Here is a 144179-nt window from a genome sequence, read left to right as displayed (position 1 = left end):
GGGTTTGAGGGTCGGCACAACATTGTGGGCCGAAGGGCCTGTACTGTGCTGTACTATTCTATGTTCTATGTTCTATGTTCTTCGGCAACTTACCAAAATCCTAATGAAGTAGAGCAGTTGGCCTGCCTTTGTTGTGATTGAATCAATGGATCGATCGTCTGAGACATCTCAGATTGAGTCCTCAGCATTCTTAGGTGGGAGGGTGAACATCCAGAGGTCATGGTCCCTATGGGTACCAATCACATGCACGTGAAGGAAGAGGGACGAGCAACTGCAAAGTGAGTTCAGAGAGTTAGGTGCTTAGTTAAAGGGCAGGACATCCAGGGTTGTTCTCTCAGGATTGCCACCCATGGCATGTGTTAGTCAGGCCAGAACTATGAAGATCATAGAGTTTAACATATAGAAACATAGAAACATAGAAAATAGGTGCAGGAGTAGGCCATTCGGCCCTTCGAGCCTGCACCGCCATTTATTATGATCATGGCTGATCATTCAACACAGAACCCAGCCTTCCCTCCATACCCCCTGACCCCTGTAGCCACAAGGGCCATATCTAACTCCCTCTTAAATATAGCCAATGAACTGGCCTCAACAGTTTGCTGTGGCAGAGAATTCCACAGATTCACCACTCTCTGTGTGAAGAAGTTTTTCCTAATCTCGGTCCTAAAAGGCTTCCCCTCTATCCTCAAACTGTGACCCCTCGTTCTGGACTTCCCCAACATCGGGAACAATCTTCCCATATCTAGCCTGTCCAATCCCTTTAGGATCTTATACGTTTCAATCAGATCCCCCCTCAATCTTCTAAATTCCAACGAGTACAAGCCCAGTTCATCCAGTCTTTCTTCATATGAAAGACCTGCCATCCCAGGAATCAATCTGGTGAACCTTCTTTGTACTCAGGATTTGGTTTGGGGGTGGGGTTCAAATGTTTGGATCATTGGGCTCTCTTCCAGGGAAGGTGGAACCTGTTCAGAAGAGAAGATTTGCACCTAAGCTGGAGGGGGACTAATATCCTCATGAGAAGTTTGCTCGTACTGCACCTGAGGGGGGTTAAATGAGAGCTGCAGGGGGACGGGAACCAGTGTGCCACAACAGACAGTAGAGTGGTTGTGCAGACAGACCTCAGACAAAGTCAGGAAGCAAAAGGTTGAGCATAGGGGGGGTTAATGTTCTGAGCTGCATATACTTCAATGCAAGAAGTATTGTAGGAAAGGTGGATGATGAACTCAAGGCATAGATCAACACCAGGAATTATGATATTGAAGCCATTACAAATGCAAATACCTATGTCAGGATGCTGTTTATTGATATAACTCAGCATTTAACACCAGCAATCCCTCAGTCCTAACTGAAAAGCTACACTCCCTGAACCCCTGTACCTCCCTCTGCAAAGGGATCCTCGACTTCCTAACCGGATTGAAACTAACATTGCCACCTTGCTGACAATCAACACTGGCGCACCTCAGGGGTGTGTGTTTAGCCCACTGCTCTACTCTGTCTACACCCATGACTGTGTGGCTAGGTATAACTCAACTGGCATCTATAAATTTGCTGATGATATAACCATTGTTGGCAGAATATCAGGTGGCGACGAGAGGGCGTACAGGAGCGAGATATACCAGCTGGTTGAGTGGCATTGTAGCAACAACCTTGCAATCAATGTCAGGAAGACCAAAGAGCTGATTGTGGACTTGAGAAAGGATAGAAAGAGGGAACACAAACCAATCCTCACTGAGGGATCAGAAGTGGAGAGAGTGAGCAATCTCCTGGATGTCAAGATCTCTGAGACCTAACCTGGTCCCAACATATTGATGCAGCCATAAAGAATGCAAGACAGTGGCTATATTTTATTAGGAGTTTGAACAGTTTTAGGTTTATCACCTAAAACACTCAAAACTTTTACAGATGTGCCATGGAGAGCATTCTGACTAGCTGCATCACTGTCTGGTGTGGGGAAAGGGTAGCGACTGCACAGGATCGAAGTAAATTGCAGGAAATCATAAAATTATTCAACTCCATCTTGGGTACTAGTCTCCACAGTGTCCGAGACATCTTCAAGGAACAATGTCTCAGGACACCCAACACCCAGGGCATGCCCTCTTCTCATTGTTACCATGTGGAAGGAGGTACAGAAACCTGAAGGCACACACTCAGCGATTCAGGAACAGCTCCTTCCCCTCTGCCATACAATTTCTGAATGGGCATTGAACAGATGAACACTTCCTCACTACTTGCTCTAAATTTATTACTGTTTTTGCATTACTTATTTTAACTTCCCTATTTAATATACATCTACTGTAATTCAGTTTTTTTTCAATATTTATTGTGTATTGCATTGTACTGCTGCCACAGAGTTAACAAATTTCACAACACATGATTCCAATTCTGATTAGTGAGACTTGGTTGGAGAGCGGCTGGACTGGCAGCTCATTATTCTGGGGTTCTGTTGTTTTCAATGTCTCGGAGCAGGAGGGATTAAAGGGGAAGGGGTTGTGTTACCAGTCAGGGCAAATGTCATGGAAATGCTCTGTCAGGATAGACTGGAGAACTTGTCTAGTGAGGCTTTATGTGTGAAACTGAAGGATAACAAAGTTATGACCATGTAAATGAGGCTATATTGTAGACCACCCAATAGTTCATGGAACTTAGAGGAGCAAATTTGTAAAGAGACCACAGACTGTTGCAAGAAACATAAGGTTCTGATAGTTGGTGATTTTAGCTTTCACACATTGACTGGGACTCCCATATGGTAAAAGGACTCAATAGGATAGAATTTATCAAATGTGTTCATGAATTTTTCCTTTATCGATATGTAGCAGTCCCAATGAGAGATTGTGTGATCACGAGGAAATCTGCAGATGCTGGAACTTCAAGCAACACACATCAAAGTTGTTGGTGAACGTAGCAGGCCAGGCAGCATCTCTAGGAAGAGGTACAGTCGAAGTTTCGGGCCGAGACCCTTCGTCAGGACGAACTGAAAGAAGAGCTAGTAAGAGATTTGAAAGTGGGAGGGGGAGGGGGAGATCCAAAATGATCGGAGAAGACAGGAGGGGGAGGGATGGAGCCAAGAGCTGGACAGATGATTGGCAAAAGGGATATGAGAGGATTATGGGACAGGAGGCCCAGGGAGAAGGAAAAGGGGGAGGGGGAAAAAACCCAGAGGATGGGCGAGGGGTATAGTGAGAGGGACAGAGGGAGAAAAAGGAGAGTGAGAGAAAGAATGTGTGTATATAAATAAATAACGGATGGGGTACGAGGGGGAGGTGGGGCATTAGCGGAAGTTTGAGAAGTCAATGTTCATGCCATCAGGTTGGAGGCTACCAAGATAGAATATGAGTGTGGCTTCATCTTTACAGTAGAGGAGGCCGTGGATAGACATATCAGAATGGGAATGGGACGTGGAATTAAAATGTGTGGCCACTGGGAGATCCTGCTTTCTCTGGCGGACAGAACGTAAGTGTTCAGTGAAACGGTCTCCCAGTCTGGGTCTCACCAATATATAAAAGGCCACATCGGGAGCACCGGACGCAGTATATCACCCCAGTCGACTCACAGGTGAAGTGTCGCTGTGTTACCTGTCTATCCTTGGGATGCTGGGAGTCGCATTATGGGTATATTTACAGCAGGAATTGATAGGTTTTGGATCAATTGGGGTGTTTAGCATTACAGCGAGAAGGCAGGAGAATAGGCTTGAGAGGGTTAATAAATCAGCCGTGATGGGATATAGCTGATTCTGCATTTTTGCAGAAGTTTCTTGGTTTTCCTGTAGCAGATGCCACGACACTTGAATCGGGCTATTTATACATGCAGTGGCCACTTAGCTACCTCCTGTACCTAATAAAGTGGCCACAGAGTGTGAGTTCATGATCTTCTGTTGCTATAGCCCATCCACTTCCGGGTTTGACACTTCATGCATTCAGAGATGCTCTTCAGCACACCACCATTGTAACACGTGGTTATTTGAGTTACTGTCGCCTTCCTGTGAGCTTGAATCAGTCTGGCCATTCCCTCGAACAAGGTGTTTTTGTCTGCAGCACTGCTGCTCGCTGGATGTCTTTGTTTGTTTTTCACAGCATTCTCAGTAAACTCTAGAGACTGTTGTGCATGAAAATCACAGGAGATCAGCAGTCTGAGTTATTCGTTTACCACCACTGTCCAGACATCTCATTCACCCAGTATCCAGGACCACAGGATGAACTGCAAGCGAAGAAAAGAAGATGAGAGGAATTCCTTCACATAAAAAATTAGCAGTTATTGCCATAAAGGCATACAATATAGAAGCTGGCCTGACAGATCCACGCCAACAAGGTGTTCACCAGTTTAGACTACCCTGTCTGCATTTGGCCCATATCCCTCCAAACCCCTCCTACCCATGTTCATATCTTCACTGACATTCACTTGTCCCATTTCTGAATGTTCTGACAACCTATGGACTCACTTTCAAGGGATCTTCATCTCATGTTCTCGATATTTATTGCTTATTTATTTATTATTAATATTTCTTTTTTAATATTGCATAGTTTGTTGTCTTCCGCACACTGGTTGGACACCCTAGTTGGGTGGTCTTTCATTGATCCTGTTATGGTTATTATTCTATAAATTTATTGAGTACGCCCACAAGGAAATGGATCTCAGGGTTGTGTATGGTGATATATACGTACTTTGATAATAAATTTACTTTGAACTTTACCTAACCAGATGTCTTTTAAATTGTATTTATTTATATTCTACCTATCTATCTATTTCAATAGTCAAGTCAAGTCACTTTTTATTGTCATTTTGACCATAACTGCTGGTACAGAACACAGTAAAAATGAGACAACGTTTTTCAGGACCATGGACCATTCAAACATGAACAATACAAAAACTACACTGAACTACGTAAAACAACACAAAAACTACACTAGACTACAGACCTACCCAGGACTGCATAAAGTGCACAAAACAGTGCAGGCATTACAATAAATAACAAACAAGACAATAGGCACAGTAGAGGGCAGTAGGTTGGTGTCAGTCCATACTCTGGGTATTGAGGAGTCTGATGGCTTGAGGGAAGAAACTGTTACATAGTCTGGTCGTGAGAGCCCGAATACTTTGGTGCCTTTTGCCAGATGGCAGGAGGGAGAAGAGTTTGTATGAGGCGTGCGTGGGGTCCTTCATAATGCTGTTTGCTTTACGGATGCAGCGTGTGGTGTAAATGTCTGTAATGGCGGGAAGAGAGACCCCGATGATCTTCTCAGCTGACCTCACTATCCGCTGCAGGGTCTTGCGATCTGAGATGGTACAATTTCCGAAACAGACAGTGATGCAGCTGCTCAGGATGCTCTCAACACAACCTCTGTAGAATGTGGTGAGGATAGGGGGTGGGAGATGGACTTTTCTCAGCCTTCACAGAAAGTAGAGACGCTGCTGGGCTTTCTTTGCTATGGAGCTGGTGTTGAGGGACCAGGTGAGATTCTCCGTCGGGTGAACACCAAGAAATTTGGTGCTCTTAACGATCTCTACGGAGGTTTAATAGGTGCATTTAATGTTAGAGAACTGTATACAATATACATCCTGAAATTCTTTTTCTTCGCAGACATCCATGAAAACAGAGAAGTGTCCCAAAAAATGAATGATAGTTAAACATTAGAACCCCAAAGCCTCCCCAGCTCCCCCCCACGCGTGAGCAGCAGCAAAGAAATGAACCCCACCCCCACCAGCAAAAAAAGCATCAGTACCCCCCACCGAGCAGCAAAGCATCAATAAAGACACAGACTTGCAGTACCCCAAAGACTACTTGTTCACCCGGTAATTCGACATGCCACAGGCTCTCTCTCTCCCTAATAAAGGAAAAAGAAGTGTCCCCATTTCACAGTGAGATGGGAGTCATCACAAACAACTCACTGATTTATGTTGTTAAAAGTCCTGTGTCACTTTTTCCAAGCTCTGCGCCCAGAGAGTCGGCACCAAAAAGGTGCAGCTCTCTGGACACACAACCCCTGGCAGCTAACCCGCTGCTCCCCATGTTCCGTGTTCTCCCACGACGCTTCAGTCAGGGGCACCAGCCTACAATCAGCCCGTCTCCGGGGCCACAAAGTTCCTGGAACCCTGAAGGTGCACTAATCTTCCAGGCTGGGTCCTCGGGATATCAAAAAGCGGCCGGTCGTGAGGTCCTGGCAGTGGGTCCCATTCCCGCAAATAACCAAAGTTGAAGTGTAACTCCAGGTCAGGGTCTTCAAAAGAACCCCCCCCCCCACACACACACACACTGAAAAGGAAAAAAAAGAGTAACAAAGATAGAAATAAAGCTGTTTCCAAAGAAGCAAGCAAAGGTGTCGCCATTTAGCGCCGTCTTAACTTTGCCTGCCTTCTTCTACGGTTATCAATCTATCTATCTATCTGTTACTTATTTGTGTGTGTATGTATGTAACTCTGCCATGAACGGTCCCAAGCTCAGCTACAAAACGAGGAGGGTTGGGCATGGAGCCAGCAACCCCATCGGTAGAAACCTAGTTCCACAGAAACAGCAACCAAAGCTCTGAAAAACCTCATCCCTGGGAGAGAAAGGAGCTTCCAAGATGGGCTACACTTGGGGACAACTTGAAAGACCAGCCCAGAACTCTAGTGAGCTGCTGTTGGCGGCCAAAACCCCTGTAGGCTTAAGGAGGAGAGATGTATGTAGTACAGTATGTATGTATCTTTGTGCCATATGTATGTTTCTACTATAGGTATGCATGTACAGTATGTACATATGTATATATACAGTGTGTATGGATTTATTTATTTAGAGATACAGCACGCTAACAAGCCCTTCCAGCCCAAAGAGTGGGTGCTGCTCAGTTACACCCATGTGATCTGCTAACCAGCACGTCTTTGGACTGTGGGAGAAAACCACAGCACCTGGAGGAGATCCATCTGGTCACAAGGAGAACGTCCAAGCTCCTTACATACGGCAGCGGGAAATGACCTTGCGTTGCAGTTTCTGTAATAGCGTTACGCTATCTACTACGCCACTCGTTATTGTACCTGCCTCAATTCCTTCCTCTGGCAGCTCGTTCCTCAGCCCACCCCTCCCCACCCTTTCGGAGAGCACTTGCCCCTCAGGTCCATTTAAAATGATTCATCTCCCATCCCTGCCCTCTTTAGTTCCCACTTACTGGGGAAAAAACTTGTGTGCATTCAAAGTAAAATTATCAAAGTGCGTATACAGTATACAAACTCGAGATTCGTCTCCTTGCAGGCAGCCACAAAACAAAGAAACACAGTACAGCCCATTAGAAACCCATACAACAAAGTCTGTCAAACACCCCATGTGTGAAAAAAGAACTAATCATGCAAAGAATGAAAAGCAAAGAAATATCAAACGGAACATGAACCTCAGAGTGAAGCTGGTCCAATAGCCCGATGGCTACAGGGCACAGCCATAGAGTCAGTTTAGCGCTGAGGCAAGGGCCGATGGTGGCAGGCCACAGCTGCAGGGCCAGATCCTTATATATATCCTCATGGTTCTATACAACGCTGAAGGCCACCCCTCATTCTCATACATTTCAAGGGTTAAAGTCTTAGCCTGCCCAATCTCTCCCTATAACTCAGACCCTGATTCCTTTGCATTCTTTTCTGATTAGTAATGTCTTTCCGATAAGATGGCGAGCAAAACTGTGCATGATGCTCTACCAATGGTCTCACTAATGTATTGTATAATTGAAATATTGAAATATAATGTCCCAACCTCTCTTCAGATTGCACTGTCTGGAGAGGCCAGAGTGCAGAAGCATTCTTGCCTTCTTCAACAACCTGTCTAAAAATTATCCAGGGATGATAAAGATCTGCTTTATTTGTCACTTGCACGATGTGAAGACAGGTGGAGGGGCAGGTAGTTTTGAGGAAGTAGAGAGGCTACAGAAGGATTAGACAGGTTAGAAGAATGGGCAATGAAATACAGCGTCGGGAAGTGTATGGTCATGCACTTTTCATTGAAGAAATGAAAGAGTGAGTAATTTTCTAAATGGAGAGAAAATACGAGAAACTGCAGTACAAAGGGACTTGGGGGTCCTTGTGCAGGATTCCCTAAAGGTTAATTTGCAGGTTGAATCTGTTGTGGTGGAGGCAAATCCAATGTTATCATTCACTTCAAGAGGACTAGAATATATAAACAAGGATGTAATGTTGAAACTTTATAAAGCACTGGCGAGGCATCTTTTGGAGTACTGTGAACAGCTTTAGTCCCTTTATCTTAGAAAGGAGGTGCTGAAACTGGAGAAGGTTCAAAGGAGGTTCATGAAAATGATTCCAGGATTGAATTACTTGTCCTATGAAGAACGTTTGATAGTTCTGAGCCTGTACTCACTAGAATTCAGAAGAATGAGGGGTGACCTCATTGAAACCTATCAAATGGTGAAAGGTCTTGTGAGAGTGGATGTGGGGAGGATGTTTTCTATGGTGGGAGAGTCCAAGACCAGAGGCAACAGCCTCAGAAGAGACAGGCTTCCTTTTAGAACGGAGATGAGAAGGGATTTCTTTTGCCAAAGAATGGTAAATCTGTGGAATTCTTTGTCACAGGTAGCTGTGAAGGCCAAATCATTATATATATTTAAGACAGAAGTTGATAGGTTCTTGATTGGTCAGGGCATGAAGGGATACAGGTAAAAGGCAGGAGATTGGGGCTGAGAGGAAAATCGGATCAGCCATGATGAAATGGTGGAACAGACTCGATGGGCCAAATGGCTTAATTTGCTCCTATATCTTATGGTCTTATGGTATTATGGTAGAGGCAAGTACACTGGGGACATTTAAGAAATTCTTACGTAGGCATGTGGATGATACAAAAACGGAGGGCTGTTAGAGAGGGAAGGGTTAGATTGATCTTAGAGTAGGTGAAAAGGTCTGAGTGGTCTGTACTCAGCTTTACTGTTCCATGTTCTCTGTTCTATGCTTCATTTTCTGTGCTCTATGTTCTGTCACTCTATGCCAATGAAAGTGATTTTCCAAGAATGACACTTGATGCGACCGGGAGCTCCAGGACACTCGATTTCCCCTTGCTCCCTGCAGGTTTCCGTTCCGGAGCTGCTGACTGGGGTGGAAGCATTCCTGGTCCAGCTCATTCCGAGTGTTGTGAGCGAGTATGATCCACCCAGTTCCTGTGCTCCTGGCCAAGGGGTGTGTCTACCCTCCACAATCAGTGAACATGGTACTAAAAGCTGGGTGGCAATACTTAACTTGATCATTCCCAGTATGATTTCCGTGAACCTCCTCTGGACCCTCGCCAATGCCAGCACATCCTGTCTTAGATAAGGGGAACAAAACTGCTCACAATACTCCAAAAGCGGCCCGAGCAGTGCCTTATAAATCCTCAGCATTACACCCTTGCTTTTATATTCTAGTTCCCTCAACTTCTAATCAGAATCAAGTTTATTGTCACTGAAGTCTCATGTATTTGCAGAAGCTGTACAGTGCAATACGTAAAATATACTATAAATTATAACAAGAAACATATGATTTATTTTATTTATTTGCCCCCTCGCAAAAACCCCTGTCTGTGTGGATGCTGTGTGATTCTCTACCCTGTTACAAATTAATGCCACAAGATAACAGAGTACATTGCATATGATTACAGGAATTATATTTATGAATCTTAGCTAAAGGGTTAGTAAACAATAACAAAAAAGGGCCTATTCTAATTAAACAGTCAAATGTGCACAACTTGTAGCTCATCTGGAACTTCCCTGTCACTCACGTGCTGGGCCCTCACCACCTTCCAAACGTTGATTGCAATCCATCTCAAATGAACAGGTCTCCCACCGAATCGTATGCTACCACCAGTTCTGCCTGGCGTCTTCTCTCTTCATCTCCCCCTGAACACAAGCCCAAGACCAACCTTATTGTCCCTCACCAAGAAAAACCTCCCACTAATTGGATGGCAGGCGTTCCACATCATCCCTCATCTTCAACAATAACCCAAACAGGCTGAAAGCAGAACAAAGTGCTTTTACAGCGGCACAAAGTAAAATACCTGCAGCATAACAGTAAAGATGTGAACCAGGGCATTACATATCTATAATATATCAAATATTTAATTTATTTTTATTTTTACTAAGCAATACACCATACATGTACACCTTTTGATCTGCTCCGCCCCAGCAACCCCACAACCCCAATTAACCCTGATCTGCAGGGAAAGACTGAAATGCTGACTCCGTTCTAAACTTGGGTCCATGTCCATCGCCATTTGTGCCAAGTGTTCTGCAGCCCTAAAAAATTCTGCCAGTTGCTTCAGAGTGGAAGACCTGACCTCTTTCCAGGATTCATCAGTGTTGTTGATGGCGTGCCTGATGTTGAAGGTCTTCCACCATTCCCTCACCGTTGATAAACTCCCGGGACTTTCAAAATTGTCTGTTGCTCGCTGCATCTGAGAGATAGTTCGCCGTAAAAAATACTCCTTGAATGTGGATACCACACCTTGGTCCAGTGGTTGAATCAGCGATGTTGTGTTAGGCGGCAGGAAACGCACTGTTATGTTAGGATGAATGCTGTCCAAATGTTTACGATGGCCAGGCACATTGTCAAGCAACAGAAGAACTTTAAAGGCAAGATTCTGTTCCCAGCAGTAGAGTTCAGCCTCAAAAGCAAAATGATTAGCAAACCAATCTTCAAAGATTTGACCAGTGACCCATGCTTTCTTGTTAGCTGCCCAGTGGGCAGGAAGCATATTCTTACTCAAACTCTTACGAGCACGGGGGTTTAGTGAATGGTAAACTAAGAGAGGCTTCATCTTACAGTCTCCTTCAGCATTGAAACACATAAGCAAAGTCAATCCACCCTTTGTTGCCTTGAAACCTGACGCAGTTTTTTCATCCTTACTTATGTAGGTGCGTTTTGGCATACACTTCCAAAAAAGCCCGGTCTCGTCTGCATTAAACACCTGCTTTGATGTGATGCCTAACTCAGCTATCATAGCCCGCAACTGCACAGGGTAGCGTCCCAGAGCTGTGTTACCTTCACCTGATGCCGCCCTGTTTATAATTTCCAACTTTTTTTCCAAGTGTTAAAGCGATTCTCTGCCACGTGGCTGATGGCCCAGGACTTGACATCGGACGCTTAGGAGGCATAGTTAAATATTTCAAGCACAAAATCACTGCACCGTAGGTAAAAACACAAAAGTTTAAGAGCGCAGGATCGCACATCCGCGCGTCACCAAAACCAATGCGAGACTGGCGGGAGTGAGACTGTGAGGCGTGCGCACGTGACTTGTATTGGCGGGAAAGCAGTGCTCCTCGCATAACTGTGAGTTTTGGACGCTTATAACGAGAAGTTGGTAGAAATAGGTTCCTCGCATAACTGTGAATCCGCACAGTCTGAAGTCACATATAACGAGGATAGCGTGTATGGTGAATTTCTATCACTGCTTCATTCCGCGAGCTGCTGAACTTCTGCTCCCCCTGCATAGTGCGTTTAAAGGCAATACCCCTAATCGCGTGTTTCACTCGTCAGCAGACATGACCAGAGCATTTGACGATACCAAACAAGCTCTTTCCAACACGACCCCACTGGCACACCGGCTCCCCATCACACACCCATGGTCACTACTACTGACACTCAGACTCTGCTGTGGGTGCTGTGCACAATCAGTTGGTCGGAGGCATGTGGTAGCCACTCGCCTTCTTCAGCCGGCAGCTCCACCCCCCCCCCCCCAGGGGAAGTACAACGTGTTTGACCACGAGCTTTTCAGTCTCTATCTGACTGTCCGCAATTTTCACTTTCCTCTAGAGGGTCGTTAGCCACAAATGCCTTGTGCATGCGATGGCCAAAATATCAGACCCTTTGGTCTGCACAGCAGCAATGCCTCGTGGCCTACATATCAGAGTTCACAGCTGATATACAACACATCAAGGGGTAACATAATGCCGTGGCTGATTGTCTGTCACGGCCGGCCGTTGAGACCTTACACATGGGGGTTGACTATGCTGGCATGGTAACCGACCAAACTACTGACCCAGAGGCCCAGGCTTATTGAACAGCAGTCACAGGCCTGTGGTTGGCTGACACTAAGTTTGGGGGAAGCTGGGTTTTCTCTCCTGTGCAATGACTCAACCAGCCACCCTCACCCCATCGTGCCCACAAACTGGAGACTCCATCCATGGTCTCTTACATCTGGGCCGGAAGGCCTCACAGAAACTGGTTGTGTGGCATGGCCTGAGAAAGGACACGTGTGATTGGACTGCAGCCTGCGTAGAGTGCCAGTGGGTGAAAATTGACCGTCATGTTCCAGTGCCATTAGCAACTTTTGAGATGCCTGAACGACGATTTGACCATGTCAATGTGGACCTGGTTGGTCCTCTTGCCCCCACCCATGGTTTCCTGCATCTCCTTACCACGGTGGACAAAGCTCGTCGCTCTAGCATTGATGACGGCTACGGATATGGCTCAGGTGTTCATAGATAGATAGATAAATACTTTATTGATTCAAAGGAGATCACAGTGTAGCATTACAAGTGCACCGATATACAAATATTAGAAGAGAAGTAAGAAAGAATAAAAAAAAGTTGCCTTTTAAAATAAGATGTACAAGATTTGCAAATCAAAGATTACAAGATTTTACAAGATTTCCAAGTTAACACTGATAAGATGGTAGTGCAAGAATTACCATAATCTTTTACGGTAATGGGTGCACATTCACACTGTGCAGATGTGAAGTGATGGCAGTATTGCACAGTATTGCACGAGGTGTTTGTGGTAGCAGTGTGTGGTCAACAGAGTTTAAACAGAACTCTGGTAAACAGAAGTTAATAACAGTCTCACAGGAGGGGGCCATTCCTTTCCCTGGCTACAGGTTGACTCATTGTAGAGCCTTATGGCCGAGGGTAAGAATGACCTTATATAGCGCTCTTTGGAGCAGTGCAGTTGTCATAGTCTGTTACTGAAAGTGCTCCTCTGTTCAGCCAAGGTGGCATGCAGAGGGTGAGAAACATTGTCCAGAATTGCCAGGATTTCCCGAAGGATACTTTGTTCTACCACATCCTCCAGTGTGTCCAGATTGACCCCTATAACAGAGCCAGCCTTTCTAATCAGTTTATTGAGCCTGTTGGCATCACCTGTGTTGATGCCATTGCCCCAGCTCATCACCGCATAGAAGATTGTACTGGCGACAACAGACTGGTAGAACATGTGAAGGAGAGGCCTGCATACTCCAAAGGACCTCAGTCTCCTCAGGAATTAAAGGCAACCCTGGCCCTTCTTGTACACAGCGTCTGTGTTGTGCTCCAGTCAAGTCTGTGCAACCCCAGGGTACGTAGGTCCTCACCACCTCCGCGTCCTCACCATCAATAGTAACAAGAAACAATGCAGGGTTGGTCTTCTGAAAGTCCATCACCATCTCTTTAGTCTTACTGATGTTGAGCTGAAGATGACTCAGCTTGCACCATTCGATGAAGTCCTCCATGACGGCCCCATATTCAACCTCCTGTTCTTCCTTTAAACATCCAACTATTGCCCGAGTCATCAGAGAATTTCTGCAGATGACATGCTTCAGTGTTGTACTAAAGTCCGAGATATACAGGGTAAGCAGGAGGGGAGCCTATACAGTCCCCTGTGGGGCCCTGGTGCTGCTAATAGCCATGTCTGACACACAGCTCTGAAGCCACACAAACTGTGGTCTGTCAGTCAAGTAGTCAAATATCCAGGATACAAAGGAAGTGCCAGCCTGCATTGAATGGAGCTTTTCACCCAGTAATGAGGGCCGTATGGTATTGAAGGTACTTGAGAAATCAAAAACCATGATCCTCACAGTGCTGTCCTGCTTATCCAACTGGGAGTAGGCTCTGTTCAGCAGGTAGATGACAGCATCGTCGACTCCGATGTGTTCCTGGTAGGCACACTGCGGAGGATCGAGGGCTGATCTGACCGGGGGTCGGAGGTGAGCCAGAACCAGCCTCTCTAGGGTCTTCATGATGTGTGAGGTCAGGGCCACTGGACAGTCGTCATTCAAGACTTTTGGTTGGCCCTTCTTGGGTACAGGGACCATGCATGATGTTTTCCACACAGTCGGGGTCCTTTCCAGGCTGAAACTCAGACTGAAAATGCGCTGGAGAACTCCAGACAGCCGCTCAGCACACTCCTTCAGGACCTTGGAGTTCACACCAAGCTTTGCCGTGTCGGAGTTTCCCCGGAGCCCTTCTCACCTGCTCAGCAGTGAAGGTGAGTCCATGGTGACTGGGGAGCTGGTGGAAGGTGGGGTCTGGGGGAGATGAAAATCGGGACTATAGCAGTTGGTATGCGGAGGTGTGGATGGTAGGTAGAGGGCAAGGAGGGGATGTAGACATTGGTAGCCTGTGTTGTTCATCCACATATTGAAGTGAGGGGTGGGTGGGGGGAAGGGAGGAGGGGAGGCATTTGTCCTGAGGGAACACTGGGTGCCTCGGCACTTGGACTGGTGTGCTGAGGGGGGTGCGAACAGGACGGCAATTGTCGAACCTATTGAAGAATTGGTTTTACTCATTAACCCATTCATGGCTGCATTCTAAGGCTCTACAGCTAGACTGATTGAAGCCAGTGATGTTCTTCATGCTTCTCCACACCTCCTGTGTGCTACATCGCCCAAGCTTGTTCTCCAGCTCTCTCCTGTATTCCTCTTTAGCCACCTTGATCTTCTCCTTTCGCTCCCTCTGCACACATTTCAACTCCACCTTTCTCCTGATCTACAGGTTCTCTTTCTGTGTCTTCAGTTCACTGCCGAACCATGGTTTGTTCTTGGGGAAGCAGTGAACAGTCCGTGATGGTATTACAGTGACCGCACAGAAGCTGATACAGCCAGTAATGCAATCAGTAAGTCCATAAATGTCTCCCCATATGCTGAGGGTCATAAATGATGGACGCCACCTTTATGAAGCATTGCCTTTCAATGGTGTCCTCGATGCTGGGGAGGCTAGCGCCCATGATGGAGCTGGCTGAGTTTACAGAATTTTCTGATTCTGTGCAGTGGCCCCTCCACACCAGATGATGATGCAACTAGTTATAATGATCATCTGTAGGAACTTGCAAGTGTTTTTGGTGACATACCTACCCACCTCAAACCCCTAATGAAATGTAACCACTGGCTCACCTTTGTGTTTGCACCGATATGTTGCAGATCCTCTGAGATGCTGACACCCAGGGACAAGGACCCGAACTCTCCGTGTTTGATGAGGATGGTTCCTACAATGGAATAGTTTAAGACCAGAGGGCACAGCCTCAGAATGCAAGGGTGACCATTAAGAATGGAAATGAGGAATTCTGTCAGCCAGATGATGGTGAACCTGTGGGATTCATTATCTCAGACAGCTGTGGAGCTCATGTTTTAAGACCATAAGTTATAGGAGCAGAACTGGGCCATTGAGACGAGTCCACCATTTGATCGTGACTGATTTATTATTCCTCTCAATCCCATTCTCCCGCCTTCTCCTTTTGACACCATGACTAATCAAGAACCCATCAACATTTGCTTTCAGTACAGGTTGACCACTGATTTTCCGGAAGCTGATGGTTCGGCACCTCTTTTAATTCGGATGCAATTACGAGGCCAAGTTATCGCTCACTTTTCATGAAACGTCTGTTAGATGAGGTGAATGCTGGCAATTCTGTACAGATATTTATTAAAGAATTTAACAAGAAGGATGTTCTTTGATTCATTGCTCGAGGGTGGGAGAAGGTAGAACCTTCAACACCAAAGATTGGCTGGCATAAGTTGTGGCCTGCCTTGATGTTTGATAATGCGCCTGAAGAAAAGCTTGACAATGATTTTACAGGATTCTGTGTACCAAAGGAGAAAGTAATTGTTCATGATTTGCTTGTGTGTGTGAAAAGTGTTACAGGATAGAGTAAGTAGTCTTAGTGAAGGAAATCTACGGGAGTGGATGATTGTCAACAACGAAACACCTTACAGACCCGGAGGTAAAAGGGACTTAGACAGGAGCATGAACCGGCAGAGAGTAGAGGGATATGGACTATGTGCAGACAGGTGGGGTTAGTTAGATTGGCATCTCGGTCAGAACTGACATGATGGGCCAAAAGGGCTATTCTTGTGCTGTGAACATTCTGTTGTGAATGCTATGAATGATTTGGATCAGGAAGTTCAATCTTAAATTTATTATCAAAATACATACAGTATATGTCACCATATACGATCTTGAGATTCATTTTCTCATGGGCATTCACAGTAAATACAATTAAATTAAATAAATAAATAAGCAATAAATATTGAGAACATGAGATGAAGAGTCCTTGAAAGTCAGTCGGTAAGCTGCAGTAACAGTTCACTGTTGTGGTGAGTAAAGTTGAGTGAAGTTGTCCTCTTTGGTTCAAGAGCCTGATGATTGAGGGTTAATAATTGTTCCTGAACCCTGTGGTGTGGGTGCTGAGGCTCCTGTACCTCCATCCTGATGGCAGCAGTGAGAAGAGAGCATGGCCTGGATGGTGGGGGTCTCTGGTGATGGAAGCTACCCTCCTGTGACAGCGCTCTATGTATGTGTGCACAAAGGTGGGGAGAGCCCTACCCCCGATGTAGCGGGAGCAGCCAATACTTTTCGTAGGCTTTTCTGTTCAAGGGCATTCTGTTCCCATACCAGCCCTTGACACAACCAGTCGGAATAATCTCCACTGCATAGCTATAGAAGCCTGTCAAACGGTCAGTTGGTCAGTTTGCATATGACTGATGCTGTGGATAGGTCTGAAGGTTGCTGTAGATTACAACAGGATGTTGATAGAATGCAGAGCTAAGGGTTTAGTGATCCAAAAATTAACTTTATCTGTTACATGTGCATTGAAACATACAGTGAAATGTGTTGTTTGCATCAAATCAATTCAGCAAGGATTGTGCTGCATGGTCGCAGTGCCAACACATTATGCCCGTATCTCACTAAACCTCATTGTACATCGTTTGGACTGTGGGAGAAAACCCCCGCTGTCACGGGGAGAACCTGCAAACTCCTTACAGAGGGCAGTGGGCATTGAACCCTGATCTTACAGCTGGCTCTGCAAAGTGTTCCACTAACCACTACACTACTCAGCTGGGCTGAGAAGTGGCAGATGAAGTTCAATCCAGAGGAGTATGAAGCTGGTTGGGTCTAAAGCAGTCTGAAGCCTCTTACAATCCTATGCATTTGTACCCCCATTCCAGATGATGATGAAACCAGTCAGGATGCTCTCCATAATGGATCACTAGGCAGATTAATAATCTGGCATGGACTAGATGGGCCGAAGGGCCTCTTTCTCTGCTGTTGCATTCTATGGCTCTATGAATCTATGATACTCTTTGGAATGTCAAACGTGAAGACAGAGTACAGGGTTAATGGCAGGTCCCTTAGCAGTGTGGAGGAACAGAGGGATCTTGGGGACCATATCCACAGAACCCTCAGAATAGACTGGTTAAGAATCTACTGTCCTTATCTTATATAGGTGAACTGTGGCTTGTACTGTGTGTGACTGTAAGTTCTGTGTTTTGCACCTTGGCCCCAGAGTAATGCTGTCTCGTTTGGCTGTATTCATGGATGGTTGAATGACAATTAAACTTGAACTTGAAGGCATATGGTGTATTGGCCTTTATAAATTGAGGGGTTGAGTTTAAGAGCCATGAGATAATGTTGCAAACTCTATAGAACCCAGGTTGGACCACATTTGAAGTATTGTGTTCAGCTCTGGTCGCCTCATTGTAAGAAGGATGTAGAAGCTTTAGAGAGGGTGCAGAGGAGATTTATCAGGATGCTGCCTGAATTAGAAAGCATGTCTTATGAGGATAGGAGGAGTGAGGAGTGAGCTCAGACTTTTCTCTTTAGAGCAAAGGAGGATGAGAGAGGACTTGATAGAGGTGTATTTGTTCTTGATTAGCCAGGGCATCAAAGGGTATGGGGTGCAGGGGGAGGGGAGTGGGGATGACTGGAAGAATTGGATCAGCCCATGATTGAGTGGTGGAGCAGACTCGATGGGCTGAATGGCCTACTTCTGCCCCTATATCTTATGGTCTTATGACCTTATAAGATGATATATAGTACAGACAGAGTGGATAGCCAGACACTTTGCCTCTGGGTGGAAATGGCTAATACAAGAGGTCATAAGGTGATTGAAGGAGAAGATGGGGGAGATGTCAGATGCAGGTTTTTTATATGGAGAGTGGTGGGCGCATGGAATGTGCTTCTAGGTATGGTGCTAGAGGCAGATACATTAGGGACATGTTACATAGGCACATAGATGAGAGATAAGTGGTAGAAGGGAAGGGTTAGATTGATCTTAGAGTAAGTTAAAAGGTCAACACAACATTATGGACTGAAGGGACTGTACTGTGCTTTACTGTTCTATGTTTTAGGTTCTTCCCTCCAGGCATTCACCCCTGCTGGTAGCCAAAGTGCTACACCTGCCCACTCACCTCCTCCCTCATCTCTATTCAGGGCCACAAACAGACCTGCTGGGTGAGGCCAATCCACTGGGGTTATCTCCTGTGTCCCAATGCGGCCTCATCGACACTGGAGAAACTCGTCATAAATTGGGGGACTGCTTGTGTCGAGCACCTCTGCCCCATCTGCCAAAACCCACCGATGGTGGTGGAGGCAGATGCATTTGGGACATTTTAGAGACTCTTTGATAGGCACGTGGATGTAAGCGGTAAGTGTTAGATTGACTTTGGAATAGATCACAAGGTCGTCACATCATGGGCCAAAGTGACCAGTACTGTGCTGTAATGGTCCACGTTCTATGTTCTATGAACCGTATGTTCCATAATCACCAAGGCTGGCCAACACCAGAACTATAAGATTGACGGTAAGATCCACTCAAGAAACACAGGTCTTTTCCTACTCCATGTTGGAATCTTCAAAAACAAATATAAAAGATAATTAATCACAAATATAACTGCGTGTAGCCGCCAGCCTAGGAGGACCGGTATTTAGGGCTGTTGTTTGGGCAGGTAAGGGAGGAGTGAGGACTGTCTAATCACAAGGAATTATAAATAGCCTGGAGATATATTAAAACCTCTGTGCCAAGGAAAGGGAGAAGTCTCTCACAGAGACAAACAGAACAGATATGTAAGGCTCAGAGGCTTGAAATACTCCGGTTCGAATGTTTAATTGGTCCGTGTAAAATTTCTTTAATAACTGTTGCTTTGAATGATTAAGTAACATATTTTATTTACTTATTTCACTTTATTTAGCGATACAGTGCGGAGCAGGCCTTTCTGGCCCTTTGAGCCGTCCCACCCCAGCAACCCCTGAACCCCATTTAACCCTAACAATTCACCATGATCAATTAACCCAGCGTGGCTCAGCAACGTAGTGGTCAGCACAACGCTTTGCAGTGCTCAAGTTGTTCAAACAGGGTTCAATTCCCTCTGCTACCTGTAAGGAGTTTGCACGTTCTCCCCGAGACCGGGTGCTCCGGTTTCCTCCCGCAGTCCAAAGACACAATAGTTGGTCATTGTAAATTGTGCCATGATTAGGCTAGGGTGGAGTGCTGCACGCAGTTCCCGTCCTTACTCGAGGAAGGATATACCGGCTATGGAGGCAGTGCAGAGGAGGTTCACTAGGTTGATTCCGGAGATGAGGGGGTGAGACAATGAGGAGAGATTGAGTCGCCTGGGACTGTATTTGCTGGAATTCAGAAGAATGAGAGGAGATCTTATAGAATCATATACAATTATGAAAAGGATAGATAAGATAGAGGCAAGAAAGTTGTTTCCATGGATGGGAGAGACTAGAACTAGGGGACCATAATCTCAAGATCTGGGGGAGTAGGTTTAGGACAGAGATGAGGAGGAACTGCTTTTCCCAGAGAATGGTGAATCTGTGGAAATCTCTATGGAGGCTACCTAGTAAATACATTTAAGACAAGGTTGGATAGATTTTTGCATAGGAGGGGAATTAAGGGTTATGGGGAAAAGGCAGGTGGGTGGAGATGAGTCCATGGCCAGATCAGCCATGATCTCATTGAATGGTGGAGCAGGCTCGACGGGCCAGATGGCCGACTCCTGCTCCTATTTCTTATGTTCATATGTTCTTAACCGGGGGCGGGGGGTGGTTACTGGGTGACGCAGCTCGAAGAGCTGGAAGGGCCTATTCCATGCTGTATCTCAATAAATACCTAGTGTGTCTTTAAACTGTGGGAAGAAACCAGAGCACCCAGGGAAACGCACGCCTTCCACAGGGAGGATATACAAAGACTCCTTACAGATCAGCGCTGGAATTGAACCTAGAACTCTGGAATGCACCAAGCTGTAATAACATCCCACTAACCACTACACTACTGTGGCGTCCATAATTTAACAATTACAACAATGTTGGGCAATTTGTGAGATGGTACGCGGAGATCCCATCTGGTGGACTAGATGCGTCCACACAGACAGTACAGCACAGGGACAGCCTGATGTCCCCTGAACACAATGCTGAATTAAACTAAATTGTTTCTCTCCGTACATGATCCGTTCCCTGCGTACTCACCCGTTTGTCTAACAGCCTCTAAACACCTCTATCGTGTGTACCTGCACCACCACCCCTGACAGTCCGTTCTAGGCACCCACCGCTCTGTGTAAATATTTTGCTCTGCACATCTCCTTTGAATTTTGCTACTCTCACCTTGTATGCCAGACCGAGGTGGATCTGTGGAATTCATTGCCACAGACAGCTGTGGAGGCCACATCATTGGGTATGTTTAAAGCGGAGCTTGATAGGTTCTTGATTTGGAGGAGTGTCAAAGGCTACAGAGAGAGGGCAGAAGAATAGGATTGAAAGGGATAATAAATCAGCCATGACGGAATGATGGAGCAGATTCAATGGGCCGAATGTCCCAATTCTACTCTTATGTCTTATGCAGGTCCTCTAATATTTGACATTTCTATGCTGAAAAAGAGATTCTGACTGTCTGCCCTCTCATCGTTTCATTTTATTTTATCTTTGCGTTTATTGAGATACAGTGTAGAACAGTTTCTTCCAGCCCTTCAAGCTGTGCTGCCCAGTAACTCCCGATTTATCCCAGCCTAATCACGGGGACAACTTACAATGACCAATTAACCTACCAACCGGGACGCCTTTGGACTGTGGTGGGAAACCTACGTGGTCGGGGGAAAGTGTACAAACAGGCAGCTGCGGGAGTTGAACCCAGGTCGCTGGAACTGTAAAGTGTAGTGCTAACCACAACGCTACCATGCCTCCCATCGATTAAGTTGTGCGAAAAGGTAGCGTAACGCTGTTACATCACCAGTGATCATCGATTGGGGATTTGATTCCAACCGCTGTCAGTAATGAGTTTGTATGTTTTCCCTGTGGCCATGTGGATCTCCTCTGGGTGCCCTGGTTTTCTCCCACAGTCCAAAGACGTCTGGGTTAGGGTTAGTCAGTTGTTGGCATGTTATGTTGACATCAAAAGTGTGGCAACATTGCAGGCTGCCCAGCACAATCCTTGCTGATTTGATTTGATGCATTTCACTGTATGTCTCAATGTTTCACTGTCCATGTGACAAATACAGCTAATCTTTATCTTTTGAAAAACTAAGTCTCCTCTCAGCCTCTGCCGAAACCAGCCCAAGCTTCTCCGACCAGGCAACATCCTAGTGAACCTCGCCTGCACCCTCTCCACATTCTCAATGTCCTTCCTGTAATGGGGCAATCAGAACTACACACAATACCTCCAAGTGCGACCTAAACAAGGTTTTATATAGCTGGAATGTGGAAGTCTTTTTGGCCAGATTTGCAGATGATACAAAAATATGTGGAGGGGTATGTAGTGCCGAGGAAGCAGGAAGTCTGCAGGACTTAGACAGATTAGGAAAAAGTGGCAGATGCAATATTGTGCAGGGAAGTTATGCTAGAAGGAATAAAGGTGTGACTATTTTCTAAACGGGGAGAAAATTCAGACATCAGAGGCATAAAGGGACTTGGGAGCCTTCGTGCAGGATTCCATAAAGCTTAACTTGTATGTTGAAGGCATTTCATTGAATCCTATCAAAATTTGAAAGGCCTGGATAGAGTAGATGTGGAGAGGACATTTCCTATGCTGCAGGAGTCCAGAACCAGAGAGCACAGCCTCAGAATAGAGGGACATCCATTTATAGCAGAGATGAAGAGGAATTTCTTTCGGCAGAAATTTATTGCTGCTGATGGCTGTGGAGACCAGTGATTGGGTATATTTAATACCAAGTTTGTATGACCTCCCTGGGAATCATATATATTTCCTCCAAGTGCTCCAGTTTCCTCCCACAGTCCAAAGACATACAACTGGTCACTGTCTATTTTCCAGTGATTGGACACTCTGTATTTGTCCTGGTAAATAGGTGGGCTTCTGGACAGCACGACTCTTTAGGCCAGAAGGGTCTGTTCCACAATGTAGCTTTACGTAAATAAACTAGCCATGACAGAGCAGACTCAATTGGCCAAATGGCCCAATTCTGCTCCAAAGGCTTATGGCCTAAAATTAATAAATAAAATAAAAATAACTCCCTGGTGGAGTTCTGGGAAATTGTCTTATATGGACAGACCCTATTCTGTCTTCCGGCAACTGGAAGATCTCTCTACACCAACTCCAACAAAACATTCATTATTTGAAGCCCTTCAGACAGATCACCTCCTTCATCTTTCACTACTAAAGGCCCACCAGTGCCTTTACTTCCTGAGAAAACTAAAGAAATTTGGCCTGTCCCCTAAAACCCCCACTAATTTTTATAGATGCACCGTAGAAAGCATTCTTCTAGGGTGCATCGCAACCTGATATGGAAGTTGTCCTGTCCAAGAACAGAAGAAGCTGCAGAAGATCGTGAACATGACACAGCAGATCACACAAACCAATCTTCCATCCGTGGACTCACTTTACACCGCACGCTGTCGGAGCAGTGTTGCCAGGATAATCAAGGACACGACCCACCCAGCCAACACACTTTTTGTCCCTCTTCCCTCCGGGAGAAGGTTCAGGAGCTTGAAGACTCGTACAGCCAGATTTGTGAACAGCTTCTTTCCGACTGTGATAAGACTGCTGAACGGATCCTGAGCTGGATCTGGGCCGTACCCTCCAAATATCCGGACCTGCCTCTCGGTTTTTTTGTACTACCTTACTTTCCATTTTTCCATTTTCTATTTATGATTTATAATTTAAATTTTTAATATTTACTATCGATTTGTAATGCAGGGAGCGGGAAGCGCAGAATCAAATATCACAAACACAAAATAATCTGCAGATGCTGGGGTCAAAGCAACACTCACAACACGCTAGAGGAACTCAGCAGGTCGGGCAGCATCCGTGGAAACGATCAGTCAATGTTTCGAGCCAGATCCTGACGAAGGGTTCCGGCCCGAAACATCGACCGATCTTTTCCACGGATGCTGAGTTCCTCCGGCCTGTTGTCAGAATCAAATATCACTATGATGATTGTACGTTCTAGTATCAATTGTTTGGCGACAATAAAGTATAAAGTACTCCTGGTTAGTTCAACCTTTAATGGGGAGATTCTAGCAAAATAACAATGATTAAATGAATGAGTAGACTAGCCACATCATGCTGTGCTTCAGACAGTAGCTGGCTGTAATGAAAAACCCAGACTGTGATATTCAGGATGTCAAAATCAGAATAAAAAAGGCAAACACAAACCAACAGGTAGCGGCATGCAGTGGTCTGACAGGTGTCTCAGAGGGAATCTCGGTCTGTGTGCACAGAAGGCAGCCAGCCCACTGCAATTGGATATACACCAAGGTAATCCATAAATCCTTCGCAGTTTGGACAGCTTATAGAGCAACTAGCTTAGTCCACAATGCATATCTGCACCACAAAATTGCAGCTGAAGCAGTATTGAGACCTGCCTCGACAGAATCCAGAAGGGAGACTGTTGGAAAATTACAATGGCATTGAAGGGAGGCTGGTAAGTTAAGAACATCGAACATAAAACCATAAGACATTTAGCAGGTTTAGCCCATCGAGTCTGATCTGTTGTTCCACCACGGCTGATTTATTATCCCTCTCAAACCCAATCTCCTGCCCTCTTCCCGTAACAGTTGACACCCTGACTAATCAAGAAACTATCAACTTCAACTTTAAATATACCCAATGACCTGGCCTCCGCAGCTGTCTATGGCAATGAATTCCTCAGATTCACCGCCCTCTGACCAAGCAAATTCCTGCTCACCTCTGTTCCAAATGGATGTCCTTGACCTTTGTAGACAGCCAGTAAGGTGCAAGATCATAAAGAAGTAAGGCCAAGAGTCCATCTTACCATACCAGAATTTTGAAGCAGCCAGACTGTGAATTACATAAAATACGGTATAAATTATAATCAGGAAGACATGAAGAAATAGTAAGTTGTGCAAAAAGAGAGGAAAAAATAGTGAGGTAGTGAACATGGGTTCATTGTCCATTCAGAAATATGATGACAGAGGGAAGAAAACAGTTCTGAAAACGTCCAGAGCCTCCTTATCTTTCCTGTAATGGGGAGAATAGAACTGCACATATTACTCGAAACAAAAGCTTCATTTCACCTACAATCCCATCAACCCACACATACAGTACTGTGCAAAAGTCTTAGGCACATATATTTAGCTCGGGTGCCTCAGACTTCTGCCCAGTACTGTATTTGTCAACGTGAAGCAGAGAACGAGTTTGTAAATCTGGTGGGAGCAAAAGATGTTGAGAATGGTGAAGGTAGAGCACTACGTGTGGGTAGGTGAAGGTGGAGAGTGAGAGCAGAGGATGCTGCAGTTGTGGTGATACCCAGGCAAGGTCATTTGATTCCAATCAATAGTTTTATTGATCATTATAGAATGTGTCTCTAGTGCCTCCCCTCTCCCTTCTCCCTTTCCCTCTCAGTCCACAATAGAGACCTGTATCAGAATTGGGTTTATCATCACTCACATTTTTTTTTAGATTATGAAGACACGCAGTCCTCTTTTATTGTCATTTAGTAATGCATACATTAAGAAATGATACAATATTTCCCCTGGTGTGATATCACAAAACACAGGACAGACCAAGACTGAAAAAACTGACAAAACCACATAATTATAACATATAGTTACAACAGTGCAACAATACCATAACTTGATGAAGTCCATGAGCACAGTAAAAGTTCAAAGTCTCTCAAATGTCCCACATCTCACGCAGACGGGAGAAGGAAGAAAAACTCTCCCTGCCATGCCTGACCACAGTCCGACTCTGAGTCATCCGAAAACTTCGAGCTCTGACCAGCCCTCCGACAGCGAGTACTGAGCGCCATCTCTGCCGAACGATTCGACCTCAACCTCGGTCACCAACAGCAGGCAAAGCCGGGGATTTTGAGGCCTACCCTCCGAAAGATTCCCGACCACGCAGTAACGACAGCAGCGGACGAGCGTTTCAGAAATTTCTCCAGATGTTCCTCTGTGATTTCACTTTGGTAGGTGAAAGCTGGAGTAGCTGATGAAGAACCACATGGACAGAGTAAGTACAGTCACAACCCTGGAGTCTGGGCGCTCACGCAGGCAGGCAGCTGAAAGAACGCAGTGATCACACACGTAAGAATGCACATATTCCAGCCAATCAGGGTTTCCTTATGACTGCATTTAACTCCCTTCCTTTTGCTTCAGTGTTGTCAAGTCTTCATTGAAGCAGAGCGATGACAATGCTCCCTGCTTCCCTTAGTCCACGTTCCAGGAACAGAAGTTAGTGGTTCAGACAGACTCTGTTCAAGGAGCGGTGTTAATTTAGTCTTGAGTTACTGCTTTCGAGACGCAGTTAGTTTTAGGAGTGCTTTGACTGGCTGCATCGCAGCTTGGTATGGAAACACCAATGCCGTTGAATAGAAGATCCTACAAAAGGTAGTGGATTTGTCCCAGTGCACCAAGTGTCAAGCCTTCCCAATCACTGAGTACACCTACACGGTCGTAGAAAAGCAGCGTCCGTCATCAAAGATCCTCACCACCCGGGCCACGTGTCTCGCTGCTGCCGTCAGGTAGAAAGTGAAAAATGCTTCAGGATTCACAGCACCAGTTACAACCCCTCAACTATCAGGCTCCTGAACAAAAGGGGATAACTACCCTCATTTAAGGACTCTGTTATATGGTTACTTCATGCTTCATGGTTCCTTTAGGTTGTTATAGCCAGGGTGGTATTGGTCATCAGCTCCCAATGGCATGTGTTTCAAACAGCTCCTGACAACCAAGTCCAGCTCCTGGCCTTCACATGTGGCTTAGTGACTAAGCCTGGCAGAACTGTTTCCACTGACAGGAGGAGCAGCAAAGGCGGATTACTGGTGCTTTAAAACCGGTCATCATGGAGAAGGAAAACCTGATCTCAAATGTTTGCTGCCTGGTGCCAATACCCACTCATGGAGAAGGCATCGAGCGTAAACCCTGAGGGAAAAATCTGGAGTTGTAGTCCCTAAGGCAGTCCTACATTGAGTTCAACGCTGACTGGCAACTCCTGCGACGCTGCTGGTACCAAGCTGTATTGGTCTCTGCCGTTCCTTTGGATTCATCAGATGCGTGGAGAGGGGTAGCCTGCCACATGGGCAACAGCTTGCCCTTCACATCGTACTGACCTGGCTTGTGTATCTAGACAACTGAGATGCAGTATGGTCAACTCTGACTGATGAGGCCCTCACCTCACATGCTCGTTAATTATAGCTATTTATTTATATCTGCATTTCACCATTTGTTTAGTTAATGTTTATAGATTTGCTGAGTTTGCCCACAGAAAAAAGAATCTCCGGGTTGTATGTGGTGACATGTATGTACTGTGATAATAAATTTTTACTACTTTACTTTATCCATCATCGGAGGTCCTCACCACCCAGGCAATGCTCTTGTCTTGCTGCTGCCATCAGATAGAAAGTACGAGAGCCTCAGGACCCGCACTGCCAGGTTCCACAGCCAAGAGCCTCCTGAACAAAAGTGGATAATTACACTCAAGCAACACACATCGAAGTTGCTGGTGAACGCAGCATCTCTAGGAAGAGGTACAGTCGACGTTTCAGGCCGAGACCCTTCGTCAGGACTAACTTACACTCAACTTCACATGCCCAACATTGAAATGTTCCCACAACCAATGATCTGACTTTAGGGACTCTTTATCTCTTTATCTCATGTTCTCATTGTTTATTGCTATTTATTTATATTTGCATTTGCATGGTTTGTTGTCTTCTGCAATCCATTTGATCTTTCAATAATCCTGTTATAGTTACTGGTCTATAGATTTATAGAATCATGGAAACTTACAGCATTTTACAGGCAATTCAGCCCACAATGTTGTGCCGACCATGTAACCTGCACTAGAAATTGCCCAGAACTACCCTACCACATAGCTTTCTATTTTTCTAAACCGGTATCTATCTAAGAGTCTCTCGAAAGACCCTATTGTACCCGCCTCCACCACTGTCACTGGCAGTGCATTCCACACACCCACTACTCTCTGTGTAAAAAACTTACCCCTGACATCCCCCTTGTACCTACTTCCAAGCACCTTAAAACTGCCCCCTCGTGTTAGCCATTTCAGCCCTGGGAAAAAAGCCTCTGGATATCCACTGCTATGACCTGCTGAGTATGCCTGCAGCAAAATGAATCTCAGGGTTGTATATGGTGACAATTATGTACTTTGATAATCAAATTTACTTTGAAACTGTGGTCAATGGGCAGACCCAGTTGGAGTCCAGGCAATGAAAGGCTGAGGAATGGTGCAAGATATCAGTTTGTGGATTTCCTGTGTTCCGGCCTCTGAGAGCGGGATGTGTGATCCACATCGACTATGGAACAGGCTGCTCGGCCTCACAAGCACATGCAAGCACTTTTGAGAACACATACCACCAGACTCAAGGACAGCTTTTAGTTTATATATATATAAAAATATAAATATATTTCTCTCTCTCTCAGTCTCTCTCTATTTCTCTCTTTCTCTCTCACACTCTCTCTATCTTCTCTCTCTCTATCTCTCTCTAATTCTCTCTCACTCACTCTCTCTCGATCTCTCACTCTCTCTCTCTCTCTCTCTCTCACTCACTCTCTCTCTCTCTACATATATAGACCCTCACTAATTTTTATAGATGCACCGTAGAAAGCATTCTTCTGTGGTGCATCACAACCTGGTACGGAAGTTGTCCTGTCCAGGACCAAAAGAAGCTGCAGAAGATCGTGAACACGGCGCAGCACATCACACAAACCAATCTTCCGTCCTTGGACTCACTTTACACCGCACGCTGTCGGAGCAGTGCTGCCAGGATAATCAAGGACACGACCCACCCAGCCAACACACTTTTCGTCCCTCTTCTCTCCGGGAGAAGGCTCAGGAGCTTGAAGACTCGTACGGCCAGATTTGGGAACAGCTTCTTTCCAACTGTGATAAAACTGCTGAACGGATCCTGACCCGGAGCTGGACCGTACCCTCCAAATATCCAGACCTGCCTCTCGGTTTTTTTGCACTACCTTACTTTCCATTTTTCTATTTTCTATTTATGATTTATAATTTAAATTTTTAATATTTACTATCGAGTTGTAATTCAGGGAGCAGGAAGTGCAGAATCAAATATCGCTGTGATGATTGTACGTTCTAGTATCAATTGTTTGGCGACAATAAAGTATAAAGTATCACTGAACTCCTGTCAAGAACACTCAAATCTACACACGACAGATACCAGATCTCTCGATCACTGAAGGTATGAGTGGCGCATTAATCTCACAGCATGACTGGAGAATAGAGGAGGAAATGGGAGAGTGCAGGGAAGCCCCACAGGGTCACAGCTAGAATGTACAAAACTCCACCCAATTTCAGCACAGTCCCACGTCATTGGAGGACTCATTTGGAGTTTCCGTGAGCAGCCTTGGGCCCCTTATTTAAGAATAAATGTGCTGACATTGGCGAGGGTTCAGAGCAGGTTCACGAGAGTGATTCCAGGAATGACCGGGTTAACATATGAGCAGCGATAGAGGCTCTGGGCCTGTATGGTGGAATTTAGAAGAATGAGTGGGGATCTCACGGAAACCTATCGGATGTGGAAAAAACCAAGATAGAGTGAATGCGAAGAGGATGTTTCCTTTTGTAAGAGAGTCTAGGACCAGATGGCACAACCTCAAAATAGAAGGAAGTCCATTTAGAGCAGAGATGAGGAGGAGTTGGTTTAGTCAGAGGGAGGTGAATCTGTGGAATTCGTTGCCTCAGGTGGCCGTGAAGGCCAGGTGTATTTAAGGTGGAGGCTGATAGGTTCCTGATTAGTCAGGGTGTGCAAGGTTATGGGGAGGAGTCAGGAGAATGGGGTTGAGAGGGAAATAGATCAGTCACGTTGAAACAGCAGAGCAGATTCAATGGGCCGAGTGGCCTAATTCTGCTCCTATACCTTATGGTCTAACTGTTGTATTATTGTGTGAAAAATTGGTGACGAATCAACATACAGAAACAAGATTGAAAATCTGGTTGAATGGTGCTACAGCAAAACCTCGTACTCAACGTCAGCAAATCCAAACAGCTGAGTATTAACCTCCGGAAGAAGAAAGCTGGGTTCCATGAATCAAGCCTCGTTAGGGGATTGGAGGTGGAGAGGGTCAGTGACTTTAAATTCCTTGCTGTTGTTATATCAGAGGTGCCCTCAGACTGTTACGTGTCCAAAGTTTTGTTTTCCTGGGAGTCCATAGTTTCGTTTACCGTGGGCGTCAAGTGTCCCCAGTTTCGTTTTACTGGGAGTCCACAGTTTCGTTTCTGTGAGCGTTACCTTATGACGTATGTCGATGGTATAAAAGAAATGTGGGCATTGTGCTGAGAAGGTCAAAGCAAAGAGAGAGAGAGAGTGAAGATCGCAGACATCGAGCTATCCGGGAACAGCTCACAAACGAGAGGGGTAAAGTCTAATGCTTACCCATACCCAAAGGATTGGGTTAATCTGCGGCACACTGTGCATTGTGGAGACGTGTCTGTCCTTCGTATGATCCATGGGTGTGGATTTCGTGACAGTCACTTTGTGAAATCGCTCTTCGTGGACTTCGGAACAGTATTCCTCGGCTGGAATATTCGGTAACTGTTTCTTCATTCGCCAGCCATGGAATCTTTGGAATTCGTCGTGATCGCCTCGTCGCTGCATTGTGAATCCGTAAGTCTCTCCTCTCACCTATTTCGTGAAGTACTGGGACTCTCTGAACTGCCACTTTAAGACTGAGCTTGAGTAAAACCCGACTCAATTTGTCATCTCTTGCTGCTGGTACGTTACGAAATCGTAACAGGACCAGCACAGAAGTGCCATCGAAAAGAAGGAACAACAGTGCCTCTATTTTCTTAGAGGTTTGTGCAGATTTGCCATGTCTTGTAAAACTTTGACAAACTTCTATAGATGCACAGTGGAGAGTATCCCAGCTGGTGATGGCCTGGCGTGGAAACACAAAAAGTGGTAGATACAGCCCAGTCCATCACGGGCAAAACCATTGCCACCACTGAGCACATTGACAAGAAGCCCTGCTGCAGGAAAGCAGCATCCATCGTCAAAGACCCCCATCACCCGGGCCACGCTCTCTTCTCACTGCTGCCATCGGGAAGGAGGTACATGAGCCTCAGGACCCACGCTGGAACAATTATTACCCTACAACCATGAGACTCCTGGACCAGCATGGATAACTTCACTCACCTCAACACTGAACTGATTCCACAACCCCATGGACTCACTTTCAAGGACCCTGCAACTTGTGTTCTCAGTGTTCTGTATTTATTTATCTTATTTTCACAATTTGTCTTGTTTTGCACATTGGTTGTTTGTCAGTCTTTATTATAGTTTTTCATAAATTCTGCTGTATTTCTTTATTTTTCTGTAAAAATCTTCAAGAAAATGACTCTCAAGGTAGTATATGGTAACGTATACTCACTTCGATAATAAATTCGACTTTGATCCCATTTATTCAGTCCTGGTTTCGATCTTCATTTTCTGTTTCCCATTCATTTTATTTTCAAGTCAAGTCAAGTCACTTTTTATTGTCATTTCAACCATAACTGCTGGTACAGAACATAGTAAAAATGAGACAACATATTCCAGGACCATGGTGCTACATGAAACAATACAAAAACTACACTGAACTACGTAAGAAAAAAACACAAAAACTACACTAGACAACAGTCCTATCCAGGACTGCATAAAGTGCACAAAACAGTGCAGGCATTACCATAAATAATAAACAAGACAATAGGCACAGTAGAGGGCAGTAGGTTGGTGTCAGTCCAGGCTCTGGATATTGACGAGTCTGATGGTTTGGGGGAAGAAACTGCTACACAGTCTGGTCGTGAGAGCCCAAATACTTCGGTACCTTTTGCCAGATGGCAGGAGGGAGAAGAGTTTGTATGAGGGGTGCGTGGGGTCCTTCATAATGCTGTTTGCTTTGTGGATGCAGCGTGTGGTGTAAATATCTGTGATGGCGGGAAGAGAGACCCCAATGATCTTCTCAGCTGACCTCACTATCTGCTGCAGGGTCTTGCGATCTGAGATGGTACAATTTCTGAACCAGGCTGTAATGCAGCTGCTCAGGATGCTCTCGATACATCCTCTGTAGAATGTGGTGAGGATGGGGGTGGGAGATGGACTTTTCTCAGCCTTTACAGAAAGTAGAGACGCGCTGGGTTTTCTTTGCTATCGAGCTGGTGTTGAGGGACCAGATGAGATTCTCTGCCAGGTGAACACCAAGAAATTTGGTGCTTTTAACGATCTCTATGGAGGAGTCGTGAATGTTCAGCAGAGAGTGGTCGCATCGTGTCCTCCTGAAGTCAACAACCATCTCTTTTGTTTTCTTTCTGGGCTGTCCCAGCTCTCACAATGGCTATGGGTGAAACTCTGCCAAGATGCCATCTCACTGGGAAATTCATGGTCAGTTGCTGTAGCCACCTGAGTATTGATACTTACACCCCATGCACATACTTGGTCTGTTTACTGAACAGTTAGTGGAAAAAGCCACTTCACCTCGATATTTTATCCCTTTCCATCCATCCTGTCTGCATTTCTATTCTAGGAAATGATGGTGAGGAAACAGCTTCATTCACTGACATTGGTGTTGTGTACTGATAAGGAGCCAGATACAAATTTAAGCACAAAAGCAGGAAGCCTGACACAGAACTGTTTCCATTTCACTGAATGGTGCAAGGGATTTTTCAAAAAGAAACATTTTATTCTGTGAGAGAGGAGTGACCACCTCACAGCTGCTTGTCTTGTGCTCAGTTCTCGAGCTATTTGGAGGGACCGTCTCCGTTAAGTTAACAATGGTTTACAACAATACTACAACCATCTTACAGATCCAGGAGATACGGAACGCACTCATGGGTAAGATGCACACATTTTATCTTTATCGGTAGGCTGAAGGGATGAGAAATAATCTTCCTTCATCGTTTTGATTCAGGAGTTTCAGCTGTATTGTGAAGACTTGACTGTCTATTTCTCTTTTGTCCTTATTTACTCCATTCCCTGACACTGTTTATCATTCTATTCTGTTCTTTCATTCATCCTCCTGTTCTCCCACACAAACTGGTGTTATCACATTCTTCTCTCTTCAGTCCTACTCCGGCATTTTACACTAACTCTCTCTGCCTGCCCATTTACCCCTCTCTCTTCCTCTCACTTCTCGTCAAATTCCACATTTGCTTTGTTCCCAGCTCACTTCTCTCACTCTTATTCTTGATCTCTCTGCTTCATTTTCTCTCTTGTATTGAATCTCCCATTTCTTTGCTTGCTTTTCTTTCTGAATTTCAGTCCAATGTCCTTTCCCACATGTTCCCTCCCCTTCCCTATCTCCCCGCTCTCTCAATCTCTATTTCTCTCTTTCTTGTAATCTTCCACCCTCTGGCCCTCTATCTCCCCTCTCTCTCTCTCACACTCTCCCCTCTCTCACCCACTTTCCCCCGCTCTCATACACTCTCCCCTCTCTCTCTCACACACTCCCCTCTCTCACACACTCTCTCCCCTCTCTCTCTCACACACTCTCCCCTCTCTCTCACACACTCTCTCCCCTCTCTCTCACACACACTCTCCCCTCTCTCTCACACACTCTCTCCCCTCTCTCTCACACACACACTCTCCCCTCTCTCTCACACACTCTCTCCCCTCTCTCTCACACACACTCTCCCCTCTCTCTCACACACTCTCTCCCCTCTCTCACCCACTCTCCCCCCCATACACTCACCCCTCTCTCTCACACACTCACCCCTCCCCCCTCTCTCACACTCTCCTCTCTCTCTCACACACACTTTCTCCCCTCTCTCTCTCACACTCTTCCCTCTCTCACACACTCTACCCCCTCTCACACACACTCTCCCCTCTCTCTCACACACTCTCTCTCCCTCTCTCTCTCACACACTCTCCCCTCTCTCTCACACACACTCTCCCCGCTCTTTCACACACACTCTCCCCTCACTCTCACACACGCTCTCTCCCTCTCTCTCACACACACTCTCCCCTCTCTCACATACACTCTCCCCTCTCTCACCCACTCTCCCCCACTCTCATACACTCACCCCTCTCTCATACACTCACCCCTCTCTCTCACACACTCTTCCCTCTCTCTCACACACACTCTCCCCCTCTCACATACTCTCTCCCCTCTTTCTCACACTCTCCCCTCTCTCACCCACTCTCCCCCACTCTCATACACTCACCCCTCTCTCATACACTCACACCTCTCTCTCTCACACTCTTCCCTCTCTCACACACTCTACCCCCTCTCACACACACTCTCCCCTCACTCTCACACACGCTCTCTCCCTCTCTCTCACACACACTCTCCCCTCTCTCACATACACTCTCCCCTCTCTCACCCACTCTCCCCCACTCTCATACACTCACCCCTCTCTCATACACTCACCCCTCTCTCTCACACACTCTTCCCTCTCTCTCACACACACTCTCCCCCTCTCACATACTCTCTCCCCTCTTTCTCACACTCTCCCCTCTCTCACCCACTCTCCCCCACTCTCATACACTCACCCCTCTCTCATACACTCACACCTCTCTCTCTCACACTCTTCCCTCTCTCACACACTCTACCCCCTCTCACACACACTCTCCCCTCACTCTCACACACGCTCTCTCCCTCTCTCTCACACACACTCTCCCCTCTCTCACATACACTCTCCCCTCTCTCACCCACTCTCCCCCACTCTCATACACTCACCCCTCTCTCATACACTCACCCCTCTCTCTCACACACTCTTCCCTCTCTCTCACACACACTCTCCCCCTCTCACATACTCTCTCCCCTCTTTCTCACACTCTCCCCTCTCTCACCCACTCTCCCCCACTCTCATACACTCACCCCTCTCTCATACACTCACCCCTCTCTCTCTCACACTCTTCCCTCTCTCACACACTCTACCCCCTCTCACACACACTCTCCCCTCTCTCTCACACACACTCTCCCCGCTCTTTCACACACACTCTCCCCTCACTCTCACACACGCTCTCTCCCTCTCTCTCACACACACTCTCCCCTCTCTCACATACACTCTCCCCTCTCTCACCCACTCTCCCCCACTCTCATACACTCACCCCTCTCTCATACACTCACCCCTCTCTCTCACACACTCTTCCCTCTCTCTCACACACACTCTCCCCCTCTCACATACTCTCTCCCCTCTTTCTCACACTCTCCCCTATCTCACACAGACTCTCTCCCCCACACTCTCTCCCCTCTCTCTCACACACGCTCTCTCCCTCTCTCTCACACACAGTCTCCCCTCTCTCACCCACTCTCCCCCACTCTCATACACTCACCCCTCTCTCATACACTCACCCCTCTCTCTCACACACTCTTCCCTCTCTCTCTCACACACTCTCCCCCCTCACATACTCTCTCCCCTCTTTCTCACACTCTCCCCTATCTCACACACACTCTCTCCCCCACACTCTCTCCCCTCTCTCTCTCACACTCTCTCCCCTCTCTCTCTCACACACTCCCATCTCTGTCACACACTCTCACTCTCTCACACACTCTCCCCTCTCTCTCACACACTCTCCCCTCCCCCCTCTCTCACACTCTCCCCTCTCACTCTCTCCCCTCTCTCTGTCACACTCTCCCCTCTCTCTCTCACACACTCCCCACTCTGTCACACACTCTCCTCTCTCTCTCACACACTCTCCCCTCTCTCACACACACTCTCTCCCCCCTCAATGTCACACACTCTCACTCTCTCTCACACACACTCTCTGTCACACAATCTCCCCTCTCTCTCACGCACTCTCTCCCCGCTCTCTCACACACACTCTCCCCCCTCTCTGTCACACACTCTCCCCTCTCTCTCACACACAGTCTCCCCTCTCTCTCACACACACACTCCCCTCTCTCACATACACTCTCCCCTCTCTCACCAACTCTCCCCCACTCTCATACACTCACCCCTCTCTCTCACACACTCTTCCCTCTCTCTCACACACACTCTCCCCGCTCTCACATACTCTCTCCCCTTTCTCACACACACTCCCCTCTCTCACACACACTCTCTCCCCCACACTCTCTCCCCTCTCTCTCACACTCTCCCCTCTCACTCTCTCCCCTCTCTCTCACACACTCTCTCCCCTCTCTCTCTCACACACTCCCCTCTCTGTCACACACTCTCACTCTCTCTCTCACACACCCTCCCCTCTCTCTCACACACTGTCTCCGGTCTCTGTCACACACTCTCCCCTCTCTCTCACACACTCTCTCCCCTCTCTCTCACACACACTCTCCCCTCTCTCTCACACACTGTCTCCGGTCTCTGTCACACACTCTCACTCTCTCTCTCACACACTCTCTCCCCTCTCTCACCCACTCTCCCCCCATACACTCACCCCTCTCTCATACACTCACCCCTCTCTCTCACACAGTCTCCTCTCTCTCACGCACTCTCTTCCCTCTCTCTCTTACACTCTCCCCTCTCACTCTCTCCCCTCTCTCTCTCACACTCTCTCCCCTCTCTCTCTCACACACTCCCCTCTCTGTCAAACACTCTCACTCTCTGTCTCACACACTCTCTCCCCTCTCTCACCCACTCTCCCCCCATACACTCACCCCTCTCTCATACACTCACCCCTCTCTCTCACACACTCCCCTCTCTCTCACGCACTCTTCCCTCCCCCCTCACACTCTCCCCTCTCTCTCACACACTCACTTCCCTCTCTCTCTTACACTCTCCCCTCTCACTGTCTCCCCCTCTCTCTCACACTCTCTCCCCTCTCTCTCTCACACACTCCCCTCTCTGTCAAACACTCTCACTCTCTGTCTCACACACTCTCTCCCCTCTCTCACCCACTCTCCCCCCATACACTCACCCCTCTCTCTCACACACTCTCTCCCCTCTCTCTCACACACACTCTCCCCTCTCTCTTACACACTCTCCTCTCTCTCTCTCACACACACACTTTCTCCCCTCTCTCACACAGTCTCTCTCCCTCTCTCTGACACACTCTCACTCTCTCTCACACACACTCTCCCCTCTCTCTCACACTCTCCCCGCTCTCTGACACACACTCACTCTCTCTCACACACACTCTCCCCGCTCTCTCACACACACTCTCCCCTCTCTCTCACACACTCTCACTCTCTCTCACACACACTCTCCCCGCTCTCTCACACACACTCTCCCCTCTCTCTCACACTCTCCCCTCTCTCTGACACACTCTCACTCTCTCTCACACACACTCTCCCCGCTCTCTCACACACACTCTCCCCTCTCTCTCACACACACTCTCCCCCCTCTCTCTCACACACTCTCACTCTCTCTCACACACACTCTCCCCTCTCTCTCACACACTCTCCCCTCTCTCTCTCACACACTCTCTCTCTCTCACACACACTCTCCCTTCTCTCACACAACTCTCTCCCCTCTCTATCACACACTCTCCCCTCTCTCTCACACACTCTCACTCTCTCTCTCACACACACTCTCCCCGCTCTCTCTCACACTCTCCCCTCTCTCACACACTCTCCCCCCTCTCACACACACTCTCCCCTCTCTCTCTCACACTCTCCCCTCTCTCTCACACACTCTCCTCTCTCTCACACACACACTCTCCCCTCTCTCTCTCACACACTCTCCCCTCTCTCTCTCACACACTCTCTCTCCCTCTCTGTCACACACTCTCACTCTCTCTCACACACACTCTCCCCTCTCTCTCACACACTCTGTCTCCCTCTCTCTCACACACTCTCTCCCCTCTCTCACACAACTCTTTCCCCTCTCTATCACACACTCTCCCCTCTCTCTCTCACACACTCTCACTCTCTCTCTCTCACACACTCTCCCTGCTCTCTCTCACACTCTCCCCTCTCTCACACACTCTCCCCCCTCTCACACACACTCTCCCCTCTCTCTCTCACACTCTCCCCTCTCTCTCACACACTCTCCTCTCTCTCACACACACTCTCCCCTCTCTCTCTCTCACACACTCTCTCTCCCTCTCTGTCACACACTCTCACTCTCTCTCACACACACTCTCCCCTCTCTCTCACACACTCTGTCTCCCTCTCTCTCACACACTCTCTCCCCTCTCTCACACAACTCTCTCCCCTCTCTATCACACACTCTCCCCTCTCTCTCTCACACACTCTCACTCTCTCTCTCACACACACTCTCCCCTCTCTCTCACACACTCACTTCCCTCTCTCTCTTACACTCTCCCCTCTCACTGTCTCCCCCTCTCTCTCACACTCTCTCCCCTCTCTCTCTCACACACTCCCCTCTCTGTCAAACACTCTCACTCTCTGTCTCACACACTCTCTCCCCTCTCTCACCCACTCTCCCCCCATACACTCACCCCTCTCTCTCACACACTCTCTCCCCTCTCTCTCACACACACTCTCCCCTCTCTCTTACACACTCTCCTCTCTCTCTCTCACACACACACTTTCTCCCCTCTCTCACACAGTCTCTCTCCCTCTCTCTGACACACTCTCACTCTCTCTCACACACACTCTCCCCTCTCTCTCACACTCTCCCCTCTCTCTGACACACTCTCACTCTCTCTCACACACACTCTCCCCGCTCTCTCACACACACTCTCCCCTCTCTCTCACACACTCTCACTCTCTCTCACACACACTCTCCCCGCTCTCTCACACACACTCTCCCCTCTCTCTCACACTCTCCCCTCTCTCTGACACACTCTCACTCTCTCTCACACACACTCTCCCCGCTCTCTCACACACACTCTCCCCTCTCTCTCACACACACTCTCCCCCCTCTCTCTCACACACTCTCACTCTCTCTCACACACACTCTCCCCTCTCTCTCACACACTCTCCCCTCTCTCTCTCACACACTCTCACTCTCTCTCACACACTCTCCCCTCTCTCACCCACTCTCCCCCCATACACTCACCCATCTCTCTCACACTCTCTCCCTCTCTCTCACACACTCTCACTCTCTCTCACACACACTCTCCCTTCTCTCACACAACTCTCTCCCCTCTCTATCACACACTCTCCCCTCTCTCTCACACACTCTCACTCTCTCTCTCACACACACTCTCCCCGCTCTCTCTCACACTCTCCCCTCTCTCACACACTCTCCCCCCTCTCATACACACTCTCCCCTCTCTCTCTCACACTCTCCCCTCTCTCTCACACACTCTCCTCTCTCTCACACACACACTCTCCCCTCTCTCTCTCACACACTCTCCCCTCTCTCTCTCACACACTCTCTCTCCCTCACTGTCACACACTCTCACTCTCTCTCACACACACTCTCCCCTCTCTCTCACACACTCTGTCTCCCTCTCTCTCACACACTCTCTCCCCTCTCTCACACAACTCTTTCCCCTCTCTATCACACACTCTCCCCTCTCTCTCTCACACACTCTCACTCTCTCTCTCACACACACTCTCCCTGCTCTCTCTCACACTCTCCCCTCTCTCACACACTCTCCCCCCTCTCACACACACTCTCCCCTCTCTCTCTCACACTCTCCCCTCTCTCTCACACACTCTCCTCTCTCTCACACACACTCTCCCCTCTCTCTCTCTCACACACTCTCTCTCCCTCTCTGTCACACACTCTCACTCTCTCTCACACACACTCTCCCCTCTCTCTCACACACTCTGTCTCCCTCTCTCTCACACACTCTCTCCCCTCTCTCACACAACTCTCTCCCCTCTCTATCACACACTCTCCCCTCTCTCTCTCACACACTCTCACTCTCTCTCTCACACACACTCTCCCCTCTCTCTCTCACACTCTCCCCTCTCTCACACACTCTCCCCCTCTCACACACACTCTCCCCTCTCTCTCTCACACTCTCCCCTCTCTCTCACACTCTCCCCTCTCTCACACACTCTCTCCCCCCTCTCTCACACACACTCTCCTCTCTCTCACACACACTCTCCCCTCTCTCTCTCACACACTCTCACTCTCTCTCACACACTCTCTCCCCTCTCTCTCACACACACTCTCTCCCCTCTCTGTCACACACTCTCACTCTCTCTCTCACACACTCTCCCCTCTCTCTCACACACTCTCTCCCCCCTTTCTCACACTCTCTCTCCCCTCTCTCTCACACACTCTCTCCCCTCTCTGTCACACACTCTCACTCTCTCTCTCTCACACTCTCCCCTCTCTCTCACACACACTCTCTCCCCTCTCTCTCACACACTCTCTCCCCTCTCTGTCACACACTCTCACTCTCTCTCTCACACACTCTCCCCTCTCTCTCACACACTCTCTCCCCCCTCTCTCACACTCTCTCTCCCCTCTCTCTCACACACACTCTCCCCTCTCTCTCACACACTCTCCCCCTCTCTCTCCCTTTCCCCCTCTGTCTCCTTTCTTTCTGTCTTCTGTCCCTCCCCTCTCTTTCTCTCCCTCTTTCTCTCTCTCTTTCTCTCTCCCAGCTCTTTCTGTTTCCGTTCTTTCTCTCTTCCTCCCTTCCTTCCTCCTCTCCTGTCCTTTCCCTCACTTTCTTCCTTTCTTTTTCTTTCTTCCCTTCCCTTCTGCATCTTTCTTTTCCATTTCCCCTCTCTCTTTCAATCTCTCTCACTCTCTCTCATTCCCGCTCCCTTGCTATCTGTCTCCCACTCTCTCTTTCTCTCTCCCTCTGTCTCTCCTCTCTCTCACACACACTCTCTCTCATCCACCACATTCAACCCCCTCCGCGCCTCTGCTGCCACTCTTTCTCTCTCAATACTCTATCTCTCTCTCTCACTCTTTCCGTCTGTCTGTCTCTCCCTACCCCCTTCACCCTCCTCTCTCTGTTTCTTTCTATTTTTCCTTTTTTCTCTCTTCCCTCCCTTCTGCCTCTCGCTTTTCCATTTTCCCCTCTCTCTCTCCCTCTCCCCCTCCCTCACGCTCCCTCCCTCTCTCTCCCTCTGTCTTTCTTTCTTCCTCTCCTCTTACTCTCCAGTTCACCTTTTTTCTTCCCTCTCCTCCTTCTCTCCCCTCCTCTCTCTTTCTCTCTCTCACTCTCTCTTTTTCTCTCTTCCCTCATCTTCTGCCCCTCTCTCTTCTCCATTCTCTCCCCCTCTCTCTACCTCTTTCTCTCAGAGGCTCTGTTCTTTATTGAAAGCTTTGATAGATATTTCTCAGTTCAATCGGGAATGTCTGAAGTTTGAAATGAGTTTTGAGTTTCATGAATATCCATTGGTTCTATGCTTCCTGCGTATACCTCTCACCTACAATCCTACAGCATGAAATCAGGGCCTTCAGTCCATCCTGCCTACACTAACCATCAACCACCTACCCATATGAATCCCATTTTCAGCACTCTGTTCATCACCTTCAATGTCATGGCATTTCAAGATCTTATCTAAACAGTTAAAAGTTCAAAGATCTCAAAGTAAATTTATTATCAAACTACATATATGTCACCATATACAACCCTGAGATTCCTCTTCCTGTGGGCATTCACAGTAAATATAAAGAAGCACAACAGAATCGATGAAAAGCAGCACATGACAGAAACAGACAAACAGCAAAAGATAACAAATTGTGCAAATGTAAAAATAAAACAAAATAATAATAACAATAAATAAACAATGAGAATATATTGCTGTAGAGTCCTTGAAAGTCAGTCTCTAGGCTGTGCTGTGATGGGTGCCTGCAGTTACCCAGCCTGGCTCAGGAGCCTGATGGATGAAGAGTAACAACTCTTCCTGAAGCTGGTGGAGTGGGACCTAAGGCTCCTGTACCTCCTTCCTGATGGCAGCAATAAAAAGAGAGCATGGCCTGGATGTTGCGGGACATTGATGAGGGATACTGCTTTCCTGTGGCAGTGTTCCTTGTAGGTGTGCTCAATATTTTGGACAACTTTACACGTGACAGACTGGGCTGCCCTTCAATGACATGAGGGTCCCTGCCACCCCCACAGGCTCAACCACCCTCTAGATTTAAAAAAAAATCTTCCTCAAATCCCCTCTAAACTTCCTACCCATTGCCTTGAGCCTCTGCCCTCTAGACGGAGACAAAAGAAATGCAATTTCTGGGAATCAGACGCAAAATGCTGGAGGACCCCAGCAGGTTGGACAGCATTGGTGGAAGGTAATAAGCAGCTGACATTTTGGGCTAGGACCCTCTTTATCAGGACTGGAAAGGAATCGTGAAGAAGCCAGAGTAAGAAAATGGGGGTGCAAGCTGGCAAGTGATATTTGAAGCCAGGTGAATGGGAAGCTGGGTGGATGGGGAAGGGAGTTGTAGTGAGAAGCTGGAAGTTATTTGTGAGGCTCTTGTGGGAATCGAGTTCTGGTCTATTGCCTGGAAGGCAGCTGCAACCCCTGCTTTATCTCCATGACCCCAGATATTCCTTCCTCTCTCCTCCCATAAAGTTGGGGATACAAATTCAGTGCCTATAGTGGCGAAAAATAGATCCATAAACTAGCTTCATATGATCAATCTACAATCATCTCTTTCGTAAGTCAGGTTTAGATTTTCAGAGTCAGGTTCAATACACCGTGAAATTGTCGTGAAATTCGTTAACTTTGTGGAAGCAGTACAATGTAATGCCTAATAATAGAGAAAAAAGGAAAACAGTGAATTACTGTAAATATGTATATGAAATACTTAAATAAGTAGTGCAAAAGAAAGGAAATAATAAAAAAATAGTGAGGTGGTGTTCATGGGTTCAATGTCCATTCAGAAATCAGGTGGCAAAGTAGCAGAAGCTGTTTCCAATTCATTGAGTGTGTGCCTTCCTGATGGTATCAATGAGAAGAGGGCATGTCCTGGATGATGGGGGTCCTTAATGATGGATGCTGCCTTCCTGAGGCACCACTCCCTGAAGATGTCCTGGTTGCACACGTGTCAACTATTTGGGCTACGGTATTAATGGATTTGTGGCTAAATTTGCCAATGATACAAAGATAGGTGGAGGAGCAGGTAGTGTTGAGGAAACAGAGAGCCTGCAGAGCGACTTAGACAGTGGGCAAAGAAGTGGCAAATGAAATACAGTGTTGGAAAGTGTACAGTCATGCACTTTGGTGGAAGAAATAAATGGGCAGACTAATATTTAGATGGGGACAGAATTCAAAATGCAGAGGTGCAAAGGGACTTGGGAGTCCTTGTGCAGGATACCCTAAAGGTTAACTTCAAGGTTGAGTCAGTGGTGAAGAAGGTGAATGCAATGTTGGCATTCATTTCTAGAGGTATAGAATATAAGAGCAGGAATGTGATGTTGAGGCTCTATAAGGCACTCATGAGACCACACTTGGAGTATTTGGTGCAGATTTGGGCTCCTTATTTTAGAAAGGATGTACTGACATTGGAGAGGGTTCAGAGAAGATTCACGAGAATAATTCCAGGAATGAAAGGGTTACCGTACGAGGAATGTCTGGCAGCTCTGGAGTTCAGGAGAATGAGGGGGGATCTCAGAGAAACATTCTGAATGTTAAAAGGCCTGAACCAATTAGATATTGTAAAGTTATTTCCCATGTTAGGGGAGTCTAGGACAAGAGGGCACGACTTCAGGATGGAAGGACGTCCATTTAGAGCTGAGATGCGGAGAAATTACTTTAATTAGAGGGTGGTAAATCTGTGAAATTTGTTGCCACGAGCAGCTGTGGAGGCCAAGTCATTGGGTGTATTTGAGGCAGAGATAGATAAGTTCTTGATTAGCCAGAGTATCAAGGGTTTGGGGTGAAGGCAGGGGAGTGGGGATGACTGGAGGAATTGGATCAGCCCATGATTGAATGGTGGAGCAGACTCGACTGGCCCACTTCTGCTTCTATATATTATGGTCTTATGATTCTATGCAGGCTAGTACCCATGATGGAGCTGCTGAGCCTACTGCTCTCTGCAGCTTACTTCAATCCTGTGCATAAGTCTCCCATACCAGAGAGTGGGCATGTGGCCAAGTGGTTAAGGCATTGGACTAGCGACCTGAAGGTCGTGAGTTCAAGCCCCAGCCGAGGGAACGTGTTGTGTCCTTGAGCAAGGCACTTAATCACACATTGCCCTGCGACGACACTGGTGCCAAGCTGTATGGGTCCTAATGCCCTTCCCTTGGAGGTGTTGTGGAGAGGGGAGACTTGCAGCAGGGGCAACTGCTAGTCTTCCATACAACCTTGCCCGGGCCTGTGCCCTGGAGAGTGAAGACTTTCCAGGCACAGATCCATGGTCTCGCAAGACTAACAGATGCCTTTACTTTACCAGAAAGTGGTTGAGCCAGTCAGAATGCTCTCCTCAGTACATCGGCAGAAAGTTGTGAGTGTTCTTGGTGACATACCAAATCTCTTCAAACTCCCAATGAAATATAGCTGATGTCTTGCTTTCTTTATAGTTGTATTGATATGTTGGGACCAGGTTAGGTCCTCAGAGATAGTAACACCCAGGAACTTGAAATTGCCGATGTTATGAAACTAACTTGTTATGTAAGTGGCTTCATGGGATGCACACAAGATAATGATATGGCAGACAGAATCTAGCTTGAGGTTATCTAGTTCGAGGCATGACTGCACAGGCACGTGGACGTCAGCAAGTTAGACTGGCAGGAAGAATTTGAAAGGAGAGCATTTTTTTTTCAGCGGTTTGATCGAGGGACAACTGTGCAGGCGCGTGAACGTCAGAGAGTTAGACCAGTGGGAAGGGTTTAAAAGGAAGGTAGCTTTATAGAGCAGACGTTGGAGGAGTGGGCGTCAGAGTAAAGGGAGTCAGAGTAGGAGGGCTTTGGCTCAATGGGGCTTCGGTGAAAGTGGGTTGAGGCGAGGTAGGTTACTTGTGAAGAATAGGAATAGTAAGTATGTCTGCGAGGCCAGTGTTCTGTAGTGGGTGTCGGATGTGGGATGTCCGGGAGACCCCCAACCTCCCAGAAGGCCACATTTACGTCACATTAATCGAGCTGCAACTCTTTAGGGATGGGGTTATGGAACTAGAGACGTAGCTCGATGACCTTTATCTGGTCAGAGAAAGTAAGGTGATAGAGAGGAGCGATAGGTAAGTAGTCACACTGGGGCCTTGGGAGGACAGATAAGTGGGTAACAGTCAGGAGAGGGAAGGGCAGGAGTCAGAGGCCAGAGAGCACCCCTGTGGCTGTCCCCCTTAACAGTAAGTACTCCTGTTTGAGTACTGTTGGGGGGGAGCAGCCTACATGGGGGAAGCAACAGTGGCTGCGCCTCTGGCACTGAGTCTGGCCCTGTGGCTCAGAAGGGTAGGGAAAGGAAGAAGATGGCAGTAGTGACAGGAGACTCTATAGTTAGGGGGTCAGACAGGTGATTCTGTGGAAGCTGGAAAGGAACATGGAAGGAAGTTTGCCTCCTAGTTGCCAGGGTTTGGGATGTTTCTAACCGTGTCCACAATATCCTGAAGTGGGAAGGAGAACAGCCAGAAATCGTGGTACATATTGATATCAACGACGTAGGTAGGAAAAGGGAAGAAGTCCTGAAAACAGACTACATGGAGTTAGGAAAGAAGCTGAGAAGCAGGACCTCAAAGGGAGCAATCTCGGGATTACTGCCTGTGCCACGCAACAGCAAGTATAGGAACTGAGTGAGGTGGAAGATAAATGCATGGCTGAGGGATTGAAGCAGGGGGCAAGGATTCAGGCTTCTGGATCATTGGGACCTCTTTTGGGGCAGGTGGTCTGTACAAAAAGGATGGGTTGCACTTCAATCCGAGGGGGACCAATATCCTGGCAGGGAGGTTAAACTAGAATTGCTGGGGGATGGGAACCGAACTGAAGAGATGGAGGAAGGGGTGGTTGGCTCACAAATAGAGAAAGCTTGTAGACAGTGAGAGGGAGGGTAGGCAGGTGATAGAGAAGAGATGCGCTCTTGGTTTGAGATGTGTCTATTGTAATGCAAGGAGTATCATGAACAAAGTGGATGAGTTTAGAGCATGGATCAGTACTTGGAGCTATGATGTTGCGGCCATTACAGAGACTTGGATGGCTCAGGGGCAGGAATGGTTACTTAGAGTACCAGGCTTTAGATGTTTCAGAAAGTACAGGGAGGGAGGCAAAAGAGGTGGGGGCATGGCACTGTTGCTCAGAGATAGTGTCACGGCTGCAGAAAAGGAGGAAGTCATGGAGGGATTGTCTACTGAGTCTCTGTGGGTGGAATTTAGAAACAGGCAGGGGTCAATAAGTCTACTGGGTGTTTTTTATAGACCACACAATAGTAACAGAGAGATCGAGAAGCAGATAGGGAGACAGATTCTGGAACAGTGCAGTAATAACAGCGTTGTCATAATGGGAGATTTTAATTTCCCCAATATTGATTGGCATCTCCCTAAAGCAAGGGGTTTAGATGGGGTGGAATTTGTGAGGTGTGTCCAGGAAGGTTTCCTGACACAGTATGTAGATAAGCCTACAAGAGGAGAGACTGTACTTGATCTGGTAGTGAGAAATGAATCTGGTCAGGTGTCAAGTCTCTCAGTGGGAGAGCATTTTGGAGATAGTGATCACAATTCTACCTCCTTTACCATAGCATTGGAGAGGGATAGGACCAGACAAGTTAAGAAATCGTTTAACTGGAGTAAGGGGAATTATGACGTTATCAGGCAGGAACTTGGAAGCATAAATTGGGAACAGATGTTCTCAGGGAAATGTACGGCAGAAGTGTGGCAAATGTTCAGGAGATATTTGCATGGCATTCTGCATAGGTACATTCCAATGAGATGGAAAGGATGGTAGGGTACAGGAACCGTGGTGTACAAAGACAGTTGTAAATCTAGTCAAGAAGAAAAGAAAGGCTCACAAAAGGTTCAAAGAACAAGGTAAAGATAGAGATTCAGAAAATTATAAGGTTAGGAGGAAGGAACCTAAGAATGAAATTAGGAGAGCCAGAAGGGGCCATGAGAAGACCTTAGCGAGCAGGATTAAGGAAGACGCCAAGGCATTCTACAAATATGTGAGAAGCAAGAGGATAAGATGTGAGAGAATAGGACCAATCAAGTGTGACAGTGGAAAAGTGTGTATGAAACTGGAGGAGGTAGCAGAGGTACTTAATGAGTACTTTGCTTCAGTATTCACTACGGAAAAGGATCTAGGTAATTGTAGGGATGACTTACAGTGGACTGAAAAGTTTGAGCATATGGACATTAAGAAAGAGGATGTGTTGGAGCTCTTGGAAAGCATCAAGTTGGATAAGTCACCAGGACTGGTCGAGATATACCCTAGGCTACTGTAGGAAGTGAGGGAGGAGACTGCAGAGCCTCTGACAATGATCTTTGCATCATCAATGGGGACGGGAGAGGTTCCAGAGGATTGGAGGGTTGCAGATCTTGTTCCCTTATATTCAAGAAAGGGAGTAGGGATAGCCCAGGAAACTATAGACCAGTGAGTCTTACTTCAGTAGTTGGTAAGTTGATGGAGAAGATCCTGAGAGGCAGGATTTATGAACATTTGAAGAGGTTTAATATGATTAGGAATAGTCAGCATGGCTTTGTCAAAGGCAGGTCGTGCCTTACGAGCCTGATTGAACTTTTTGAGGATGTGACTAAACACATTGGTGAAGGTAGAGCAGTAGATGTAGTGTATATGGATTTCAGCAAGGCATTAGCTAAGGTACCCCATGCAAGGCGTATTGAGAAAGTCAGGAGACATGGGATCCAAGGGGACCTTGCTTTGTGGATCCAGAACTGTCTTGCCCACAGAGGGCAAAGAGTGGTTGTAGATGGGTCATATTCTGCAAGGAGGTTGGTGACCAGTGGTGTGCCTTAGGGATCTGTTCTTGCACCCCTTCTCTTCATGATCTTTATAAATGACCTGGATGAGGAAGTGGAGGGATGGGTTAGTAAATTTTCTGATGACACAAAGATTGGCGGTGTTGTGGATAGTGTGGAGGTCTGTCAGTGGTTACAGCCAAACAGATGCAAACCTTAGCAAAAGAAAGGCATTAGTATTTGGGACCAATGATAGCGTCATGATTAGTGCGACACTATTCCAACTCAGGGTGTCAGAGTCTGGAGCTCTACTACATCGTCCTCTGTAGGCAAATTTGAACATTCTCCCTGCGTGTTGGTGGGTTTCCTTCAGGTCCTTCCATCATGCAAAGATGTCCCAGTTAGTAGGTAACTGGTTATGGTAAATTGTTCCGTGATTAGGTTAGGGTTAAATCAGTGGATTGCTGTTGGCATGGCTTGAATGGCCAGAAGTGCCTGGACTGCATCTTAAATAACTAAATAAATAACATTCATGAAAAAGCATCCATAAGCACAGACTGACAAACAGATTGGTAAGGAAAAAGGGGAAAATGCTGAATGTTCTAATAATGAAAGACTGGAAAGTACTGCTGTTCAGAGACCTGACACTAGTTATGGAAAGCTACCGTGCATGTGCAATAAATTGCATGGAGGCTAAATGGTACCACTCCAGGGCGAATGAAGGGCTTTCAAGCTTGGGCTCCAAGACTCAACATACAAATTTATCTATCACACGTACGTCAAAACATACAGTGAAATAAGTCATTTGCCTCAACAAACAACAGAAGCTAAGGATGTGCTGGGGGCAGCCCACAAGTGTTGCAACACATTCTGGCACTAACATAGCCTGCCCACAGTGCTCGTCAGAACAACACTGAACACAACAAGCAATAAAACAGCAAAATAATCTCCTTTCCTCTACATCCCTCTCTCTCTCTCTCTCTCACACACACACACACACACACACACACACACACACACGCACACGCACACACTCTCACATACACACAGACACTTCCAGTCCTAGGACAGGCCTCCATTTCCCAGTGGACTCAGGCTCACAGACATTTAGCTATCAACTTCCATAAGACCATAAAACATAGGAGGAGAATTAGGCCATTCAGCCCATCGAGTCTGCTCCGCCATTCCATCGTGGCTGATTTATTATCCCTCTCAACCCCATTCTTCAGCTGTCTCCTTGTAACCTTTGACACCCTAACTAACTAACCAATTTCCCCCGGGATCAATAAAGTATGACTATGACTAATCAAGAACCTATCAAACTCCGCTTTAAATACACTCAATAACTTGGCCTCCACAGCTGCCTGTGACAATGAATTCCATGGATTCACCACCCCAGACTCACGGAGAATCAGAGATAAACAGATTCAGGGCTCCAGCCAATAGGCCTTGACTTTCGGAGCTCCAATTCAAACCTCAAGTCTCAAAATATAAACCTTGGACCGGAAATATTAACTCACTTTCTGGCTCCACAGATGCAGAGTGTTATGTTTGTATTATAGAAATGCAACATGGGGAACTGCAGTAACCTAGTGGTTAGCATTACGCTATTATAGGTCGGGGCATTGGAATTTGGAGCTCACTCCTGGTGTCCTCTGCAAGGAGTTTGTACGTCCTTCATGTGTGCATGTGGGTTTCCTCTGGGTGCTCCAGATTCCTCCCATAGGCCTATTTAAGAGTTTCTTAAGCCCCTCTGTCATATCCGCCTCTCTCGCCATCCCTGACTACACGTTCCAGGCACCCGCCACTCTCTGTAAAAAAAAACAACTTGCCCCAGATGTTTCCTTGGGACTTCACCCCTCTTACCTTAAATACATACCCTCTTGCAATAGACAGTTCAACTGTGGAAAAAGTATATCAGCTATGCCCTCCCCATCATACCATCTATGCCCTTTGTCACAGAGCATAGAACATAGTATAAACACCAGAGGGTGCAGGTTTAAGACAAGAAGCAGAAATTTGTGGATTCAGCCCAGTCCTTCACAGATAAAGCCATCTCCACCATTGAGAACATCTATACAGAGCATTGTCGCTGGAAAACAGCATCCATCAGCAAAGACGCCCACCATGTCAGGCCAAGCTGTCTTCCTGCAGCTGCCAGCAGGAGGGAGATACCACAGGACCCACATCACCAGGTTGAAGAACAGTTACTACCCCTTAACCATTACGCTTTTGAACCAGAGGGGATAATTTCACTCAACTACACTCGCCCCATCACTGAACTGTTCCCATAACACATGGACACACTTTCAAGGACTCCTCATCTCATATTCTCAATATTATTTATTTATTTATGTATTGTGTTGGCACGTGGCCAAGTGGTTAAGGCGTTGGTCTAGTGATCTGAAGGTCGCTAGTTCAAGCCTTGGCTGAAGCAGCGTGTTGTGTCCTTGAGCAAGGCACTTAACCACACAGTGCTCTGCGACGACACCGGTGCCAAGCTGTATGGGTCCTAATGCCCTTCCCTTGGACAACATCGGTGTCGTGGAGAGGGGAGACTTGCAGCATGGGCAACTGCTGGTCTTCCATACAACCTTGCCCAGGCCTGCGCCCTGGAGAGTAAAGACTTTCCAGGCGCAGATCCATGGTCTCATGAGACTAACGGATGCCTCTTTATTTATTATTCTTATTTTGTTTGTTTTTTGTTGTTTCTTTGCATTTACTGCAAATGCCCACAATTAAGTGAACCTCAGGGTTGTATATGGTGACATCTATGTACTTTGATAATGAATTACGTTGAACTTTGAATTATTTTACACAGGGTGGTGGGTGCCTGCAATGTGAGGTCTGGGCTCCTGTGGAAGGCAGGTGTGCTAGCAGTGTTTTAGAGAAATTTAGACAAGTACGTTTTTGTTTTTGTGAAATTGTTTATTCTCTGTAATTGTTGAATGTCATGCTAACACACGTCAAATTCCTAACACGTATAAATGTATATGATGAATAAAGTTCATCTTTGATCTTTAATCCTTGTCATGAACAGGCAGAGATGGAGGGGTATGAGCAGGCAGATGTGATTGGATTAATGTAGCCTCATGACTGACACAGTTATGCACTTTTTCTATGCTATTCTGTTTTTTTTAACATACACCCAGTGATCACTTTACCAGGTACACCTGCTCATTAATGCAAATATCTAATCAGCCGATCAAGTGGCAGCAGCTCAATGCGTAAAAGCATGCAGCCATGGTCAAGAGGTTCAGCTGTTGTTCAGAATGGGGAAGAAGTGTGATCTGAGTGGCCGGACTGGTTCAAGCTGACAGGAAGCAACAGTAATTGAAATAGCCACACTTTAGAACCATGATGTGTAGAAGAGCAGCACTTTGAGGTAGATGGAGTGCAGTAACAGAAGGCCATTAGCATACACTCCATTGCCAGTTCATTAGGTACAGGAGGTACCTAATAAAGTGGCCAGTGAGTCCATGTTAGCAATGTTTGAGGCATTTGGAAACATACATTTTCTTATTTTTCTATAATTTGTTACTCTTTATAATTGTTGAATGCTATTTTTTGTTGTACGCCGCGCCAACACACCACGGCAAATTCCTATACATGTAAAGATATCTGGCAAGTAAAGTTGATCCTTAAAAAAACATAGATGGAAGGCAGATGGGATTAGATTAATATAGCCTTATGATTGACACAGGCATGAAGGGCTGAATGCTCGATCCCTAAGCTGTTCTTTATTTTAGAAACATAGAAACATAGAAAACCTACAGCACAATACAGGCCCTTCAGCCCATAATGCTGTGCCAAACATGTACTTACTTTAGAAATTACCTTGGGTTACCCATAGCCCTCTATTTTTCTAAGCTCCATGTACCTATCCAGGAGTCTCTTAAAATACCCGGTCGTATCCGCCTCCACCACTGTTGCCGGCAGCTCATTCCAGGCATTCACCACTCTTTGCGTGAAAAACTTACCCCTGACATTTCCTCTGTATCTACTTCCAAGCACCTTAAAACTGTGCTAGTCATTTCAGCTCCAGGGAAAAGCCCCCGACTATCCATGTGATTAATGCCTCTCATCATCTTATACTCCTCTATCAGGTCACCTCTCATCTTCCGTCACTCCAAGGAGAAAAGGCCAAGTTTATTCAACCTATTCTCAAAAGGCATGCTCCCCAATCCAGGCAACATCCTTGTAAATCACCTCTGCACCCTTTCTATGGTTTCCACATCCTTCCGAAAGTGAGGTGACCAGAACTGAGCACAGTACTTCAAGTAGGGTCTGACCAGGGTCCTATTTAGCTGTAACATTACCTCTTGGCTCTTAAACTCAATACCACAGTTGATGAAGGCCAATACATCATATGCCTTCTTAACCACACAGTCAACTTCAACTTTGAGTGTCCTATGGACTCTCACCCCAAGATCCCTCTGATCCTCCACACTGCCAAGAGTCTTACCATTAATTCTAAATTCTGCCATCATATTTGACCAACCAAAGTGAACCACCTCACACTTATCTGGCTTGAACTCCATCTGCCACTTCTCAACCCAGTTTTGCATCCTACCAATGTCCTGCTGTAACCTCTGATAACATAGAACATAGGACATAGAACATAGAACATAGAATAGTACAGCACACTACAGGCCCTTCGGCCCATAATGTTGTGCCGACCCTCAAACTCTGCCTCCTCATATAAGCCCCCACCTTAAATTCCTCCATATACCTGTCTAGTAGTCTCTTAAACTTCACTAGTGTATCTGCCTCCACCACTGACTCAGGCAGTGCATTCCACGCTCCAGCCACTCTCTGAGTAAAAAACCTTCCTCTAATCTTCCCCTTGAACTTCCCACCCCTTACCTTAAAGCCATGTCCTCTTGTATTGAGCAGTGGTGCCCTGGGGAAGAGGTGCTGGCTATCCACTCTATCTATTCCTCTTATTATCTTGTACACCTCTATCATGTCTCCTCTCATCCTCCTTCTCTCCAAAGAGTAAAGCCCTAGCTCCCTTAATCTCTGATCATAATGCATACTTTCTAAACCAGGCAGCATCCTGGTAAATCTGCTCTGTACCCTTTCCAATGCTTCCACATCCTTCCTATAGTGAGGTGACCAGAACTGGACACAGTACTCCAAGTGTGGCCTAACCTGAGTTTTATAGAGCTGCATCATTACATTGCGATTCTTAAACTCTATCCCTCGACTTATGAAAGCTAACACCCCATAAGCTTTCTTAACTACCCTATCCACCTGTGAGACAACTTTCAGGGATCTGTGGACATGTACCCCGAGATCTCTCTGCTCCTCCATACTACCAAGTATCCTGCCATTTACTTTGTACTCTGCCTTGGAGTTTGTCCTTCCAAAGTGTACCACCTCACACTTCTCCGGGTTGAACTCCATCTGCCACTTCTCAGCCCACTTCTGCATCCTATCAATGTCTCTCTGCAATCTTTGACAATCCTCTACACTATCTACAACACCACCAACCTTTGTGTTGTCTGCAAACTTGCCAATCCACCCTTCTACCCCCACACCCAGGTCGTTAATAGAAATCATGAAAAGTAGAGGTCCCAGAACAGATCCTTGTGGGACACCACTAGTCAGAATCCTCCAATCTGAATATACTCCCTCCACCACCACCCTCTGCCTTCTGCAGGCAAGCCAATTCTGAATCCACCTGGCCAAACTTCCCTGGATCCCATGCCTTCTAACTTTCTGAATAAGCCTACCATGTGGAACCTTGTCAAATGCCTTACTAAAATCCATATAGGTCACATCCACTGCACTACCCTCATCTATATGCCTGGTCATCTCCTCAAAGAACTCTTATCAGGCTTGTTAGACACGATCTGCCCTTCATAAAGCCAACCCTCCACACTATCCACAACACCCCAACCTTTGTGTTATCAGCACATTTACTAACCCATCCTTCCAATTCAGGTCATTTAAAAAGATCAGGAAGAGAAGGGGTCCCAGTACAGATCCCTGAGGCACACCGCTGGTCACCAACCTCCATGCAGAATATGAGCCATCTACAATACTCTTTGCCTTCTGTGGGCAAGCAAATTCTGGATCCACAAAGCAAGGTCCCCTTGGATGCCATGTCTCCTGACTTTCTCAATAAGCCTTGCATGGGGTACCTTATCAAATGCCTTGCTGCAAACCATACACATTACATCTACTACTCTACCTTCATCAATGCGTTTAGTCACATCCTCAGAAAATTCAATCAGGCTCGTAAGGCACAACCTGCCTTTGACAAAGCCATGCTGACTATTCCTAATCATATTATGTCTCTCCAGATGTTCATAAATCCTTCCTCTCAGGATCTTCTCCATCAACTTACCAATGACTCAAGTAAGACTCACTGGTCTATAATTTCCTGGGCTATCTTACTCCCTTCCTTGAAAAGGGAACAACACCTGCAATCCTCCAATCCTCTGGAACCTCTTCCATCCCCATTGATGATGCAAAGATCATTGCCAGAGGCTCAGTAATCGCCTCCCTCGCCTCCCACAGTAGTCTGGAGTATATCTCATCTGGTCCAGGAGACTCATCCAACTTGATGCTTTCCAAAAGCTCCAGCACATCTCTTTCTTAATGTCTACATGCTCAAGCTTTTCAGTCTGCTGTAAGTCATCCCTATAATTGCCAAGGTTATCTTCCATAGTGAATATTGAAGCAAAGTATTCATTAAGTACCTCTACTATCTCCTCCTGTTCCATACACATTTTTCCACTATCACACTTGATTGGTCCTATTCTGTTACGTCTTATCCTTTTGCTCTTCACATTCTTGTAGAATACCTTAGGGTTTTCCTTAATCCTGCTTACCAAGGCCTTCTCATGGCCCCTTCTGGCTCTCCTCATTTCATTCTTAAGCTCCTTTCTGCTAGCCTTATAATTTTCTAGATCTCTATCATTACCTAGTTTTTTGAACCTTTTGTAAGTTTGTCTTTTCTTCTTGACACAATTTACAACAGCCTTTGTACGCCATGGTTCCTGTACCCTACCATCCTTTCCATGTCTCATTGGAACGTACCTATGCAGAGTGCCATGCAAATATCCCCTGAACATTTGCCATATTCCTGCCATACATTTCCCTGAGAACATCAGTTCCCAATTTATGCTTCCAAGTTTCTGCCTGATAGCTTCATATTTCCCCTTACTCCAATTAAATGTTTCCATAACTTGTCTTTCCTATCCCTCTCCAATGCTATAGTAAAGGAGATAGAATTGTGATCACTATCTCCAAAATGCTATCACACCGAGAGACTTGACACCTGACCAGATTCATTTCTCAATACCAGTTCAAGTACAGCCTCTCCTCTTGTAGGCTTATCTACATTCTGTGTCAGGAAACTTTCCTGAACACACCTAACAAACTCCACCCATCAAAACCCCTTGCTGTAGGGAGGTGCTAATCAATATCGGGGAAATTAAATCTCCCATTACGACAACCCTGTTATTACTGCACTGTTCCAGAATCTGTCTCCCTATCTGCTCCTCAATGTCTCTGTTACTATTGTGTGGTATATAAAGAACACCCAGTACAGTTAATGACCCCTTCCTGTTTCTAACTTCCACCCACAGAGACTCAGTAGACAATCCCTCCATGACCTCCTCCTTTTCTGCAGCCTTTCTGCAGCCGTGACACTATCTCTGATTAGCAGTGCCACACCCCCATCTCTTTTGTCTCCCTCCCTGTCCTTTCTGAAACATCTAAAATCTAGTACTCTAAGTAGCCATTCCTGCCGCTGAGCCATCCAAGTCTCTGTTATGGCCACAACATCATAGCTCCAAGTACTGATCCACACTCTAAGCTCATCCGCTTTGTTCGTTATACACCTTGCATTAAAATAGACACATCTCAAACCATCGGTCTGAGCGTGTCCCTTCTCTATCACCTGCCTATTCTCCCTCTTGCACTGTCTACAAGCTTTCCCTATTTGTGAACCAACCACCCTTTCCTTCATCTCTTCAGTTCGGTTCCCAGCCTCCAGCAATTCTAGTTTTGACTCTTCCCCAATAGCCTTAGCAAACCTCCCTGCCAGGATATTGGTCCCCCTCAGATTCAAGTGCAACCCATCCTTTTTGTACAGGTCACGCCTGTCCCTAAAGAGGTCCCAGTGATCCAGAAATCTGAATCCCTGCCCCCTGCTCCAATCCCTCAGCTATGCATTTATCCCCCAACTCACTCCATTCCAATACTCACTGTCGTGTGGCACAGGCAGTAATCCCGAGATTACTACCCTAATTTATATTTCTTTGTACTCCACCACATATCAACAGCGACACAGTTTATGTCAAAAAAATGTGCTTTTGCATGGAAGAGCTTCCAACTTGTCTTCAACTATTGAAAATACATCAAGCTATAATAACGGTAACCACCCCCCTCCCCAAGCACAAAGAAGGTGGGACCTCTTAAATTACAGGGGAACAGACTCACTGTGGAGAAATAAATCTTGGGGCTTTCAATTAGCAAATTCATCTCCAATAAAATGGGAAAGTAACTGATTTCGAAAGTCAGATGGCACAGTCCCGGTTACATTTCTGATCTTTCTAATTTATTTCCTTGTATTGAAAACCACAGAAATGTGAGTTCTGAAGATTTCAAAGCTCAACACTTGACCCCACCTTAAAACACAAAATCAACTTGGGTGTGCCTTTCAAGGAACTCATTCTTCAGCTGTTTTGCTGTCAGGGATGTTGTGGTTCAATAGAGAGGGCTATGGGAACTGGAATGCCTTCCAGGCATGCTGAAAACCTGCCCTCCAGAGGGAGGTGCAGGGGCGCCACAGTGTGTTAGGAATGGCAGAGAGTTACTGATCGAAGTCACAGAATCACGGGATGGTATAGGAGAGGAACAGGCCCGTTGGATCAAATCAGCCATTACTGTCTGGTTTGGCACAGTATCCTCCTACAATATATAAAAACTACAGTGAACTGTCAGCTCTTTGGGAAAGAGGATTAGCTTCATTCTACCATCACCTCAGGTCCGGACCAAAGGAGAAGGCAGAGAAAATCATTGGTGGACACACCTACCCAGAACACTGCCTTTTCCAAAAGTTCACTTCTGGAAAACGCTGCGCGGCTACTAGAACAAAAACTTCACACCATCGGTGTGACACGGTAGCGTAGTGGCTAGCACAGTGCTTGACCGGATTCAGTTCCTGCCACTGCCTATAAGGAGTTTGTATGTTCCCGCTGTGATCAAGTTCCTCCCACAGTCCAAACACATACCAATTGGTAGGCTAATTGGTCATTGTAAATTAGATTAGATTAGATTATGAGGACACACAATCCTCTTTTATTGTCGCAAACAACAGGAATTCTGCAGATGCTGGAAATTCAAGCAACACACATCAAAGTTGCTGGTGAACGCAGCAGGCCAGGCAGCATCTCTAGGAAGAGGTGCAGTTGACGTTTCAGGCCGAGACCCTTCGTCAGGACTAACTGAAGGAAGAGTGAGTAAGGGATTTGAAAGTTGGAGGGGGAGGGGGAGATCCAAAATGATAGGAGAAGACAGGAGGGGGAGGGATGGAGCCAAGAGCTGGACAGGTGATAGACAAAAGGGATACGAGAGGATCATGGGACAGGAGGTCCGGAAAGAAAGACAAGGGTGGGGGGAGGGCCCAGAGGATGGGCAAGGGGTATATTCAGAGGGACAGAGGGAGAAAAAGGAGAGTGAGAGAAAGAATGTGTGTATAAAAATAAGTAACAGATGGGGTACGAGGGGGAGGTGGGGCATTAGCGGAAGTTAGAGAAGTCGATGTTCATGCCATCAGGTTGGAGGCTACCCAGACGGAATATAAGGTGTTGTTCCTCCAACCTGAGTGTGGCTTCATCTTTACAGTAGAGGAGGCCGTGGATAGACATGTCAGAATGGGAATGGGATGTGGAATTAAAATGTGTGGCCACTGGGAGATCCTGCTTTCTCTGGCAGACAGAGCGTAGATGTTCAGCAAAGCGGTCTCCCAGTCTGCGTCGGGTCTCGCCAATATATAAAAGGCCACATCGGGAGCACCGGACGCAGTATATCACCCCAGTCGACTCACAGGTGAAGTGTTGCCTCACCTGGAAGGACTGTTTGGGGCCCTGAATGGTGGTAAGGGAGGAAGTGTAAGGGCATGTGTAGCACTTGTTCCGCTTACACGGATAAGTGCCAGGAGGGAGATCATTGGGGAGGGACGGGGGAGACGAATGGACAAGGGAGTTGCGTAGGGAGCGATTTCTGCGGAATGCAGAGAGAGGCGAGGAGGGAAAGATGTGCTTAGTGGTGGGATCCCGTTGGAGGTGGCTTTTATTGTCATTTAGTAATGCATGCATTAAGAAATGATACAATATTCCTCTGGTGTGATATCACAGAAACACAGGACAGCCCAAGACTGAAAAACTGACAAAAATAACATAATTATGACATATAGTTACAGCAATGCAAACAATACCATAACTTGATGAAGAACAGGCCGTGAGCACGGCAAAAAGTTCGAAGTCTCTCGAAAGTCCCAGGTTTCACGCAGACGGGAGAAGGAAGAAAACTCTCCCTGCCATACCCGATCACAGTCCAACTCTGAGTCGTCCGAAAACTTCGAGCCTCTGACCAGCCCTCCGACACCGAGTACTGAGCGCCATCTCTGCCGAACGCTTTGACCCCCGCCTCGGTCACCAGCAGCAGGCAAAGCCGAGGATTTTGGGGCCTTCCCTCCGGAGATTCTCGATCGCAGAGTAGCAGCGGCAGCGAACCAGGCATTTCAGGAGTTAATCCAGATGTTCCTCCGTGCTCTCACGCCTGCCTCCATCAAATCAGAATTGTGCATGGCATCCTACTTACAAATACGATATCATTTCACCGGAGAGGCTACGCGTGCTGCGTCGTTCCGCCATCTTCTCCTCCTCCTCCGATTGTCCCATGATTAGGTGAGGGTTAAATCAGGAGATTGCTCCACAGTGCAGCTCGAAGGGCTGGAAGGGCCTATTCCACACTGTATCTCAATAAATAATTAAATTAATTGAATGTTTATTCCCGTGGATGGCTAATCTCATCACCATTCTAGTTAGCACCACCCCCTCTGTCTATTACCCCATCACTGAACAGTAGATACATTAAACAACATTTATAATGCTGGCTACAGTACAGTGCAAAAGTCTTAGACACATATATACCACTAGGGTGCCAAAGACTTGGATTGTATTTGTCAATGTGGAGCGGAGAGCAATTTTGTAAATGTGGTGGGAGCAAAGACTGTTGGGGATGGTGAGGGTGGGGCGCCGTGGGAGGGATGTGGACAGGTGGCAGAGTTGGAGTCCCAGGGGCAGGGGTGGTGTGGGTACAGCCACACTCAGCCCTGAGACACCAGGCAAGGCAGTGCAATGCATAAAATTACTACAGTTCTTTGCAAAAGTCACTGCGTAGGATTCTTAATGTAATTTATAATTATGTAGTGGATATGTCCTAGAACCTGATTACAGTGGGATTGAAGATGTCGTTTTGTCTGGTGGTATCTGTTCTCAAATGTTTGCATGTTCCTGTGAGTGTTCATGTTCCAGTGTTATTGTGGATCAAACATCCCACTCTCATAGGGGCAACATAGGAACCTCGCAAAATGATAACTTGCAACATTCCTCAAGGCGGGAGGAGAAGATGGCGGCACGACGCAACACGCGTAGCCTCTCCGGTGAAATAATATCGTATTTGTAAGTAGGATGCCATGCACAATTCTGATTTGATGGAGACAGCCGTGAGAGCACGGAGGAACATCTGGGGAAACTTCTGAAATGCTTGGTTCGCCGCCGCTGCTACTGTGCGATCGAGAATCTCCGGAGGGAAGGTCCCAAAATCCTCGGCATTGCGGGCTGCTGGCGACCGAGGCGGGGGTCAAAGTGCTCGGCAGAGATGGTGCTCGGTGCTCAATGTCGGAGGGCTGGTTGGAGGCTCGAAGTTTTCGGACGACTCAGAGTCGGACTGTGGTCGGGCATGGCAGGGAGAGTTTTCTTCCTTCTCCCATCTGCATTAGATGTGGGACTTTCGAGAGACTTTGAACTTTTTTTTACCGTGCTCATGGCCTGTTCTTCATCAAGTACGGTATTGCTTGCACTGTTATAACCATATGTTATAATTATGTGGTTTTTGTCAGTTTTTCAGTCTTGGTCTGTCCTGTGTTTTTGTGATATCACACCGGAGGAATATTGTATCATTTCTTAATGCATGCATTACTAAATGACAATAAAAGAGGACTGCGGGTCCTCATAATCTAATCTAATCTAATCTTTCATTGCCTGAACTCCAACTGCGTCTGCCCACTGACCATCTCTGAGTCTATTCAAGTCCAATTTCATCTTTAATTGTCAGTCAACCATACGCATATATACAGCTAAATGAAACATTGTTTTTCCGGAGCCAAGATACAAATCACAGTACGTATAGTCACACACAGCGCATATAATTAACAATAGCACATACAGTGGCAAAATAATATTTATAAGTCTAAGTAAATAACATCAAGTTTTATAAAACTATTGAATGATTTATTAATTGCATGTACATCGAAACATACAGTGAAATGTGTCATTTGCACAACCTAAGGATGTGCTGGTGGTGCCAACATATCAGGTCCTACAATGCTCAACGGAACAACATAAGCATCAACGTCAACAACAAAACAAAGCAAAAACAGTAAACAAGCTCTTTGCTCACCCTCCCACCCACCCACACATAGATAGACAGGCTTCCAACACAAGGACAGGCCACCTCCAGGCCTCTGTTCCTTGACCCCAACCTTCGGGCATCCCTGGTATGATTAAATGTACTTTGGCCTCACAACCCACCTCATTGTCTAACTGCATCATGCTCTTACACTTCATTTTACACTTCGTTATTATCAGGACCAGAATCAGGTTTATCATCACCGACATATGTCGTGCAATATGCAGTTTAAGGTTAGTATGCGCTAGAATAACCACACGGAGTCGGTGAGTTAGAGTTGCGATGAAAGAGATTTATTCAAACTTTGTAGCCTCGTTCAGTCTGCGGTAGTCACCGCATGGTCTCCAGCCCCCCGTTGCCTTGGGCACCATGTGAAGGGGGGAGGCCCATGGGCTGTCGGACCGTCGTATGATCCCCAATTCCTCCATCTTCTTGAACTCCTCCTTCGCCAGTCAGAGCTTGTCCGGGGGAAGCCTTCGAACACAGGAGTGGAGGGGTGGTCCCTGGGTCGGGATGTGGTGCTGTACTCCGTGTCTGGGCATGGCTTCGGTGAACTGCGGTGTCAGTACTGATGGGAAATCCGCCAGGACCCTGGTGAATTCATCGTCGGACAGCGTGATGGAGTCCAGGTGTGGGGCTGGCAACTGTGCTTCACCCAGGGAGAACGTTTGAAAAGTCTTGGCGTGGACTAATCGCTTCCCTTGCAGGTCGACCAGCAGGCTGTGGGCTCGTAGAAAATCTGCCCCCAGGAGTGGTTGGGCCACGGCGGCCAGTGTGAAGTCCCACGTGAACCGGCTGGAGCTGAACTGTAGCCGCCCGGTGCGGGTGCCGTAGGTTCGTATTGTGCTGCCATTTGCGGCCCTCAGGGTGGGTCCCAGTTCTCTGTTGCGGGTGTCATAACTCATTGGAGGTAAGACGCTGATCTCCGCTCCGGTGTCGACCAAAAAGCGGCGTCCCGACTGCTTGTCCCAGACATACAGGAGGCTGTCCTAATGGCCAGCCGCCGTAGCCATCAGCGGCGGCTGGCCCTGGCGTTTCCCGGGAATTTGCAGGGCGGTCTGCAGCGGCGGGCCTCCATGCCCCACCGCTGGTGGTAGAAACACCATTGTTCGTTGGGCTCCTCACTCCCGTCGCCGGGTTTTGTAGGCTCTGCTGCCGGGCCTGGTCTGGTCTGTCGTTGGGCACGCGGCTTGGTGATCTGTGCGACGGACGCCCCTCTCTCTTTCCTGGCATTCTACAGCACATCTGCTCGGGCCGCCACCTCCCGGGGTTTGCTGAAATCTGTGTCGGACAGCAGCAGGCATATGTCCTCGGGCAGTTGCTCTAGGAACGCCTGCTCAAACATGAGGCAGGGTTTGTGTCCTTCAGCCAGGGCCAGCATCTCGTTCATTAATGCTGACGGCGGCCTGTCTCCCAAACCATCCAGGTGCGGTAAGCAGGCAGCTCGTTCGCGCCGTGAGAGTCCGAAAGTCCTTATGAGCAGGGCTTTGAATGCTGTGTATTTTCCGTCCTCCGGGGGCGACTGTATAAACTCCTCAACTTGTGCAGCAGTCTCCTGGTCGAGGGAGCTCAGCACGTAGTAGTAGCGAGTGGACTCCGAGGCTATCTGCCGAATGTGGAATTGTGCTTCTGCTTGTTCGAACCATAATTGAAGTCGCAGCGTCCAGAAGCTTGGCAGTTTTAACGAAACTGCGTGAACAGAGGCAGCATCGGTCATCTCTGGTCCAAATATCGTTTGGGCCGTCGGGGTCACCAATTGTAGCGGTGTGCTACACACAGCGCTAGAATAACCACACGGAGTCGGTGAGTTAGAGCTGCGATGGAAGAGATTTATTCAAATTTCACGGCCCGCTTTGAAGCCTTCCTGTTCCCGCCCTCCCTGGGCAGGATTGCTGTGGGGAATGCATATTCCCAGACCCTTTCTGCGCGCGGGATTTTCCCCCTGCTGGTGAAGATGGCCTGGCGCCCTTTTTGGGGCCGGCCCTCTGCCTGCGCGCGCTGTTGTGAGCCGGTTCGTGTGTGTCAGAAAGTGGGTCGCCACAAGCCAATCTTTAGTGTTGAAGGTTCTACCTTCTCTCACCCTCGAGCAATAAACCAAAGAACATCCTTCATGTTAAATTCTTTAATAAATGTCTGTACAGAATTACCAGCATTCACCTCATCTAACAGACGTTTCATGAAGAGTGAGCGATTACTTGGCCTCGTAATTTCATCCGAATTAAGAGAGGTGCCGAACCATCAGCTTCCGGTAAATCTTACTTCCTGTATTGTCCATGGCCGTAGCTGCAGATTTCAACTGCAGTAGTCTAAAACGTGAATATCTGATGATTCCGACCTGAGTTACTCGCACATGCTGCCTTCTTAATGGCGTCCCGGAACTGTTGTAATGAACTGAGCGATATGAAGGACATGAACAAGTTTTGCACTGTACATCAGTACACGTAACAATAATGTGACAAATTTACCAACTTACCCTGGAAGAAAACATCGTCCATTTTAGACTCCACGCCAGACATAAAGAGTGGCAGGTGTGTGTAACACCTTGCCATGGGTGGTGGTATAGATGGATATATGAGAGGCATTTCAGAGACTCTTAGAAAGGCGCCTGGATGATAGAAAAATAGAGGCTATGTAGGAGCAGAGTGTTAGATTGATCTTGGAATAGGTTAAGAGGAGGACACAGGATTGTTGTCTGTAGGGCCGATACTGTGCTGTAATATTCCTTGTTGTATGTTCTATGTGCATATAGAAGGGATTATCTTATTATGCCATTGTAATAGGCAGAGACATAATGGGCTGAAGGGCCTGTAGACAATAGACAGTAGGTGCAGGAGTAGGCCATTCGGCCCTTCGAGCCAGCACCACCGTTCACTGTGATCATGGCTGATCATCTACAATCAGTACCCTTTTCCTGCCTTCTCCCCGTATCCCTTCACTCCACTATCTTTAACAGCTGTACTGAGCTGTAGTGCTCTATGTTCCTGTATAAGGCACTGGTGAGGCATCACGTGGAGTATTGTGAGCAGTTTTGGGCCTCTTGTTTCAGAAAAGATGCGCTGACACCGGAAACCGTTCAGAGGAGGCTAACAAGCATGTTACCGGGAATGAAAGGGTTACCACATGCGCAGTGATTGATAGCTATTGGTCCTGTACTCGCTGGATTTAGAAGAATGAGGGGAGGATCTCATTGAAATCTATCGAATGTTGAAAGGTGGAAGCAGCGGATGTGGAAAGGATGCTTCCTAAGGTGGGGAAATCTAAGACTAGAGGGCACAGCCTCAGAATAGAGTGGAGTCCATTTAGAACGGAGATGAGGTGGAATTTTTTTAGCCGGAGAGTGGTGAATATGTGGAGTTCATTGCCACATTTGGCTGTGGAGGCCAAGTCATTGGATGTATATAAGGCAGAGGTTGATGGGTTCTTGATTAGTCAGGGTGTAAAAGGAGAAGGCAAGAGATTGGAGCTGAGAGAGAGAATTGGATCAGCCATGATGTAATAGTGGAGTAGACTCGATGGGCCAAATGGACTAACTCTACTCATTTGTCTTATGGTCTTATGGTCTTATATTCCATGTTCTGTGTAACTTGACTTTGACTTTGACCTGGATTCCACCTGATATAGTATTCGTCTCCAGATAACGAAAACCAATTTCCCCCGGGATCAATAAAGTATGACTATGACTATGACTATGACTAAAACCCCATATGACCAAATCACTTTCTCAATACATTGCACTATTAACTTCCACTCTGCCTGGTTTGAGCTAACAGTCTTCTTTCATTACCATAAGGCAGTGGCCAAATCTTCTATCTGCATTGTGCTTATTCAACACAATTCAAACAGGACTCACAGGGAGTAGATGTGTTTCCTGGGGCTATTATCTCAGAGTCCCATTCACTTTTATGCATTTTTCTTTTTGTATTACCTCGGTGTTCTCATGAATGGAATGATCTGCCTGGGTGGCACGCAAGCACAATTTTTTCGCTGTACTTGTGACGATAACAAACCAGATGCAGGTTGATTTATTACACGTACATTAAAACATACAGTGAAATGTGTCACTTGCATTAAGACCATAAGATATAGGAGCAGAGTTAGACCATTTTGGCCCATCAGATCTGCTCTGCCATTTTATCATAGCTGATCCTCTCAGCCCCAATTTCCTACCTTCTTCCCGCATCCCTTCATGCCCTGACCAGTCAAGAATCCATTAACCTCTGCCTTAAATATACATAAAGACTTGGCCTCCCCAGCCGCCTGTGGCAAAGAATTTCACAGATTCTCCACCCTCTGGCTAAAGAAATTCCTCCTCATCTCCATTTTAAAAGGATGTCCCTCTATCTTGAGGCTGAGTCCTCTGGTCTTAGTCTCTTCCACCATAGAAACATCCTCTCCACATTCACTCTATCAAGGACTTTCACCAATCAATAGGTTTCAATTAGCAACCAACACTACCCACTGCTTGGGACACTTTTAAAAGTGTGTTGGTTGTTAGCACAAGCAAGGCATTTTACTCTGTGCTTTGATGCATGTGTGATAAGTAAATCTCAATCTTGAATCTTGAATCAGCATCAGAATCAGGTTTAAAATCATTGCCATATGACATGAAAGTTGTTAATTTACGGCCGGAGAACACTGCAATACACAATAATAAAAAACATCATTATGATTGCAATTTACAGAAAGAAGTATCGTTATCATAATGATGTGCCGTGTTGTACGACATAGGATGATGAATCTCATTTCTTGGCAAAGTTTTCTACAAAAGTGGTTTGCCATTGATGCCTTCCGGGCAGTGTCTTTACCAGACGGGTGACCTCAACCATTATCAATACTCCTCAGAGACTGTCAGCCTGGCCTCAGTGGTCGCATTGCCAGGACTCAATGGGTGCGGAGCAGGCTTGATGGGCTAAATGGCCAAATCCTGCTCCTATGGACTTGTGATATGTACCAGTGGCTCATACGACCATCCACAGCCTCCTCCCATGACGTCACGTGACCCTGACTGGTGCTGAACGTTCCCCAAGGATCGCCTGCAGGCTAGCAGAGGAAAGGAGCGCCTTTGGTAGATGTGTATCTCCACCCCGCCACCCAAAAAACGAGGTATATATGAAAAAGCAAATTAAATTAGTGCAAAAAGAGAAACAAAAGTAGTGAGGTAGTGTTCATGGCTTCAATGCCCGTTCAGAAATCTGATGTCGGGGGTGGAGGGGAAGAAGTTGTTCCTGAATCATTGAGTGTGGCTTCAGGCTCCTGTACCTCCTCCCTGATCGCAGCAATAAGAAAAGAGCATGTCCTCAGTGATGGACTTTGTCAGATTTTTCCTGTCAACTTGAACTAGAAGGTTGAATTGTGAGCCGAAGGGCCTGTTCCTGTGCTGTACTGTTCTATCGCAGTGCTTCCATTTGAGCTGTTCCGTGACGGATATCTGCCTCGGCGCAGCCTGAGCCTCAGGTCTGGTCTTCCCCAACTGCGTCACACTGGAGCTCTCGTGTGTCTATCTGCTACACATTCAGGAACGACCATGATTGCTCTCAGGAATGGGTGTGACATCTTCCTCATCATCTTAGGCCTCTGATCTAACAAAGTATTTACTGGAATTGGAGAGGGTCCAGAGGAGGTTCACAACAATATAAAAGCAAGGCTATACGTTGAGGATTTAAAAGGCACAAGTGAGGACTCACTTCATATATATATTTTTACTGAGAATATTGTGAGCAGTTTTGGCACCCTTATTTAAGAAAGGATGTGCTGACATTGGAGAGAGTTCAAAGGAGGTTCACAATAATTATTCTGGGATTAAAAGGCTTATTATATGAGGAATGCTTGATGGATCTGGGTCTGTACTCACTGCAGTTTAGGAGAATGAGGCGGGATCTCTTTGAGACCTATTGAATATTTGAAAGGTCGAGATAGAGTGGAAGTGGAGAGGATGTTTCCCATAGTGGGGGAGTCTAGGACCAGAGGTCACAGCCTCAGTATAGAGGGGCATTCATTTAGAACGGAGATGAGGAGGAATTTGTTGAGGTAGAGGGTGGCAAAACTTATTGCCATGGGCAGCTGTAGAGGCAGTCCTTGATTATACTTAAAGCGGAGTTGAGAAGTTCTTGATTAGTTAGTAAACACAAAATAATCTGCAGATGCTGTGATCAAAGCAACACTTTCAGTACGCTGGATGAAGTTAGCAGGTCGGGCAGCATCAGTTAGAAACGATGAGTCGACATTTCCGGTCGGAACCCTTCGTCTTGATTAGTTAGAGTGTCAGAGGTTACAGGGAAGAAGCAGAGAAATGGGGTTGTGGGGGATACTGAGTCAGCCACGATAGAATGGCAGAGTAGACTCGATGAGCTGAATGGTCTAATTCTGCCATCATTTGTATCTTGGTCCTGCGGACCTGTCTGGATTTATTGTGTCCCAGTGATACTCAGGATCTAAAGTCAAGTCACAGTGAAGGGAAAGTCATTGTCAAAGTGTGCGTACCATATACTACATTGAGTTTCAGTTTCTTGTGGGCATTCACAACAAAATAAAGAAATGCAATAGAATATATGAAAAGCTATGCATAAACGAAGACTGACAAGCAACCAATGTGCAAAAAAGGCAAACTATGCAAATGAACAATGCAGAGAACATGAGTAGTTAAGTCCTTGAAATTGAGCCCATAGGCTGTGGAATCAGTTCAGAGATCAGGTGAGTGAAATTATCCACACTGATTCAAACACCTGAGTGTTGGAGGGTGATAACTGTTCCTGAACCTAGTGGTGTGGGACCTAAGGCTTCTGTATCTCCTTAGAGAAGGGTGCCTGGCCTGGATGGTGCGGGACCTTGATGATGGATTTTGCTTTCTTCTGGCAGTGTTCCATGCAGATTGGCTCAAAGCTAGGGAGGGCTTTCAAACTCTCGAATGGATCTCTCATATGCGAAAGATGAAACCTGTATCTCTCAAATCTACCTTATCATGCCTGTTGCACCTTATTGTCTCCCTGCTCTTCACTTTCTCTGTAACTGTAACACTTTATTATGTACTCTGATGTCTTTCGGCTACCTTGGTATCATTATGTATGGAATGATAGTTAGGATGGCACCTTGATACACATTTCACTAACAAACTAAAATACACCAATGCCAAATATGTCATCATTTGGTATGACTTCATTGGACAGTGTAACACAGGAACAGGCCTTTCAGTCTACAATATCAATGCCAACCACAATGCCAATTCTCCCTGTCTGCCTGCACATGGTCCATATTGCATCATTATTTGGATCTGGGTTTATTTAAAGCAGAGGTTGATAGGTCCTTAAGTAGTCAGGGTGTCAAAGGTTATGGGCGAAGGCAGGAGAATGGGGCTGAGAGGGAAAATAAATCAGTCATGTTTGAATGGTAGAGCAGACTCGAAGGGCTGAATGGCCCAATTCTTCTCCTATATCTAATGGACTTAAGTTCTATTAACTTCCAACTGTAACAGGCAGAAGGCAGGTGAATGGGGTTGAGGGGGAAAGTAAATTGGCTCTGGTGGAAAGTTGGATCAGACTTGAAAGACCGAATGACAAAATTCCGCTCCTGTATCTTTCAGTCTCTCATTCTGCTACCTGCTATCTGGTCTGGTTTACCACGTTAGAGAGACAGCAATGTCACACAACACTGAAAGTTCATGATTAATCATTATGTTGCTCTGTGCCTTTGCTACATTGAAAACTGGGGTGCAGAGACATGTCTCTTTGGCTTTGCAGAAAAAAATACTGAATAGTTGCATCTTGTTTCACATTATGCAATTGAGAAGGTGTGCCGACGTGTCAAAGACCTTGGAAATTGATCCTCAATAAAAAAAAACTGCTCATTGCTGTTAAAACAAGGCCAGATTTGAAAGGAAGCCACTTGTCTGATCCTCTTTTCAAATCATCTTGAACTAAATCAGCTCAAGTGAAAAGCAGACTCCGTGGTATTTCTGAGTCTCCTTCTCAAGCTGCAACAAGCAAACAACTCTAATCTGTCTATCATCTGCTAATTATTGCTTGGAAATGAAAAATTATTCCCCACTATAGATGCTGCCTGACTTGCTGAGTTCCTCCAGCATTTTGTGTGTGTTGCTCTGGATTTCCAGCCTCTGCAGAGTCTCTTGTGGGTAAATGGACATTGTGCTCTGAACGTGGCAACGTAGATGGGAAATTGCTTTTTGTTACAGTTGCACCATAAATAATTAAATAGTAATAAAACCATAAATAGTTAAACAGTAATATGTAAATAATGCCAGTAAATTATGAAATAAGTCCAGGACCAGTTTATTGGCTCAGGGTGTCTGACCCTCCAAGGGAGGAGTTGTAAAGTTTGATGGACACAGGCAGGAATGACTTCCTATGACGCTCTGTGCTGCATCTTGGTGGAATGAGTCTCTGGCTGAATGTACTCCTGTACCCAACCGGTCCATTATGTAGTGGATGGGAGACATTGTCCAAGATGGCATGCAACTTGGACAGCATCCTCTTTTCAGACACCACCGTCAGAGAGTCCAGTTCCATCCCCACAACATCACCAGCCTTACGAATGATTTTGTTGATTCTGTTGGTGTCTGCTACCCTCAGCCTGCTGCCCCAGCACACAACAGCAAACATGATAGCACTGGCCACCACAGACTCGTAGAACATCCTCAGCATCGTCCGGCAGATGTTAAAGGACCTCAATCTCCTTAGGAAATAGAGACGGCTCTGACCCTTCTTGTAGACAGCCTCAGTGTTCTTTGACCAGTCCAGTTTATTGTCAATTCATATCCCCAGGTTTTTGTAATCCTCCACCATGTCCACGCTGACCTGTTGGATGGAAACAGGGGTCACCGGTACCTTAGCTCTCCTCAGGTCTACCACAGATAGACAGCACAAGATATGCTTGCCTTCATTAGTCAGAATATTGAGTTGGAACATCAGGTATATCTGTACAAGGTGTTGGTGAGACTACACATGTGCAGTTCTGGTTACCATATATAGGACTAGAAAATAAGAGCAAGGGTTATGATGAGGTTGTATAAGGCATTGGTGAGGCCGAATCTGGAGTATTGTGTTCAGTTTTGGTCACCAAATTACAGGAAGGATATAAATAAGGTTGAAAGAGTGCAGAGAAGGTTTACAAGGATGTTGCCGGGACTTGAGAAACTCAGTTACAGAGAAAGGTTGAATAGGTTAGGACTTTATTCCCTGGAGCGTAGAAGAATGAGGGGAGATTTGATAGAGGTATATAAAATTATGATGGATATAGATAGAGTGAATGCAAGCAGGCTTTTTCCACTGAGGCAAGGGGAGAAAAAACCCAGAGGACATGGGTTAAGGGTGAGGGGGGAAAAGTTTAAAGGGAACATTAGGGGGGGCTTCTTCACACAGAGAGTAGTGGGAGTATGGAATGAGCTGCAGATGAGGTGGTAAATGCGGGTTCTTTTTTAACATTTAAGAATAAATTGGACAGATACATGGATGGGAGGCGTATGGAGGGATATGGTCCGTGTGCAGGTCAGTGGGACTAGGCAGAAAATGGTTCGGCACAGCCAAGAAGGGCCAAAAGGCCTGTTTCTGTGCTGTAGTTTTTCTGTGGTTCTATGGTTCTATGGGTGTGATGCTGAGGCATTGGTCAGACTCCACAGAGTGTTGTGAGCAGATCTGGGCCTCTTATCTAAGAAAAAATGTGCTGACATTGCAAAGGGTCCAGAGGAAGTTCACAAGAATGATTCTGGGAATGAAAGGGTGAAGATATCAGGAGTGTTGATGACTATGTGTCTGTACTTGCTGGAGTTTAGAAGAATGAGGGGTGATCTCATTGAAACCAGGTGAATATTGAAAGGTCTAGATAGAGTGGAAGTGGAGAGGATGACACTTGTAGTGGGGGAATCTAGGAGCCTCAGTATAGAGGAGTGTCCATTTAGAAGAAGATGAGGAAGAATTTCTTTAGCCAGAGGGTGGTGAATCTGGAGAATTCATTGCCACAGGTAGTTGCAGAGGCCAAGTCATTGGGTATATTTAAAGCGGAGGTTGGTAGGTTCTTGATTAGTCATGGCATCAAAGTTTACGCGGAGAAGGCAGGAGAATGTGGTTGAGGGGGATAGTAAATCAGCCATGATGGAATGCTGGAGCAGGCTTGATGGGATGAATGGTCTCATGATAGCAATGACATAATTCAAGATTTGAGTTTATTTGTCACACGTACATCAAAAAATACAGCAAAGTGTGTCGTTTGCGTTAACCACCAACACAGCTCTTGATGTGCAAGGGGTAGCTACAAATGTCACCACACATTCCATCAACAACACAGCATGCCCATAATGCTCTGCAGAACAACACAGAACACAACAAGAAACAGGAAAACAAGCACCATTCTTCCCGCCCACCCAGTCCTACACAGTCCTCTAACCGCAGGACAGGCCGTCTTCTTGGGCCCCCAGCCTCCAAAGGACACACAAACATTGGGCCTTCAACTACCCCAACTGTCTTGCAGAGATTTGCAGACCTCAGATTGGGCAAAACGGCCTCGACTTCGGGACTTCCAGTTTGACCACCTGGGCCTCGATCCACGACATCACTGAACATCAGATCTCAAGCTCCAGACTCCTCGATGACAGGACCCTGAACACTAGATCTTGAACTCCAGTTCCACCAACTCATGAACCCCAAGGGGTCAATGGACCTCGTTCTGAATGCCTGCACAGAACGCCGAATCCAGAACCCATCAACAACTCTCTGACACTGGGGGAGCCACCAGCTTTATCTATGCTGACCCAACATCTGGCTGGACATCCCAGCCTGGCTCATGAATGTCCAATGTCTGCTTCACTGGCCTTCAACATGAAGAAGAGATTTAAGACTCCGGCTGGTTCTCTAATTCTCTCACACCCCTGTCCAAAGGTAGGGTCTCAGGTGGTGTCGAGAGGGCATACAGGAGTGAGATATGCCAACTAGTGCAATGGTACCACAGCAACAACCTGGCACTCAACGTCAGTAAGACAAAAGAGCTGATTGTGGACTTCCAGAAGGGTAAGATGAAGGAACACACACTAATTCTCACAGATGGATCAGAAGTGGAGGGAATGAGCAGCTTCAAGTTCCTTGGTGTCAAGATCTCTGAGGGTCTAACCTGGTCACAACATATTGATGTAGTCATAAAGAAGGCAAGACAGCGGCTATACTTCATTAGGAGTTTGAAGAGATTTGACATGTCAACAAATACACTCAAAATCTTCCATAGTTGTGCTGTGGAGAGCATTCTGACAGGCTGCATCACTGTCTGGTATGGAGGGGCTACTGCACAGGACCGAAAGAAGCTGAAGAAGGCTGTAAATCTAGTCAGCTCCATCTTGGGCACTAGCCTGCAAAGTACCCAGGACACCTTTAGGGTGCGGTGTCTCGGAAAGGCAGCGTCCATTATTAAGGACCTCCAGCACCCAGGGCATGCCCTTTTCTCACTGTTACCATCAGGTAGGAGATACAGAAGCCTGAAGGCACACACTCAGTGATCCAGGAACAGCTTCTCCCCTCTGCCATTCGATTCCTAAAGGGACATTGGAGCTTTGGACACTACCTCACTTTTTTAATATGCAGTATTTCTGTTTTTGCACATATTTTTAAATCTATTCAATATACGTAATTGATTTACTTGTTTATTTATTATTATGTTTTATTTAATTTATTTTTTTTCTCTCTCTCTGCTAGATTATGTATTGCATTGAACTGCTGCTGCTAAGCTAACAAATTTCACGTCGCATGCCAATGATAATAAACCTGATTCTGATTCTGATTCTGAAGCGAGTGATCATACACTTTCTGACACTGCAGTGTATTCCATCTGCTAATTCATTGCCCACTCTCCTAATCTGTCTAAATCAACACTACACCAACCTTCATATTGTCCACAAACATGGTCACAAAACCGTCAATTCTGTCATCCAAATCATTGACATACAACATAAAAAGAAGCGGTCCCAACACCGACCCTTGCAGAACACCACGAGTCAGCAGCATCCAATCATAAAAGGCTCCCTTTATTCCTATTCTTTGCCTCCTGACAATCAGCTAATCCTCTATCTGTGCTAGTATCTTTCTTGTGAGACCATGGGCTCTTACTTTGTTAAGCAGCCTCATGTGTGACACCTCGTCGAAGGCCTTTTGAATCTCCAAGGACACAGCGTTCACAGATTTTCCTTTGTCTGTCCTACTAATTATTTTCTCAAAGAATTCCTACAGATTTGTCAGGAAAGATTTCCCCTGAAGGACTTTGGCCTTTTTTTATCGTGTGCCTCCAAATATGCTGAAACCACATCCTTAACAATTGACTCCAACATTTTCCCAACAATGGAGGTCAGGTTAACTGGCCTATAGTTTCCTTTATTCTGCCTACGTCCCTTCTTAAAGAATGGAGTTGACATTTGCAATTTTCCATTCCTATAAAACTAGTTGAGAAACTATTGATTCTTGAAAGATCTTTTTTAACGCCTCCACAAGCTCTCCAGCTACCTCTATCAGAACCCTGGGGTGTAGTCCATCTGGTCCTGGTGATCTTTCAGCCTGCTAAGCAGCTTCTTGGTACTGACTTCAATTTTGCCCTGTCATTCAAAATGCTAGAGGAACTCAGCAGGCCAGGCAGCATCTGTGGAAAATTGTACAGTCGACGTTTTGGGCCAAGACCCTTTGGTAGGACTGAAGAAAAAGAGATGAGGAGTAGATTTTAGTCATAGTCATAGTCATAGTCATACTTTATTGATCCTGGGGGAAATTGGTTTCATTACAGTTGCACCATAAATAATAAATAGTAAAAAACCATAAATAGTTAAATAGTAATATCTAAATTATGCCAGTAAATTATGAAATAAGTCCAGGACCAGCCTATTGGCTCAGGGTGTCTGACCCTCCAAGGGAGAAGTTGTAAAGTTTGATGGCCACAGGCAGGAATGACTTCTTATGATGCTCTGTGTTGCATCTCGGTGGAATGAGTCTCTGGCTGAATGTACTCCTGTGCCCAACCAGTCCATTATGTAGTGGATGGGAGACATTGTCCAAGATGGCATGCAACTTAGTCAGCATCCTCTTTTCAGACATCACCATGAGAGAGTCCAGTTCCATCCCCACAACATCACTGGCCTTACGAATGAGTTTGTTGATTCTGTTGGTGTCTGCCACCCTCAGCCTGCTGCCCCAGCACACAACAGTAAACATGATTGCACTGGCCACCACAGACTCTTAGAATATCCTCAGCATCGTCCAGCAGATGTTAAAGGACCTCAGTCTCCCCAGGAAATAGAGATGGCTCTGACCCTTCTTGTAGACAGCCTCAGTGTTCTTTGACCAGTCCAGTTTATTGTCAATTCGTATTCCCAGGTATTTGTAATCCTCCACCATGTCCACACTGACCCCCTGGATGGAAACAGGGGTCACCGGTACCTTAGCTCTCCTCAGGTCTACCACCAGCTCCTTAGTCTTTTTCACATTAAGCTGCAGATAATTCTGCTCACACCATGTGACAAAGTTTCCTACCGTAGCCCTGTACTCAGCCTCATCTCCCTTGCTGATGCATCCAACTATGGCAGAGTCATCAGAAAACTTCTGAAGATGACAAGACTCTGTGCGGTAGTTGAAGACCGAGGTGTAAATGGTGAAGAGAAAGGGAGACAAGACAGTCCCCTGTGGAGCCCCAGTGCTGCTGATCACTCTGTCGGATACACAGTGTTGCAAGCACACGTACTGTGGTCTGCCACAGTAGGTGTGCTTTTAAAGGTGGGGAGAGGAGAGAGCAAGAAAGACAAGGTGATAGGTGAAACCAGGAGGGGGGACAGATGAAGAAAAGAGCTGGGAAGTTTATTGGTGAAAGAGATACAAGGCTGGAGAAGGGAGAGTCTGACAGGAGAGGACAGAGGACCATGGAGAATAAAAATGGGGGGAGGAGTCCCAGAGGGAGGCAATGTGCAGGCATGGAGATAAGGTGAGAGAGGGAAAGGGGGATGGGGAATGGTGAAGCAGAGTGGGAGGGCGCATTATCAGAAGTTCAAGAAATCGATGTTCATACCATCAGGTTGGAGGCTACCCAGACAGAATATAAAGTACTGTTCCTCCAACCTGAGTGTGGTCTCATCACGACAGTAGAGGCGGCCATGGATAGACATATCAGAAAGGGAACGGGAAGTGGTATTAAAATGCATGGCCACTGAGAGATTCGGCTTCTTCTGGTGGACTCCCAATCTACGTCGGGTCTTACTGATATATAGGAGGTCACACCGGGAGCACCGGACACAGTATATGACCCCAACAGACTCACAGGTGAAGTGTCGCCTTCACCTGGAAGGACTGTTTGGGGCACTGAATGCTCGTGATGGAGGATGTGTAGGGGCAGCTTTAGCACTTGTTCCGCTTGCAAGGATAAATGCCAGGAGGGAGATCAGTGAGGAGGGACAAATGGAGAAGGGAGTCGTGTGTGTTGCTTTGATTTCCAGCTTGAGCAGATTTTCTCTTGTTTGTGATCTGCCTGATAGTTCTCAGTCTCACTACACGTTGCATCTGCTTGTAGACCAAATGCCCCACCCTCAGCCCTATCACTCTGGTTTCCATCCCCTGTCAAGTTAGTTCAAACCATCACCAACAGCTCTGGGAAACCTGTCCACAAGAATATTGGTCTCCCTCAGGTTCAGGTGTAACCCATCCCTTTTGTACAGGCCACACCTTCCCCAGAAGAGATTCCAATGATGCAGGAAGCTGATGTGCTGCCCCCTGCACCACTTCCTCAGCTACATATTTATCTCCTAAGTTGTGCTATACTTATTAGGTTTTTAAATGTCGTTAATGTATCGGTCTGAGTGGTGGGGTGGAGATATGTCTCCACCTAAGGAGACGTAAGGTGCTCCTTCCCTCCGCTAACTTGCAGGTCATCCTTGGGCAAGGTGTAGCTGCCCCCGATCCTGGTCACATGAACCCATGGAAGCAGGTGATGAGCAGCGGGTGCAGATCACAAGTCCTGGTTATGCGACTATTGACATCAGGCAGACCATCTCTGAAGAGTATTGATAATGGCTGGAGTCAACTGTCTTGTAAAGTCACTGCCCAGAAGAAAGTAATAGCAAACGACCTCTGCAAAACAAAATTACCAAGAACGATCATGGTCAATGACCATGATCACCCGTATCATATGACAGGGCACATAATGAAGATGACGATGAATGTATCTGCCTCTCCCACCACTCCTGGTAGTGCTTTCCTGTGTTAAAAACATCACCACTGACATGGGCTTTAAAATGGACGATGTTTTTTCTCAGGGTAAATTGGTAAATTTAAATTGGCAAATTGGTTTATGATTGTCACATATACCAAGGTATAGTGAAAAACTTGTCCTGTGTACTGTTCAGACTGATAAACTCAATACAACTTTGAGGAAGTACAAACTTAAACAATCACAAAATGCAAAACACCACATTTTTCTATCAGTCTGGTGCCCATGTAAGGGTTTCTTAATATCTGCCTCTATCACCACTCCAGGCAGAGTTATTCACACACACACCACATTCTGTGTAAAGAAAACTATCTCTGACATTTGTTATGTGTGTTCTTTAACAAAGACAAACTTGCATGGGTAAAAACACGAAAACTGTTTTACTTACAGATTTACAGAATGGCTTTAGCTCGCCCACATTTTACTCTGGACACACTTTGGCTCTCCAAGACCATGTCTCCTGTTCACCAAAGTTACTTCCAGTTCTGGATGAACCACCTGCATTGCACACTGGGAACTGAAATTCTTTATCATGTACAGACATAATAACACATCTTCCCCTTTAATGAAAACAAACATAATATTATGTCCACATATAGCTGCAAGACACAAAAATGCTTTTCCAACAATGATATTTACATAAACTTCTATTGTAATGAGCAAATTCCGCAGTCACTATTCACTCATCTACTTCCAATCCACCTCTTTAGTGGTGTAATGATCCCCTTCGGTCTATTATTAGTCAGTCTCTGTTATTGTTCTTGCTGTATAGCCATTATTTACTCCGTGGGGCTCTTAATGGAGCCCTGGACTACATCCATGTGATCTTTGCACAAGTTCCAACTGAGTCTGTCTCAATTCAGAGAGCTCCTACTGTTGGCAGCATACCATAGATAACAACTCCTCCTGTTGGTTTACATTGGACTGGTGCTATTGTTCTGGCCTCGGGGTCTTGCACGGGCTCCCCATTTTCCTTTTTATTTTTCCTCTTCAACTTCGGAGAGGATCGTGGAGATATTTTTGATTTCCAGTCTCTAACTGGAAAGTCAATGAGAGGCAGATTTTGAACCAAAGCTGCATGATGTGGAAGCAAGACTGGCGACCTCTTCATCATGATCTCTCTGTTCAGCACTGGCATCCTGGTGTAGCTGGTACAGGTGTCTATGGAAGGCGGAGTTCTTGTGCTTCTCTTGCATAATCCCTCTGGATCTCTCGCGGATGACGTAACAAGTTTCTCGAGTTACATTAGATAAGCATCCAAGGTCCTCAAAGACATTTGCGTACCCTTCCATGAGTGTTGCTTGGTCACCTTTAGTCTGTGAAGCCACTACAAATACTCTTTTCAACAAGCTGAGCTTTTCATGTGCACTGAGATCTAATATTGGCTGTACTCTCTTTTCTACAATCAGTAGCTGTGCCTTTAGGTGCTGTGCTTGAAGGTCATCATACAGTCTCCTTTTACTGGTACAGAGTAGTCTGTCACTTTTAATTTCACTGGGTACTGCTTGCTCCTTACTTTGAGAGTCTTGTAATCATCCATGGATAACGGATTCTTCTGGGCTCTAGTGTTAAGCTTGAATGGAATTACTGTCCATTCACAGTTACTGGAACAATCCATTCTGACTTATCGGCACCAGCAGTCTGCAAAAAATCTACAAAGACTTCCTCCATTTCTTTAGCAACTATGTGCACCTTTCTCTTGGTAGCCCCAGCCTTGCAACACTTTGCAAAACTATTCTTCTTCCCACAATTATTGCAGGACTTTCCATAGCAGCACACAACTCCGGGATGTTCCTACCTCCACACTTGCTGAATTTGCTGTTTGAGCCTACCTCTTTGCTTTGTTTTGCTTTGGGAAATGGCTTGTGCTCGGCCCCTCTGTTTTCACAGTATGCACTGTTTTTTTTTCTGCTTTGTGCAGCTCCTTAGCTTGTGCTTATGTGGTCTCCACTGCCCTACATATATTCAGAATCAGAATCAGATTTATTATCACTGGAATGTGTTGTGAAATTAGCAGCAGCAGTTCACTACAATACATGATAATATAGAAAGAATAAATAAATAAATAAATTGCAGTGCGCGCGTGTGTGTGTGTGTGTGTGTGTGTGTGTGTGTGTATAGATAGATAGATAGATGTGTTGGTGCATGGTCAAGTGGTTAAGGCATTCGTCTTATTCATTCATTGGGGGTTATATGGGAGGCAGGGTTGAGGGTCAGCACAACATTGTGGGCTGAAGGGCCTGTAATGTGCTGTACTATTCTATGTTCTATGTTCTAGTGATTTGAAGGTTGCTAGTTCGAGCCTTGGCTGAGGCAGCGTGTGTGTCCTTGAGCAAGGCACTTAACCACACGTTGCTCTGTGACGACACTGGTGCCAAGCTGTATGGGTCCTAATGCCCTTCCCTTGGACAACATCGGTGTCGTGGAGAGGGGAAACTTGCAGCATGGGCAACTGCTGGTCTTCCATACAACCTTGTCCAGGCCTGCGCCCTGGAAACCTTTCAAGGGGCAAATCCATGGTCTCGTGAGACTAACGGATGCCTGTAAAAATATATATTGAATAGATTAAAATAGTGCAAAAACAGAAATAATATATATTAAAAGAAAAGTGAGGTAGTGTTCATGGGTTCAATCGTTAGAATGTAGAAGATCGAGAGGAGATTTGATAGAGGTATACTAAATTATGAGAGGTACAGATAAGGTGTAGATAAGCAAACTTTTCCTACAGGGGTTACGTGAGATCAGAACTAGAGGTCATGGGCTAGGGGTGAAAGATGAAATGTTTAACAAGGACATAAGGAGCAACTTCTTCACTCAGGGGATGGTGACAGTGTGGAAAAAAGTATAAAATAAGTTTGGATAGATACATTAATGGTAGGTTTCTATACCTCCTTTCTGACAGTAACAATGGAAGAGGGCATGTCCTGGTTGATGGGGGTCCTTAATAATGGACGTCACTCTCTGAGGCACTGCTGCTTGAAGATGCCGTAGGTGCTATGGAAGCTGGTACCCAATATGGAGCTGACTAATTTTACATCTTCCTGTAGCTTCTTTTGATCCAGTGCAGTAGCCCATTCCCATGCCAGACAGTGAAGCAGCCTGTCAGAATGCTCTCCACGGTACATCTATAGAAGTTTTTGAGTGTTTCAGTTGACAAACCGAGTCTCTTCAAACTCCTAATGACATATAGCTGCTGTCCTGCCTTCTTTATAGCTGCATCAATATGTTGGGACAAGGTTAGATCCTCAGAGATCTTGACACCCAGGAACTTGAAATTGCTCACTCTCTCCACTTCTGATCCTTCTATGGGGATTAGTTCATGTTCCCTTGTATTCACTGCCTTTTCTAGCATCATATCTTTTTTTTTATGGAGCAAGATTTCTCTGAGCCTAGTACTAGGATTCCACAAACTGTTTGTATCCAACTAGTAAGTCTCTCAACTCTCCAAACTCACAGAACTTGGAGTGAGAAGCTCAGCTAAGTATTGGTCAAAGTTAACACCTTGCTTCTGGTCACAGGATAGGAACTTGCATCCCGCAAACATGACGTTTTTACTTGGGACAAAATACTCCTCAAATTTTGGCATCTGAGTGTCCAATGCAATGGCTGTTTCATCAATTTGAAAGCTGTTGTAGATGTCCAAAATATATTCATCAATTACGTGTACAAAGATAGACACTTTCAATTTTTTCTCCACCCATCCAACTGTGCTTTCTGCTAAGTATATACTGATTCACTGTTCGAAGCATTTCCAGTTACCTGTTAAGTTGCCGGTAAATTGCATTAGTGTTGGAGGACTTGGGTTATCCATTACGGGATTTTCGGTCTCTCTTGCTGAACTTCTGGAATAAGGTGCTGTGTCAGCAAGGTGGCTACTGATCTCACTGCTTTTCCCCACGTAACCGATTTACCTGCTAACCCGTATGTCTATGGAAAGTGGCAGGAAACCAGAGCACCCGGAGAAGTTCCACATGGTCACAGGGAGAACGTACAAACTCCTTATAGACAGCAGCAGGAATTCAACACAGGTTACCAGTGTTGTTATATTATTTGCTAATCCTTACACTATTGTGATTGGAGGAAAGTATTGGGGCGGGGGATGTCAGAAGTAAGTTTTCTTACACAGAGAACAGTGAGTTCATGGAACACGAGGAAATCTGCAGATGCTGGAAGTTCAAGCAACACACACAAAAAATGCTGGTGAACGCAGCAGGCCAGGCAGCATCTATAGGAAGAGGTACAGTCGACGTTTCGGGCCGAGACCCTTCGTCAGGACTAACTGAAAGAGGAGATAGTAAGGGATTTGAAAGTGGGAGGGGGAGATCCAAAATGATAGGACAAGACACCTACGCTCTGTCTGCCAGAGAAAGCAGGATCTCCCAGTGGCCACACATTTTAATTCCACGTCCCATTCCCATTCTGATATGTCTATCCACGGCCTCCTCTACTGTCAAGATGAAGCCACACTCAGGTTGGAGAAACAACACTTTATATTCCATCTGGGTAGCCTCCAACCTGATGGCATGAACATTGACTTCTCTAACTTCTGTTAATGCCCCTCCTCCCCTCCTTACCCCATCCCTTATTTACTTAATTATTATTATTATTATTATTTTGATTTTCCCCCCTTTTTTTCTCTCTCTCTTTTTTCTCCCTCTGTCCCTCTCACTATCACACCTTGCCCATCCTCTGGGCTTCCCCCTTTCTTTCTCTCTAGGCCTCCCGTCCCATGATCCGCTCCCTTCTCCAGCCTCGTATCCCTTTTGCCAATCACCTGTCCAGCTCTTGGCTCCATCCCTCCTCCTCCTGTCTTCTCCTATCATTTTGGATCTCCCCCTCCCCCTCCCACTTTCAAATCTCTTACTATCTCTTCTTTCAGTTAGTCCTAACGAAAGGTCTTGGCCCGAAACGTTGACTGTACCTCTTCCTATAGATGCTGCCTGGCCTGCTGTGTTCCACCAGCATTTTTTGTGTGTGTTGAGTGCATGGAACACACTGCTAAGGATGACGGTAAATGCAGATACCATAGGGACATTTAAGACACTCATAGATAGGCACATGGATGACAGGAAATGGACAGCTAAGTGGGAGGGAAGGGTTAAGTTGACCTTATTGTACAAACATAGATTGAAATGTCGGCACAACATTGTGGGCTAAATTTTCTGGTGTTCTAAGTTTTATTCAGAGCACAGTCCAAACATAAAGACCAACAATAGGAGGAATGAACCAATTGGATCTAATCCTGATCTGTGCAACAAATTATAGAGAGGCCTATTGGGAAAGGTTTGTTAGAGTGTTGGCCTCTGATTTCACAATAGCCAAAACAATTTGGAAGTATTTTGGTAATTCCTCAAAATTATACAGTTTTGGCTCTGCAATTAAGTCTAAAAATATGAAAGTAATTTTTTTTGGAAGGCTGTCTACAGGAATTTCTATAGAAAGTATAGCGCTGAAATTGCCATTACGATGGTGATTGTACCAATTTTAAATTGTTTTCTGTTCAGTCATTTGATTAATAAGAACGTTATTAAAGTCAGGTGGTTTAAATTATATCTAAAAACCACTTTACTGCTTTCATGACTTAACTTATTGCGCAGTATAAAGTACAGGGTGGAACAACTACGTTCTGTATTACTAATGGTACTTCTTTCATTCAAATTCTATCAATACCAGCTGTACCTTCACAGCCATATAGCAAAGGATGTAATGCTGAGGCTTAATAGGGCATTGGTTGGAGAGTATTTGAAGTATTGAGAGCAGTTTTCAGCCCCTAATCTAAGAAACAATGTGCTGATATTGGAGACTGTCCAGAAAAGGTTCAGAAGAATGATTTCACAACTGAAAGAGTTAATGTATAAGGAGCATTTGATGGCTCCAGGTTGTACTCACCGGAGTTTAGAAGAATGAGGGAGGGGATCTCATCGAAACCTGTCTAATTCTGAAAGGCCAGGATAGAGTGGATGTGTAGAGGATGCTTTTTACAGTGTGAGAGACTAGGGTCAGAGGGCACAGCCTCAGAATAGATGGATATACATTTAGAATGGAGGTAAGAAGGAATTTATTTAGCAAGAGGGTGATGACTCTTAAACACAAGAGATCTTGCCGAGCATTTAAAAAAGGCATCCATTAGACCATGGATCTGCGCCTGGAAAGTCTTCACTCTCCAGGGCACAGGCCTGGGCAAGGTTGTATGGAAGACCAGCAGTTGCCCATGCTGCAAGTCTCCCCTCACCACGACACCAATGTTGTCCAAGGGAAGTGCATTAGGACCCATACAGCTTGGCACCAGTGTCATTGCAGAGCAATGTGTGATTAAGTGTCTTGCTCAAGGACACAACACGTTCCCTCGGCTGGGGCTCAAACTCACAACCTTCAGGTCGCTAGTCCAATGCTTTAACCACTTGGCCACATGCCCACACTTGCCGATCATAAACCTGAGAAAATCTGCAAATCCAAAGCAACGCATAAGCTGCTGGAGGAACTCGGCAAGTTAGGCAGAACCTATGGAAAGTACTCGGGACTGAGAAGGAAGGGGGGATGATGCCAGTATAAAAAGGTGGAGGAGGGGAATGAGGTCTAGCTGGAAGGTGACAGGTGAAGCCAGATGGGTGTGAGAGATAAAGGGCTGGAGAAGAAGGAATCTGATAAGAGAGGAGGATGCAGCATGGGAAAAAGGGAAGGAGGAAGGGTGCTGGGAAAAGTGATTGGCAGGTGAGAAGATGTAAAACGTCAGAGCGTGGAATAGAGGAAGAGGGGGGAGAGAGAGGGAAATATTTTTTACTGGAAGGAGAAATCGATACTTATGCCATCAGGTTGAAGGTAGCCCAATTAGAATGTAAGGTGTTGTATCCCCACCCTGAAGGTGGTCTTCTCTTTGCACAAGAGGAGATCATAGGCCAACATGTTGGAACAGGAATGGGTATCAGAACTAAAATGGCTGGCCACCAGGGAGTTAAGTTTTTGGTGGATGGAGGAAAAGTGCACGACGAAGCAGTTCCCCAGTTTATATTGGGTTACCAATGTCGAGGGGGCTGCATTGGGAGCACCTGACACAATAAAAGACCCTGGTAGATTTGTAGGTGAGTTGTTGCCTCATGTGGATGGGTTGTTAGAGGCCCTGAATGGAGGCGAGGGAAGATGTGAATGGGAGGTGTAGCACTTCTGCCACGTAGTATGAGGGAGATTAAGTGGTGGGGGGGGGTAGGACTGAGTGAACAAGGGTATCACAGAGGCAGCAATCCCTGCAGAAAGTAGGAAGTGCGAGAGGGAGTGAGTAAAGGTGTGTTTGGTGGTAGGATCCTGTTGAAAATGGCAGAAGTTGTGGAGAACGATGTGTTGGATATGGAGGCTGGTGGGTTGGTAGGTGAGGACAAGAGAAACTCAATCCCTGTTGAGATGGCAGGATGATGGGGTGAGGGAAGGGAGGAGATGTGGGTGAGGGATGCATCAATGGTAGAGGAAAGAGGTTATCTCTGATGTCCTGGAAGGGAAAGTCTCATCCTGGAAACAGATGTGTCAGATTCAAAGGAACTGTGAAAATGGAATGGTATTTTCACTGGGGACAGGGTGGGAAGAGGTTTGCCTCCAGTGGTGGAAACAGAACAAGGAAGGGGAGAGAGGTGTCGATGACGGACAAAGTGAATTTAAGGGCTGGGTTGAAGATGGAGACAAAGTTAATGAAATTGAATCGATCAGCATGGGTGCATGAAGCAGCACCAATGCAGTCGTCAATGCAGCACAGAAAGAGATGGGGAGCATTACCAGCGAACATGGACTCTTCCATGTAGCCAACAAAAAGGCAGGCATAGCTGGAGCCCATGTAGGTGCCCATGATTACCCCTAGAGTTTGGAGAAAGCAGGAGATGCTGAAAGGGAAATTGTTGAGGGTGAAGACCAGTCTTTCCAGACAAAGGAGGGTGGCCGTGAAGGGGGACTAGTCAAGAAAGAGGAGAAAAGCTTCAAGGCCTTCCTGATAGGGTTAGAAGTGTACAGAGACTGGTCATTCATGATGAAAACTGAGGTGATCAGGGCCAAGGAATTGAAAGGAGTTGAGGGAATTGAGAGAACGTGAAGTGTCACAGATGTAGGTGGGAAGGGACTGAACCAAGGAGGATAAAATGGAGTTGAGGTATGAGGACACAAGTTCAGTGGCGCAGGAGCAGACTGAAATAATGGCCCTACTTGGATAGTTTGGTACAGTATGTGAATTCTTGGTAAGAAGTAGAAATAAGTGGGGAAATTAGTCTAGTGCTATGGATGAAAGATCTCTGGAGTTGATGAGTTTGAAGATGTTGTTGGAGACAATGTCCTGATGGTTCTGAATGAGTCCTTTTCAAGAGCTAAGTAAGAGGAGGTGTCTAAGAGTTGCCGCCTGGCCTCAGCAAGGTAGAGTTCTGTCTACCACACTAGAACAGCACCCCATATGTCTGAGGGTTTGATCTTGGGATCGTTGAGGAGAAAGTGGGGAACAGTGTGTTCAGAGGAGGTATGTCTCGAAGGGGAGAGAGGAGTGCTAAATTCAAGGTGGTTGATGCCTCATTAGCGAGTAGAGGTGGAAAGATATAGAGCCAGACAGAGAAATGCTGCCACCTCCAGAATGAGGTGCCTAAGAAGAGGAGGAGGGACGGAGACTGGAGAAGAGTTCATCAGTGAGGGGTGGGGATTTTTGCCAAAGCAATGGTTTCAGAGCCCGAGGCAATGGAAGAAGAGCTCAGTGTCGTGACAGCTGTGGAACTCACTGAGGCGCAGGCAAAGGGGACAAAGGTAAGGCTCTTGCTGAGGACAGAACGTTTCACCTCAGAGAGGGGAAGGTAAGAGAGAATGGTGAAGACATGGCAGGGATTGGACTGGGGTCGAAGAAGAAAGAGAGTTGGTGGTGTTAGAGGAGGGGGGAGGGCCGGGGCATTCAGAGAAGGTAGGGTTGGAGGAAAAGGGAGACTCCAAGGATCCAAGAGGCACTGGGCCAGCTTGAGAGACCCGAATCTGTGGAGTGGTGGTGAATCTTTGGAATTCATTGCCACAGATGACTGTGGAGGTCAAGTTATGGTGTATATTTGAAGTGGAGCTTTAGAGGTTCCTAATTAGCAAAGGCATCAAAGGTCACTGGGAGAAGGCAGGAGAATTTAAATATTTATTTTTTGAGATATAGCATGGCCCTCCGAACCACACCATCCAGCAACCCCGGATTTAAACCTTGCCTAATCCCAGGACAATTTACAATGCCCAATGAATCTACTAACTGGTACCTCTTTGGACTGAGGAAGGAAAATGAAGTACCTGAAGAAAACCCACACGTTCCTCAGGGAGAACACACGGACTCCTTACCGATGACGTCAGAATTGAACCCTGAACTCCGATGCCATGAGCTGTAAGAGCGTCACTCCAACCACTACGCTACCGTGGATGGGGTTGAGAGCGAGAATATATCAGCCATGATGATGATGGTAGAGGAAACTCGATGGGCCAAATGGCCTAATTCTGCTCCTATGTCCTAGGGTCGTGTGGTCTAATCCAAAACTGGGCCAACTCTCCTTAAAGATACAAATAGACTGAACATTCCATGCTCAGACTTTCTCTGCAGTTCCTACACCTATTCCTCAATTGGAAACTTCTACTTAATGACCCAGTATTAGTTCATCAAGTCAAGGGAGTGATCTCTCTGCAGTTTATGAAGACCTTTGCTTTGCTAAGTATTCACTGGTGGATTTCCTCTTGATATTTTCACCTGCAAAGGAATCAGAGTCAAAATCAGGTTTAATATCACTGACATTTGTCATGAAATTTGTTAACTTAACAAATTTATTATTTATAAATTCATAATAAATAAAATATAGAGAAAAAACTGAAATACAGTAAGTATTGTATATGTTTGTCTATTAAATAGTTAAAATAAATAGTACAAAAAAAACAGAAATAAAAAGTAGTGAGGTAGTATTCAAGGGTTCAATTTCCATTTAGAAATCGGATGGCAGAGGGGAGGAAGTTGTCCTGAATCACCGAGTGTGTACCTTCAGGCTCCTGTATCTCTTTTCTGATGGTAGCAATGAGAAGAGGGTATGTCCTGAGTGATGGGGGTCCTTAATAACGGACACTGCCTTCCTAAGGCAACACTCCTCGAAGATGTCATGGATATTATGGAGACTGGTACTCATGATGGTGCTGACTAATTTTACAAGTTCCTGCAACTTACTTTGAAAGGGACATGCTCCCTTTTGCATTTCGTCCATTGAAGGGTGTCAGCTCAAAATTTTGGCTCTTCAGTCCCCTCCAATGATGCTGCCGGATGTGTTGAAATTCTCCAGAACTTTATGTATGGTACTGAGCAGAATCCTGTCCTTAACCCTGTACCCTACCTTCATGTCTGATTGCCCAAAGTGTATCACCTTGTACTTTTCCAGATTGAACTCCATTGGCCACTTCTCAGCCCAGCTTTGCATCCTGACTAATCACATCAAGTTTAGTTATCATTCAAGCCATACATAGATACAGCCGAACGAGACAGTGCTCCTCTGGGTCCAAGGTGTTAAACATTCAAAAGTAGCAAGCAAACATTCAAAAAAAGTGAGCAACAAATTCAAAGAAGCATACTCATTTTATAAATATATATATCGTCCAAGGCCCCGAGCCTTGAGCGACATTGTCCGGCAATTGATGGTAAAGTCTCCCGGCAGTGTACAGATGCATGCAATCCAGCCTGTCATTCCACTGCTCGAGCGCAGGAGGGCAACCGAAGGATAGGATAGGCCAGGCTCCAGCCGAGCTCAACTATGTTGTTGCACTTCCACGTCTCTCACCCGCTCTGCAGTGGCAGGCAAGCCTGAAGCGTGAGGCCTTGTTCTCACTGCAACCGAGGCTAAACAGTTCCCATGTCAACGATGGTTGTCCCATGTTGTCATACGTTACAATGGGCTACACTGTAATCTATAACAACTTAAGACAACTTCAAATCCAACTTCAACTACTGCACAGAGTCTTGTCATCTTCAGAGGTTTTCTGATGACTCTGCCATAGTTGGATGCATCAGCAAGGGAGATGAGGCTGCGTACAGGGCTACGGTAGGAAACTTTGTCACATGGTGTGAGCAGAATTATCTGCAGCTTAATGTGAAAAAGACTAAGGAGCTGGTGGTAGACCTGAGGAGAGCTAAGGTACCGGTGACCCCTGTTTCCATCCAGGGGGTCAGTGTGGACATGGTGGAGGATTACAAATACCTGGGGATACGAATTGACAATAAACTGGACAGGTCAAAGAATATTGAGGCTGTCTATAAGAAGGGTCAGAGCCATCTCTATTTCCTGGGGAGACTGAGGTCCTTTAACATCTGCTGGATGATGCTGAGGATGTTCTATGAGTCTGTGGTGGCCAGTGCGATCATGCTTGCTGTTGTGTGCTGGGGCAGCAGGGTGAGGGTAGCAGACACCAACAGAATCAACAAACTCATTCGTAAGGCCAGTGATGTTGCGGGGATGGAACTGGACTCTCTCACGGTGGTGTCTGAAAAGAGGATGCTGTCTAAGTTGCATGCCATCTTGGACAATGTCTCCCATCCACTACATAATGTACTGGGTGGGCACAGGAGTACATTCAGCCAGAGACTCATTCCACCGAGATGCAACACAGAGCGTCATAGGAAGTCATTCCTGCCTGTGGCCATCAAACTTTACAACTCCTCCCTTGGAGGGTCAGACACCCTGAGCCGAGAGGCTGGTCCTGGACTTATTTCATAATTTACTGGCATAATTTACATATTACTATTTAACTATTTATGGTTCTATTACTATTTATTATTTATGGGCAACTGTAACAAAAACCAATTTCCCCTGGGATCAATAAAGTATGACTATGACTATGACTATGACTTCATGTCAGCTGCAAACTTACTGACCCACCCTCCTTTTTCCTCAACCAAGTTATTTTTAAAACCCACAGAGGGAAGGGGTTCCAGGAGGGATCTCAGTGGAACACAGCCAGCTACCTATTATTCCTATTACCTTTCTTGAACAACGGAGCAACCCTCCATATAGAATATACTCCATCTATGTCCACCCTCGGGCTTCTGTGGGCAAGCCATTTCCAAATCCATGCAGCCTTGTCTCTATGGATCTCATGCTTCATGGCGTTCTGGATGATCCCACCAAGGGCAACCTTCTCAGATGCTTCCTGACCTGCTGAGTTCCTCAAACATGTTACATGTGGCAGTGCTGAGACTCCTGCTGTTGCCGCGGTAACCAATCCCAGAGGTTATCCGTTTGAGGTGAGTGGAGGAAAGTATCAGGGGCGGTGTCAGAGGCAGGTGTATTTTTACATAGAGAGTGCTGGCTGTCAGGAGCACACTGCCAGGGATGGTGGTAGAGGCTGACTCTGTACATTAGGGACATTTAGGAGTCTCTTTGATAGGTACTTGTATGTATAAAAAATAGAGGTTTATGAGCTCTGAATGAGGGAAAGGCTAGATTGATTGTGGAGCAGGTTTATACCGGCCAGGACAACATCATGAGCTGAAGGCCCTCTACTGTGCTATGCTATATTCTAAAACCATTTACCCACCATAGCTCTGTAGTACCTTGGTGATTCAAGACAGAATCAGAATCAGGTTTATGCCATATGTTGCCAGAGGAGACATGATAGAGGTGTACAAGATAATAAGAGGAATAGATAGAGTGGATAGCCAGCGCCTCTTCCCCAGGGCACCACTGCTCAATACAAGAGGACATGGCTTTAAGGTAAGGGGTGGGAAGTTCAAGGGGGATATTAGAGGAAGGTTTTTTACTCAGAGAGTGGTTGGTGCGTGGAATGCACTGCCTGAGTCAGTGGTGGAGGCAGATACACTAGTGAAGTTTAAGAGACTACTAGACAGGTATATGGAGGAATTTAAGGTGGGGGGGGGTTATCTGAGAGACAGGGTTTGAGGGTTGGCACAACATTGTGGACTGAAGGGCCTGTAATGTGCTGTACTGTTCTATGTTCTATGAAATTTGTCACTATATGGCAGCAGTACATTGCAATACATAATAATAGAAGCTGCAAATCAGTTAGAAGTTTATATATATTTAAAGAGTTAAATTAATGCATAAACAAAAGTAGTGAGGTAGTGTTCCTGGGTTCGATGTCCATTCAGAAATCTGACGGCAGAGGGGAAAAAGTAATCTCTGAATCATTGAGTGTGTGCCTTCAAGATCCTGCTTATGGTTGTTAAATATCTTGAGAGTATTTGTCTCCATTACCTCTTCAGAAAGTGCATTCCAGCCCCGCCCCCCACCCACCCCTCTTCACATCGGTGGCACAGCAGTGGAAACTGAGAAACTGCAGGGAGTGAACATCTCTCACAGCCTTTCATGGCCCCACATCCTCCACAGTTAAAAAAGTTCACCAACGCCTCTACTTTCTGAGGAGGCTATTCCATTAATACACACGGCCTTCCACAGACGCGCTGTCGAGAGCATCCAAGCATGCTGCGTCAAAGTGTGGTTGGAAACTGCACTCTAGCGGACAGGAGGGCTCTGCAACGGGTAGTTAAAACTGCTCAATGCATCACCAACACCAGCCTACCAACCGTCAAGGACGTATATACAGAAAGGTGCAAGAATTGGGTGGGATCCTTCGGCATTGACATGAAGGATCCCACCCAGCCAGCTCATGGACTGATCACCCCACTCCCATCAGGGAGGAGACCACGCCAGGACTACCAGATTCAAAAACAGGTAATTTCCCCAAGCAGTACGGCTGACCAACACCTCCACCCTGTAACCCACCCCTCCACACCCCCAACCACCACTACTTCATCATTTCCTGTCAGAGTCACCTTATGTGCAGACACTCCTGTGCCTAGCATCACCTTAAGGTCATTAAATCAGTCTGTGTATTCTTATGTTTTTTTTGTGTTTTCAATTGTGTTATTTTCGCTTATTGTGTCTTTTTATGCTGCATTGGGTCTGGAGTAACAATCATTTTGTTCTCCTTTACACTTGTATACTGAATAATGTGAAGAAGCAGTCCCTACTGGATATTGTTAATGTACAATATTGCAGGTTTGATTCACTGCTTTACTGGTGGTAAGCAGGGGCAGACATCAGGGGAGCTGCCTGGCCCCGGTTGTAATGAGGACCAGGCCGCAAGCCACCGTGCCGCCTGCTTACAACCGCCAGAGAGAGGTGTCGGAGCTGGTGCTCTCCACCGGGGGTGACGTGGCACAGAGTCCAGGCAAAGGTCAGGAGTCGGTACTGCCCCCTCGCCCCCAGTGCTCTTTCAGCAGAAAACATGCTGTAACATGGTTGCCTGCAGATTTCTGCGGCATTCATGGACTCAGGGTCTGGATTATATATATTCTTTTGCATGCTAGTATTGTACTGATATCTTACATGTACTTGCTGTCTTGTATGTGTGAGGGTTAAGCCTCAGGCCATGGTGTTGGCAGTTTAAGCTGCCAGAAGAGAGGTGTCAGAGTTTCTCTCGCCTGAACCTCTTGGGGAACTCTGAGACAGCGTGCCGGCAGCTTCTCTACATTGGAACATAGTGCTTCTTTCTTAGTCGCTCACAGTATTCAGTTACGCCTCATACTTAGACCTCGCACCAGCTTCTGTAACCATGTTATGTTTGTTCCTTAACAAAGACAAACTTGCCCGGGTAAAAACACTAGAATTATTTTATTTACAGATTTACACAATGGCTTGAACTTGTCCCTATTTTACTCGGGACACTCTCTAGCCCACCTGGTCCAGATAGTGTACGCAACAGGGATCTGAAAGTGGAAGCACGAGTAATGATCTTTCAAGAATCACTAGATTCTGGAATGGTTCCAGAAGAATGGAAAGTTGTAAATGTCATTCCACTCTTCAAGACCAGAGGGAGGCAGAAGAAATGTAACTATAGGCTAGCTAACCTCAGTGGCTGGAATCGATTATTAAGGATGAGGTATCAGGGTACTTGGAGGCACATGATAAAATAGGCAATAGAGAGCAAGGGAAAATCTTGGCTGACAAATCGGTTGGAATTTTTTGAAAAAATAGCAAGCAGAATAGACAAAGGAAAATCTTGGATAGTTGTGTACTTGGATTTTCAGAAGGCCTTTGACAAAGTGCCACAGATGAGGTTGCTTAACCATGGTTTCACAAAAAAGATTCTATCACAGATAAAAGATTGGCTGACTGGCAAGAGGCAAAGAGTGGGAATAAAGGGAGCCTTTTCCGACTGGATGTGGTGACTAGTGGTGTTCCACAGGGGTCTGGGTTGGGATTGATTCTTTTTGCGTTATATGTCAATGATTTGGATGGCTTTGTTGCAAAGTTTGCAGACAACATGAGGGGAAGGGTTAGGTAGTTTTGAGAAAGTACAGAGGCTACAGAGAGTCTTAGATTAGTAGAACGGGCACAGAAATGGTAGATGAAATACTGTGTCGAGAAGTGTATGGTCATGCACTTTGGTAGAGGAAATGAAAGTTTTGACTATTTTCTAAATGGAGGGAAAATCCCAAAAGCTGAGGTACAAATGGACTTGGGTGTCCTTGTGCAGGCTTCCTAAAAGGTTAATTTGCAGTTTGAGTCTGTAGTGAGGAAGAAAAATGCGTTGTTAGAAATCATTTCTAAGAGGACTAGAATATAAAAGCAAGGATGTAATGTTGAGACTTTACAAGGCACTGATGAGGCCTCACTTGGAGTATTGCGAGCAGTTTTGGTCCCCTCATCTTAGAAAGGATACACTCATGCTGGAGAGGGTTCAAAGAAGGTACACAAAAATGATTCCAGGATTGAATGGCTTGTCATATGAAGAGCATCTGATGACTCTGGGCCTGTATTTATTAGAATTCAGAGGAATGAGAGGAGACCTCATTGAAACCTGTCGAATGGTGAATAGTCCTGATAGAGTAGATATGGAGAGGATGTTCCCTATGGAGGGAGAGTCTAAGACCAAGGACACAGCCTCAGAATAGAGGAGTGTCCTTTTAGAATGGAGATGAGGAGGAATTTCTTTAGCCAGAGAGTGGTGAATCTGTGAAATTCTTTGTCACAGGCAGCTGTGGAGGCCAGGTCTTTATGTATATTTAAGGCAGAGGTTGATAGATTCTTGATCGGTCAGGGCATGAAGGGATCCAGAGAGAAGGCAGGAAATTGGGGTAAGAGGAAAACTGGATCAGCCATGAGGAAATGGCAGGCCTGACATGCCCTAATTCTTAAGGCTTTATGGTCCTCGAGCCTGGTAGTACATGCTTTTAGGCACCTGTATCTTTGCCTAATGGGAGAGGGGAGAAATGGGAATGTCCAGGGTGGCTGAGATCCTTAATTATATTGGCTATTTACTGTATGCATATATGCACCCACATATTAAGAAGGCATTGGCAAACCCCTTCTGTAGTGAAATTTGTCAAGAACAATCATGGTCATGGAACAACCACTTTGAGGGGACTAGTGGATACAGGAAGCATGTAGTGTTGAGGCTTAATAAGGCACTGCTGAGGCCTCTCGTAGAGTATTCTCAGCAGAATACCTTACTTTCCATTTTTCTATTTTTCTATTTATGATTTATAATTTAAATTTTTTAATATTTACTATTGATTTGTAATCCAGGGAGCGGGAAGCGCAGAACCAAATATTGCTATGATGATTGTACGTTCTAGTATCAATTGTTTGGCGACAATAAAGTATAAAATATACTCTTAAGGGACTGCCTGTCCGGTGTCAGTGGTCACATAACTGAGACTTGTGATATGCACGAGCTTCTTCTGCGATCATTCACCACCTGCTCTCATGGCTTCACGTGACCCTGATCGGGGTGGAGGGGGGAGGTGCTAAGCAGGTGCTACACCTTGCCCAAGGGTGACCTGCAGGCTAGCGGACGAAGAAGCGTCTTGCACCTCTTCTGTTAGAGATCTATTTCCACCCCGCCATCCTATTTCTATTTTGCCACATTTCGATTTGTTCTAATTTAAATAATTTGGACGTGATTGAATGTGCTCATGCATTTACACTGAGGTTTCAGATCGTTTGCTAGCTACTTAAATGTTCAGAGTCGGACAACACCTTTGGTATCCTGTGCAAGGTGGGTAAGAGGTGTAATCATGTTCACCCATGATAAGAGCATAAGATATAGGAACGGAATTAGGCCATGCACCCCAACTGGGTCTCCTCCACCATTCCATCATGGCTGATTTGTTATCCCTCTCAACTGCACTTCCATGTCTTCTCCCCATAACCTTTGCCTGAGAATCTACTACCCTCTGCTTTAAATATACCCTATCACTTGGCCTCCACAGCTGTCTGTGACAATGAATTTCACTACCTTCTGGTGAAAGAAATTCCTCCTCACCTCTGCTCTTTCTATTCTGAGGCTGTGCCCACTGCTCCTATACTTACTGACTGTAGGAAACATGATTTGCACGTTCACTCTATTTAGGCCTTTCAATATTCAATAGATTTCAGGGGATCCCCTTCATTCTTCTAAGCTCCAGCGAGCACAGGCCCAGAGACATTAAACACCCTCATTCATTAATTTTTCATTTCCAGAATCATTCTTGGACCCTCTCTAATGCCAGCTCATCCATTTTTAGATAAGTGGCCCAAAACTGTTCACAATACTCCAAATGCAGTCTGGCCAATGCCTTATAAAACTCTTGGGCGTGTAGCCCTCAGTATCCCAAAACTGGAGTCAAGACAACCTCTAGCACAGCACTTAGCAATAATGCTTTGCAGTGTTAACGATCCAGGTTTAATTCCCACAACTCTCTGGAAGGTGTTTGTACATTGTTCCCATGGCCTTGTGGGTCTCCTCTGAGTACTGCAGTTTCCTCCCACAAACCAAAGACTTATGGGTTAGTAAGCTGTGGGCTAACAGAGTATTACCAAAGTCCCATGCCAACACTTACAATAATTAGATAATATTGGAAGTTTACACAGTTCAATACTAACTAAAGATGTACGGGCTTGGGTCAGTCATTTATGGGCATGTTATTGTGTGCAGCTTTGGTCCCCTAATCTGAGGAAAGACATCCTTGCCATAGAGGGAGTACAAAGAAGGTTCACCAGATTGATTCCTGGGATGGCAGGACTTTCATATGATGGAAGACTGAATCGACTAGGCTTATACTCGCTGGAATTTAGAAGATTGAGGGGGGATCTTATTGAAGCATATAAAATCCTAAAGGGATTGGACAGGCTAGATGCAGGAAGATTGTTCCCGATGTTGGGGAAGTCCAGAACGAGGGGTCACAGTTTGAGGATAGAGGGGAAGCCTTTTAGGACCGAGATGAGGAAAAACTTCTTCACACAGAGAGTGGTGAATCTGTGGAATTCTTTGCCACAGGAAACAGTTGAGGCCAGTTCATTGGCTATATTTAAGAGGGAGTTAGATATGGCCCTTGTGGCTAAAGGGATCAGGGGGTATGGAGGGAAGGCTGGTACAGGATTCTGAGTTGGATGATCAGCCATGATCATACTGAATGGCGGTGCAGGCTCGAAGGGCCGAATGGCCTACCCCTGCACCTATTTTCTATGTTTCTATATATTGACACCGGAAGCATGGCAACATGTACGGACTGCCCCCTAGCCCAGCTCATCCTGAGACTGTGCTGGTCCTCGTTACCAACAATACATTTCGCTGTATGCTTTGATGTACAAATAAAGCCAATATTTAACCTCCCTGTGCAATGGCCAGGACAGTTTGTGCTGAGCACAAACATGTCAAGTCTGTATTGTGCTGGAGCAAACTGGGACTGACCAGAACATTTATATTCAACCACAAGATTTAAAACTGCTCCAGGAAGATCTGGCTGAAAAAGAATACTTACTGGTGCCACAAAGACTGCAACCCTCATGGCATCAGGGAAGCACATGTCTCTTGGCTGAACAGCGATGTGTTCCAGTCCGACTTAGTCAATATGACATTAGAGTCATAGAGCACTACCGCACAGAAACAGGACCTTTGGCCCATCTAGTCTGTGTCGAACTTTTATTCTGCCTACTCCTATCGACCTACACCTCGGCCATAGCACTTATGAAGTATCAAATTTATTTGCTATTTTCATTTACATGTGTTAGGAACTTGCTGTGGTGTGACATGCAACAACACAAAACAATAACATACAACAATCATCAAAGTTGCTGGTGAACGCAGCAGGCCAGGCAACATCTCTAGGAAGAGGTACAGTTGACATTTCAGGCCGAGACCCTTCGTCAGGACTAACTGAAGAAAGAGCTAGTAACAGATTTAAAAGTGGGAGGGGGAGAGGAAGATCCAAAATGATAGGAGAAGACAGGAGGGGGAGGGATGGAGCCAAGAGCTGGACAGGTGATTGGCAAAAGGGGTATGAGAGGATCATGGGACAGGAGGCCAAGGGAGAAGGAAAAGGGGGAGAGAAGGGTCTCGGTCTGAAAGTCGACTGTACCTCTTCCTAGAGATGCTGCCTGGCCTGCTGCATTCACCAGCAACTTTGATGTGTGTTGCTTGAATTTCCAGCATCTGCAGAATTCCTCGTGTTAACATACAACAATAACATTACAAATAAAGAATTTTATAAAATATAGGGTTTGAGGTTGATGCACAGTCATGGAATAAAATGCACATAATCACTAGAATGTACTTACAATGCAAACAACATTATAATACGTGACTGAGGTAACATCTCATCCATGTCCCTATTCAAATTTCTCTTAAGTATTGCTATCAAACCCACATTCACCAGTCGTTCCACACTCTCACCACCCTCTGAGTGAAGAAGCTGTCCCTCATGTTGCCCTTAAACATTTCACTTTTCATCCTTAACCCATGACCTGTAGTTCAAGTCTCATCCACCCTCAGTGGAAAAACCCCATTTGCATTTACCCTAACTATTCGTTCATTCATGAGGTGCCATGTCGTATGACGTGGGCAGTCATGGTCTTTACGTGACCATGATTGTTCTCGGCATTTTTTTCTGCAGAAATAGTTTGACATTGCCTTCTTCTGGGCCATGTCTTTACAAGGCGGGTGACCCAGCCATTATCAGAGACTGTCTTCAGAGATTGGCTGCCTGGCGTCAGTGGTTGTATAACCAGGACTTGCGATATGCACCAGCTGCTCATACAACTGTCCGCCACCTGCTCTCTTGGCTTGACGTGATGCTGATCCCCCACCCCACCCCCCCCCCGATCAGGTACTACACCTTCGCCAAGGATGACCTGCAGGCTAGTGGAGGGAAAGAGCACTTTACACCTTCTTTGGTGGTGATGTATCTCCACTCTGCAACCCAGCCTGAACTATATATCACCTAATCAAATCTACCTTCAAATGTACCTTCATCAAATCTCCCCTAAATCTTCCACATTTCAGGACATAAAGATCTAGTCTATTCAACATTTCCTTTTACCTCAGGTCCTCAAGTTCTGGCAATATCCTTGTAAATTTTCTTTGCATTTTGTTCAATCTTGTTCATATATTTCCTGTTGGCAAGTGACCAGAACTACACACAATACTCCAATTTTTAAATTCACCCCTGAAATCTTAGTGTCCCTGGCAAGAACAGCAATTACTACCAATCTGAGATCAAGCCAAAGTTCAGTTCATTGTCAGAAACACAAGTATATGTACGCACATGCACTGGGGCATTGAAAATTTTACTTACAACAGCACCAAAGGCCCATACCATCAGCTGAGCAACATTCACAAAACCAACTTAAATTAAACTATGCACAATTTTTTAAAAAATTAGCAACAAAAAGAAATTTATTTTAGTACAAAATGCTCAGAGTGGTCATAGTATTGGGCACACACACACACACACACACACACACACACACACACACACACACAAAGGAAGTCGACAGCTCAGGCAGCATCTCTGGAGGGGACTAAAGCACAGGCTAAAACCCCTTATCAGGATTGGAAGAGAAGGGGGTTAAAGCCAGAATAAATTGGTCGGGAATAGGAAGGAGAACAAGCTGGCAGGTGATAGCTGAGACCGAGTGAGGGGGAAGATGGGTGGGTGGGAGAGAGGGGATGAAGGTGATAGGTGAAAGAGGTATCACCTTCCACCAATCTCTTATCACCTTCCAGTCTCTTAATTCATTCCCCCTCCCTCACCCACCCACTTTCCCTCTCACCTGCAGAACCTCTTGTGTCTATAGTGTTGCTGAACTCTAGTGATTTCTGTTTTCCAGTTGATTGAATAACTGAATGGTTGACAGGAAGTAGCTGTCCCTGAACCTGCTGTTGTGGGGCTTCAGGCTTCTGTACCTCCTGCCCGATGGTAACTGCGAGAAGATGGCATGGCCCAGATGGTGGGGATTTTTGATGGCGAATATTGCCTTCCTGATGTATCACCTCATGTAGATATGGCTGATGGTAGGAAAGGATGCGCCTGTGGTGTATTGGGCTGAATCATAAACCACTGAACATTGAACAGTACTGACCCTTCAGCTGACAATGTTGTGTTGACCTTTTAACCTGCTCTAAAGTCATTCTAACAGATCCCTCCTAGATCACCCTCTATCTTTCTTTCATCCCTATCCCTATCTAAGAGTCTCTTAAATGTCCCTAATATATCTGCCTCTATCATCACCCCTGGCAGGGTGTCCCATGCACTCACCACTCCTCGTGTAAGAAACTTACCTCTGACATCCTTCCCCATACTTTCCTTCAATCTCCTTAGAAATATCCCCCCTCCTATTAGCTATTTTCACCCTGGGAAAAAAGTGGCTGTCCACTTGATCTATGCCTCTATCAAGTCACCTTACTCTGTTAGGTCTGCTTCAAAGAGAAAAGTCCCAGCTCACTCAGTGTATCCCCATGAGACATGCTCTCTAATCCAGGCAGCATCCTGGTAAATCTCCTCTGCCCCCTCTCTAAAGTCCCCACATCCATCCTGTAGTGAGGTCACTAGAAATGAACATAATACTGCAAGTGTTGGCTAACCAGGTTTTTATAGAGTTGCAATGTTACCTCAGGGCTCCGGAACTCAATCTCCCAACTATCATGTGCGATCATGTTTGCTGTTGTGTGCTGGGGCAGCAGGCTGAGGGTGGCAGACACCAACAGAATCAACAAACTCATTCGTAAGGCCAGTGATGTTGTGGGGATGGAACTGGACTCTCTCATGGTGGTGTCTGAAAAGAGGATGCTGTCCAAGTTGCATGCCATCTTGGACAATGTCTCCCATCCACTACATAATGTACTGGGTGGGCACAGGAGTACATTCAGCCAGAGACTCATTCCTCCGAGATGCAACACAGAGCGTCATAGGAAGTCATTCCTGCCTGTGGCCATCAAACTTTACAACTCCTCCCTTGGAGGGTCAGACACTCTGAGCCAATAGGCTGGTCCTGGACTTATTTCCTGGCATAATTTACATATTACTATTTAACTATTTATGGTTTTATTACTATTTAATTATTTATGGTGTAACTGTAACGAAAACCAATTTCCCCTTGGATCAATAAAGTATGACTATGACTATGACTAACACACCAGACACCTTCTGAACAACCCTACCAACCTGCATCGTTTACAGTCACTTAGATAGTCATAGTCAAATGGGACTGGATAAGAAAAGACATTGTGGTCTGCTTGGATAGACTGTACACTGACCAGTACTCCCTGCAGCTTTATAAGTTCCTGTGCATTCTAATTGCTGTACCAGAGCGTGATGCAACCAGTCAGGACTCTTCCAACAGTACGTCTGTAGAAGTTTGTTAGAGTGTTCAGTGACAAGCCGTGCATCCCCAGAAACGTAACAAACGTGTTTTCCTGATAACTGCATCTATCACATCATCCAATATTGTTAGTGCCCAGAAAATTAAAGTTGCTGGGTCCCTCCACTACCAATTGCAAAATGCCCGTGAAAAGATCAAAATCAGAATCATGTTTATTACTACCAATATAAAGTATGTGGCGAAAGATATTTCAATATTATCTTTATTATAGGACCATAAGATGGTAAGATCTAGGAGCACATTGGGCCATTTGGTCCATTGAGTCTGCTCTGCCTTTTCATCATCACTGACCCTTTTCCCCTCTCAGCCCCAGTCTCCTGCCTTCTCCCTGTATCCATTCATGCCCTGACAAATCAAGAATCTATCAACATCTGCCTTAAATATAGCCAATGACTTGGCCCACATGGCTGCCTGTGGCAATGAACTCCACACATTCACCGCTCTCTGGCTGAGGAAATTCCTCCTCATCTCTGTCCTAAAAGGTCACACCTCTATATTGAGGCTGTGTACTTTGATCTTAGGCTCTCCTACCACAGGAAATATCCTCTCCACATCCACTTTATCAAGGCCTTTCACCATTGAATAGGTTTCAATTATGTCACAACTCATTCTTCTGAATTTTAGTGAATACAGACCCAGAGCCATCAAACGCTCTTCATGTGACAAGCTGTTTAATCTTAGAATTATTTTCGTGAACTTCCTTCCTTTGAACCCTCTCCAGTTTCAGCACATCCCTTCTAAGACAAGGGGCCCAAACCTGCTCACAATACTCCGTGATGCCTCACCAGTGCTTTATAAAACCTCAATATTTCATCCTTGCTTTTACATTCTAGTCCTCTTGAAATAAATGGTAACGTCACATTTGCCTTCCTCAACACAGACTCATCCTGCAAATGAACCTTTCAGGAATCCTCCACAAGAACTTGCAAGTCCCCTTGCACCTCAAATATTTGTATTTTCTCTCCATTTAGAAAATAGTCAACCATTTCATTTCATCTACCAAAGTGCATGAACATTCATTTCTCAACACTGTATTCCATCTGCCACTTTTTTTAAACCATTCTCCCAATCTGTATAACTTCTTCTGTAGCCTCATACTTTCTCAAAACTACCTGCCCCTCCACCTATCTTTGTATCATCTGCATTGTATCATTATGGTGGAATTTCTTCAGCCAGGTAGTGGTGAATCTGTGGAAATCATTGCCACAAGTCATTTAACACACATAAAAGTTGCTGGTGAACGCAGCAGGCCAGGCGGCATCTCTAGGAAAAGGTGCAGTCGTCAGACGAAGGGTCTCGGCCTAAAACGTCGACTGCACCTTTTCCTAGAGATGCTGCCTGGCCTGCTGCGTTCACCAGCAACTTTTATGTGTGTTGCTTGAATTTCCAGCATCTGCAGAATTCCTGTTGTTGGCCACAAATCATTTGATACATTTAAAGCAGAGATTAATAAATTTTTGATTAGTCAGGTTGTTAAAGATTACAAGAAGTAAAGGAAAAAGGTGGAAAGAGAAAAAGTATTCAGCTGTGGTTTAGTGGCAGAGGATGACGCCCAGAAACTTGAAGCAGCTTTGCATTTACCTTATCTATACCCCTTATACTTTATCGCACCTCTAGCAAATCTCCCCTCAATCTTCTAAATTCCAATTATTCTGGATAACTCAGGCCCTGCAGTCCCAGCAACATCCTTGTAAATTTTCCATGTAGTCTTTCATGTGGATAACAGCCACACCATACCTTCATCCACTTTCCTGTTAACTTCCTCAAACAACTATAAGATTGGTCAGACATGATCTACCACACACAAAGTCATGCTGACTATCCCTAATCAGTCCCTGTCTGTCCAAATAGTTCCATCTCCTGCCCCTTAGAATACCTTTCAATAACTTTACCACAATTGATATCACGCTCACAGGCCTATAAATTCTTGCCTAAATTTTAGAGCCTTTCTTAAACCGTGGAACAACATTAGCTATCCTCCAATCTTCCAATATCTCACTTGTCGCTAAGGATAATTTAAATATCTCTGCTAGGGGGCTCCAGAAATTTCTGTACTTTCCCCCCATAGGGTCCAAGGGAAAACCTTGTCTGGCCCTGGGGATTTATCCACCCTAATCTGTTTCAAGACAGAATACCCCTCCTCCTCTGTAATCTGTTCAGGAGTCTATGACCTCGCTGCTGATTTGCCTCAGTTCTCTAGACTCCGTGTCCATCCCCTGAGTAAATTCAGATGCAAAAAATCCATTCAAGATTTCCCCAATCTTTCTTGACTCCACGCATAGATTACCATTCTCATCTTCCAGAGGACCAATTTCGTCCCTTGTAATTATTTTGCTCTTAAGGTATCTGTAGAATCCTTCAGCTTGTCTGCTAGAGCAACTTCATGCTTCCTTATATCCTTCCTGATTTCTTTCTGAAGTCTTCTCTTGCATTTCTTATACTCCATAAATACTTCGTTTGTTCCCACCTGCCTATACTTGCTATGGACCTCCCTTTTTATTTAACCAGGACATCAGTATCACATGAAAACCAAAATTCTCTAAAACTGTTGTTTTTACCTTTTATTATGACAGGCACTTTGTACTCCCAAAATTTCACTGTTGAAGGTCTCCCACTAATCAAGTACACTTTTTCCAGAAAACAGCCTGTCCCCAGTTCAAACTTGCCAGATCATTTCTGCTATCATCAGAATTGGCCTTTTTTCAGTTTAGAATCTCAACCTACAAGCTAGACTAATCATTTTCCATATTAACTAGAAACTAAGGGGCAGAAGACGCTGGTGGGAGTTGTGTACAGGCCACCTAACAGTAGTAGTGAGGTCGGAGATGGTATTAAACAGGAAATCAGAAATGTGTGCAATAAAGGAACAGCAGTTATAATGGATGACTTCAATCTACATGTAGATTGGGTGAACCAAATTGGTAAAGGTGCTGAGGAAGAGGATTTCTTGGAATGTATGCGGGATGGTTTTTTGAACCAACATGTCGAGGAACAAACTAGAGAGCAGGCTATTCTGGACTGAGTTTTGAGCAATGAGGAAGGGTTAATTAGCGATCTTGTCATGAGAGGCCCCTTGGGTAAGAGTGACCATAATATGGTGGAATTCTTCATTAAGTTAGAGAGTGACATAGTTAATTCAGAAACAAAGGTTCTGAACTTAAAGAGGGGTAACTTTGAAGGTATGAGACGTGAATTAGCTAAGATAGACTGGCAAATGACACTTAAAGGATTGACGGTGGATATGCAATGGCAAGCATTTAAAGGTTGCATGGATGAACTACAACAATTGTTCATCCCAGTTTGGCAAAAGAATAAATCAAGGAAGGTAGTGCACCCGTGGCTGACAAGAGAAATTAGTGATAGTATCAATTCCAAAGAAGAAGCATACAAATTAGCCAGAGAAAGTGGCTCACCTGAGGACCGGGAGAAATTCAGGGTTCAGCAGAGGAGGACAAAGGGCTTAATTAGGAAGGGGAAAAAAGATTATAAGAGAAAACTGGCAGGGAACATAAAAACGGACTGTAAAAGCTTTTATAGATATGTAAAAAGGAAAAGACTGGTAAAGACAAATGTAGGTCCCCTGCAGACAGAAACAGGTGAATTGATTATGGGGAGCAAGGACATGGCAGACCAAATGAATAATTACTTTGGTTCTGTCTTCACTAAGGAGGACATAAATAACCTTCCAGAAATAGTAGGGGACAGAGGGTCCAGTGAGATGGAGGAACTGAGCGAAATACATGTTAGTAGGGAAGTGGTGTTAGGTAAATTGAAGGGATTGAAGGCAGATAAATCCCCAGGACCAGATGGTCTGCATCCTAGAGTGCTTAAGGAAGTAGCCCAAGAAATAGTGGATGCATTAGTGATAATTTTTCAAAACTTTTTAGATTCTGGACTAGTTCCTGAGGATTGGAGGGTGGCTAATGTAACCCCACTTTTTAAAAAAGGAGGGAGAGAGAAACCAGGGAATTATAGACCGGTTAGCCTAACGTCGGTGGTGGGGAAACTGCTGGAGTCAGTTATCAAGGATGTGATAACAGCACATTTGGAAAGCGGTGAAATGATCGGACAAAGTCAGCATGGATTTGTGAAAGGCAAATCATGTCTGACAAATCTCATAGAATTTTTTGAGGATGTAACTAGTAGAGTGGATAGGGGAGAACCAGTGGATGTGGTATATTTGGATTTTCAAAAGGCTTTTGACAAGGTCCCACACAGGAGATTAGTGTGCAAACTTAAAGCACACGGTATTGGGGGTAAGGTATTGGTGTGGGTGGAGAATTGGTTAGCAGACAGGAAGCAAAGAGTGGGAATAAACGGGACCTTTTCAGAATGGCAGGCAGTGACTAGTGGGGTACTGCAAGGCTCAGTGCTGGGACCCCAGTTGTTTACAATATATATTAATGACTTGGATGAGGGAATTGAATGCAGCATCTCCAAGTTTGCGGATGACACGAAGCTGAGTGGCAGTTTTAGCTGTGAGGAGGATGCTAAGAGGATGCAGGGTGACTTGGATAGGTTGGGTGAGTGGGCAAATTCATGGCAGATGCAATTTAATGTGGATAAATGTGAAGTTAACCACTTTGGTGGCAAAAATAGGAAAACAGATTATTATCTGAATGGTGGCCGATTAGGAAAAGGGGAGGTGCAACGAGACCTGGGTGTCCTTATACACCAGTCATTGAAAGTGGGCATGCAGGTACAGCAGGCAGTGAAAAAGGCGAATGGTATGCTGGCATTTATAGTGAGAGGATTCGAGTACAGGAGCAGGGAGGTACTACTGCAGTTGTACAAGGCCTTGGTGAGACCACACCTGGAGTATTGTGTGCAGTTTTGGTCCCCTAATCTGAGGAAAGACATCTTTGCCATAGAGGGAGTACAAAGAAGGTTCACCAGATTGATTCCTGGGATGGCAGGACTTTCAAATGAAGAAAGACTGGATGAACTGGGCTTGTACTCGTTGGAATTTAGAAGATTGAGGGGGGATCTGATTGAAACGTATAAAATCCTAAAGGGATTGGACAGGCTAGATGCAGGAAGATTGTTCCTGATGTTGGGGAAGTCCAGAACGAGGGGCCACAGTTTGAGGATAGAGGGGAAGCCTTTTAGGACCGAGATTAGGAAAAACTTCTTCACACAGAGAGTGGTGAATCTGTGGAATTCTCTGCCACAGGAAACAGTTGAGGCCAGTTCATTGGCTATGTTTAAGAGGGAGTTAGATATGGCCCTTGTGGCTGCAGGGGTCAGCGGGTATGGAGGGAAGGCTGGGGTGGGGTTCTGAGTTGGATGATCAGCCATGATCATAATAAATGGCGGTGCAGGCTCAAAGGGCCGAATGGCCTACTCCTGCACCTATTTTCTATGTTTCTATGTTTCTATTATGATCACCAGATTTAAATTGTCCCACTGCACAAATTTTGTCACTGCCCTGTCTCATTCCCTAATAGCAAGTTGAGTATGACACACTCTTTAGTTGTGATTATATGTACTGATGAAGGACATTTTCCTAAATATGTTTGACAAACCCTATCCCATCTAGCCCTTTTACTATATAGGAATCCCAGTCAATATATGGAAAGCTAAAAACATCTGCTGTAACAAACTTAGATTTCTTTCAAGCAGTCTGCAATCTCTCCACAAATTTGTAGCTCTAAGTCCTGCGGACTGTTGTGTGATCTATAATATATAAGACCATAAGACTTAGGAGAAGTGTTAGGCCACTTGACCCACCGAGTCTACTCCACCATTTCATCATGGCTGATCCAATTTCCCTCTCTGCCACAATCTGCTGCCTCTTCCTATATCCCGTCATATACAAGCTAGTCAAGAATGACTCAAACTCTGCCTTATATATATCCAATGTCTTGGCTTCCGCAGCCACCTGTGATCAGGATCTTTGGATTCAGGATTCTCCTGGCTAAAGGAATACATCCTCATTTCAGTCCTAAAAGGACACCATTATATTCTAAGACTGTGTCCTCTTACCTTAAAATTCCCACCTTAGGAATTATTCTATCCACATCCACTTTGTTGAAGACTTTCAGCATTCAATAGGTTTCAATGAGGTCACCCCTCATTCTTCTGAATTCCAGTAAGTACCATGAAAATGCTCTTCATAAGACAAAACCTTCAATCCCAGAATCATTTTTGTGAACCTCCTTTGAACCCTCTCCAATGACATCACATCCTTTCTCAGTTAAGGTGTCTAAAGCTGCTCACACTACTCCAAGTCAGGGCTCACCAGTACTTTATAAAGACTCTTCATTACATCATTGCTTTTATATTCTAGTCCACAAAACGATGGTGGAGACCTTTGATAGATTTTTTGCATCTGACTTTACTCAAAAGATGGACACAAAGTCTACAGATTACAATTGGAAATAGAAAAGGCGTGTCAAAGGGACAATATTATGATAGTCATGGGAGATTTTAACATACAGCTAGATTGGGAAAATCAGGTTGGTAATGGATCTTAAGGGAGTGAATTTGTTGAATGCCTATGAGATGGCTTCTTAGAGCAATTTGTTGTTGCGCCTACTGGGGGGTCAGCTATACTGGATTGGGTGTTATGTAATGAACTGGTGGTGATTAGGGAGCTTAAGGTAAAGGAATACTTAGGAGACCGTGATCATAATACGATTGAACTCAAATTGAAATTTGATAGAGAGAAAGTAAAGTCTTGCATAACAGAATTTCAGTGCAGTAAAGGAAATTACAGTGGTATGAGGGAGGAGTTGGTCATAGTAAATTGGAAGGAAATGCTGACAGGGAGGACAGCAGATCAGCAATGGCTTAAGTTTCTGGGGGAAATGAGCAAGGTACAGGATTGATGTATTCCAAAAACAAAGAAATATTCAAATGTCAAAATAGTACAACCGTGGCTGACAAGGGAGATCAAAGTTAATGTAAAAGCAAAAGAGATGGCATACAACACAGCAAAAATTAGCGAGAAGATAGAGGATTGGGAAACTTTTAAAACCCTACAGAAAGCAACTAAAAGAATCATTAGGAGGGAAAAGATGCAAGGTGAAAGCAAGCTAACTAACAAAATCAAAGTGGATAGAAAAATCTTTTTCAAGTATATAAAAAAATGGGAAATGAAAGTGAATGTAGGACTAGCAAAATGCTGGAGGAACTCAGCAGGTGAGGCAGCATCTGGGGAAAGAGAATAGTTGACGTTTTGGGCTGAAACCCTTTGAATGTACTCTTTTCATGGACGCTGCCTGGCCTGCTGAGTTTCTCCAGCATTTTGTGTGTGTTGCTCAGATTTCCAGTATCTGCAGATTTTCGCTTGTTTATGAGTGGATGTAGGACTGCTAGAAAGTGAACCCGGAGAAATAATAACAAGGGACAAGGAGATGGCAGATGAACTACAAACGGTTTGTAAATGAGTGTTTTGCATCAGTCTTCACTGTGGAAGACACTAGCAGTGTGCCAGGTTTGAAGGGTGCAAGGGAAGAGAAGTGATCGCAGTTACTATTACAAGAGAGAAGGTGCTCAAAAAGCTGAAAGACCTAAAGGTACATAACTCACCTGGACCAGCTGAATTGCACCCTAGGGTTCTGAAAGAGGTAGCGATAGAGACTGTGGACTCATTAGTAATGCTTTTTCAAGAATCATTGGACCCTAGCATGGTTCCGGTGGACTGGAAAATTGCAAATGTCATTCCACCTCTTTAAGAAAGGAAATTCTGGACTAGTTAGCCTGACCTCAGTGGTTGGAAAGATGTTGGAGTCAATTGTTAAGGATGAAGTTATGGAATACTTGGTGATACAGGACAAGATAGGACAAAGTCAGCATGGTTTTCTTAAGGGAAAATCTTGCCTAGCAAACCTGTTGGAATTCTTTGAGGAGAATACAAGTAGGATAGATAAAGGGGATGCAGTGGATGCTGTATAATTTGGGCTTTCAGAAGGCCTTTGACAAGGTTCCACACAGGAGGCTGCTTACCAAGTTAAGAGCCATGGTATCACAGGAAAGTTAATAGCATGGTTAAGAGCATTGTGACAGGTAGGTGGCATTGAATGGGAATAAGAGGATCCTTTTCTGGTTGGCTGCCAGTGACTGATGGTGTCCGCAGAGGTCAGTGTTGAGACTACTTCCTTTTATGCTGTATATAAATGATTTAGATGATGGAATAGATGGCCTTTGTTGCCAAATTTGCTGATGATACGAAGATTGGCAGAGGGGCAGGTAGTGTTGAGGAAACAGGTAGGATGCAGAAGGACCGTCAGATTAGGAGGATGGGTAAGAAAGTGGCAAATGAAATACAATGTTGGAAAATGCATGGTCATGCACTTTGGTAGGAGAAATAAATGAGCAGACTATTTTCTAAATGGGGAGAAAATCCAAGATAACTGAGATACAAAAGGAGTTGGGAGTCCTTGTGCAGACCACCCTAAATGTTAACTTGCAGTTTGAATTGGTGGTGAGGAAGGCAATGGAGGAGGTTCACGAGGCTGATTCTAGGAATGAATGGGTTATTACTTGAGGAACATTTGATGGCTCTGGGCCTGTGCTCACTGGAATTTAGAAGTATGAATGGGGGATCTCATTGAAACCATTCAAATTTAGAAAGGCCTAGACAGAGTAGATGTGAAAAGGATGTTTCCCATGGTGGGGGAGTCTAGAACAAGAGGGAACAGCCTCAGGATAGAGGAACATTCATTTAAATGTGGGAGGCAGAGAAATTTCTTTAGCCAGAGGGTGGTATATTTGTGGAATTTTTTACCACAATCTGCTGTGGAGGCCAGGTCGTTGGGTGTATTTAAGGCAGAGATTGACAGGTTTTTGATTGACCATGGCATCAAAAGTTATGAGGAGAAGGCTGGGGAGTGGGACTGAGAAGAGGAAAAGATGGATTAGCCATGATTGAATGGTGGAGCAGAGGCGATAGACTAATTCTGCTCCAATGTCTTATGGTCTTATGGTCACTTGAAATAAATGTTAACATTACATTTGCCTTCCTCAACACTGACTCACCTTGCAAATTAACCTTTAGTGAATCCTGCACAAAGTCTCCTTGCACCTCAGATTTTTGTATTTTCTCTCTCTTTAGAAAATAATCACCTCTTTTTATTTCTTCTACCAAAGTGCATGATCCTACACGTCTCAACACTGTATTCCAGGGGTCCCCAACCTTTTTTTCACTGCGGACCGGTTTATTATTGACAATGTTCTTGCGAACCAGCCAACCCCGGGGGTGGGGGTGGGTAGGTAGGGTTGCCGACGGATAAGAGTAGCAGCCAAATACATTGTGTTTACCCTGAGAAGACTACCATGATCATGAAGCCTTGCGCGGGCACCAATGTGCATGTGTGTACGTGCCGATTTTTTTCTACAAATCATTTTTGGCGAATCTGTTCGGGGGGGCGGGGGGTGTTAATCATGACTGGAATATAGGTGATAAGTAGGTAATACACTCAATTTCGTTTCTAAAAGGGTTTATCTAACGAATTTAATATTAAACACACAGCGCATATTTTCCTCGCATGAATATAGTGATAAATCAAAGATAAGTCACTTATAATCAATAGCATCATAACATTTGAAGTAATGTTTGGATTTTAACCACACAGCACATATTTTCCCCGTATGAACATATAAAATCATTGCAACACACCAATATCGGTGAATCAGTGGGAGCCCTGGGCTTGTTTCCCTGCAACAAGACGGTCCTATCGAGGGGTGATGGGAGACAGTGATACTCGAAGGGGGTTCCTTATGTCCAGTCTATTCCGCAATTTAGTTTTCGTTGCATTCATTGCAGAGATATGTTGGAAATGGAAGCAACGTTTTCAGTGCTTTCGTGGCTATCTCAGGATATTCAGCCTTGACTTTGATCCAGAATGCCGGCAGAGATGTTATGTCAAACATACTTTTCAGCCTACTGTCATTTGCAAGCCTGAGGAGTTGATCTCCTTCCCGAGCTGACATGGATGACGCGCAGATAATGACCTCACGTGCGTTCAAGCTCAATAGTGGCCATGACAGGGAATGAGGAAAGGTGCAGCTGACTCATATCGCCAAATCATATCGTTTGCTCGCGGCCCGGTAGCACATGCTTTGCGGCCCAGTACCGATCCATGGCCCGGTAGTTGGGGACCGCTGCTGTAGCCCATCTGCCAGTTCTTTGCCCATTCTCATAATCTATCTAAGTCCTTCTGTCACCTCTCTACTTCCTCAAAACTGCACCTATCTTTGTATCATCTGCCAACTTAGCTACATCCAAATCATTGACATATAACGTAAAATGAATCGGTCCCAACACAGATCCCTGCGCAATACCACTATTCACCGACAGCCAGTCAGAAAAGGCTCCCTTTATTCTCACGCTTTGCCTCCGGCCAATCATCCATGCTAGAATCTCTCCTGTAGTATCATGGGCTCGTAACACGTTAAGCACCTTGTCAAAGGACTTCTGAAAATCCAAGAAATGTCTCTCCTTTGTCTTCCCCTTTCGATATTTCCTCAAAGAATTCCAACTGATTTGTCAGGTAGGATTTTCCCTTGAGGAAACCATGCTGACTATGGCCTATTTTATCATGTGCCTCCAAGTACAGAGAAACCACATCCTTAACAGTTGACTCCAACATCTTCTCAACCACTGAGTTCAGACTAACAGGCCTATAACTTCTTTTCTTCTGCCTTTCTCCCTTCTTAAAGAGTGGAGTGACATTTGCAATTTTCCATTCCTCCATAACCATGCCCGATTTAGTTGATTCTTGAACGATCATTTCCAATGCCCCCACAGTCTCTTCAGCCACCTTTTTCTGAACCCTCGGGTGTACACCATCTGGTCCAGTTGACTTGGCTTCCTTTAGACCTTTCAGTTTCCCTAGAACCCTCTGCTTCGTAATGGAAACCTTTGCCCCCCGGCACTCTCAAACGTCTGGTATACTGTTAATATCTTCCACAGTGAAGACTTTTGCAAAATATTTTTTACAGTTAGGCCACCATTTCCTTGACCCCCATCAGAACCTCTCCAGCATCAAATTTTCCAGCAGTCCAATATCCACTCCCACATCTCTTTTACACTTTATGAATCTGATGAAACTTTTGGTATCCTCTTTAATATTATTGGCTAGCTTACATTTGCATCCCATCTTTTCCTGCTTAGTTTTTTTTTTAGTTGCCTTATGTTGGTTTTTAAAAGCTTCCCACTAATTTTTGCTTTATTATATGCCCTCTCTTTGGCTTTTATGTTGGCTTTGACTTCTCTTGTTAGCCACGGTTGTGTCATCTTGCCTTTAGGATACTTCTTCCTCCTAAGGATGTATATATCCTGTGCCTTCTGAATTGCTTCCTGAAACTCCAGCTGTTACAGCTCTGCTGTCACCCCTGCTTCTGTTCTTTTCCAATCAATTCTGGCCAATTCCTCTCTCGTGCCTCTGTAATTCCCTTTACTCCATTGTAACATTGGTATATCTGAGTTTAGCTTCTCCTTCTCAAATTTCAGGGTGAATTTGATCACCTTATGATCACTTTACCCAAAGTGTTCCTTTTCCTTAATCTCTCTAATCAACTCCAATTCATTGCACAACATCCAATCTAGAATGGCTGATTCCCTAGTGGTATCAACCATGAGCAATCCTAAAAAACCATCTTATAGGCATTCTAGAAACTCCCACCTCTTGGGATCCAGCACCATTCTGATTTTCACAATCTACCTCTATATTGAGATCCCCATGACCACTGTAGCATTGCCTTTTTGACATGCATTTCCTATCTCCTTTCGTAACTTGTAGGCCATGTCCTTTGTACTGTTTTGGGGTCTCTATATTACTCCTATCAGGGCCTTTTTGCCCTTGGAGTTCCTTAGCTCTACCCACAATGATGCAACGGCAACCAACCCTGTGTCACCTCTCTCTAATGATTTGATTTCATTTTTTACCAACAAAGCCACGCCACTCCCTCCGTCTACCTGCCTGTCCTTTTGATACAATGTGTATCTTTGGACGTTAAACTCCCAGCTTTAGTCTTCTTTAAGCCACAATTCCGTGATGTCCACAACGTCATAAGTGCCAAACTGTAACTGTGCTACACTTTCTCTACCTTATTCCGTACGCAGAGCACATTCAAATATAACACCTTTGGTCTTATATTCACACTTTTAAATTTCCGATGTGCCCAGAGGTAACGCATGCAGTCATGGGGAGAATGTACAGTCTCCTTCCAAACTGTGGCAGGGATTGACCCCAGATCACTTGCACTGTAAAAGTGTAAAGCTACCCATGATGTTAGATGGTAAATTATTGGGATTTTTAGGGTTCCTGGCATTACTGGTAATGTCAGGCACCAATCCAACCTTTATATGGAAACTAAGTAATAAAGAAAGCTTAAACATTCAAGATTAGCTTTGTTTGTCACATGCACATCATAACAATGAAACATTCAGTGAAATGCTGTGTTTATATCAATGAATACCACTGTCCGAGGATGCGCTGGGGGCGGCTCGCAAGTGTCGCCATGCTTCCAGTGCCCGTCCAATTACACCCATGTGGACCAATTAACCTACGAACCTCTGCATCTTTACAAGCTCCTTACGGGCTGTGGTGGAATGGAATCTGGGTCACTGGTGCTGTAATCGCGTTATTCTAACCAAGCCACCCCTTTCCCATACCAGGAGTTGGACTGAGGCCACCTGGGTGAAAACCAGGCATCCTAACTGCCAGGTACTAAATTATTGGGAATGTCATCACCAAACCAACACTGGAGTGAAGAGTAAATGATGAGGATAGATTAAAGATTAAAGATTGCCTTTATTTATCCCACATACAGTGCCATGCAAAAGTCTTAGGCACATGTAAAAAAATTTTGGAAAGTGAAGATGCTGTCAAAAATAATGGATTGAAATGTACCTAAGTATCAAAATAAAATATTACAAAGAGCAGTAAACTGTACAAAATCTGAATCATATCAGTATTTGGTGTGACCACCCTCTTTGCCTTCAAAACTGCATCAATTCGCTTAGGTACACAGTCATGCAGTTTTATAAGAAAATCGGCTGGGAGGTTGTTTCAAACATCTCGGAGAATTTGCCACAGGTTTTCTGCCGACCTTGGCTGTCTCGCTTGCTTCTGTCTCTCCAGGTAGTCCCAGAGAGCCTCGAAGATGTTCAGATTAGGGCTCTGTGTCCACCATAGCATTGGAAACCGGAAATAAAAATCCAGAGTACCCAAAACTTTTTCAAAGTACAATACATTGAAATATTGAAGTATACAGTGAAATGCATCACGTGCATCAACAATCAGAGGTTGTGCTGGGGGAAGCTTGCAATCATCACCACACTTGCAGTGCCAACATGGAATGCCCACAACTCACTAACCTTAATTATGTCTTTGGAATGTGGGAGAAAACCGTAGCAACTGGAGAAAATACGGGGGAGTAATGGCAAGAACACACGAACAGCTGTGGGAATCGAAGCTCAGTGGCTGGCATTGTAAAGCTACACCGCAGTTCTGCCCTGTAGGGAGAGAGAAGAACAGACCATGTGGAGGGAGGGAAGAGTGGAGATCACTGCAAAAGGTGGAATTCTATTTATTTATTTTAGTTGTTTAGAAACATAGGAACATAGAAAATAGGTGCAGGAGTAGGCCATTTGGCCCTTCGAGCCTGCACCGCCATTCAGTATGATCATGGCTGATCATCCAACTCAGAACCCTGCACCAGCCTTCCCCCCATACCCCCTGATCCCTTTAGCCACAAGGGCCATATCTAACTCCCTCTTAAATATAGCCAATGAACTGGCCTCAACTGTTTCCTGTGGCAGAGAATTCCACAGATTCACCACTCTCTGTGTGAAGAAGTTTTTCCTCATCTCGGTCCTAAAAGGCTTCCCCTTTATCCTCAAACGGTGGCCCCTCGTTCTGGACTTCCCCAACATTGGGAACAATCCTCCTGCATCTAGCCTGTCCAATCTCTTTAGGATTTTATACGTTTCAATCAGATCCCCCCTCAATCTTCTAAATTCCAACGAGTATAAGCCTAGTTGATCCAGTCTTTCTTCATATGAAAGTCCTGCCATCCCAGGAATCAATCTGGTGAACCTTCTTTGTACTCCCTCTATGGCAAGGATGTCTTTCCTCAGACTAGGGGACCAAAACTGCAGACAATACTTATTGACAGATACAGCATGGTGACAAACCCTTTGGCACAATGAACCCACACTACTCCATTACAACGATGTGACCCCTTAACCTATAATGTGCATGTCTTTGGATTGTGGGAGGGAAGAGGTCACAGGGAGAACGCACAGACTTCTTACAGACACCAGTGGGAATTGAATCCTGATCACCGGCACTGTAAAGCATTGCGCTAACCGCTACACGACTCTGCTGGACTGTAGGGGGAAGGGAAAACAGACCATGTGGAAGGAGGGAATGCTGGGGATCATTGTGAAGGATAGATTGTTTGTGGAAAGTGCAGGAAGTGACTCATATCTTTTTCATAATGGTGTTGTCTTCTCTTTCTTCCACTCAGATGGGATTGTCCTGTACTTCTGGGTGTCAGTCGTGATTGGGATTGTAATTGGCGTCTTCATCTGGATCCTGCTGGCAGTCCTGTCCTGCCAGAAGCAGGCAAGTGCCACCATCTCCCAGACCACAAGCCGCCGTTCCCGGACGTCTCCTCACAACGCGGTGCTGATGCGGAGCAGCTTCTATCGCAGCAACAGCTACGACAGGCACGGAGACAGCAACCTGCCCTTGGCGAGCACTCTCACGTTCCAACGTCAGTGGTCCCAGGACCACTCCGACAGCTATGACAGGAAGCAGGTCTTCCGAGCCTCCACTTTCCACCCATTTGCCCAGGATCCACTGGCCGATGAGCTGGGCGGGATTCCATCTTCCTCCGCCCCGCTCTGCACCGACACCTCTTCCAGCCTGAACTGCACCCTCAGCCCACAGGAGCACCACTGGTCGGAAGGCCGCAGCTATGATTGCCATTCCTCACAGACCCCGCCACCTGCCTACAAGTTTGTCGTAGAACCATCCAAGAGGACCCTAGCGTAACACCTTCTCGGCTAGCAAGGGATGAGCAACCACAGCGCCCCCCAGTGCCCTGATTGTGAACATCAGGAATCTGAATCAGGATCAAGTTTAATATGACAGGCTTATGCCGTGAAATTTGTTACTTTTTGGCAGCAGTGCATTTCAATACATAAAAAAAACTATAAATTGCAATAAGAAATATATATATATATAATTAAATTAAATAAGTAGTGCTAAAAAGAAAGAGCAAATTAAAATACATACTGTTCATTGTCCATTCAGAAATCTGATGGCAGAGGGGAAAAAGCTGTTCCTAAAATGTTGAATGTATGTCTTCAGGCTTCTGACCACCTCATTGAGGCGAGGGCATGTCCTGGGTGATGGATGCTGCCTTTTTAAGGCATCGCCTTTTGAAGCTGTCCTCGATGCTGGGGAGGCTCGTGTCCATGATGGAGCTGGCTGAGTTTACAACCTACTGCAGTCTTTTCCAATTCTTTGCAGTGGCCCCTCCATACCAGACGGTGATGCAACCAGTTAGAATGCTCTCCAAGGTACATCAGTACAAGTTTGCAAGTCTCTGGTGATATACCCAGTCTCCTTAAATGCCTAATGAAATGTAGCCACTGTATTTCTCGTCAGATTGTAGACGTTCTACTCAATTGGTCTGGTCAGAATGTACCACAGAAGAATTGTGAATAAAGCAACACTAATATGTTCAAAGGTCAAAGTTTAAAGTAAATTTATTTTCAAACTACATGTATATCACCCAGGTACAACTCTGAGACTAATTTTCTTGTGGGCATTTACGGTAAATATGAGAAAGACAATCGAATCAATGAAAGACCAATATGCAAAAAAACCTGTGCAAATACAAATGAAAGAGAAAAGAGTAATAATAATGAAAATAATAATTACTATTATGATTATTATCCCCAGAACAGATGGTTCCTTGTGGCAATACAGGACCAGATGTTTAACACCAAAAATTATAAAAAATACATAACAAAAGATCAACAAATTCAAGACAATAAATGCAGAAAATACCGAGTAAAACCAGGAACAATCCAACACATTACAGGATCCTGATGGGTGAGATTTGCCCAGGACTCCATGATAACTTCCTTTCCCTTCATCCCCAAGTCAAGTAAACTCCGCCTAACAGTGGGGCCTCCATTTTCCATCTCCAATGCAAAATGGCAAGACCTCTGGGGTTTTCCACGAGCTGACTCGGCTCTGTTTCTTGGGCTACTGTGAGCAGTTTTTGGTCCTTTATCTTAGAAAGGTTGTGCAGAAACTGGAGAAAGTTCAAAGGAGGTTCAAAAGAAAATGATTCCAGGATTGAATAGCTTGACCTAGGACCAACCATCTTCAACTGCTTCATCAATGACCTTTCTTCCGTCGTAAGGTCAGAAGTGGGGTGTTCACAGATGACTGCACAATGTTTTGCAGCATTCGTGACTCCTCAGATAGTGAAGCAGCTCATACCCAAATGCAACAGGACCTGGACAATATCCAGACTTGGGCTGACAAGTGGCAAGTAATATTTGAGCCACACAAGTGCCAGGCAATGACCATCTCCAACAAGAGAGGTTCTAACCATCGTCCCCTTGACATTCAGTGGCATCGCCATCACTGAGTCCCCTACTATCAACATCCTGGGGGTTACCATTGACAGGAAACTGAACTGGTCTAGCCATATAAACACCGTGGCTACTGGAGTAGGTCGAAGGCTAGGAATCCTGTGGCAAGTAACTCACCACCTGACTCCCAAAAGCCTGTCCACCAACTACAAGCTCAGGTCAGGAGTGTAATGGAATACTCGCCACTCGCCTGGATGAGTGCAGCTCCATCAACACTCAAGAAGCTGGACACCATCCAGTACAAGGCAGCCCATTTGATTGGTACCCCTTCCACAAGCATCCAATCCCTCCACCGTCAAAGAACAGTTGCAGTATCTGCAAGATGGACTGCAACAACACACCAAAGTTCCTAAGGCAGCGCCTTCCAGACCCATGACCACTATCATCTAGAAGGACGAGAACAGCAGATACCTGGGAACACCACCACTTGGAAATCCCCCTCCCAGTCACTCACCAAACTGACTTGGAGGCGTATTGCTGTTCTTTCATTGTTGCTGGGTCAAAATCAAGGAATTCCCTCCCTAACAGCACTGTGGGTGTACCTACACCTCAGGGACTGCAGCAGTTCAAGAAGGCAGCTCATCACGACCTTCTCAAGGGCAACTAGGAATGGGCAATAAATGTGATGTCCACAACCCATAAATGAATAAATTTAAAAAATATGAAGAGAGTTTGATGGCTCTGGGCCATCACTAGAATTCAAAAGGATGAGATGTGACCTAATTCACATAACCTATAGAATGGTGAAAGGCCATGTGGAGGGGATGTTTCCTTTGGTAGGAGAGCCTAAGACCAGAGGATACAGCCTCAGTATAGAGGAGCATCCAATTAGAACAGAGATAAGGAGCAATTTCTTTAGCCACAGGCAGCTGTGGAGGCCAAGTCTTTATGTATATTTAAGGCAGAGGTTGATAGATTCTTCATTGGTCAGGGCATGAAGAGATACGGGGAGAAAGCAGGAGATTGGGGCTGTGAGGAAAATTGGATCAGCCACGATGAAATGGCAGAGCAGACTCAATGGGCCAAATGGCCTGATTCTGCTCCTATATCTTATGGTCTTATTGCTGTAACGCCAGCAGGGTCTCATTTGTTGGTCTCGGATCTAAAACAGAACCCCTCACCAATTTACGCCAATTTATCCCGCTGACAGCAGTTTTGCCCAGTTATCTGCCTGTCTTTCCTCACAGTCTCACTACACACTGCATCAACTTGTATAGCCCTCTCAGCCCTCTCACTCCAGTTTCCAACACCCTGCCAAATTAATTTGAACTGTCCCCAACAGCTCCAGCAAACCTTCTCACAAGGATATTAACCCCCCCCCCATCCAGCCCTGTGGTTCAAGTGGAACCTATCTTTGTTGTATAAGTCAGAAGAGATCCCAATGACCAACAAAGCTGAAACATGTCCCTTGCACCAATTCCTCAGCCACGCATTCATCTGCAAAATTATCCTGTTCCTACCCTCACTAGCGCATAACACAGACAGCAATTCAGACAGTACTACCCTGGAGGTCCTGCTTTTCAGTTTTTGACTTAACTCCCTGTATTTTTTCTTCAGGACCTCCTCCTTTTTCCTACCTACATTGTTGATACCATTATGTATCATGACTTCCAGCTGCTCACTCTCCCCATTTAAAATAACGTTGACCTGATCCCAGACAAACCCTGACCCTGGCATCTGGGAGGCAACATACCAGACTTTTACATCCACGGTATCTCCTGTCTGCTCCTCTAACTATGGAATCCCCTATCACAACAGCTCTCCTATTCTCCTTGCTTTCCCTTCTGAGACACAGAGCCAGACTCAGTGCCAGAGGCCCATTGTTTGCTAAGAGATCTGTTAACAAACTGTGAGTCTCGTAACTAATCCACAGAGAAGAGAACTGAAGAGAAAGTTGTGACGAGCCCAGTGTGGACTCTACCTTGCCTCTCAGTGCGACACAGCCAAGAGAGGCAATGCTGGTGGAACGCAGCAGGCCAGGCAGCATCTATAAGAAGAGGTACAGGTGACGGTTTAGGCCGAGACCAAGACAGGCAATGCAGGTCATGAAGTAAGAGAAGGGAATAAGATATTGATCTAGTCACCATGTGTAATAGCAATAATTTCCAAGGTCATTTCTCTTTGAAAATCCTCTTTTTATGACTTTTATATAAATGTACAACAGAGAACTGTACAACACAGTACAGGCGCTTCAACCCACAATGTTGTGCCAACCCTTTAAACTACTCTAAAATCAATCTAACCCTTCCCTCCCACATAACCCTCCATCTCTCTTTCATCCATGTGCCTCTCTAAGGGTCTCTTAAATGCCCCTAATGTATCTTTCCCCCCCACCACCTCTAACATAGGATTCCATATATCCACCACTCTCTGTGTAAGAAAAAACACCTCTGAAATCTACTCTAAACTTTCCTCCAATCACCTTAAAATTATGCCACCTCATATTAGCCATTTCCGCCCTGTGAAAAGGTATTTCTGTCCACTCGACCTGAGCCTCTTATCATCTTGTACATTTCTATCAAGTCACTTTTCCTCATATTGTCTAATCCAAGCAGCATCTTCTGAATGAAGAGGTCCACTAGACCCCCAGTCATGGCGTCATCCATAACGGACACAGCACCAACCCCCGAGACACTCCACTCGTCACAGGCCTCTTGGTCATAGAGGAGCTTTCTGTTTTTTTCCTGCAAAGACAATATCTAATTGAATTTACTACCTCATCTTGAAGGCCAATTGATTAAATATTCCTGACCAGCCTTCTTCGTGGGACCTTATCACTGCCTTGCCTTCATCAGCTTTCCTGGTATTAGACATGACCTATCATGCACAAAGCCATGCTGACTCTCCTGACCCAGTCCATGTCGACTAAAATACTCATATATTCAGTCCCTTAAAATACCCTCCAATAACTTTGCCACTACTAATGTCAGGCTCACCGCCTATGTCTGATTCCGATAAAGGAGGAGGAGAAGATGGCGGCGCGACACAGCTTGCGCGGCTACTCCGGTGCTGATGTCTGTGATCTGTCAAGTAGGGTGCCGTGCACAATCCTGATTTGATGGAGACAGATGTGACAGAACAGAGGAACATCAGGAGAAACTTCTGAAATGCCTTTTTCGCTGCCGCTGCTACTGTGTGATCCTGAATCTCCGGAGGGGAAGGCCCCGAATCCTCGGCTTTGCTTGTTGCTCGGTGGCCGAGACAGGGTCGAAGCGCTCGGCAGAGATGGTGCTCGGTGTCGGAGGGGCTGGTCGGAGGCTCGAAGTTTTTGGACGGATTCAGATTCGGCTGGGGTCGGGTGCTTCCAATGCATCGACAGTTGTCAGTGCCTGGAGGTTTATGGCAGAGAGAGTTTCTCCCTTTTGCCGCCTGCTGTCGGGACTATCGGGAGTCGATGGGAACTTTGAGACTTTTTTTTACAGTGCCCATAGTCTGCTCTTCATCAAATTATGGTATTGCTTTGCACTGTTGTAACTATATGTTATAATTATGTGGTCGTGTCAGTGTTAGCCTTTGGTTTGTCCTGTTTTTTTTGTGATATCACTCTGGAGGAACATTGTATCATTTCTTAATGCATGCATGCATTTCTAAATGACAATAAACGAGGACTGAATGTCCTCATAATCTAATCTAATCTAATCTGAAGAGAATCCGATTCTGATTCTGATGTTATTTCCTGGTTTATTTTTAGAGCCTTTCTGAAGCAGCAGAACAACATTGGCTATCCTTCAACCCTCCAGTACCCTGTCACTAAGGATAATTTAAATATTTCTTGTAGAGGCCCTGAAATTTCTGCATTTGCCCCCCAAAGGATCTGAGGGGGCATTTTATCAGGCCTTAGGGATTTATCCACCTTAATTTGCCTAAAACAGCAAACACCTCCTCTTCTGTAATCTGTGTATGGTCCATGATGTTGCTGCTAATTTACCTCACTTCTAAAATCTCCTGAGTAAAACTTCCATTTAGGATCTCCTCCATCTCTGTTGGCTCCATGCCTAGATTACTATTCGGATCTTCCAGAAGACCAACGTTGTCCCTTCCAATCCCTTTGCTCTTAACATGTCTGTATAATCCCTTACGATTGACTCTCCTTCACCTTCTCCTCTGTAGCAACCTCATGTCTTGTTTTATTCCTCTTGATTCCTTTCTCAAGTCCTCTTTTGCATTTCTTCTGCTCCGTAAGTACCTCATTTGTTCCTACATGCCTATACTGGCTATGTGCCTGCTTTTTTCCTTAATCAGAGCTTCAGTATCTCTTGAAAACCGAGTTTCCTTAAACCTGTCATCGTTACCTTTTATTTTGACAGGCACATACAAGCTTTGTTCTCTCAAAATTTCCCTTTTGAAGGCCTCACACTTATCAAGTACAGCTTTGCTAGAAAACATCCTGTCCCATTCCACCCTTTCTGATACCATCAAAAATTGCCTTTTTCCAATTTAGAAACTCAAACTGCAGACCATAATTATCCTTTTCCAGATTTACTTTGAAACTAATGGCATTATTAACTCTGCTAAAGTGTTCCCCTGCATAAACTTTGGCATCCGTCCTGAGATATTGTATCTTACACTCTCTCATTAGGACTTCTATGTACTGATTCAGGAAATTTTCCTGCTGAATACGTTTGGCAATTTCTAATGCACCTAGTCCCCCTTTTATAGCATGGGAGATAATTGTCTTTCCAAGAAATGTTCCTGTACTCATTACTTTTGTTGGGAATCTGCATTGCCAGAAAGCTGGCATCAGAGAATGCAGAGCAACACACAGTGACTACCAGAAGAACTCAGCAGGTCGGGCAGCATCTATGAAAATAAATAAGCAGTCAACGTTTCAGACCGAGCACCTTCTTCAAGAGTGGAAGGGAAAGGGGAAGATACCAGAATAAAAGGTTGGGGGAGTGGAAGACGGACTAGATGGCAGGTGATAGATGAAGCCAGGTCATTGAGAAAGGTAAAGGGTTGGAGAAGAATGAATCTGATCGGAGAGGAGAATATTGTAAGAGAAGAAGAAGAGGCACCGGGGGAGGCTATAAACAGGTGAGGAGAAGAGGTAAGAGGATAGAGTGAGGAATCGAGGAGGGAGGGGGAAGGGAAAATACCAGAGGTTCACACCAGCAGGATGGAGGCTACTCACCCTTCTCCACCCTGAGAGTGGCTTCATTGTGACATAAGAGGAGACCGTGGATCGACCTGGTCAACACTGGAATAGGGAGAGGAATCACCCGAAAATACCACTTTCAGTGAATGGAGTGGAGGTGCTTGGTCCTCATGCAATTGTGTGAATGATGCAAATATCACAAGAATGATTACTCATTACCAGAATACTGAAAGCAGGCAGTTTATTCTTTACTGATGTGATCAAATCTGGAGTACTCTGCTCATTGCATCTAGGTCAACATGTTCTGCAAGGGCTGTCAATATTAGAGAAACACCAACACCTTCTGCAGTTGGGTGTGACCATGGATGAGATGTCCTGGCTGTTGATACACAGGACCAGAATCCAAGCCAGGGGAGTGCTTTATGGAGAGAAAGCTTAAAGATGCTGGGTCAGGTTAGACATGCAGTCAGAAAGTCAGGGAGTCATGTGGCACAGAATATGACCTTTGGCCCAAATAGTCCATGCCAACTAAGAGTCGCATTTGTCCAGATTTGATCCATTTCCCTCTATAAGGCCTCCGTAGCTGAAGGTTGACTGTGGAACTTGCATCCCAGCTGACTATGTGATACACAAGCCAAGACACATGCCAATACGCAAGCCAAGGCAGGACAATATGGAGAGCAAGCTTTTGCCCGTGCAACAGGCTCCCCCTCTCCACACATCTGATGAACCCAAAGAAACAGCAAAGACTGATACAGTTTGGCACCAGTGGCATCGCAGGAGTTGCCAGTCAGTGTTGAAATCAATGTAGGTCTGCTTTAGGGATGCCAGCTCTGGATTTTTGCTCAGGGTTTATTTTTGAAGCCTTCCCTATGAATGGGTCTTGTTATGTTTTATATATGCACACACACATTCGTGCGCAGTTATTCTATACAGCACAACTACTATATACACATTCACAGAATCATAAAATAGTAAATTTTAAATTGATCTGTGGAGGATTTCTTACTCTTGTGGGACAATGTCTTTCCCGACAAGGGGCATCTCTCTGCTTGCTGGGTGAGAGTTGTGGCTGTGAAAAAGTCTCAGGTTCTGGGATCGACTCTACGACTGCAGGAAGTGATTCCGACAGCTCTGCGCTCCTTGCCTCTTGAGCAATTGACCCTGCACCCCTCAACTGATCCATGTGCCTTCCTTCTCCAGATGATATCAGACACAATTTCCACTGCTTGGGAGAGTAATCTAGTTCTGTTCTCAATCCTGCTAAGTGCTCACTTTTGGCCACCTCTGTAGTTCCTCGCCAGGACTGCTTATGTAGGAGTGACACATCAAATCTCCGTAGTTGAGAAGCCCTCAGCTTGTGCTGCATATTCCTTCTGACATTGGGTCTGAGGGGTACAAGCAGGAGCACAAGGGACGACTTAGGACCAGCATTGCTGATGAATTGTTGTTTGTGGAGAGTGCAAAGAGGATATTGGTGAGCTTCTCATTCAGAGTCAGTGTAATGTATTCTGTTGTCATTGCTCACAGTGCATTCTTTAGATTCTGGACAAGCTCTTGACAAACATTTTCATCAAGCCATTTGTAGCAGGGTAGTACAGTGAGTACGTAATATGTCTTATTCCATTCATTTTCAATAATGTTTGAAGCTGTTCTGCAACAAACTGAGGTTGATTTTCACTAAGTGTCCTGAAACACCAGTCTTTGAGATGAAGCTCCTCAACGCATCAACAGTGCCTGACACTATTGTGAACACTTCTGACCACTTTTAGTTAAATCCACCACCACCAAGAAATTTGTGTCCATGAATGGTCCAGCAAGATCCACATGGTTCCTCTGCCAGATCAATTCTGGCCATTCCCAGGGATGGAGTGGCACTGTTCTTGGTATCTTCTTGATGTGTTAGCATCCTGAATAGTGCATGGCAAGCTGCTTGATCTGCTGAACTATTCTGGGGCACCAGGCAAAACTTTGAGCCAATGCTTCAATTTTGGTTGCGTCTAGTTGGAAAGGGTACAGAGGAGATTTACCAGGATGCTGCCTGGTTTAGAGAGTATGGATTATGATCAGAGATTAAGGGAGCTAGGGCTTTACTCTTTAGAGAGAAGGAGGATGAGGGGAGACATGATAGAGGTATACAAGATATTAAGAGGAATAGTTAGAGTGGATAGCTAGCGCCTCTTCCCCAGGGCACCACTGCTCAATACAAGGGAACGTGATGCAAAGACTATGGGGCATTCACTTGTGACAAGGCTGCACCTGTGCTATAAGGTGAGACATCACAAGAAAACTTCGCTGGACAATGTGGATCATAATGTGTGAGTGCATTGTCTGATGTCACCATTTCATTTATCTTTTGGAAACCCACCTCATACTGCACTGTACCTTGCTATTTCTTCCCAATCTGTAGTGAAGAGTTCAAGGGGCAAAGCACAGTAGCCAGGTAATTGACAAATCCTAAAAAGGACCACAACTGTGACACATCCTTTGGCCTTGGGGCATCCACCACTGCTTGAATTTTCTCAGCACAATTGTGTAATCCTTGTGTGTCAGTGGTGTGATCTCAGTAAGTGATGCTTGGTTTAAAGTATTCACACTTGTTGTGTTGTGCTCTAAATCCATAATCTTCTAATCTTTTTAACACTGTCTTAAGGTTTTGGAGATGTTCTTTGTCATCCTCACCAGTAACAATCCTCATCCAGGTAACAATGAGTCCCTGGGCAGCCCTACAGCACTTGGTTCATGGCTTTCTGCCAAAGTGCAGGTGCAGATGTTTCTCCAAAAATAAGCCTATTATAGTGATAAAGACCTTTCTGAGCATTTATCTCCATCTATAGGTAGGCCTAGGCTACGTCTACTTTGCTGTTGGTTTTCCCTCCAGAAAGGTTTGCAAAGATATCCTCTATCCTAGGCAGTAGGTACTGATTTACTTATAGTAATGGATTTATGGTATTCTTAAAATTACCACCGATCCTGACAGACCCCTTCTTCTTGGCAACTGGGACCATTGGCACTGCTCATGGGCTCTATTCAACCTTGGAAAGAAGTCCTTCACCTTCCAAGTGATCTAGCTCATTAGCTACTTTATCACAGATGGTATAAAGAATCAAGTGGACTTTGTAGAACTTGGTTGTGGCATTTAACATTATTTTGCTCCTGATTTGTTTGAGTTTTCCAATACCATCCTTTGACACTTCTGGGGCATCATTCAGCACCCTTCTTAATTTTTTTTCAGTTCACTCTATAGCATGGGATATGGCATGCGAATAGTGGATGGGTCTCCAATCAAGTTTTAGTTGTCTCAGCCAATTACATACCCACGATACTAGTCCTCCTGTCTTTACCGTATACAAGCCCAATGTGGCTTGGTGGTTGTTATAGTTCACTGGTATGAATGTCATTCTCACAGGAGTTATCTTTTCCCCAGTTCATTTATTTTTGTCTGCCCAACATTCTTTTTGTAAATGTCCTATTTTGTTGTGGTTTCTGCAAGTTTTGCCTTCCAATCTTCATTAGTCTGGTGTATATGAGCCCCGGCCACAACGGCAACACAATTTGTTCTGCCAGGCCAGTTTCTGTTTAGAAATTGAAACTTTATTGACACTCACTTCCATTCCTGATTGCAAATCACTCGCATCTCTGTCTGCTGATTCCATTGATAGAGCAATTTCAACTGCTCTTTTAAATGTGAGATGTGCTTCGGTTGGGAGCCTTTTTTGAGTGCTTTCTTGTAAGATTTCACAAACTAAATAATCTCTCAGTGCATCATTAACCCATTAGTGAACTGACAATACTCAAAAAAGTTCTTCAATTCAGCCACATACGCTGAAATTGACCCCATTTAGATTTCACTTATTAATTCTAAAGAATTCTGCAATCAACAATAGCTTCAGTTCTGAATGTTCTTGCATTACTTTTATGAAATAAGAAAAGCTCTTTCTGACTGATTTGGTTGGAGCAGTCAAGCTTCTAAGCAAACAGTATGCCTTTTCACATATTGCACTCAGCAAAACTGGACTTCTTTTCTCATTGGCTATTTCATTTGCTTCAAAATACACCTCAGTCTATTCACTATACAGCAGCCAGTTATCTGTTTATGTAATTTAACACATCTATCTTTCTGATGAAGCCTGTCATTTCTGCTTTTTTAAATATATGATTAAAACCACCTGGTACCTACTGTTTATGAACCCCGTTTTCTGCCTTTTTTTAACTTGTCCATTTCTTTCCTTTTCCAAAGAAACCATGTGATGCATTTTTTAAAATTCAAACACCTCACTACTCTTCAACATATATATAGCTGTCTTGGGTTTGTTTTAAAACTTCTTTACTGTCACTCTTGTGTTTTGTGACTCCAAACCTTAACTGAATGGAAAACAGAATGTGGTGCTGTGATGACATAGGCCATTCACGTACTTTGACGTATAACACATAATGAAATATGTAAACAACAACATATATTTAATCAAACAATATTTTCACATGTTACTCAAATATTAAATACACAACTGGTATAGCTGCAAGGCAGTGGAGGTTTGAGATCAAAGTTTTCCTTCTCCTAGATGAGCTGCCAAGCACAAGCACCATCTGCCCGACATGACTGGTTTTAAGTGCCAGTAACCTGCCTTCCTCCCTTCCGCTGTCGGTAGGAATGGTTCTACTGAGCTTAGTACCTAAACCACACATAAAGGCCAGGAGTTGGACTTGGTTGTCTGAGGCTAATTGAGGCACATGCCATAGGCACCATTTAATAAGTGTTATTAAAATTATATTTTAGATACAAGAGAGTACAAACACTGGAATCTGGAGCAACAGACAATCAATGGGTTGAGCAGCTTCTGTGGGGGAAATGGATTGTCAACACTATGGTTTGGAACCCTGTATCAGGACTGAGTGGAGAGTGGAGAGGGGAGGTGGCTGGTACTAAGGGAAGAAATGGAGTGGTGAGACAAGGAGCCAGTGGGTGCTGGTGGAATGAGGAGTTTGATAGGTAGATTGAGCTAGGTAGGAGAGAGAAAGGGATGGAGTTGGAACACAGTGGCAGGTGGATGATGGATGGGAACAGACAAAAAAAAAGAAGGGAAGGGTGAGGCCAGTGGAGGGAGGGGAGGATAAAAGTGGAGACAGCAGCTGGGAGGTAAATGAGCAGGAATGCAAGGGTTACCTGTACTGCACTTTGAGAAACCTGATAAAGAGACTTGGCCCAATATGTCAAATCTTTATTCCCCTCTATAAAGGCTGCCTAACCTGCTGAGTTTCTCCAATATTTTGTGTGTACTACTCTGGGTTTCCAGCATCTGTAGAATATATGGTGTTTACTCACCACAAACAGACATCTTTCCTACAAACACATTACACATTGACAGATAATCACTGGGTCTAAGGGATGATTCCAGTGCAGCAATCTTAATGTGGATGTTGAATTATTGTCAAGAGGGGCAGGAAGGTAATTTAAATGGTTTGTAATGTCCAGGGATGAGAAAAGAGTCAGGAAATAATTTCATAAACACAAGGGACTCTGCAGATGCTGGAAATGCAAAGCATCACATACAAAATGCCGGAGAGACTCAGCTGGTCAAGCAGCAGAATAAACTGCCGAAGTTTTGGGCCAAGAATTTCTGATTCTTCCAGCTAATCTATCTTTGGACATCCTTCCTCACTGCCTGCAACACCATGTTTGCGTCATCTTCAGTCTTACTAATCATGGAGCACACGTTCATGTCCAAGTCATATATCTCAAACGTCAAGGGTCCATGCACTAAGTAGAAAGCTACATTTCACTGCTAACCTTCTGCCCCACTATTGCCAAGATAAAAATGAATATCATCTTTTAAATCAAGTTACTTTAAATGCAAGAGATTCTGCAGTTACAGGAATTCCAGAGCAAGACACACAAAACACGGGAGGAACTCAGGATATCACAGTGCATCTATGGAAAGGAATGTGCAGTCAATGCTTCTGCCTGGTGTAGGGACTTCAGACCAGAATCAGGTTTAATATCACTTATTCATGTCTTGAAATTTGTTGCTTGGCAGCAGCGGTGCGGTACATAAAATGAAGTAAATAAAGGTTACAATGAGAAATATGTACTGCATCTATAAAAAAATTAAGTAAGTCGTGAAAAAACTAGAGCAAAATTAGTGCGGTAGTGTGCATGGGTTCATTGTCTATTCAGAAACCAGATGGTGGAAGGGGAAAGGCTGTAACTAAACTGTATCGACTGAGTGTCTCCTTGGTGGTAGCTCATTTTTATTATTTTCTCCACTGTTTATTTATTTAATAGTAGTTTATTATCCTTGTACTCTGAGCTATTAGTTGTCTGTTGTATCTGATGATGACAGCTGTGTGGGAGAGTTTTTAAAGTGGAAAAGTTGCTCCACTGGGGAAGTTCTATTCTCTCAACCTCAGAATTCTGAGTACAGTGTTAGAAACAGTCATCACAACTGGGGTCTTCATCGATTGTAGCTAATCAGCACGACTCCTTCTGTGCTTTGTCATGCTTTTCACTCTCCATGAAGAGTTGCAGAACCACCTTCCTGGCCGTTGGCTCTCACTGTTGATCTCATCCGCCCAGTTTGCCTGAGCTGATTTCACATGCTAGTGCAGGCAGGATTGGGTGTTGTGCAATGAACTGGAATCGATTAGCGAGCTTAAGGCAAAAGAACCTTTCAGGGTGAGTGATGATAATATGATAGAATTCACCCTGGAATTTGAGAAGGGGAAGCTAAAATCGGATTATCAATATTAGAGTGGAGTAAGGAGAATTACAGAGGCATGAGAGACGAGTTGGCCAGAAATGATTGGAAAAGAACACTGGCAGGGATGATGGCAGTACTGCAATGGCTGGAATTTCTGGAAGCAATTTGGAATGCTCAGGATATATACATCCTAAAGAGGAAAAAGTATTCTCAAGGCAAGATGGCACAACTATTGCTAACAAGAGAAGTCAAAGCCAAAGAGAGGGAATATACTTGAGCAAAAATTACTGGCAAGTTAAAGATTGGGAAGCTTTTAAAAACCAACAGAAGGCTACTAAAGAAGTCATTAAGAAGGAAAAAATGGGATACAAAAATAAACTAGCAAATAATATTAAAGAGGATACCAAAAGTATTAAAGAGGATACAAAAGCAAACACGAGGAAATCTGCAGATGCTGGAACTTCAAGCAACACACACAAAAAATGCTGGTGAACGCGGGAGGCCAGGCAACATCTGTAGGAAGAGGTATGGCTGAGACCTGAAACGTCGACTATACCTCTTCCTATAGATGCTGCTTGGCCTGCTGCGTTCACCAGCATTTTTTGTGCGTGTTGTAAGAAAAGCAAGAGTGGATATCGAACTGCTGGAAAATGATGCTGGAGAGGTAGTAACGGGGGACACAGAAATGGCGGATGAACTAAATAAGTATTTTGCATCATCCTTCACTCTGGAAGACACTTGCAGTATGGTGGGAGTTCCATTTATCAGAGCTCCTGAAGTGTGTGAAGTTACTATAACTAGTGAGAAGGTTCTTGGGAAACTGGAAGTTCTAAAGGTAGAAAAGTCACCTGGACTAGATAGCGTCTACGCCAGAGTTCTGAGAGAGGGGGCTGAAGAGATTGTGGAGACATTGGTAATGATCTGTCAAGAATCACTACATTCTAGGAAGGTTCTAGAAGACTGGAAAATTGCACATGTCACTCCACTTTCAAAAAGGTAGAGAAGGAGAAGAGAGAAAATTATAGGCCAGTTATTCTGACCACAGTGGTTGGGAAGATGTTGAAGCTGAATGTGGTTAAGGATGTGGTTTCAGGGTACTTGGAGGCACATGATTAAGTAAGCCATAGTCGGAATGGTTTCCTCAAGGGAAAATCTTGCCTGACAAATCTGTTAGATTTCCTTGAAGAAATAACAGGCAGGATAGACAAAGGAGAATTGGGTGATGTTGTGTACTTGGAGTTTCAAAAGGCCTTTAGCAAGGTGCCATACTTAGAACCATAGAACACTACAGCACAGAAAACAGGCCATTCAGCTCTTCTAGTCTGTGCCAGAACATTATTCCGCTAGTCCCATTGACCTGCATCTAGTCCATAACCCTCCGGACCTCTCCCATCCGTGTACCTATCCAATTTATTCTTGACGCTTAAGAGTGAGCCCACATTTACCACGTCAGATGGCAGCTTGTTCCACACTCCCACCACTCTGAGTGAAGAAGTTCCCACTAATGTTCCCCCTAAACCTTTCCCCTTTCACCCTAAAGCCATGTCTTCTCGTATTTATCTCTCCTAATCTAAGTGGAAAGAGCCTATTCACATTTACTCTGTCGATACCCCTCATAATTTTGTAAACCTCTGTCAAACCTCCCCTAATTCTTCTATGCTCCAAGGGATAAAGTCATAACCTGTTCAACCTTTCCCTGTAACTTAACTCCTGAAGACCCGGCAACATCCTAGAAAATCTTCTCTGTACTCCAATATCCTTCCTATAGTTAGGTGACCAGAACCGTACACGTTACTCCAAATTTGGCCTCACCAATGTCTTATACAACCTCCCCATAACATTCCAACTCCTATACTCAATACTTTGATTTATGAATCCCAGGATGCCAAAAGCCTTCTTTACAACCCTGTCTACCTGTGATGCCACTTTCAGGGAATTATGTATCTGAACTCCCAGATCTCTTTGTTCCTCTGCACTCCTCAGTGCCCTACCATTTACTGTGTATGTCCTACCTTGATTTGTCCTTCCAAAATGCAACACCTCACACATGTCTGCATTAAATTCCATCTTGAGGCTGTTTAACAAGTTAAGAGCCCCCGATATTACAGGAAAGATACTAGCATGGATAAAGCAGTATCTGATTGGCAGGAAGTTAAGATTTGGAATAAAAGAAGCCTTTTCTGGTTTGCTGCTAGTTACTGGTGGTGTTCCATGGGGTTCTGAGTTGGGACCGCTTCTTCTTACATTATTCACCAGTGTCTTGGATGATGGAATTGATGACTTTCTTACAAAGTTTGTGGACCATACGTAGATAGATGGAAATACATACATTTAAGGCAGAGGTTGATAGATTCTTGATTGGTCAGGGCATGAGGGGATGGGGCTGAGAGGGAAAATGGGTCAGCCATGATAAAGTGCCAGAGCAGAGCAGACGCAATGGTCCAAATGGCCTAATTCATGGACCCTGGCCATATTTCAGAGGAGGAGGAGTTTGCTGTCCTGGGGAAAATTAGGGTGGATAAATCCCCAGAGCCTAATAAAGTGTATTCTCTGAACCTGTGTGAGGCAAGTGCAGAAGTGACAGGGACCCTGGTGGAGATATTGAAATCATCCTCAGCAACGGGTGAGCTCCCAGAGGATATAGGATAACCAATGTTCTTCTGCTATTCAAGAAAGGCTCTGAAAATTGTTACGAGAATACACATAAAATTAAGATGTTTGCTGGCCTGGGCTAGCATCAGTGGCATCAGCAGTTGGTCTGCCACCTGCCCTCAGGGGAAGGAGAGATAAGGAACAATGGAGCAGCGTCTGGAGATGTGTAATGAAGGGACGGGGGAGAGAGAGCTGTCTGGAGCGGCTCCCCCCTTTGAACCTTGAACTGTTTGAAGTGATGGACAGGCGATACCCCAGCAGGGGGATAAAAAGGGACCGGTTCGCTAAGACAGACTCACACGCCACCCGAGGTAACGAGACCCTGGAAGCGGTGCGCCTCTCACGAGTGGGTGAGAAGTACCAGACAACGACCAGGGTGGAAAGGTACGATCAGCGGGAACCCGGTGTGTGTCCGCCCTTGCCTGGGTGCCGGGTTCACTGCAGAGGATCGACCGCATCTGGAGGAGGGGTCACAGTCGGTGACCTCAGGTGACATCACCAAGGACCCGCCCAAAAGCTGCTTGTGAGCAATATCGCTGGTCTGTGAGTGAAGCCGTTCTGAATGATCAGTTGTTCCTGTTCTCTCTGTCTCTTCCCCCACCTTGTCCATCGCCATGGCAACGATTACTGCGAACTGAACTTTGAGTCATTTTGAAATTGGTCATTTACCCCTAGACAACGATAGAGCTTGATTGATGCTGTTATCTTAATTCTGTGCACATGTGTGTTTATCATCACTGAACTGTTGCATTTATTATCCTTTCGATTACTGTGTTGCTTGTTTCTTTAATAAAACTTTCTTAGTTCTAGTACTCCAGACTCCAACTGAGTGATCCATTTCTGCTGGTTTGGCAACCCAGTTACGGGGTACGTAACAAAATAAACCAGGAATTTGTAGGTGGGTGAGTCTGATACAGTGGTTGGAAAGGTATTGGAAATTATTCAAAGGAGCCATATATATGGGTATTTGGATACGCATGGACTGATTAGGAATAGTCAGCATGGGTTTGTGCATAGTAGTTCATCTCTAACTAATCATACAGAGTTTTTTGAGAAAGTTATCAGGAAAGTTGCTGCGGGCAAGGCAGTGGATGAACAGTCTCGGCCTAAAATGTCAACTGCTTACTCTTTTCCATAGGTGCTGCCTGGCCTGATGAGCTCCTCCAACATTTTGTTTGTATTGCTTTGGATTTCCAGCCTTTGCAGATTTTCTCGGGTAGTGGATGTTGTCTACATGGATGTTAGAAAGGCCTTTATCGAGGCCCCGCATGTGAGCCCAGTCGGTAAGATTCAGTGGCCCAGCATTAGAAATGAGGTAGTTAGTTGGAGAAGCCAAGGAGTGTGAGGAGAGGGTTGCCTCTCTGACTGGAGGCTAGTGGCTAGTGGAGTGCGGTAGGAATCATTGAAAGTGGTGGCACAGGTAGATAGATCTGTAAAGAATGCTTTTAGCACATTGGTCTTTATAAATCAAACTACTGAGTACAGGAGATGGGATATTATGTTAAGGTTGTATAAGACATTGGTAAGGCCTAATTTGGAGTATTGTGTGCAGTTTTGTCACCTACCTACAGGAAAGATGTGAGTAAGGATTGCAGAGAAAATTTGTAAGGATTTTGTTGGGAGAGGAGGACCTGAGTTACAAGGAAAGACTGAATAGTTTAAGACTTTATTGCTTGGAACAGGGAAGATTGAGGGGAGACTTGATAGAGGTATACAAAATTATGAGGGGTATAGATAGGATAAATGTAAGTAGGCTTTTTCTACTGAGGTTGGGTGGAACTACTGGGGACCATGGATTAAGGGTGAAAGGTGAAATGCTTATGGAGATCATGAGGGAAAGCTACTCCATTCAAAGGGTTATGAGAGTGCAGATCCATCTGCCAGGGCAAGTTGTGGATCGAATTTTAATTTCAATGTTTAAGAGAAGTTAGGGTAGGTACATGGATAGTAGGGGTATGGATGGCTGTGGCCCAGGTGCAGGTCAATGGGACTAGACAGTTTAAAGGATTTGACACAGACTAGATGGGATGAAGGGCCCGTTTCTGTGTTATACTTTCCTATCAGTGTATAACTCTGTATGTCACCATACACAGCACTTGGATTCATTTTCTTGCAGGCATATTCAATAAATCATAGAATAACAACCATAGTGGAATCAATGAAAGACTGCTTGACCTGCTTAATCAGCCAATATGCAGAAGACAGCCAACTGTGGAAATACAAAAGAGAAAGAAATAATAATAATGAATAAATAAGCAATACATATCGAGTACACGAGATGAAAAGTCCTTATAAGCAAGACCATAGAATGTGCGAACATTTCAATGAAGGGGGCAAGTGAAGTTATCTCCTTTAGTTCAGGAGCCTGATCGTTGAGGGGTAGTAGCTGTTCCTGAATCTGGTGGTGTGAGCCCGGAGTCTCCTGTATCGTCTTCCTGATGGCAGCAGCAAGAAGGGAGCATGTCCTTTGTGGTGGGGGTCCTTGATGATGGATGCTACTTTCCAGCAATATCATTTAATGTTGATGAGTCTTCCCCAGTTGGAAACCCTGGATAAACCATGAGATCCACGATCTGTTGAGGGCTTTATCAGAGCCATTCAGGCCTGGTGACCAAGAAAGTTACATGTGTTGCAGGTATGAAATCTGGAATGGCATCACATTATACTTATACGTTATACTTTATACTTTATTGTCGCCAAACAATTGATACTAGAGCGTACAATCGTCACAGCGATATTTGATCCTGCACTTTCCGCTCCCTGGATTACAAATATTAAATAATAAAAATAGTAAAAATTAGTAAATATTAAAAATTTAAATTATAAATCATAAATAGAAAAGAGAAAGTAAGGTAGTGCAAAAAAAAAACCGAGAGGCAGGTCCGGATATTTGGAGGGTATGGTCCAGATCCGGGTCAGGATCTGTTCAGCAGTCTTATCACAGTTGGAAAGAAGCTGTTCCCAAATCTGGCTGTGCGAATCTTCAAGCTCCTGAGCCTTCTCCCGGAGGGAAGAGGGATGAAAAGTGTGTTGGCTGGGTGGGTCGTGTCCTTGATTATCCTGGCAGCACTGCTCTGACAGCGTGCGGTGTAAAGTGAGTCCAAGGACGGAAGATTGGTTTGTGTGATGTGCTGCGCCGTGTTCACCATCTTCTGCAGCAGATATCAATTCCAGAATAAACTTAATCAACGAAGGATGCTCAACAGTTGTGGCAGGGTTTGAATACAATTACCTCTTATAAAGTGACATGGGAGACAGGTTGCATCACCATCTGGTGCGGGGGTGGGGTAGGGGGTGGCAACTGCAGAGGATCAAAATAAGCTGCAGCGAAATGTAAAATTAGTCAGCTCCATCATCGGCACGAGCTTCCATAGTATCCAAGATACCTTCAAGGAGCGGTGCCTCAAAAAAGGACCTCCATCATTAAGGACCTCCACCACCGAAGACATGCCTTTTTTCATTGTTACCATCAGGAAGGAGATACAGAAACCTAAAGGCACACACTCGATTATTCAGGAACATCTTCTTCCCCTCTACTATTAAACCCATGAACACTAACTCTTTACTTTTTTATTTCTGTTCTCGCAATTGACCTTCAGGAGGGTAAATCCACAAAAGAGCATCTGGCCCAGATGGGGTACCCAGCCAATTACTAATGATCTGCGCTGATCACCGACCTGGAGTGTTTACTGAAATCTTTAATCTCTTGCTTCAGCAGTCAGAGGTACCCACCTGCTTCAAGTAGGCTTTAATTATAATGGTGCCCAAGAAGTGCATGATGACCAACCTCAATGACTATCACCCAGTAGTACTTACATCCACGGTGATGAAGTGTTTTGAGAGGTTGGTGATGATAAAACTCCTGCCCGAAAGTGACTTAGATCCACTCCAAATGGTCTACTGGAGCAACAGAAACATAGAAACATAGAAAATAGGTGCAGGAGTAGGCCATTTGGCCCTTCGAGCCTGCACCGCCATTCAGTATGATCATGGCGGATCATCCAACTCAGAACCGTACCTGCCTTCTCTCCATACCCCCTGATCCCTTTAGCCACAAGGGCCATATCTAACTCCCTCTTAAATATAGCCAATGAACTGGCCTCAACTGTTTCCTGTGGCAGAGAATTCCACAGATTCACCACTCTCTGTGTGAAGAAGTTTTTCCTCATCTCGGTCCTAAAAGGCTTCCCCTTTATCCTCAAACTGTGACCCCTCGTTCTGGACCTCCCCAACATCGGGAACAATCTTCCTGCATCTAGCCTGTCCAATACCTTTAGGATTTTATACGTTTCAATAAGATCCCCCCTCAATCTTCTAAATTCCAGAGACTATAAGCCTAGTCAATCCAGTCTTTCATCATATGAAAATCCTGCCATCCCAGGAATCAATCTGGTGAACCTTCTCTGTACTCCCTCTATGGCGAGAATGTCTTTCCTCAGATTAGGGGACCAAAACTGCACACAATACTCCAGGTGTGGTCTCACCAAGGCCTTGTACAACTGCAGTAGTACCTCAGCAGATGTTATTTCATTGGCTCTTCACTCAACGCTGAAGAGCAGAGAGCAGATCTGTTCAGCAGAGAAGCATACATCAGGACTCAATACCTCAAAACTAATCAATTAGCTCCAAGACCATGACCTTAATTCCACTTTGTGCAATTGGATTCTCAATTTCCTCACTTGACGACCCCGGTCAGCTTGGATTGGCAACATTGCCTCCACAATCTCCATCAGCACAGGTGCACCACAAGGTTGTGTGCTTAGCTCCCTGCTCTACTTATGTCTGTGTGCCTAAGCACAGCTCCAATGCCATGTTCAAGTTTTCTGATATCATCACTGTTGCAGGCCAACTCAAAGGTGGTGACGAATCAGCACAAAGGAGGAAGATTGAAAATCTAGCTGAGTGGGGCCACAGTAGCCTCTTATTCAATGTCTGCAAGACCGAGGAGCTGGTTATTGACTTCAGAAGAAGGAAACCAGAGGTCCAGGAGACAGTCCTTATCGGAGGATCGGAGGTTCAGAGGGTCAGCAACTTTAAATTCCTCAGTGTATTTAAAGCGGAATTTGATCATTCCCTGATCGGTCAGGGTATCAAAGAAAGGGTGTATGGCGAGAACACAGGTGTGTGGGGTTGAGTGGGATCCAGGATCGGCCATGATGGAATGGCAGAGCAGACTCGATGGGCTGAATGGCCTCATTCTGCTCATGTGTCTTATGGTTTTATTATTTCGGAGGACCTGTCCTGGATCCAGCAGGTAAATGCAATTATGAAGAAACATCAACTCCACTTGCCCCATCACTGAAATATTCCCACAACCAACGTACTCAATTTCAAGGACTCTTCATCTCAAGTTTTTGATATTTATTGCTTATTTACATGTTGTGCCCTTGAGCAAGGCACTTAATCACACATTGCTCTGTGACGACGCTGGTGCCAAGCTGTATGGGTTTTAATGCCCTTCCCTTGGACAATATTGATGTCGTGGAGAGGGGAGACTTGCAGCATGGGCTTCCATACAACCTTGCCCAGGCCTGTGCCCTGGAGAGTGAAGACTTTCCAGGCACAGATCCATGGTCTTACAAGACTAATGGATGCCTTAAAAAAATTTATTTATCAATATTTCTTTCTTTCTGCATCTGCACAGCTTGTTGTCATTTGCACACTGGGTGAACACCCAGGTTGGTGTGATCTTTGATTCTGTTATGGTAATTATTCTATGGATCTATTCAGTATGCCCACAAAAATTTATCTCAGGGTTGTATAAGGTGACATGCATGTACTTTGATAATAAATTTAATTTGGACTTTGAACTTTAATAATAATATAAAACACACTATAAATAGTTTACAGTGTATATATATATATATAATTTGATTGTATGTCCATAGAGTAACACTAGGCTTTACGTAAGGTAACTTGGAGAAGGTAACTGGTTTTGATTTTGTGGTCCTAGTGTGGACGCAACATAGACCTCCTCTCTAAGCGGGGTGGGACAAATTGTCTGTGGAATGACAGGAGGATGGATGTGCAAAGTCCACTCTCTTCAGTTTCCTGAGAAAGCGGAGCCATTGCTGCGCTTTCTTGACTGTGTAGGACAGAAGTTCCTAACCTGGGGTCTACAGACCCCTTGCATACTGGTCTTTATCCATGGCATAAAGAAGGTTGGGAACCCCTGATGTAGAACATGTTCTGGAACACATACAGTGAAGCATACATTTATGCTTATATATATTAATGATTTAGATGAGGGAATTGAAAGTAACATTAGCACATTTGCCGATGAGACAAAGCTGGGTGGCAGTGTGAAATGTGAGGAGGATGTTATGAGAATGCAGGGTGACTTGGACAGGCTGGGTGAGTGGGCAGATGCAGTTTAATGTGGATAAATGTGAGGTTATCCACTTTGGTGGCAAGAACAGGAAGGCAGATTATTATCTAAATGGAGTCAAGTTAGGAAAAGGGGAAGTACAACGAGATCTAGGTGTTCTTGTACATCAGTCACTGAAAGCAAGCATGCAAGTACAGCAGGCAGTGAAGAAAGCTAATGGCATGCTGGCCTTCATAACAAGGGGAATTGAGTATAAGAGCAAAGAGGTCCTTCTGCAGCTATACAGGGCCCTGGTGAGACACACCTGGAGTACTGTGTGCAGTTTTGGTCTCTAAATTTGAGGAAGGACATTCTTGCTATTGAGGGAGTGCAGTGTAGGTTCACAAGGTTAATTCCCGGGATGACGGGTCTGTCATATGTCAAAAGATTGGAGCGACTGGGCTTGTAGAATTTAGAAGGCTGAGAGGGGATCTTATTGAAACATGTAAGATTATTAAGGGATTGGACACGCTGCTGGCAGGAAGCATGTTCCCGCTGATGGGTGAGTCCAGAACCAGAGGCCACAGTTTAAGAATAAAGGGTAGGCCAAGTAGGACGGAGTTGAGGAAAAACTTTTTCACCCAGAGAGTGGTGGATATATGGAATGCTCTGCCCCAGAAGGCTGTGGAGGCCAAGTCTCTGGATGGTTTCAAGAAAGAGATGGATAGAGCTCTTAAAGAAAGTGGAATCAAAGGTTATGGGGATAAGGCAGGAACTGGATACTGATAGTGGATGATCAGCCATGATCACAGTGAATGGCGGTGCTGGCTCGAAGGGCTGAATGGCCTACTCCTGCACCTATTGTCTATTGTCTATTGTCTATATCACTGTTCATTTAAATGATTAGATGTACAAGTGAGAACTTATGCTGATCTCTCTTTAAAAATTATAGCATATAACTAACTGTGTTTTATGTTGTTGAGACAGGGCTCTCAAGAAGAATACATCTGATAACACTGGACAGCAATTTTTTTTAAAGTTTTGCTTCTACAGAAATTCTTTGTGGTCATGGTAAGCCACTTCAAGTGGAACACACTTATTATATATCAGACTACTTGTATCACATAGGAATTTAGAGAATCACAAAGTTAATATTTATTAAATATAATACATTTACTTGCATAATGGTGCTGACACGTTGCATGAGCTCAACTAAGCTAAAAATGTTTTGTTAATGATTTTCATTTGTACTCAGTGTCTGAGGCTTCTCGCTTAAGTGTCCAACAATAATCAGCCAGCATTGATGGATTCCAGTTGCCCTGATACAGTTTCTCCATGACCGCAACGTCCTGGTGAAACCTTTCACCATGCTCATCTCTGGCAGTGCCAAGATTCACAGGGAAGAAATCTAAATGGGAATGCAGAAAATGAATCTTTAGTGACATGTTGCACTTCATGATTTTGTATGCTTGAAGCATGTTGTCAACCAGCTTCACTAGTTTGGTGCTCTGTAGTTGCCAAGAAAATTTTCCTTGAAACATCCTCGATCTAAGAAAGGCGCAAACACCACCCAGCTGGAAGGAGGTTATAATCTCACCTTTACCGAAAGAAGGCAAGGATAAAATGGAACGTGGGTCATTTAGACCAATATCTGTTCTTAATATCGATTATAGAATATTTTTTTAGATTATGAGAACACTCAGTCCTCTTTTATTGTCATTTAGAAATGCATACATGCATTAAGAAATGATACAATGTTTCTCCGGAGTGATATCACAGAAAGCAGGACAAACCAAAGACTAACACTGACAGAACCACATAATTATAACATATAGTTACAGCAGTGCAAAGCAATACCATAATTTGATGAAGAACAAAGCATGCACACGGTAAATAAAGTCTCAAAAGTCCCCGAGTCGATCAACTCCCGAGTCCCCGATAGCGGTGGCAAAAGGGAGAAACTCCCTGCCATAAACCTCCAGGCACCGTCAACTTGCTGATGCCTTGGAAGCAGCCGACCACAGCCGACAATGAGTCCATCCATCCGAAAACTTCGAGCTCTCCGATACAGCCTTCCGAGCGCCATTCTCTGCTGAGCACCTTCGACCTCACCCCGGCTGCTGAAACATGCAAAGCCGAGGATTTCAGGGCCTTCTGCTCTAGAGATTCCGGTTACCACACAGTAGCAGCGGCAGCAAAGTGAGCATTTCAGAAGTTTTCCAGATGTTCCTCCATACTCTCACGTCTGTCTCCACCAAATCAGAATTCTGCACGGTCCCCTACTTGACAGATAACAGACATCACCACCGAAGTGGCCGCACGCACTGCCGTTGTGTCACCATCTTCTCCTCCTCATGATGAATATTTATCTCCATCATGGCCAAACGATTAGAAGAGTTTCTACCCACTCTGATACATAATGATTAGACCAGTTTTATGCAGCAACACCAAACACAAGACAATATACGAAGGACACTTCACATTATGGATCATATAAAAAAAATGAAATTGAAGCAATAGTGATAAGCGTGGATGCTGAAAAGGCACTTGATTCGCTTAATTGGAATTTTTTTTACACAGTTCTGCATTGATTTGGTCTACATGACACAATTATTAAAACTATACGGGCACTATATGATAATCCTATTGCTAGGATTAAAATCAATGGATATTTATCTAATAGTTTTACCCTAGAAAAGGGCACGAGACAGGGTTGTGCATGGTCACCGCTACTCTTCACATTATATCTGGAACCATTAGCTCAATACACCAGACAAAATGAAGATATCAGGGGAATTACTATTAAAGGGACAGAGCATAAATTGGCCTGTTATGCAGATCACATTTTGATCTACCTAGGGCAACCAACATACTCTTTACCTGAATTGATCTATCTCAGGCAACCAACCAACATAGCTCTGAACAATATGGTCAATTTATCAGGATACAAGATCAACATAGATAAAACCCAAGTACTTTCATATAACTATAGCCCACCAAGAGAAAGTAAAAGTAGATATCCCTGGGCATAGCAAACAGAGTCTTTCAAATATTTGGGCATCATTATGCCAAAAGATTTGGCAAAATCATCAGAAAACAATTATCAGTCTATATATAAAAAAATTAAGGAAGTTGTAAAAAGATGGAACCTAATTCCTTTTCTTGGTCTCAGTTCAAGGACTGAATCTATTAAAATGAATATACTGCCCAGACTACTGTATCTCTTTCACACTCTACCAATAGAGATTAACCAAAACCAATTCAATGAATGGAACAAGATGCTATCAAGATATATATGGCAAGGTAAAAGGCCGAGGGTTCATCTTAAAAACTTTGCAATTAGCCAAGGAAAAGGATGGATGGGGCCTACCTTCTCTTAGAGATTATTATTTTGCAGCAAAGTTGAGAGCTGTGATATGCTGTTGCAACCCATCATATGATGCTCAATGGAAAAACATCGAGGACAGGATACTTTCCATCCCCATACAGGCAACTTTGGCTGATAAAAACCTATAAAGTTACATAAATACTATTGATAACCCGTGGGTGAAATGGACTCTTAAAATATGGAAAACTATTATAAAAAATATAAACTAGAGAGAGACATTGCAAACAGGAGGAAATCTGCAGATGCTGGAATTTCAAGCAACACACATAAAAGTTGCTGGTGAACGCAGCAGGCCAGGCAGCATCTCTAGGAAGAGGTAGAGTCGACATTTTGGGCTGAGACCCTTCGTCAGGACTAACTGAAAGAAGAGACATTGCAATTCTCAAACGGTGTACATATGACTCAGATTTTACACCGAATAAACTGGATGCTAGATTTAAGAACTGGACAGCTAAAGGAATAACAGCTATTTGCAATATAATGAAAGAAAGAACACTGTTCAGTTTTGAAATGCTCAAAGAGAAACACTTATTAGAAAAACAAGACTTTTACCGGTATTTACAGATGCGACAGCATGTTAATAGGACGGTTAAAAATGTAACCAAGGCAAGTACATGTCTGATAGAGCTATTTAGAAAAGCATATAATTCAGACAACGGTAGTAGAATAATTTCAAGCGCGTATAAGGGTTTGTCAAATCTTAAAAGACATTCAACTTCATACATTAAAACAAAATTGGACAAGGAAGGAGGGGTAATAATATCTGAGGAAGACTGGGCAATAATATGGTGGAATCAATGGAAGTGTACCAGTTCACAGAAATGGAGGGAGTTCGGGTGGAAAAACTTGGTAAGATATTTTATTACACCCTCTCAGAAATCCCATTATGATAGTAACCTCCCTGTTTGTTGGTGAAATTGTGGAAATCAAAATGCAAACCATTATCATATTTTCTGGGAATGCCCCGTTATTAAAGACTACTGGAGTGGGATACATAATGCCCTGCAAGACATTTTTAAACGTGAAATACCCTGAGAAAGTAAGACCATATATTTTGGGTATATACCTCAAGAATGGTTGAAAAGAGATAAATAATTAATGAATGTACTTCTGGTGGCTGGTAAAAAGACTCTTACCAGGAAATGGTTATCACAGGAGAGCCCAACTTTAAACACATGGATAGAAATTACAATGGATATTTACAAAATAGAGAACATAACAGCATCTGTTAATCATAAGTTGGAACAATTTGATTCATACTGGGAAAAATGGTTCAACTACGTAACACCTTATAGGCCTGATTTTATTCTCACAAAACAATGAATATGTTGTTAAAAAAAACTCTCCCTACTTGTACATAGTTTTCTCCTTTTGCTTGTTCTTTCTTTCCTTTCCTTTCTATAGGTGTATACCTCAGATAAATATTATGTGGAGACTTGTGGCAAATATGCTTATATGAGATATATGTACGATATCTGAAATACATCTTATGAAAATGTTTGTTTGATGAACTTCGATAAAAAAATAAATTACAAAAAAAGAAACATCTTCGAATGCCTTCCATGGTCCCACGGGAAGTTCTTCAGATTGCCTGTCATTGATGACCTGTTTGACTTGTAGACCAACAATAATGCCTTCCTTAACCATGGCTCTGAATGGTCCATGATGTTGCACAGACCTTTTATCCCACTCTAAGATCAATCTAACCCTTCCCTCACACATAACCCTCCATTTTTCTGTCATCCATATGTGTCTATTACATGTCACTAATGTATCTGTTTCTACCACCCCTCCTCTCCCCCCCCCCCCACCGCCCCACCGCTGGCAGCTGATTCCATGCACCTACCACTCTCTGTGTAAGAAACCCTGCCTCTGGCCCACAATACTTTCCTCCAACCTCCTTAAAACCATATTCTCTCACATAAGCTATTGCCAGGCTGGAAAAAAAGGCAATGGTTGTTCACTATCTATGCCTCTATCATCTGATGGTGGATTTCTGTCTTATACAACAATGACAGGATATCTGTGCAGGAGAGTGCTTATAAGCTGTTGCACTGGGGCAGTCTCAAACTTGAAAGTCCGAGTCCAGTGGTATGAGTAGTCGTCACAACTGGAGTCTTCCTTGGTTCCCAGTGGATGACTTTAACTTCTTCTGTGCCTTGCCATGGTCTTCGCTCCCCATGGAGCATCACAGAAGCACCTTCCTGGCCAGTGGATCTTCCACCCATTCCGCCAGAGCTGCTTTCACATGCTAGGACAGGCATGTCCCTGTCCCACCAGGGAATGAGGCTACTGGCTATCCTCACCCTGGTTTAGTCCGCCTCTCGAAGCAGTGTACCACTCTGCAGTGGCTGCTGTTGCATGAAAGCAACTACTTGGAGTCACAGGTGAGATCTGAATGTCCGGTGGGGACTGAAGGTGAGTGAAGTGCCTCAGACTGGACACAACAAGGCCCTTCAACAAGCAGTGCTACCACTCGCTGGACAGCCCAAAGACCCTTATTATCTTACACAATGTTAACAAGTCTTCCCTCATCCTCCTTCACTGAAAAGAGAAGAGCGCTAGTTTGTTCAACCTATTCTCATAAGAAAGAAGAAAGGCATCCATTAGTCCTGCGAGACCATGGATCTGCGCCTGGAAAGTCTTCACTCTCCAGGGCGCAGGCCTGGGCAAGGTTGTATGGAAGACCAGCAGTTGCCCATGCTGCAAGTCTCCCCTCTCCACGACACCGATGTTGTCCAAGGGAAGGGCATTAAGACCCATACAGCTTGGCACCGGTGTCGTCACAGAGCAATGTGTGATTAAGTGCCTTGCTCAAGGACACATCATGTTGCCTCAGCTGGGGCTTAAACTCACGACCTTCAGGTCGCTAGTCCAATGTCTTAACCACTTGGCCACGTGCCCACATTCTCATAAAACATGCCCTCTAATCCAGGCAGCCTGTAGGATCTGGATTAGAGGATATGAGCTTTAAGGAGAAGTTAATTCTGATTATTATGTCTGGTGTGGTGGATGATGAGGTGAAACATGATAGTTTTTAAGACTAATGAGGCATAGATAGGGTGTGCAGAATGCTTTTCATGGGATTTAAGTGTCAAGGACCAGAGAATGTGCACTTGAGGTGAGTGGGGAAAATTTAAAGGACAAACAAAATGCTGGAGGAACGCAGCAAGACAGGCAGCACCTATGGAAAGGTATAAGCAGTTGTTGCTTAAGGCCAAGACCCTTCATCATGAGCCATGCTTGTATAACTGTGGATTTCCAATGTCTGTACAATCTCTTGTGCTTACAGTGTAAAAAAGATGTACAGGCAATGTTTTCTTTACACACTGGGTGGTGGGTTCCTAGAATGGGCTGCCAGGGGTACTGGTGGAATGCTGATAGGTACGTGAATGTTCAGTAAATGAAGGAATATGGACCATGTGGAGATGGAAGAGAAAATGTTTAATTTGGCATCTTGTTTGGCACAGACGTATTTGTCTGAAGGATCAGTTCCAGTACTGTAGTGGAACAGGTTGTTCCTTTCATGTGCTATTACAGGACAGGAATGGGAACTGGCTCTTCTCTGTATTGTCCTATTCTTCTGAACCAAGCTGAAAGTTGGAACATCTCTCCCTTGTGTGCAAGTCCAATCTGTGCCTCCAGCTGACCAGTTGGACAGTCAATGTCCACAAGCAGAGCCTTGGCTCAGACATTTGCTACACATGGTGTGCTCAATAACTTCACAGTGCTGGGCATAGGTTGTCTCCCTGTCTTTCTACTTTACAATAATTAATCACTAAGGCCATAAGACAGAAGAACAGAATGAGCCCATTCAGCCCATTGAGTCTGTTCCACCATTTCATATTGGCTGATTTATTTTCCCTCCACCCCATTCTCCTGCTTTCTTCCCAGAACATTTGTCACCCCGACAAATCAGGAAGCTATCAACCTCCACTTTGAATATCCTCAACAAGTCATCCTCCACAGTTTCCTGTGACAAAGAATTCCACAAATTCATCACCCACTGGCTAAGAAACTCCTCCTCATCTCTGTTCTAGAATATTTTTGATTCATTTTTTTATGGTTGAATTTCTAACCTTGAACCCACATCTGTGGTAAAACTTCAATTGTGATTGTAACTTGAAGTTTCTTCCCAGGTGGTATTAAGAGTGATTGCATATGGGGGCGTTCTTCATTGTATCCGCTCATGAAATTTAAATCTAACCATAGATTCATACAGTCAAAATGATACTATTAGCATCTTTCCTTTATATTGGTTAACATATTAATTACAAATGGCAAAAGACTATGCTAATGAATCATCACCATCATCTTATGTGCATTGTCTTATGACTTGGGTGAAAATGGTCTTCCATCTGTCTTTAACATCCGCTTGACACCGTTGTTCTCATCCTTTTCTCTATGCATAACCATAATTGTTCTTTTCTACAGAAGTGGTTTTTTTGCCTTCTGGGCAAAGCCTTCACAAGATGGGTGACCCCAGCCATGATCAAAACTCTTCAGAGATTGTCTACCTGGCGTCAGTGGTCGCATATACAGAACTTGTGATAGGCACTGGCTACTCATACCCCCACCCATCACCTGCTCCTGCGGCTTCAGGGGTCTAAGCAGGCACTGCACCTGTCCCAAGGGTAACCTGAAGAAACATTTTTGTGATTTGAGACCATATGGAAAGAACATGACTCTGCAGACATTTCAAGTACACATCAAGATAATTGGGGTTAATTTAAACTTGAATTTCACTTTACTTCCTGAGAATGACATCTTTGTCCAGGTCATTTTCAGTTTAGGATATAAATACAAAACATAAATATAAATCCAAGGTCCCTTGGTGGACGAGAGAGGGGAATTAATATTGGATAATGAGGAAATAGCCAAGGCGTTGAATGACTATTTTGTGTCAGTCTTCATGGTGGAGAACATATCTAACATGCCAAAGAGATGTGATACAGATGGGATGAGAGGTGAGGACCTTGATACAGTAGCTATCACTAAAGAAGTAGTGCTGAGCAAACTTGTGGGTCTGAAGATAGATAGAAAAGCAAATTGTGCAGAAGATACAGAGAGTCTGCAGAGAGATATAGATAGGTTAAGTGAGTGGGCAAGAGTCTAGCAGATGGAGTACAACATTGGTAATTGCAAGGTCATCCACTTTGGAAGGAAAATTGGAAGATCAGATTATTATTTAAATGGTAAAAGATTACAGCATGCTGCTGTGCAGAAGGACTTGGGAGTGCTTGTGTATGAATCACAAAAGGTTAGTTTGCAGTGCAGCAGGCTGTCAAAAAGGCAAATGGAATGTTGGCCTTCACTGATAGAAGGATTGAATTTAAGGATAGGGAGGTTATGCTGCAATTGTACAGGGTACTGCTGAGGCCGCACCTGGAGTACTGCATGCAGTTCTGGTCTCCTTAGTTGAGGAAGGATATACTGGCTTTGGAGGTGGTGCAGAGGAGGTTCACTAAGTTGATTCTAGAGATGAGGGGATTGGACTATAAGGAGAGATTGAGTCACCTGAGACTGTACTTGCTGGAATTCAGGAGGAGGAGAGGAGATCTTATAGAAACATATAAAATTATGAAAGGGGTAGATAAGATAGAGGCAGGAAAGTTGTTTCCACAGGTAGGTGAGACTAGAACTAGGGGACATAGCCTCAAGATTATAGGGAGTAAACTTAGGACGGAGATGAGGAGGAACTGCTTTTCCCAGAGAGTGGTGGATCTATGGAATTCCCTGACCACTGAAGCAGTGGAGGCTGCCTCAGTAAATATACTTAAGACAAGGTTGGATAGACTTTTGCATAGTAGGGGAATTGGGAGTTATGGGGGAAAGGCAGGTAGGTGG

At 45.1% G+C, this 144179-nt stretch overlaps 1 protein-coding gene across 1 annotated transcript; it reads left to right on the top strand.

Moving 5' to 3' along the window:
* Positions 1 to 32042: 32042 nt before the first annotated feature.
* myct1a (myc target 1a) lies at positions 32043 to 113413 on the top strand. The gene is made up of 2 exons (XM_063054965.1): positions 32043 to 32218; positions 112044 to 113413. The coding sequence occupies exons 1-2, from the start codon at positions 32158 to 32160 to the stop codon at positions 112571 to 112573; spliced, it is 591 nt and encodes a 196-aa protein (XP_062911035.1). The 5' UTR covers positions 32043 to 32157; the 3' UTR covers positions 112574 to 113413.
* The last annotated feature ends 30766 nt before the right edge of the window (positions 113414 to 144179 follow it).

This window comes from Mobula hypostoma, chromosome 8 (genome assembly GCF_963921235.1).
Source record: "Mobula hypostoma chromosome 8, sMobHyp1.1, whole genome shotgun sequence".
Lineage (NCBI taxonomy): Eukaryota > Metazoa > Chordata > Chondrichthyes > Myliobatiformes > Myliobatidae > Mobula > Mobula hypostoma.
Note: the sequence above shows the minus strand (reverse complement) of the source record. Positions and strands in the feature narration are given on the sequence as shown.

Coding starts and splice junctions, on each gene's coding strand:
- myct1a (XM_063054965.1), top strand. CDS start 32,158: ATGGTTTACAACAATACTACAACCATCTTACAGATCCAGGAGATACGG. Junction 32,219..112,043: donor GATACGGAACGCACTCATGG/GTAAGATGCACA, acceptor TCTTCCACTCAG/ATGGGATTGTCCTGTACTTC.